The sequence below is a fragment of the Benincasa hispida genome, chromosome 4, assembly GCF_027475165.1.
Source record: "Benincasa hispida cultivar pf3 chromosome 4, pf3_genome.v1.1, whole genome shotgun sequence".
Taxonomy (NCBI): domain Eukaryota; kingdom Viridiplantae; phylum Streptophyta; class Magnoliopsida; order Cucurbitales; family Cucurbitaceae; genus Benincasa; species Benincasa hispida.
Genome location: NC_143481.1, coordinates 42,449,636 through 42,574,235, shown reverse-complemented (window position 1 = coordinate 42,574,235; position 124,600 = coordinate 42,449,636). Strand labels below are relative to the sequence as shown.

The window sequence follows — 124,600 nt, the reverse complement described above, 5'->3', positions numbered from 1 at the left end:
AATCTTCATGGAATTGTCTAAAGTGTATCTTCCAAAATGCCACTATTTATAGATAATTTAGATAATAGGAGGTGGATTACATGGGTACAAATAATGTGTAATGTTGAGAGACGTGAACAACACTTTAAGAAATGAGTGCATGACACATGGTCAATAAACACTAAGCGTGGGCATCTAATTGTCATCTATTATCATAATATTTATAAACACTCCTCTTAGATGTCCATTGTATATATGAAATATGTCTTGTTAAAATGTTGGTAGGAAAAAAAAAACTAGAGAATGGAAATGAGTACATATTTCATATAATTTATACTCCTAAAAAATATATTTACCCTCCTCATGGAAACATCATCTGAGATCTCCGAGTCACCGTATTTCAATGTCGTGCACCAGTTTTTCAAACATTGTGGTAGGTAATGCCTTAGTAAATAAGTTTGTCAAGTTATCTTTCAAACAAATTTGTTGTACGGTAATATCGTCATTTTCTTCAAGATCGTGAGTGTAGAAAAGTTTTGGTCAAATATGTTTTGTTCTATCTTCTTTAATATATCCTCATTTGATTTGAGATATGCATGTTGTATTGTTTTCCTATAATATTGTTGGAAATTTTTTATTATAAGACAAACCACATGTTTCACGAATGTGCTGAGTCATTGATCTTAATCATACACATTCTAGACAAGCCTTGTGAAATGCAAGAATTTCGACATGATTTGAGGAAGTAGCTGTTATGGTCTGTTTCGCTAATCGCCACGATACAACAGCTCCTCCACATGTGAATAGATAGCTTGTTTGAGATCTAGTTTTGTGTAAATCAGATAAATATCTAAAATTTGCATAACCAACTAAATCAAAAATCGATTTATTTAAATAAAACAAACTCATATCAATTGTTTCAATTAATCGACATATACAATTATAATAGCAAATCCTAACCGTGATTTATTTATAAAAACACATTAACATATTGGATTGTTTTAATATCATTCTTAATATCCACTTAGGTGATTGTATCACATTTGTCCTGATTGTTTCAATTCTTTTAGTAATCTCTATAACTTTATTGAATACAATTCTCAATAATTTGATTTATATGGTTCAAGTACCTTACCTTATGGGATTCTCAAATAAATAACATTATCAGGAGATCCATATAAATATGTTGTGACTACATCCATAAGATGCATGGCCAGATTTTTATACACAGTCAGACCAATTAGATATCTCAGTATGATTGCATCCACCATGGGAGATTACATCTTCTAATAATCAATACCAGGTATTTGCGAAAAACCTTGTGCAACTAGTATTGTTTTATATCTTGTAACCTCATTATTTTCATTTATTTTCCTAAAGAATACCCATTTGTGTCCCACAAGCTTGACACCTTCTGGTGTTCGAACTACTGGTCATGACATTTTGAAAGTGAATTTAATCATGCCTCAATTGCTTATTTTCACTGAAGCCAATCTTTTCTATGTCAACATTCTTCAATAGCTTTTGGTTCAGGATCCTTACTTCAGATATAATATCAAGAGCAACATTATACATAAAAATATTGTCAATAACTACATTAGTTTGTTTGACATGGGTTATTGAAATCTCTTTATTATCTTTAGGTATTTTACCTTCCTCACTAGTCATGTCAAAGATTTCTTCATAGGTATTCATAACCCCAACCAAGTCTCTTAACTATTTAGATTTTTCTTTTTCGAGAATTTTTCTTTGGAATCCACTAGTCTACTATGCTTCTGGTGTGTTTCACACTCATTAGTGACAACTTGCTATGTTGAGGTATCAATTTTCGATGTAACATTTGCAGCTAGTATATGTGACTTAGTTCTTTTTTCTTTTTTTTTTGCATCTATAAATGCATCTAGTAATTTATTTGCTATATTTTGCAAATGAATTATCTCATGAACTTCAAGTTCACATTGATCTGTACGAGGTTCTAAATGAGACAACAAGGATGCATTCCATGTAATTCCTTTTTCCAACTTCTTAATTCCTCCACCTAATGTTGGAAAATCTATCTCATAAAAATGACAATCAACAAATCGTGCAGTAAATACATTACTCATTAGGGATTCAAGTTATTTAATAATTAATGGAGTATCCAATATATATTTCTAACCTCCTTTGAAAACCCATTGTATTATGTTGTCGTGGAGCAATTGGAACATATACTGCACATCCGAAAATTCGCAAATGGGAAACATTTGGCTCATAGCCATAAGCTAATTGTAAAGGCGAGTACTTATGATAAGCCACTGACCTAATGGGTACAGGTGACACTACATATAAAATAGCATGCCCTCGTATAGATGTAGAAAACTTATCTATCACAAGCAATGGTCTTACAATTAACTACAAACGTTTTATGAACGATTTCGCTAAACCATTTTGTGTATGAACATGAACTACAAGATGTTCAACACTTATCCCAATTGACATATAATAATTTAAAAAAAAAACCTTGTGGAGCCGTTTCATGAGCGGGGGGGCAATTCACCAACATTATAAAGATAAATGGTCTTAATTGTATAATTAAAAAATTATGCTCTTAACTTAATTATTTGAGCAAGTAATCTTGCAAATGCAAGATTTCGACTTGATAAAAAGCACAAATGTGACCATGTGTTGGATGTGTTTATTAATACCAATAAAATATCTAAATGGTCCACTTGGTGGGTTAATAGATCCACATATATCACTATGAATTCGTTCTAAAAATGTAGACGATTCAGTTCCTACTAACTGGTGATGGTCTAATGATTAATTTGTCTTGAAAGCAAGCATCACATGATAATACATTATATTGAAGAATCTTATGCCTTTTCAATGGATATCCATTTGAATTCTCAATAATTCTTCTCATCATAATAGACCTTGGATGACCTAATCTGCCATGCTAAATTGTAAATATGTATAGATTCATTAACTTTAAGTTCATTGTTGAATATGTTTCAATTACACGTATATGAATATAATATAATCCAGAAGATAAACCAGACAACTCTTCCAGTATACGTTTTCCATATGAGACAGTATATATGATATAAAGATACTCTATATTGTTTTTTTTATCCGTCTCAATATGATAACCATTGCAACGTATATCTTTAAAACTAAGTAAATCTCTCTTTGGTTGACTAGCGAACAATGCATTGTCAATTATATATTTTGTTCATCTAGGCAAAATAATATCTACATTTCAAAATCCTTCAACCGGGTTTGCAGAACTTAATATTATATTGACTTTTGCTTCTAGCATTGTCAGTTTAGAAAAATATCTTTTACTTGTAAGTATTGTATGTGTAACTACACTATTCGTGAGACATAAATCTTTTTTACTAATTTTTTAGTCACCCAACATATAAAAATTATCCAATTTCTTTGCTAAAAGAAAATAATTACAATAAGAAAAACAGCACTCAAAATATACGAAATTTAATATTAACCAAAGAAAAAACATGAAAATAAAAAAACGGACAATATTAATACTAAATATTCTCAAAATCAAAATAAACACTTGTTATGTCATCAATTGTGACAATTTTCTCTTCAGGAAAAATAATGTCCCACATCGAAATCGATTATATTGGATGGGTAGGATGGGTAAAATATTTAATTATTTTGGTGTGCAAAATTTGCTTTCATATTTTTCTCTTTTTCCTTCAGGGAGGCTTGATAAAGATCAACTAAGTTGACGTACGATAGGTATGTGACCAATGCCCAGTCATTCCGCATCAGAAGCATTTATCTTCAACACTTTTTGAACTCTTATCTTGTGGAGCTTTTACTTTGCGATCATCATCTCGTGTGGTTCTTTTGAAATTTGAATAATTAAAACGACCACCACGAAAATAATAATTATTTATTCCTCTGCCATGGTCACGACTTCGACCACAACCATGACTTTGACCATGATTATTAACATTCACAACATCCACTTCAGGAAATGGTGTTGTTAAAGTTGGTTGAGATTCATGATTTTTCATCAATAAATCGTTATTTTGTTCGGCCATGAGAAAATATGAAATTAGTTCAAAATACTGTTTAAAACCTTTCTCGGTATTACTACTCCAGGAGCATATCTGAAATGTAGAAAAATATATTCTCTAACATATTGATTTAAAATTTTAGAGCCTTGAGTGCATCCATTTACAATTAGCTTTAGGAAGAAAAATTGTTTTCTGATGATTACATTTTTAGGGCATCCAAGTGTATTTTGGCATTAAGCACCAATGACAAATACTTATTACCATTAATATCAAATGCTACAAATTCTAATTTTATATTTTCCATAGTAACTCTATTACAAAATATTATATTTATATTAGAAATTTAATATATATCAAATATGTAAAACAACATCTAATTTATTAATTATAACGAAAAGAGAAAAACCAACATACGTTTATGACCTACTTTTAGCAGTAAAAATGATAGGAGTTCGTGTCGATGACGTGTTGTAAATTTGAGGAGCACAACTACGTATAACGAGAACACGAATATGGAGAAAATATAATATAATAATAATATATAGTAAAATAAATAAATAGATATTAAAATAACAAGACATGGTATATAAATTAAATTAAATTAACAAAATATGAAATAAGGAATTTCTCTAAAATCTCCACTTTGTCCATTTTTCATGAATTTTGCCCAATGTGTGTCTTCTAAAACCCACAAAATGCCACTATCTATAGGCAATTTGGCAAGTAGGAAGTGGATTACATGGACACTAATAATGTGTAAGGTTGAGAAATATGGATAACACTTTGGGAAATGAGGGTATAACACATGGTCAATGAACATTAAGCATGGGTATCTATTATCATAATATTTATAATAATAACACCCTTTTTGTCCTTAGATTTTGATTTTAGCTTTTGTTTGGTCCTTAGATTTTAAAATGTTACACATTTAGGCCATGTTTGGTAACTATTTTGTTTTTAGTTTTCGTTTTTTAAAATTAAGCCTATGGATACTACTTTCACTTCCAATTTTTTTTCTTCGCTATCTATTTTTCACTAATGATTTAAAAAACCAAGTCAAGTTTTGAGAACTAAAAAAATAGCTTTTAAATTTTTTTTTTTAAAAAAAAAAAATTGGCTAAGAATTCAAACATAGTACTCAATGAAGATGCAAATCATTGTAAAAATGTGGACAAAATAGGCTTAATTTTTTTTTTTTTTTTAAAAAAAATCAAATGGTTACCAAACGGGGCCTTAGTCTTTTAAGCTTTGAGTTTTTTTTTTTTTTTTCCAATTTATTCTCTAATTTTCAAAATGTTACATTTTTACTCTTAAGATTTGAGTTTTGTTTCAATTTGATGTCCGGGTTTTAAGAAGTTATATTTTTAACTTCAAATTTTCATCAAATACTCACTTATAAGTAATCATTGACTTAAATTTTTATTTATTAATTAAAAATAATTATGAAATGAAAATTTAAATTTAATTTTAAAAGTGATAAAAATATCGAAAGTTAATTAATTATGATTCTTTCAACAATTTTAAATTTATTGATATAAATTAACTCTAAAAACGGAAAGTGAGTACTTAGTGGAAAAATCGATAATAAAAGTGTAAATCTGGAAATGTAGGATCAAATTGAAGCAAAACTAAAATGTTAAGACTAAAATTGTAGCATTTTAAAACCTAGTAACTAAAATCTAAATTCAAACTTAAGGACTAAATACGTAACATTTTGAAATATAATAATTAAATAGAAATTATACTAAGCATATATATATTTGTAAATAAAAGTAAAAACTGCCAAAGTCTCAAGTGCCAATAGGCACTCTTTTTGTCCGGTAAATAAATAAAATAAAAATTTCCTGCTTTTTGTTTATTTTCTTTTTTAAAGATAAATTTTTTCTCTTATGAAGTCTTTTAAAGTTACTAGTCCACTCTACTTTGATGTGAAATGTGACATTTACCATTTTATATTAGTGCACAATAAAAAAAAATAATTAAAAAAATCTGTTTATTTTTTTTGACTCGAATAGTTTGTATATTTGACCATTTAAAGAGAGAAACAAAACAATAAGTTTATAAAATTTTAAATGGCAAATGATGTGATTATCTCTTTCCATATATTTGTACCGTTAGATTATGATATTTCTTATATGTGATTTAAATCACACTCATACATGAAGATTATGATATTTCTTATATGTGGTTTAAATCACACTCATACATGAAATGATACACAGATACGTCTGTGAATTATAACACTTCTGTTGAATAGTTGTAATGAATCAACTGATGTGACTGTTTGTTCAAACACATATCAATTGTTAGATCGTGATGTTTCATCTATTGATATAGAGACACATGCATACATAAAATGAGCATCGTTCTTCGTGTAACTACTTCTACTCAAATAGTTGTAACAAGGTAGAATGTGTGATTGATGTGGCTGTTCGTATTTTATTCATGCAATGCTCTATCACATAACCACTTCAACTTGAACCGTTGTAACGAATAACAATATCTAATTTTTTTTAAAAAGAAATCTAAAGTCAAAATATGATACTAATCTTATCTTTATAGCCTCATATATATATATATACACATACAAATCCATGACACTTGTGATGCACATGAAATTTTAGTGTTTTTTTATTAGATAGAACAAAAATTTTAAAAGATTTAATTAGATACTCGTTTATCGATGTTTGATATGAATTGTGGTAACTATTTGAAGAGATAGACAACCTACAAATTATGAAATTTTGAAGGACAAAGGACCTCCATTCATAAACATAAACAAATTTATAAAATCTTGGTGTTGTTTTTATTAGATAGAACAAAAAATGATTTACCATTTCTTTATGTAACAACTTCAACCCGAAGAATTACAATGAGACAATTGATTTGAATGCACAATCAAACATATCTCCATTATTATATCATTTTGTTTAACTATATCACAAGCATATACAAAATGATGCATTAATTTGACTTGAATAATTATAATTGAGTAAATGGTGTGATTGTTCATTTCAAATATATCTCTATGATTAAGTCTTGATGGTCTATAATACAATGATACACAAAATAATACATCATTTTTTAAATACGAAATAATACACCACTCTAATCCAAACAATAATTGTAATTGATGACGAAATATGATTAAAATGAGTATAGTCTTAAATTTAAAAACCCGATTCCTTCCCTCATATATTGTTTAAAAAAAAGAAAGGGAAAATATGAATTTTCTTTAAGATTCCATGATTCTATATTCATATATTCCTTATTATTATTATATACACATATTTTTTTAAGATTTGATTGTTGTTATTATTATTTGGACGTTTGGTCCATATTTGCATTGGAGGTACACTATTTATTCACGTGGGAAAGACGATTTGTGCTACACGTGTAGCATGCACTTGACATATCTTTTATTAAGTTATTTGTTAAATTACTAGTTCATTCAAAGAAAAAATTTAGGAAAGTTTATATGTACTATCGTAATAACTTATAACTATTCATAATTTTGACACGTCAAATGATATATTAATTTATTTACATTATTTTTTAATAACACATCATCATGATAAACAATAAATGATAATATAGTCAGTTCTCAATATCAAGATAGTAGAGACAGTTCTCAATATCATAATAGTACTTGAATTTTTCTCAAAACGTTCTACTACTGGTATCATATTAATTTTATACTCACTCTATTTTTGAATAATATCATCATGGCAAACAATAAATGATAGTATAGACAGTTCTCAATATCATGATCGTACTTGACGAAAGGTTCCATTATTGGTATCGTGTTAATTTTGTACATATTATAAATTTTAAATTTTAGTAGACTCGCTTTAATATTAGTAGACCACACCCTATTCCTAAAAACATGTTTACATGACACAATAAATTAAAGGGAGGGAGTATGAAATTTTTCTCATACTCTTGTAGTATAGGAAAATTTTCCATTCATTCACTAAACTTTCAATTTTGTGTCAAATAATTTACTAATATATTGATGTTTGTTATTTTATTTGATGTCAGATGTTTAAATTTTTGTTCATCCATATTTACTGTACTAAAAATAAATAAAAGTTTTTGAATTTAAAAAAATGTGGGATAAGTTTTTGAGTTTCCAACTGCATGTCTAATAATTTGGTGCATTTTAAAAATTATATAATAAAACTAGTGTTTTTTTTTTTGTTACAATATGTAGAGTTTTTTTTTTTTTTTTTTTTTTTTTTTTTTTTTTTTTTTAATATTGATAGCACATAAACTATATATGCCAATTAAGCTATGCTGATTTTGGCAAAGTAGTGTTGATTTTAAACTTTTCATTTTATGTTTAATATATTTATGAATGTTAATTAGCCTATTTGATTCTTTTTTATGAAAAAATTCAAGACTATTTGCATCCATGGAGAGTTTTATGTCCAGCATATTGGTTGATTTAAAATAAATATTGAATATATGTCAAGAAACTTTTAAAACATAAAATCCAAACTTATTTACTTAGTTCAATATTTTTAAAGTTTAGTCTTTTTATTTTTATTTTATTTTTTTAATTTAATATAGGGTAAGAGATTTGAATCTCAAATCTTTTGATAGATGGTATATAGTGTATCTAGTCGATTTATATTTACTTTGACACCTCATGAAACTTACTGATCTATTAGACACGACATTTTAAAGTTCGTAAACTTATAGCACTTATTTGATAAACACATAAAAATTTCATAAATAATGCATGTTATTATTATTTTTTTATTACATAATTATTATTTTTTACAATAAATGCAATGAGATGATCAAATCTCATACCTTGTGGTTGATAGTACAAGTTTATGTCAGTTGAGTTATGTCTATATTCGTAAATAATGAGTAAGTTAGTCTGATGTATTTTATTGTAAAATGAATATTATTCAGTTAAATTATAAAAGATGGTTTTAGTCTATAAAAATATTATTCTTAAAAATGTTTTTGACAATTAAAATATTTTAGGATATTCTTAACCTATATTAAATAGACATATCAAATATTCTAAAAAAATAAAGCATTTTAATTACCTTTTGTTGGAAACGGCAGGACCCTCAGAACGATGAATTGTAAACCGTTAAGGCACGACGGTCAAACGAAGAGCAAAACCTGCAAAACAGAAACTCGTTATAGACTGAATCGTGGAACTCGCTCTCTTTAAGATGTTTCGCGGCTCTGCCCAAGTATGCAAGCAGGTCTGAAAATTGCCACGTCGTTTCCAGGATAAAACAACCAAATAAAAACCGATAAAAAATGCACCATTACCAATCGAAACGTACACCCTTTCTAAACTCACTGCTCGAAAAGCTAAGATGGAGGAGGAGAGGAAAATGAAGTAGGGAATTAAGAAAATGAATTTTGTGCCTTACGAACTGCTGAAGGCCTCGCCTTTTATAGGCTTTCAGCATCAAAATGGATCGTTTTAAAATTAATCAACAGACCGTTTTAAAAATTAATCAACGGACCGTTTTAAAATTAATCAATAGACCGTTTTAAAAATAATCAATTGACCGTTTTAAATATAATCAATGGATCGTTTTAAATATAAATTTGTACCCAACAATCCTCCACTTGGAAATTTAAACAAAACGAGAAGATAGGAAAGATTTTCATTGAGCAGTTTCAATCTATATAACACTGTGCATAAGCAAAGAAGTATTACGACTTGAACCTTTACATAGTATAGATGATTCAGAATATACTAGAATAACCTTTGGTTTTGAACTCTATCTTTAACAGCATCTCACACAGAGTATTATTAGGGTGTAGTATGAAAGCCCGTGCTTTTAAGGCCTAGCACGTGAATCTTGGTTTAGTGAATGCTCTAGAGAGTTTGCCTTAAAACTCCATAGGAATTAGTTCCACATTCACACGGGTGAATCTATCAAGGGTACTCCTGTAGCTGGGTACCCCATTTGTCATCAAGTATAGATCTCATTAAGAACTTAGTTCAACCTTTCTTACGCTTCAAGATATCATGCTCAGGCTTTAAGTTATAGGAATGAAACTCTGTGTTTGGTTTAACATGATTCACTATATATCACTCGTGATTAGTTATTACTCGTTGAACCTGTTTCTTGGGATCTCCAGTCTACAGGTTAGGTTTTCCTCATCGTGATTCATTTTTCGATAGGCATGAGTCCCATCCTTTCTGAGGTTCTAAAAACCTTTTCTCTGACTAGTCCTTTCGTCAAAGGATCTGCCAAATTTCCATCAGTCTGTATGTAATCCACTCTAACTGCACCAGTAGTAAGAAACTCTCTAATGGTACTGTGCTTACGACATATTTGACGTCTATTTCCGTTGTAGTAACGATTCTGAACTTTTGCGATTGCTATAGTACTATTGCAATGGATCAATATGGTTAATACCGGCTTTTTCCATAAGGGAATCTCTGATAGCAGACTTCTAAGCCAGCCTGCTTCTTCACTAGCTGTCGCTAGTGCTATCATTTCTGACTCCATCGTATATTGGCCTAAAATAGTATGTTTCTTAGACTTCCAAGAGACAACTCCGCCAACTATATTAAAAATATAGCCACTCGTAGCCTTTGAATCATCCGAAAGAGAGTTCCAATCAGCATCGCTGAACCCTTCTAGGACAGCGAGAAACTTTTGATAATGTAATCCTAGGTTTTGGGTTTTCTTTAAGTATCTCATGACCCTTTCTATAGCATTCCAATGCTCTTTACCAGATCTGCTTGTAAACCTACAAAGTAGTCTAATAGCATAAGCTATGTCAGGCCTAGTGCAATCGGCAACATATCTAAGATTGCCTATGATGCTCACATACTCAAATTGATTAACACTTTCACCAGTGTTCTTGAACAACTTAACACTAGGGTCATAAGGAGTATAGGTTGGTTTACACTCAAAGTAATTATATTTCTTTAGAATATTTTCTATATAGTGAGATTAATCCAAAGAAACCCCCTTTTTAGACCTATTTACTTTTATGCCTAAGATTACACTAGCTTCTTCTAAGTCTTTCATGTCAAAGTTCGCACTCAATATTAAGTTTACATCATTTATGACATGCAAGTTCGACCCAAAGATCAATAAATCATCTACATATAGACACAAGATAGTGCAAAGATTATTATCAAACTTATGGTAGAAGCCTTTGTCACTTTCATTAACCTTGAACCTTTAGATAGGATAAGGTTGTCAAATTTTTCATGCCATTGTTTAGGAGCTTGTTTTAGTCCATAGAGAGATTTGTCTGATTTACACACCTTATTTTCTTGACCATGGACAATAAAACCCTCAGGTTGTTCTATGTAATTCTCTTCTTCAAGTTCATCGTTTAGGAAAACGGTTTTTACATCCATCTGATGTATTACGAGATTATAAAGGGCAGCGAGAGAGAACAGGACACGGATATAGGTATTTCTAGTGAAGGGGAGAAGGTGTCAAAGAAATCTACGTTTTCTCTGTCTAAAGCCCTTCGCTACTAACCTGGCTTTAAATTTGTCGACAATCCCATCAGGTCTAAGTTTCCTCCTTAAGATCCATTTACACCTTATTGCTTTACATCCTAGGCGTAGATCTACTAAGTGCCAAGTTCTATTTGACTCAAGTGAGTCCATCTCATCATTTATGGCTTTTTACCATAGGTTGACATCTATTGAGGACAGAGCAGCTCTTAGATCTTTAGGGTCTTCTTCTACATTGTAGGTTAGGAAGTCATTTCCAAAATCTTTGGCGGTTCTAGCTATTTTTCTTCTTCTAGGTTTTGGGTTAGTTTCCTCTCTAGGGTTAGGATTTCTAACTAGGGTTAAACAACTTGAACTAGAGCCACCACTATTCCTTGATTTAAAAGGAAACCTATCTTCAAAGAAGTCGACATCATTTGACTCAATGATCACTTGGTTCACTAGATCATAGAACTGTAGGCTTTTACTATTTAAGGCATGATCTATAAAGGTAAGCTCTACTAGCCAACTTTATCATTTTTGGGTTAGGATTCCTTATAAAGGCTAAACAACCCCATGTTCTGAAGTAGGACAAGTTTGGTTTCTTATTATTGAGAATTTCGTAAGGTGAAGTTTTATTTTTAGATTTTGGGATTCTATTTAGAATGTAACACATGGTAAGGATGATTTCACCCTACCAATAAGACGTGACTCTTGAACTAAGTAAAATAGCAACTACTAGCTCAGCTAAAGTTCTATATTTCCTTTCGACTTTTTCGTTCATTTCAGGAGAATAAGGTGCGGTCTTTCCGTGTATTATTCCATGTGAGTTAAAGAATTCATTAAAACTATTCGAGTCGTACTCGGTTCCCCTAGTCACTATGAAGTCTTTTAACTTTTCTATTAAACTGATTCTCTATTTCAGAAACAAAAAAGTTTGAAGGCATCAAAAACATCATTTTTTTCCAGCAGGTATATAAAAGTAAAATCAAAGAAGTCATCAATAAAAGTAATGAAATATCTTTTACTGTTCCTAGTCAATATGCCATCAAATTCACAGATATAAGAATGAATCAAATCTAGAGGCTCAAAATTTCTAAGTACAGATTTATATGGAGTTTTAGTAATTTTAGCCTAACTACAATACTCACATTTATCAAAATTATTCATGGATAACTTAGGTATCATTTCCAGCCTAATCATGTTACTAATTAAATTCTTATTCACGTGATAGAGTATAGCATGCCAAATATTCATAGAACATAGCATATACACAAAAGATTTCATTTTATTAAGGTCTAGATTTAATTTGAACATTCCCTCAATTGCATACCCATTCCTTACAAATACATTATTTTTGGTAAGGGTATATAAGTTTTCCCTATAGTTTGAGTAAACCTGGCTTTGTTGAGGAGATAGTCTGAAACCAAATTCTTTCGTATCTCCGGAGTTTGCAGAACGTCATTCAATGTGTGGATCTTCCCAGAGGTAAACTTCAGTTCCATCTCGCCGGTTCCAGCAACTTTTGTGGAGTGGTGATCTCCCAACATAATATTCTTATCCTTAGTTTCGGTATGAGTTTTAAATAGACTAAAGTCGTGATAGACATGGCGCGTCGCACCAGTGTTTATCCACCACCCTTCACAATCACCGATCACATTTACTTCTGTGATCATGGCAACTAACGGTTCTTCTGTTAGGTTCGCCTGACCAGTAGGACGACGCCTGTTCCTACAGTTCCTAGCCATGTGCCCAGGTTTATTACAATTAAAGCAGAGGAACTGTACCTGAAGGGGGCTTCTGTTTTTTAAGAAAGTTTCTTAGTTTAGATAGAATTCCTTATAATCTATATTAATAGATTTATCTCTATGATCGTTCATACTAAATTGTCAAGAATAAATAGCATATCAAATTCTACTGTAAGATTGATGGTAACTACAAGGTGGCTATTGTCTTTCTCAATCAAAATCTGGTATACCCTATGTAGAATCTCTCCTTAGATGGGATTATAGAGGGATTGAATGCGTATTGTTTTTAGTATATTGGGGGCCATATAGCATAAGGTTTCTTTATATACTAGTTCAATTAAGGCCCCGTTTGGTAACCATTTTGTTTTTGAAAATTAGGCCTATGAACACTACTTTCACATCCAAATTTCTTTCTTTGTTATCTATTTTTCACCAATGGTTTAAAAAACCAAGTCAAATTTTGAGAAATAAAAAAAATAGTTTTCAAAAAGTAGTTTTTGTTTTTGGAATTTGACCAAGATCCAACCATTGTACTTAAGAAAGATACAAATTATTGTAAGAAATGTGGATGAAATAGGTTTAATTTTCAAAATCAAAAACAAAAAACCAAATGATTACCAAACGGGCCTAAGATTCTCAATAAACCCTAATTAACTACAAATATACTTCTACCCATTAAATCCATTAAACCCTAATTAACTACAAATGTACTTCTACCCATTAAATCCATACTCAATTGGAAATCTAGGATCTCAATCAAATACATCACATAATAGAGTCCAAACTAATAAAATAAATGTAATAAAATATTACATACATAGTCCATACCTTAATTTTACGTGTTAAAACAAAACAATTCTAATAATTGACCGTATTTTAAGAACGCTTGATCTGTCGAAACATTTATAATTCTTTGAAAACACTGTTTATTTTGTTCGTTCAACACTACGCGAAAATGGGTCTCAAACCTTGGATATATTAGTTGAATACATACTATCTAGGTGAATTGAATTGCCCTCGAGTTGGAAATGTCACGCACTTTTCTAGTTGAACCATCGCTATCAACGACTATATAAACATTTTTATCAGACAAATTTTCATCTAAATCCTATCCTACATTCCACATTTTCACCCTTTTTTTTGGCGTATATATATATATATATATATTAGCATATTGGATATCAAGCTTGATGTTAAGCATTAAGTTAAAAATAAGGTGCATAAACATACTGTAAAATTTCAAAATATGCTGTCAATGTGTCAAAAGTGATATTTCATAATACAAGAATTTGGTTGTTTTGGATTGTTATAGCTTTTAAAATAATTGTTCCCAATTGTGTTTTTAGAAAAATCGAGGTATGAAATGAAATAAATTAGTATTTGGTAAATTCAAGCTTTAAACTTGAAAAAGTAGGTGTTAATGTTGGGTAGATAAATACCAAATTATCTTTTTTTGATTATAGTAGTGACCTATTACTAAAATTTGTTTTGTTTTGTTTTTTTTATTTATTATAATATATGATATTAAATAATTGTTTAAAATGATATATTTTATTTACTCTAAACTAATTTTTAATTATTACAGGAAGTGGTTTTATTTTAAAAAGAAATAAATATGGTGTGGTTGTTTTAAAATTAGAAGACATAGATTTGATTAGGTGAGAAAAAAATAAACATATAAAATAAATCTTAATTTTATAGATTAACATTAAAAATTGATTTTAAACCGTATATGATTTTAGGCGAACCCAAAACCTAGTAAAAAATCGATTTTAAAACAGACGTGAAATGCATGGAAAGTGATTTTAACATATTTAATTCCTATCTATTTTACTAAACACAAAAAACGGTTAAGATGATTTACTTTTAATCAGTTTTATCCCTCCCAACAACCACCCAAATGCATCTTTAAACCGCAAAAATTGTATGAAGGAAATTGTCTCTTGCATGTCTTCTTCATCATCATTATTTTGGTGTGAAAAATAGTCTTAATGTTAAATTTTACTGTAATCACAAATACATTTCTAATATTATTAGTACCTTTTGGGATAGTTTTCACAAGACTATGAGGTTATGCATGTACAAGATGAATCTAAAGCTAACATCCTATTTAGTAATCATTTGGTTTTTTGCTTTTATTTTTTAAAATCAAGTTTATAGGCATTGTTTTCATCTTCAAATTTATTCATTTGTTATCTATTTTTTATCAATGTTTAAAAATCAAGCAAAAATTTTAAAATTAAAAAAATAGCTTTTAAAAATTTGTTTTTGTTTTTAGAATTTGGTTTAAAGTTCAATCATTATACTTAAATAAGATGTAAATCATGGTAAAATATAGAAATGAAATAAGCTTAATTTTATAAAATAAAAAATAAAAAACTAAATAATTACGAAGGACTTCTCGTTTTCGAGGGAGGTTGAATTTGTATGAAAATGGGCTTATTTGTTTTGGCCCACAAGGTCTCACGATCATCGTCACACAGAAATAGTAATATTACCAAAAATAAATAAAAATAATAAGTACAACATTTATGTTAACATCATAATGGAATAATTTAGTTCATCAATTTTAATTAATAAAAATTTAGTTCAAGTACTTTCGAATTTATAATAATTTAGTCTATGAATTTTGATGTAAAAAATTTATTAAATTTTAATAATAATTTTCACAACATAGACTAAATCATTGCATATTATAAAGTATATGAACTAAATTATTATTTATTAAAATTCAAAACTAAATTGTTACAAATTTAAAAGTACGGTGACTAAACGTTACCAATTAAGTTTAGAGACTAAATTATTAGCTTTTATGAAAGTTTTTGGTTCAAATATATTTTAAAACCAGTTTTAAAAACCATCTCACAAGTCTAGTGTCAATATCGCAATGTTGAAATGTCAATAACTTATTAGACACATAATTGAGAGTTCAATAACTTACTAGTTATATTTTGAAATCGACAACCTTATTAGATTCAACATCAAAAGTTCAAGAATCTATTCGACATTTTTTAAAATTTTAGATATTTTCATACACACTATCTAAAGTTTAAGAACTCATTGAAAACTTCACCTCCAATGTTATACTAGAAATAACTTCATAATACAATATTATTTAGACCCCAACCATTTTATTTTTTGTTTTGTGTTTTTTTTTTAAAATTAAGCCTATGAACACTACTTTCACGTCTAAATTTCTACCTTTGTTATCTACTGTTCACCAATGGTTTAAAAAACAAGCCAATTTTTTAGAATTAAACAAAGTATCATTTAGAAAGTTGTTTTTGGAATTTAGAATTTGGCTAATAATTCAACCATCATAATTAAAAAATATGCAAATCATGATAAAAAAGGTAGATGATATAAGTTTAATTTTAAAAAACAAAATAGTTATCAAATGGGTCTTAACTACCGTGAGAAAAGTTCAAATTTCATTCAAACTTGCCACTTCATTCTAGGCCTTTAATTTGATCAAGATGGACAATAGTTAAATATTTTAATTTATATCATCTATTCAAATTTTTGCCTACCAACTTACCAAATTTAATGAAAGAAGGGTAAGAATCTTAGTAAATTCATCAATATCACATCGAGCTTCAAACAAATTTAGTCAAATTTACAATTAAAAAAATATATGACCATTTTTAAATACAGATAATTCAAAAAATATTTTTAAATATAACAAAAATTTTCATTCTATAAATATAGACATCTTTTGTCTATTCCCACAATTTTTTTAGTTGGAAGTTTAAGGGTAAAATAGATTTTCCCCTGACGTTTGTTTCGAAAACGAAAAAACGGGCCGTAAAGGCAGTCCAGCAATCCGAAAACTGAAAAGTAACTCTCTCTCTTTCTTTGAATAGATTTGGCGCGCCGAATCTGCACTCTCCAAAAGCAGCCAGCCAGAATGAGAGATTCATCTGGTAATTTTCTACGAACAATCATCTGCTTCAATCTCTTCTTCTTGTTCGATAGGCGAAAGCTAACGAGCTCCCATTGATTCTCCTCGCTCTATACCTGATAGCATGAATTTCAATAGAACAATTCATATTCGCTTATTTTTTACTCTCATTCTTTGTATTGATTTCTCCATTTCGTGTTTTCGAAATCGAAGCGAGATAGTAACGATGCGGAGATTTTTGTTCATTTCGATTCGTATCGCAGCGTCAGTTATCTAAAATTCATCTCGTTGTTTTTTTGTGTTTTTTTTTTCTTGGCCTGGATTGGAAGAATCGCCATAAGTTCGTACTGCATCAATTTTAATGAACTTGTTGCTTAGAGAATGTAGACGAAGAAAGTAGTCGTTGTGTATTGTAGTCAGTGTTTAACGACGCGTTGTAGGAGTAATTTGTCATCTCTTGATAGGAAGAGTATCACGTGAAGGAACTTCTACTTTACGATAATAATGGAACTAAGATTTCTTCCACGAGCACAGGATTCCTTGTTGGAGGTTCTCTTAGACTGTTCCGATACTTCATTCTGGAGTTCATCAGTTTCGCACATTTTCAGTAGTTAACTAACAATCAGACTCCATCCTGCCGATTTTTTTCAAATTTGGCTTGATTCCGTTCTTAGCTAAATCACTAACACCTATCATACCTAAGATAACTTAGATAACACTCATAGAGAAGGAGTTCTCAAACTTAAGGGGAGCCTAAGTTCTTCAAGTGAAGAGGAGTTCACAAGAAGGAGGTAAGATATCTTCATGGTGAGAAGGAGTCTCACACAATTAAGGGGAGCCTAAGTGTTTCTTTAGTAATATTCTGTTAAGACTCTTCGTTCCCCTGTTCTCTTCCCCTGCAATCGAAGAGCTCAACAAACCACAACACAAACAAAATCAACGTAAAAAGAAAGATTTCAGAAGACTTCAAGAAAGAACAACGATTCTTCTCATTAATATGAACCCAAGATGAATTCGATTACACCCACGTTAATCTCTCAAAGAAAAATGATTCCCAGAAAATAAGAACAAACATAAGAACCCTCAAAATCTCTCTAAGGTAGCTCCGGAAGCCCCTTCCCCCAAGAAATCTCCTTCCTTATTTTTCTACCTGCCTTCCAATCTTTTCCTTCCTCCTTTTAAAAATTCAGCTGGGCCCACTTCAACCGTTTTACCCTCCACTAGCCCCTCTGCCACTCCCACTGCCGACTCACCCTTAATTTTAACCGAATTCTCCCCTTTTCTTCCTATTTTGCCCTTTCTTTTATATGTATAAATGATTGGGGGTCTTACGATTCCTTCCCTCTTGAAACACACCTCGTCCTCAAGGTGGAAAGCTGGAAATTGCTGTCTCATTGCAGGGGCAGACTCCCATGTTGCTTCACTCTCTGGTAGGCCTCTCCATTTAACTAGCCACTCTTGCTCTGCTGTCTCGCTATTCCATCTGACCCCCAACACTAGTTCCGGATTGATTTGGAGTTCAAATTCCTCCGTCAACATAGGTAGAATGTGTTGAACTTGTTGGGTTTGTCCTAGCTTCTTTTTAAGTTGAGAAACATGAAACATATGAATGGCAGCCTCAGTTGGTAAATTCAAGCGATAAGCTACTTCCCCAATCTTCTCGGATATTGTATATGGCCCATAAAATTTAGGAGACAGCTTTTCACTCTTCCTTTTAGCGAGAGTTTGTTGCCTATAGGGTCTTAGTTTGAAAAATACCTCGTCTCCTACCTCAAATTCCAACTCTCGACGGTGTAAGTCTGCTTGTTCTTCATGCGGTTCTGAGCAATTGCTAGGTGTTCTTTGAGTGCGTTTAAGGCCAAGTCTCTGTCCTTTAGCTGCTGTTCCACACTGTCATTAGGTGATTTCCGATTTCCATAGTGGATTATAGAGGGGGGGGGGGGGGGTCTACCAATGCTTGGAATGGGGTAGTTCTAATGGATTGATGGAAAGTGGTATTATACCACAGCTCGGCCCATGCCAGCCATTTGTTCCAACGAGTGGGCTGTTCATTACAAAAACACCTTAAATAAGTTTCCAAGCAACGGTTAACTCTTTCAGTTTGTTTGTCGGTTTGAGGATGAAAGGCTGTGCTTCTTCTCAGTTTTGTCCCCAATGATGTGAACATTTCCCTCCAGAAATTGCTTAGGAAAATTTTGTCCCTATCGGTTGTGATAGTTTTAGGAACTCCATGAAGCTTGACCACTTCTTGAACGAACAAATCAGCTACTTGCTTGGCAGTAAATGGGTGCTTTAATGCTATAAAGTGTCCATACTTGCTGAGTCGGTCAACCACTACCAGGATTGAATTGAACCCCCCTGCCTTGGGCAGCCCCTCAATAAAATCCATAGTCCATTCCTCCAATGACAGCTCTGGAATTGGTAAAGGATGAAGCAGCCCTGCTGGTGATAGTGAATCAGTCTTATTTCTTTGACACACCTCCTTCTACATATTTTTGGATATCTGATTTCATTCCCAGCCAATGGAGTTCCCCACTCATCCTCTTGTATGTTCTTAGAAATCCCGAATGACCCCTCAGCACGGAATCATGAAAAGTATGCAGTAGTGAAGGAATTAGTGATGACTTTCGTGGGATCACCAGCCTCCCCTTGTACAATAGCCTTTGGTTCTTCCATTGGTATGGTGGTTTCCCTTCCGGATCCTCCTTTAGAGTAGTGATAATCCTTTGGAGCTATTCATCTTCCTTCACTTCCCTTAGGATTACGTCTAGATCCACGACTGTTGAGGACATCAAGTTTTGTAGTTCCAGGGCCTCTTGTACTCTAGAGAGAGCATCTGCTGCTTTGTTGGACAGCCCTGGTTGATAGAGGATCTCGAAATTGTAGCCTAGTAGCTTAGTTAGTCACCTTTAGAATTGCGGTTGGACCTCCCTTTGTTCCACGAGGAATTTCAAAGCCTTTTGATCAGAAATGACTGTGAATTTCCCTCCAAGCAGATAGTGCCTCCATTTTTGGACAGCTAGGACCACGACCATCAGTTCTCTTTCATACATCGACTTGGCTTGCGCCTTTGAGGATAGCTTTTGGCTGAAATAAGCTATTGGTCGGTCCCCTTGGGTGAGCACAACCCCTAATCCCACTCCGGAGGCATCAATCTCTATGATAAATGGCTTGCTGAAATTTGGTAAGGCCAAAACAGGGCATGAAATCATCTGTCTCTTGAGGTCTTCGAAGGCCTTGGTGGCTTCCTCATCCCATCTAAAACCATTCTTTTGGAGCAATTTGGTGAGGGAGGCAGCTCGGCTACTGTAGCCCTTCACAAATCGACGATAGTACCCTGTTAGGCCTAGGAACCTCCTTAATTCAGTGATGTTCTTCGGCTGTGGCCAATTGACCATTGCTTTAATTTTGTCACCATCAGCTTCTACCCCGTTGGAAGAGATTAGGTGCCCCAAGTAATGGATCCTTTCTTGACAAAAGACATTTCTTCTGGTTAGCATACAATTTGTGATCTCTAAGGATGCTGAAAACTATTCCCAAGTGTGATTCATGTGTGGATATATCAGGGCTGTAAACTAGAATATCATCGAAGAAAACAAGGACAAAGCGACGTAAAAAGAGTCTAAAAACCTGGTTCATTAACGATTGGAAAGTGGCTGGTGCATTTGTGAGGCCGAAAGGCATGACAAGGAACTCATAATGCCCCTCATGTGTACGAAAAGCTGTCTTCTCGATGTCTTCTTCTCTCATTCTTATCTGGTGATATCCTGATTTGAGGTCTAGTTTGGAGAAAACAGTGGCTCCATGTAATTCATCCAGTAGTTCCTCTATCACCAGTATAGGAAATTTATCAGCTATCGTGGCTTGGTTTAACTTCCTATAATCCACACAAAATCGCCATCCTCCATCCTTCTTTTTGACTAAAAGCACCGGGCTCGAGTATGGACTTCTGCTAGGTCGAATAAACCCTGCTTGCATCATCTCTTGAACCAGCCTCTCTATTTCTTCCTTTTGTGCATACCCGTACTTGTATGGCCTTACATTAATGGGGTGCGTCCCTTCCTTGATATCAATATGATGATCGACTGCCCTCTGGGGAGGTAGAGTGGAAGGCAACTCGAAGATGTCCTGATTTTGTCCCAACAGCTCCAGAATCATCAATGGTAAGTCAGAGCTCACGTCTCCTCCTTCTTCCTTACTGTCCCCTGCCTCTTGCTCGATTTCAAGTTGCTGGAAGTCAATTAAGAACCCCATGTCATCGTCCTCCCACTGCTTGCTCAACATTTTATAAGTCACTTCAGTCTTGGTTAGTGATGGATCCCCTTGTAACATGATGTGGGAGCCCTCAGCCCAAAATTTCATGGTTAAAGTTGGCCAGTGTATTCCCATATACCCCGTCGAACACAACCATGGCATGCCTCGCACCACATTCATTCGTCCTAACTCAATTGATAAGAAGTCAACCTTCACTTTCAGCCCAGGTAGCATGAGTTCCACTCCCTTGCAAATACCTTTCCCTTCGATTTCACTCCCATTACCGATTACAACCCCAAACTTGGTGTGTTTCTCTGTTGGAATATCCAGCTCTCTTACCGTGTCTTGGTGGATGAAATTATGCGTTGCCCCTGAATCAATAAGGACTAATACCTCCCTTCCTTTGATTTCTCCCTTCAGCTTCATGGTCCCCTTTGCTGAGAATCCCAATAGTGAATTTAGTGCTAACTCAGCCTTCTCCCCCAACTCCAGTTTTTCCTCCTCTGCCTCGCCTACTTCCTCCCCTGTTTCATCCTCTTCATTAGTAATGAATAACATTAGTTGGCGATTCTCACAAAACTTACACTTATGCCTCGGGGTATACTTCTCATTGCATCTAAAACAAAGGCCCTTATCGAGTCTATCCCTGAATTTAGCATTAGATAAGCGCTTGACCGGTGCATCCTTCTTGGCTGGGAAAGATTTCACAGGTATAGCAACCTATTTCATGGCAATATCTCATTCCCTTTGTTTTGGGCTTTTTCAGTCAGTTCCTTCTTCCCTTGGTGGCCCTCCCTGCTACTCAGGCCATTCATACCCAGATCCTTCAGTGCAATCTTGAGGGCTAGATTTCTATCGTTAACCAGCTGAGCCTCCCTTATACAGTCGTCCAAGGTCAGTGGATTACGGTTGATGACTTCAGCTTGCACAGTTGCCTCCAATCCATTCAAGAAAGCGTCCCTTAAGACTTCTTCAGACAACTCCGGTAAAGGGGCGGAATAAGTCACAAACCTCTTGACATAATCCGAGTAAGTCCCCTGTTGTTTGATCTTCAGCAATCGCGCGCATAAGCTACCCTCCCCCACCTTCCGATAGTTATCAAATAACCTTCGTTTCAATTCTTCCCAAGTGGTGATGGCTCGACGATTGTTGCTCCATCGAAACCAATCTACTTCATCCGGTGCAAAGCTGACGACAGTGACCTTTACTTTCTCAGCATCCGTTAGCTCATGGATTTCAAAGTAATGCTCGGCTCGGTAAACCCAGGACTCGGGGTTTTCCCTTGTGAACATCAGCATTTCCAATCGTTTGTACTTCCCCTTGTCTCCCCTGGTAGTGTATCCCGTGTGTGATGGTTTGGCTTCCCTGATTTTGCCCTTTGCCTTGGTCATGCTGTTCTCCGTGATCGTCAGCTCACGTATTCCGGCCATCTCCTTCTCGACCGATTCCATTCTTTCCTCTAGCTGTTTTTGAGCCATTCCTCTCGTTTTCCCCAGGTTTACGGCTATGATACCAAGTTGTTAAGACTCTTCGTTCCCCTGTCCTCTTCCCCTGCAATTGAAGAGCTCAACAAACCACAACACAAACAAAATCAACGTAAAAAGAAAGATTTCAGAAGACTTCAAGAAAGAACAACGATTCTTCTCATTAATATAAACCCAAGATGAATTTGATTACACTCACGTTAATCTCTCAAAGAAAAATGATTCCCAGAAAATAAGAACAAACATAAGAACCCTCAAAATCTCTCCAAGGCAGCTCCGGAAGCCCCTTCCCCAGGAAATCTCCTTATTTTTCTACCTGCCTTCCAATCTTTTCCTTCCTCCTTTTAAAAATTCAGCTGGGCCCACTTTAGTTGTTTTCACCCTCCACTAGCCCCTCTGCCACTCCTACTGCTGACTCACCCTCAATTTTAACCGAATTCTCCCCTTTTCTTCCTATTTTGCCCTTTCTTTTGTATGTATAAATGATTGGGGGTCTTACATATTCACATACTTAGGAGGAGCCTAAGTTTGATTGAGAAGGAGTCATATTTAGAGGGAGCTTAGATGATCAAATAAGTTAGACTCTATGTATGTCACTGTAATTGTCATTTACAGATAAGTACAACGTTGTAAACGCTTGACTTTTTCATATTAGTGAATTATCTTTCCCGAGCACACTGTCCCCCCTAGATGTAGGTGGTTTATCATCGAACTGAGTTATCAATCTTTGTGTGTTCGTTCCTTTATTTGCTGTTTACTATTGACTTGTTGTCTCTGCAATTGCTAGGATGTCTTGTTTAACATATGTATTCCGTGACGGATCATCTTAAAATTTCGCATTCTGTTGCTTTACCCAATCTATTCATGTCAGAACTTGTTGCTGATTTTGTATATCAAATGAACCGATTGCTTGTTGGTAATCAAAATATACTTTCAGCTTCGAGGCTTTGATCGTTGTGGAATTTTTATTTGCCCACGATATTCATCTCTTCAAAGCTCCAACAATTTATCTAACCTTGTTATTATATAGATAATCATTATTATTCACTTCGTACTTCTGGTTCAGTTTGTAATGAACAATTCATTTATCATACAGATGTTTTGGTGCATGAGGTGAAAGCCGCTAACAGTAAGGCCATCAAATTTTCTGCAGCACTTAATGTCGGAGAAAATGGGGAGCTTGATTTTTTACGTTCCTTATATGGTATGTATTATTTAATTTAAACTTGAATTCTTTAGGGGAACTTTTCGGCATTCTAGATGATTGATCTGATGTATATAGTTTAAATCTCAGTGCACAATATGCAGAGACATGTTTGATTGATAGTAAAAACGTATAGAATGGAAGAAAAACCTCTCAGAGCATGCCTGTACTGGAGCAAGGCTCAACTCACATTGTATTACCTGATTACTCGAATTGAGCACACTCACAGGGGAAAGTTAAATTTAAGGTTCCATAGAAAATAAGAGTAATACAATTTTACTTAGTGAACTCTTCTCTCTATTATTCAGATGCAGTATTGCGGAGTTATGAGTTTGTTTGTTTGTTTTTTTTTTTTTTTTAATTTTTTTTTATTATATATAATTTTTTTGATTAACTAATTATTATTACTACTATTTAATTTTAAGTTTAGTTTTCAAGTTTCTTTCTTTATAGTTTTAAAACATCAGTTTTTGTCTTTTTAAGTTTCTTTTTCAGTTTTCTGATTTTTAAGTTTCCACGTTCACTTGTTGCCTTCTAAGTTTTAAGTTGGTGGTTATTCAATTAATATATATTTAGTTGTACAACAGTGGGGGGATTGAATATTTGGCCTCTTGATCGAGGATACGTGCCTTAACCAGCTGAATTATGCTTAGGTTGGCTAAATAGTATTCTGTTTTGTACTTGTGGACGTATGGACTTCTATGAGAAGTTTGTTACTTCAATCAATTGTGGTTTCTTTCATCTTTTGGATCACATTCTCTGATTTTCTCTCAATTTCTTCTCTCTGCTCAACAAACATGAAATTTTGATTATCACTTCATCGTGTTTTCCTCTTTCTTTTATTTCCTCGACGAGTGTCTTGATCAATATATCCTTCTGCACTATTGCTGAAATAATAATGCAAATCTCCTTTTGGATTTCGTAATATTAAGTTTTAGAAATTTTTCACATATTTTTCAATTATATTCTTCCTTTCTTTATTATTATTAGTATTGTTTCTTTGTGAAACGTATTTAGAATAATTTCCGTGCAAAGGATCATATTTAGACTTCGTGGGTCAATAATGATGAGACAGAATTTCAAATCTTGGTTTTGTTCATTAAGTACATTCCTTATTGTTAGAATATGGTAAGTCCTCTCCTTCCCTTGTCCATTTAGAATTTTATTCCTTGTAATTTGTATTTATCCTTTTTAGAATTATTCTTTCCATATGTACATTTTTTACCATTATGGGTCTTTGCCATATTTGGCAAACATTGTTGTATATATAAGGGAGATCCCCGCTTGTAAAAATATGTAGAAAAATATTGAGAAAACTCAGAATTCAACATGGTATCAGAGCCATCTCTCTGAATCTTTTCCATAGGTTTCACGTCCGAAACCCTAGCAAAGAAAAACAGAACATTGAAAATTCAAACTTACCAATTTGATTGAAGTTGTGCGTCAGAAAAACCACCATCCACAACTTGGAGCTTCACATTCGAAGCTAATCCGTGCTCCATCGTTCACGACGGCCGAATCTCATTCTTCGAGTATCGATCTAGTCCAAAGCAACTTCGGCCAAAACGTGTTCTTCAATTGAGTATCGTGTTGTCATGGGTTTGTTCGATCTAATCCGTGTGTGTTTTCGAGTATCGAGCATTGTTAAGGGTGTTGGTTTTGTTATCGTGTATCTGGTTATTGAGTATCTTGTTATCGAGTACTGTGTTCTCAAGTATTGTGTTATCGAGGGAACAAGTTTGTGGTATCATGTATCAAGTTTTGCTATCGAGTTTTGAAGTCGTAGGTCGCCGTTCTTCGTGGGTTTATGATTTAATCATTGGAGTACTTTATCAATCGGGTCGGGTCAAAATTCAACTGGGTCTGAGAAGCCTTTTTTTTTAATTCGGGTTTGGGAGTGTTTTTTTTTTTTTTTCCTTTTTCCCTAGTTCTTTCTTAATTTTTTGTCTTGCAAATTATCAATATTTATGGCATCAGTAAATTCTAACAATACAGAAGGGACCATACTCCCAATTATTAATCACAAATTAAATGGAAGAAATTATCTCCATTGGTCACAATCTGTTATGATATTTATATGTGGAAAAGGAAAGGAAGATTATCTATCAAGCAAAACTCCTATCCCAGACCCAGTTGATAAAAAATACAAGACATAGAAAGCGGAAAATAATATGGTTATGTCATGGCTAATCAACTCCATGACGACAGAGATTGGTGAAGGATTTCTACTTTTCTCAACTGCAAGCGAAATCTGGGAAGTAGCTCATGAAACTTATTCTGACCAAGAAAATACTGCAGAGTCATTTGAAATTGAAGGCAAAATTCACGAGCTATGACAAGGGGATATGCAAGTCACTCACTATTTCACCCAACTGTCTTGTCTTTGGCAGCAACTTGATGTCTTTGAAAGCCACAAATGGGAACGCACTACAGATGGAGCTACATTCAAAAAAATAGTTGAGAAGACTCGTCGCAAGTAATTGGGATGATCTTGACAGATTCTTCATCACAAATAATTGGGATGATCTTTTTGAAAACTCAAGAGTTTCAAGGCAAACTAGACCAATTTCTGACCACTTTCCTCTTTTGTTCGAAGCTGGAGCTGTCAAATGGGGTCCCTCCCCTTTTAGATTTTGTAATAGTTGGCTACTTAACAAGGATTGCTGCAGAATTATTGAAAGATCCTTAAGTCTGGAAAGTCAACAAGGGTGGGCTGGTTTTGTGTTCTCAATCAGATTAAGAAGGTTGAAACAAGCTCTTAAAAGATGGTATTTGGAGAAAACCAAACAACAAAAAGCTAATGAAGAGGCACTCTTAGAAGAGATTCGAAGAAGAGATATGATAATGGAGTGTTGAAAATAGGGTTATTAACTTAGGGGCATTTATGTAATTGTGTAAGACCCCTAGGGTTTCCTACTGTCTATTTATACAGTGTGTCCCTGTGTATTCAGTGTATCAGATTTAAAGAATAAGAAAAGTCTTTATATCGTGGTTTTTCTCCCTGTACTAGGGTTTTCACGTACCTTGTTGTTCTCTCTTCCCTATTCTTTATTTTTTAACATGGTATCAGAGCGCGGTGACGAAACCCTAGCCGTTATGGAAGAGAATCAACCTCAATCTTCTTTTGCTGATGGATCTTCGAGTTTTGACATGAAAACGACGATTCAAACAGCTGTCAAAGAATGTTTTCAGGATGCCCTACCGGAGTTAATTTCTGCTGTCCAGTTGCAATCATCGGAAAGTCGCCATCAGCCGATCGGGTCTCTCCATGCAGAAATGAGCCGAACTCGGGAATCGCAGGTGGATCGTTCGGCTGCGATCGGAGAAGGCCGAGAAGAGCAAACGAACAACAGTCTGAGAAGAATCGACTAGCGGGTGGAGTATCCGGTCACAATTGGAGCTGGAGCTGGCCATGAAGAACAGACGACCCACGATCGGAGCCATCACGATCAGGGTAGAGTCGGCAGCCTCAGACGCGAAGAGCAGGCTGGCCGCGAAGAGCTGATGACCTTTGATCGGAGCTATCACAATCAGAGCAGAATCGGTAACATCGGACGCGAGGAGCAGGTTTATCGGTTCGATCTGAACAGGGGTGGTACCGGTTTGGAGCAAACCGGGCCGTTCCGGGTTGAACTAGGGTAGACCGGCGATGGGCAGAACCAGACCCGTTTTTTTGATTTCAGCTCCGACCCGAGGGTCCTTGGCCGACCCGATGGTTCTTCCATAGCCCGTTTTTTTGCGCCAGCCGATCCTATTTCAGCCGAGGTCTTTGGCCGACTCGAGGAGCAGCTTCCTTCACAGCCCGACCCAATGGTCCTTTAACGTTCAATAGCCGAGGTCTTGAGCAGCCCGAGTGACCAGCACCTGTTCCAACCACTTGTAGTTCAACTCGTTACCCAGACGATGTGAGACAACGGTTGGCTTACCTACAACAGCAGATTTCTGATTTGGATACGATGTTCGGTGCAAATCCTCAACCGGTTTATTCAGAAAATCCGGTAAACTTATTACCTATTGTACCTAATGTTTCCTACTTATCTGGTTCGATGGGTAATTTTGCAGGATTTATCGTAGGGGAAAAATTAAATGGCCAGAACTATTTCTCTTGGTCCTAATCAATCCGGATGGCCTTAGAAGGGCGTCACAAGTTTGGATATCTAACAGGGGAAATTCCAAAGCCGGCCCCAGGTGATCCACAAGAACGAATTTGGAAAGGAGAAGATTCGTTGTTACGATCTGTTTTGGTGAATAGTATGGAACCCCAGATAGGAAGACCACTACTATATGCTGCAACAGCCAAGGATATTTGGGAGGCAGCGCAAGATCTATATTCTAAAAGACAGAATGCTTCTCGGCTATATACACTTCACAAACAAGTCCATGAATGCAAACAAGGGTCCATGGATGTTACTTCTTATTTTAACAAACTGTTAATGCTGTGGCAGGAGATGGACTTGTGTAGAGAGATTGTCTGGAATTGTCCACAGGATGGGGCCCAATATTTAAAGATTGAGGAAGCAGATCGTGTTTATGTGTTTTTGGCTGGATTAAACCCAAAGTTTGATGGTGTCCGTGGTCGGATATTGGGCCAGCGCCCGATTCCTTCACTTAAAGAAGTCTGTTCTGAAATACGGCTGGAAGAGGATCGGTCGTGTGCCATGAATAATACCATTTCTACTACTGATGCAGCCGCCTTCGTCGCCCAACCGTCCGGTACTGATGGTGATAAAAAACCTCCTCCTGTTTGTGAACATTGTAAGAAGCTTTGGCATACGAAAGACCAATGTTGGAAATTACATGGGAAGCCCCCAAATAGCAGGCGACGACAGTCTCATGACAAATCTAATACTAGTCGTGCCCTGGTAAGTGATTCAGTAGATGAACAAACTCAGAAACAATGTTCTGGTGACAGTAAACACAACTCGAGTACAATTGGGGTGAGTGTAATTGCACAGTCAGGTAATTTCCCTTCTTTTGGCCTGATTAGTATAAATGGTAAAAAACCATGGATTGTGGATTCAGGGGCTACTGATCACCTTATGAGTTCCTCAGAGTTATTTATGTCATATAATCCAAGTGCTGGTAATGAGCGTATTCGAATTGCAGACGGGTCTTTTGCCCCTGTTGCGGGAAAAGGGCAATATCTCTCCATTTAATGGTTTAATCCTACGTGATACCTTACATGTGCCTAAAATATCGTATAATTTGTTATCTATCAGTAAAATAACAAGAGATTTGAAGTGCAAGGCAATTTTCTCACCAGATTCCGTTTTTTTTCAGGATCTGAAATTGGGGATGACGATGGCATTGTTCGGCACGATAGGGGACTATACTTCCTTTCTGACGAAGCTTCCTCTAGGAATGATCACCAATCTGGGTTTATGTCTTTAAATTTCTCTGTTTCTGAACATGATGTTATGTTATGGCATTTTCGCTTAGGACATCCGAAATTTCAATATATGAAGTATTTATTTCCTCATTTATTTCGTAATGCTAGTACTTCTTCTTTTAATTGTGATGTGTGTATTCGTGCCAAGCAACATCGTGTTTCTTTCCGTTCTCAACCTTACAAACCCTCGAGTCCATTTTCTCTTGTTCATAATGATGTATGGGGTCCCTCACCGGTTACTACTTCCACGGGAAAACGGTGGTTTGTCACATTTATAGATGATCACACCCGTCTCACCTGGATTTTTTTTCTTATTGATAAATCTGAAGTGTCCTCTGTTTTCCAACAGTTTTACACAACTGTCGAAACTCAATTTAAAACAAAGATTGGGATTTTAAGAAGTGATAATGGGCGAGAATTCTTTAATGCCTCCTTCAGAGAGTTTCTTGGTTCTAAAGGTATTGTCCACCAGAGCTCGTGTGCTTACACTCCGCAACAAAATGGAGTAGCTGAGTGTAAAAATCGACATCTGGTTGAAGTAGTCCGGTCTCTTATGTTATCCGCCACTCTTCTGTCGTACCTTTGGGGAGATGCAGTTCTCACTGCTGCTCACCTCATTAATCGGATGCCCTCTCGTATTCTTAATCTTCATACTCCTTTAGAATTGTTTAAAGAGTCATTTCCTACTACTTGATTGATTTCTGATGTTTCTCTTCAGGTTTTTGGTTGTGTTGCTTTTGTTCACTCCCATGGTCCAAACCGCATGAAATTTACTCCTCGTGCTCAGAAGTGTGTCTTTGTTGGATATCCACTCCATCAATGTGGATATAAGTGCCATCACCCGTCATCTCGAAAATACTATGTCTCCATGGATGTCACCTTTATCGAGGATCAGTCGTTTTTCCCTAGTCATCTTCAGGGGGAGAACATAAATGAAGAGACTAACTGGTCATCTTATACTATTCCTTTAGAGTCAGCGTCCATTCGAACCTTGTCTAACCCTAGTCCTGAGCATGATAGTCTGGTCCTTCCTACCAATCAAGTTCCTTGGAAAACTTACTACAGGAAGAATCTCAGGAAGGAAGCAGTGTTGCCTGTTGAACCAGAACTGCCGGCTCCAGTGCAGGAGTCAGACCCGCCATCAGGTCCAAGTACGTATATTCCTAATGATGATGATATATGTATGGAGACTGATGAAGGTAGGCACGACAAGGAGGAAGGAAGCAGTAATACTAAAAGAGTGATAGAAGGGGAAACTGCAGAGGATGAAATGATTGAAGCTGCAGAAGGATGAAATGATCCTTGCTAATGATGATGTGGAAGATACTACTGAAGTTTCTGATACATAGATAGTCAATCATGGTGAGGAGCCTGGAGAGGTGAAAGAACGTGATGCATCACTTGATTTTCCTATAGCCCTGAGGAAAGGTACCTGTTCATGTACTAAATACCCTATGCATAGTTACATGACATATAGTAATCTGACATCCGAGTTCAAGGCTTTTACTACTAGCTTGGACACTGAGGTGGTTCCAGATAACATAAGTGTTGCAATAAAAAAACCAGAATGGTGGTCTGTTGTTATGGAAGAAATAAGAGCTCTGGAAAAGAATAAAACCTGGGAACCGGTGACTTTGCCTGAAGGGCACAAGACAGTTGGATGTAAATGGGTGTTTACTATAAAGTACAAGTCAGATGGGACGATTGACCGGTACAAGGTTAGACTCATTGCAAGAGACTTTACTCAAACCTATGGAGTAGATTATTCTGAGAGTTTTTCACCTGTGGCTAAACTTAACACGATCCGAGTGCTTTTGTCAGTTGCTGTGAATAAAGATTGGCCCCTACACCAACTTGATGTTAAAAATGCGTTTTTGAATGGGGAACTTGAGGAGGAAGTCTATATGAGTCCTCCTCCCGGGTTCGAGAGTCAATTCAAAAATAAGGTGTGTAGATTGAGGAAGTCACTATACGGATTGAAACAGTCTCCAAGGGCCTGATTTGACAGATTCATAACGTTTGTGAAAGCACAGGGGTATGTTCAAGGGCATTCCGATCACATCCTTTTTATAAAAAGATCAACATCAGGGAAGATAGTTGTTCTTATTGTCTATGTTGATGACATTGTTTTATCTGGGGATGATGATGTAGAGGTCACGAGACTAAAAACAGAGATGACCAAAAAGTTTGAAATTAAAGACCTCGGGAAGCTAAATTACTTTCTGGGAATGGAAGTGGCTCGCTCAAAAGAGGGTATATCAGTTTCTCAACGAAAATACTCTGGACTTGCTAAAAGAAACAGGTATGACGGGGTGTAAACCTGTTGACACACCAGTAGAATACAATGCGAAACTCGGTGATAAGAATGATAGAATTCTTGTTAATAAAGAAAGGTATCAGCAGTTAGTTGGGAAGTTGATATACTTGTCTCACACAAGACCAGATATTTCTTATGCAGTAAGTGCTGTGAGTCAGTTCATGCAAGCTCCTTGTGAGGATCATATGATAGCAGTTGAACATATTCTTCGGTATCTGAAAGGAACTCCTGGTAAAGGCCTAATGTTCAGGAAAACCGATAAACGATCTATTGAAGTTTACACTGATTCTGACTGGGCAGGGTCTGTTGATAGAAAATCTATGTCTGGATATTGTACGTTTGTATGGGGAAATCTAGTCACCTGGAGAAGTAAAAAAACAAGGAGTTGTTACTAGAAGTAGTGCTGAGGCTGAGTATCGGGCCATGAGTCTAGGGATTTGTGAAGAAATCTGGTTGAAGAAAGTATTATCTGATCTCCAGCAAGATAATGAGCTTCCAATGAAATTGTTTTGTGATAATAAAGCTGCCATCAGTATTGCAAACAACCCAGTTCAACATGACAGAACTAAACACGTAGAGATAGACAGACACTACATTAAGGAGAGGTTGGACAGTGGAAACATATGCATCCCTTATATTCCTTCGAACCAATAAGTTGCTGATGTACTTAAAAAAGGGTTACTGAGATAAAATTTTAATTATTGTGTAAGCAAGTTGAGCCTTGTCGATATCTATGCTCCAACTTGAGGGGGAGTGTTGAAAATAGGGCTATTAACCTAAGGGCATTTATGTAATTGTGTAAGACCCCTAGGGTTTCCTACTGTCTATTTATACAGTGTGTACCTGTGTATTCAGTGTATCAGATTTAAAGAATTAGAAAAGTCTTTATATCGTGGTTTTTCTCCCTGTACTAGGGTTTCCACGTAATCTTGTTGTTCTTCTCTTCGCTATTCTTTATTTTTTAACATGGAGTGTCAAGAAGAACCTTCTCTTGAGGAAGATATAAGAATCTCCCTAAAAGCATACTTAATTTCCCTTTACCAAACAGAGGAAAGAGATCTTATTCAAAAGAGCAAACTGAATTGGTTACAATTGGGGGATGAGAATACTGTAGGGGTATACATAGTCCGGGTTGGGCCGGGTTGGAAGATTTTTGTGGACCAACAAAAAAATTCGGGTTGGCTAATAATGAACCCTATTAGTTCTTTTTTGGAGGGTCAACCCAACCCAACCCAAAATTTCTGGGTTGGGTCACCGGTTCTGGGTTTTTTTTTTTCCTTTTTTTTGGACTGTTTTTTTCGTTACTTCCTTAATCATTCTCTTCTCATTCTCTATTGAAGGATTTGATTTTTGTGGATCAATAAACCTTCATATTTAAAAAAGTGAACTAATTCTAAATATATTATATCAAATCAATTAATAAAAATTTAATAATAAAAAACATGTAAACTTTGTGAAATTTTAGCATTGACATTAAAATACAACCACCATAAATTCAATATAAACTTCAAAAGAAACTTCCTCAAATAATTCAATTCAAATGTTCAAGTTCAAAATCTCTACTCAAAGACACAAAGTTCAATAATAACCATTCCAAGTTCAATAAAAAGTCCAAGTTTAATAATAACTATTGGTTTGTTACATAAAATTCCAAATCATTTAAAAGCACCATGAGCATGAAGAATGTCTTGAGTGAGTTTTCTTCTTCATTTTTGATTCTTTGGTCTCTTTACTTCTCAATTCCTGAAAAAATTACAAATACATTAAACCAATAGGATCATTTATAAGTAATAATAATATTTGATCTTATGGTAGTGAAACTTACCACTAAAATCATCATTATGCTTCAAATTCAATTCCTTATTTCAAAACAACAGAGGAGGATGGACTCTCTACAAAACAAATCATGCAAAATTAAATATATTAATTATGAGCATTAAACAGGTTAGATATGTACAATAAAAAATTTATTTAATTACCTAATTCAATATTTTCCAAGTCTCTAACACTTCAAGTTGTGGATGGAGATCTAGTAACTCTGAGCCGCCACGAATCCAATTTTGTGTACATATCAAGGCCTCCACTGTTTTTGGAGTCAAAGAACTTCGAAAGGAATCAAGAATCCTCCCTCCTCTACTAAACGCAGATTCAAAAGCGACTGTAGATATCGGAACTGCCAAAACATCTCGAACAATTTTTGATAAAATGGGATATTATAGGCATTCATCTTCCACCAATACAATATCTCAAAATCATCTTTATCTTCTATAAGCTTGTCAGACAAATAAAAAGCCAAATCATTCTCCACTTCAAAGAACTTTCTTCTTCTCTTAACCTCTTAAAAGTTATCCACGGATCATCTATATCTTCGTCCACCCCATAATCATCTTCATTTATATCGACAGTTTTTGATTGTTGAGAATCATTGGTACTATGACTACCTCGAAGTGAAGTGTTATGTGATTTGTAAAAGTCATATAGACGATATAAATATAATTTCACACTCTCAACCATATCCTTAACCACATCACTGTCATAAACATTGGAAAGACAATAATTCAAATACTTTAATTTGTACTGAGGATCAATGACTATAGCCAGAAACATCAATTTATTCATTTTTTCAAACGAACCCCAATACTTATCAAACTTGGTCTTCATATTCATAGCCATCATACTTAGAACAGAGTTGGTATTGTTGCTCCATTTGTTTAAAGCAAATTGAATTTTATTAATTTCCTTATAACCAACATTAGAATTCACAATCAGTTAACCCCTATTATATCTAACCAACATTAGAATTTTATCCACTTATCATTGTGGTGGTATCATAAAACCTCTTTAAAAACTTAATAAACACACCTATAGTCAACCAATCAGATGTACATGGGGGCCCCAATCTTTTATTTCCACGATCATCTTCCTCGAAGTAATCAACAAAATCTGAGTCTTTTTTCTCCTCTTCTAAAGTTCTAAAAGCTTTCTCAAATTTAATTGCATGTTCAAGCATTAAATAAGTAGAATTCCACCTAGTTGCCACATCTAAACAAACAAGAGCCTTACACTGAATTGTTTCTTGTTTCACGCAAGCTTTAAACTTTTCCATTCTCCTAGGTGATGATTGAACATATCTCATAGCATTATGAACACTAGCAATAGAATCATGCATATCTTTCAGTCCATCATTCACAATAAGATTAATAATGTGGGCACAATACCTCACATGTAATAGTTCTCCATCTAAAACAACCGATTTCCAACTTTTAAGTCTTCTCTTAACATAAGAAATAGCCACATCATTAGAACTTGCATTATCAACGGTGATGGAAATTTTTTTTTCAATCCCCCATTCCAACAAACAACTCTCAATCATCTTCCCAATAGTCTCCCCCTTATGATTAGCAACTTGACAAAAGCTCAAAATCTTCTTATGCACAATCCATTCAGAATCAATAAAATGTGCACAATCCATTCACATTTTGTAGCGAAGTCCATGTGTCGGTAGTAAGACAAACTCTTTGAGAGCTTTTAACTAGAAATGATTTCAACTTTTTTTTCTCCTCAAGATAAAGTTGATATACATCTCTAGCGATTGTGACTCTCGATGGAACATCAAACTTAGGACACGAAATATTACAAAAGTGTCTAAAACCCTCTGTCTCAACAATTTGTACGATAACTCATTCATAATTATCATCTTAGCGCATGCTAGTCTACACGCTTGTTGGCTAAACAATGTCGTCACAAAGTTACTAGCATTGACTCCTTTTCCATCATTTGAAGGTACGAGAGTTAGGGTGATTTGTCCTTTTTCTTCTTCTTTATATGGGTACTTTTTACATTGATTTCTTAAGTGCTTCCATAAAGTACTAGTTCCACAAGTATTACTATCACATGCGTACTCTTTACCACAATAGTTACACTTGCACCTAGCTACATCATGACCACTTGCTTCCATTTTTGTGAAATGATCCCACACAAACGAGGTTGGTTTATTAGGTCTCTTTCGATTGGACTTGGGAGGTAGAGGTGGTATATTTGTAGGAGTTTGGCTAACATTAGGAGGGGGAGGAGGAGGAGTAGGAGGCATTTCATTATTACTGGTTCCACTTGCATTACCACTACTACTGTCAATCTATAAAATAAATGAAACTAGTAAACAACTAATTACACCTACCTATACAATTGAAAAAAACAAACAAACACTATCTAACTGTATAAAGATTAACTCATAACAAACAAACACTATCTAGCTTCTCAATAAACGGTATATGTACACACTACACAATAAAAATTAAATTAGTTTACTCACGGGGAAGTTTGAAAATGGTGATTCAGCAGTGTCTGATTCTGTGTCCGTTGTGACGACTTTGAAGAATCTATCTAATTGTTCTCAAGACACTGCGAGATTGAACAAAAATTAATGTATTAATAATCCCACTTATAGAACAATATCAGTAAATAGTAGAAATTGAAGAAAGCCATTCAACCAAATTGTTCTATATGTTATCAACCAAACATATATGTTATCTACTTGCTTTATTGAAGAAAATAGAGTCTCTATGTTATCTACTTGCTTTATTGAAGAAAATACCCCTAATGATGAGTCGTTCGTGAAGCTTGGAATAGTAGGCGAGGCGAGGCGGAGACCGGATCTGACGAGACGGAGACAGTCTGAGGGGAGCAGACGACTCGATCGGCAGTCGATGGCGAGAGGAGCGGCGTCCGGCGAGGGTTTCAAGATAGTGCGGTCGCTCGGGCAATGCAATCGGGCTCGCTGCTTACGAGGTGAGGGGAGCAGTCGACTCGATCGGCAGTCGATGGCGAGAGGAGCGGCGTTCGGCGAGGGTTTCAAGTCGATGGCGAGGGTTTTGATCGGCAAGGGTTTCAAGACAGTGCGGTCGCTTCGCTCGGGCAGTGCAGTCGCCAGTTGGGCTCGCTAAATTGCTAATCACAACCTAATAACTTAATAAGTTTTAACTTTTAATATATATATATATTCGGGTCGGGTCAACCCGACCCTGAAATCGAGTAACCCGAGACCTGACCCGGATTTAATATTTTTTAAAATTTTTAACCCAACCCAACCCAACCCTTGCGGTTTGGGTTGGGTAGTCCGAGTTGGTCGGGTTACCGGGTTTTTTGAACACTCCTAGAATACAGCCTTCGTTTCCTTGCAGCCAAGAAAAGGAAAAACTTAATAACAGAGTTAATCAATGATCAAGGGGAAGCAACAAAGACTTTCAGAGAAGTGGAAGCCCTAATTTTGGACTTCTATAGCAATCTTTATTCAAAACTTCAGGGCTCGCGATCAATACCTCAGAATTTGAGCTGGCCAAGGGTCTCTACAGATCAGAATAGGGGCTGATTTCCAGCTTTAATCTGGTAGAAATTAAGGAAGCAATAAAGTTGTTGGGAAGAAATAAAGCTCCAAGACCGGATGGATTCACCATTGAATTTATCCTAAAATTCTGGAATTTATTAAAGGACAACCTAAATGGTATCTTTGATGAGTTTTACCACAATGGAAAGCTCAATTCTTGCATCAAAGAAAACTTTATCTGCCTAATCCAAAAGAAATCAGAGGCAATTTTAGTGAAAGACTTCAGACCTATCAGCCTATCAACTATAATCTATAAGATTATAGCCAAAGTTCTTGCAGAAAGACTCAAGAAAGTAATGCCTAGCCTTATATGTCCAACTCAAAGTGCATTCATTGAAGGAAGACAAATCCTTGATCCGGTCTTAATAGCTAATGAGGTAGAAGAACATTACAAAGAAAAAGGGTTGGATTTTAAAGCTTGATCTTGAAAAGGCTTTTGATAGAGTGGATTGAGATTTTCTTGAAAAAACCCTTCATGAGAGGAACTTCCACCCCAAGTGGATCTCTTGGATTTTGGGTTGTATCTCTAATCCAATGTTCTCCATCTTCATTAATGGAAGACCAAGAGGAAGAATTAAAGCTACAAGGGGAATTAGACAAGGTGACCCCTTCTCTCCCTTCCTTTTCCTTTTGGTTAGTGATTTGCTTAGTGTTTTGGTTGAGAGAATCCGAGAAAAAGCTCTGTTCGAAGGCTTTGTGGTTGGGACAAATAAGGTTCAACTCTCCATTCTTCAATTTGCTAATGATACTCTACTATTTTGTAAGTACGACGATAACATGCTAGACAATCTTAGAAAATCCATTACTTTGTTTGAATGGTGCTCCAGTCAGAAAGTTAATTGGGTTAAATATTGAAGATTCAAAGTTGAGGGTAGTAGCTTCAAGGCTTAATTGTCAACTAGCACACCTTCCTTTCTTATATTTGGGCCTCCCTCTTGGGGGGCATCCAAAGAAATTGGCTTTTTGGCACCCGGTCATAGATAAAGTACACAAAAAACTTGACAAGTGGAGAAGATATAACTCAAGAGGTGGAAGAGCTACTTTGTGCAAATCAGTCCTTTACAACCTCCCAACCTACTACGTGTCCTTTTTTTTTTATGCCTGAAAAAGTGATTTCAGCCATAGAAAGGACCATAAAAAACTTCTTTTGGGAAGGCTATAAAGGGGGAAAGGTAAACCATTTAGCAAAGTGGGAGCTAGTCTCTAAAAAGCAAGCAGATGGGGGTCTCGGGCTAGGAGGCTTGAAAGCTAAAAACTTGGCTCTATTAGCCAAATGGGGCTGGCGATATGTGAAAGAGCAACCCTCCCTGTGGAGTCAAGTTATTACAAGCATCCATGGTAGCAGCCAATTTGGTTGGCACACTTCCGGCAAGGTTCATTGCAGTCTTTGAAGCCCTTGGATAAGTATTTCAAGATCTTGGTTGAATGTTGAGAATTTGGCAGCTTTTAAATTGGGAAATGGGACCAGAATTGCATTTTGGCAAGACCCTTGGCTGGATTCTTCTCATCTAAAAGATAGATTCCCTTCCCTATTTGGCTTAACTACCCATCCCAATGGTTCAGTATCAAACTTTTGGGATTCTCACACCTTTTCATGGACTCTCAACTTCAGAAGAGCTCTAAAAGAAGATGAGATTCTAGAGTTCCAATCCTTACTAGCATTGTTGGTTGAGCAAAAATTAATCAATAGGGAAGATACTCGCCCCTTGAAAATAATGGCTCTTTCTCAATTAAATCACTGGTTAATCACCTTTCTTTGGCCCCTCCAATTTCAGCCAGTCTTCAAAAGGGTCTTTGGAAGACCAACAACCCTAGGCGAGTTAATATAACATTATGGATAATGCTTTTTGGAACCCTAAATTGTTCATCGGTGCTGCAACGAAAGTTGCCCTACTACTATATCTCCCCCAATTGGTGTGTCCTTTGTAAATCAGCTGAAGAAGACCTTCAGCACCTATTCTTCGACTGCTGTTTTGCCTTTAATTGCTGGAAAGATTTCCTCAATTGCTTCAACACCTCTTGGGTCTTTAATAATTCATTTAGAAGCAATGTGCAACAACTACTTTCTGGTCCATCTCTAAAGAAATACTCTAATTTACTATGGATTAATGGGGTGAAAGCAGTGTTGGTTGAAATCTCGTTTGAAAGAAACCAAAGAGTGTTCAATGGTTAGGAAACTCCTTGGTTTGCTCGTTTTGAGGCGGCAAAACTCAACGCTTCTCTTTGGTGCTCCCTTTCTAAATGTTTTGAAGCCTACTCCTTGCAAGACATAAGCTCAAATTGGTAGGCGTTCTTACAAATGGAAGCTTAGTTGAAGATCCGTTGGAAGTGGCAACAGATTATTTTTCCTTTGTATTCTCAACTATTTTAATTTCCTTGATGTATTTTTAGTTCTTTGCAGCTTAGTTCGTTGCAACTTCTGTTTGTGAAGCTTTTCCTTGTCTTTTCTCATTAATATTATCTTTTTGCGAGCCTTGGCTCATCATTTTTTTTGGATGAGGGTACTATGGGGGTGTTAACCTAGTTGAGATGCCCGGGTGCGCCTACTGATCCTTCAGTTTCTTGCTTTGTTCTTTGTATTCGCCTTTATTTCCAAGTACATATCTCTTGTACTAAATCTTATTGATTAATAAAGGCCGTTTCCTTTTAAAAAAAAAACAACCACCTACCTTATTAATAGAATGCCCTCTATTAGGCTTCAAAACTCCCTTACAAAAACTTAAAGAAGTATTTCTACATGATAGATTATTTTCTCAAGTTTCCTTAAAAATATTTGGTTGTACGGTCTTCGTTCAAGATCATAGACCCAATAGGAGTAAATTAGATCCTAAAGCAATCAAATGCATCTTTCTCGGTTATTCTCCAAGCCAAAAAAGATACAAATGCTATTCACTAACCACTAAAAGGTTCTATACCTCTGTGGATGTAACCTTCTTTGAAACTCAACCTTACTTTCAAAAGTAAGGCACCATTGAACCTTCCACTCTCCTTGAAAACAAAATTCTTCTTGAAAACGAAGGAAACCAAAAACTAGATCTCATTGAAGAGAGTGCTCCTTGTGCTCCTTATGTACATGAAACTGATGTTTCCAATCAAATCTCACTTGAAGGTAGAAAAGATCCTATAGTCTATACTAGAAGAAAAAAACACTCTTGGACAATGAACCAGTACTCAATCAAAACCCAACCGAAATGCAGGAAAATCATGTCTCCAACTTCACAGCAGAAACACTCACTGAAGTCATTGATCTTCCCATTGCAAAACGGAAAGGGGTAAGAACTTGTACAATGCATCCCATCCAAAACTATCTGTCCTACAAAAATCTCTCTCCCAAGTTCAAAGCATTCACAACTACACTATCCAAAATACATTTTTCTGAACAATGTCTATAAAGCCCTCAAAGACATCAATTGGAAGCAAGCTGTATTAGACAAAATAAATGGCTTGGAAAAGAACAACACATGGGAAATAACAGACCTACCTCCAGGGAAAAAAACAGTAGGATGCAAATGGATCTTCACCATCAAATACAAAACTAACGGAGAAATAGATAGGTTCAAAGCTAGACTCGTCGCCAAAGAATTCATCTAGTTTATGGCATCGACTACTAAGAAACATTTGCCTCGGTAGCAAAATTAAATACTATCCGTGTCCTTTTTTCCCTAGCAGTGAATAATGATTGGATTCTTCACCAATTAGACATAAAAAATGCCTTCCTTAATGGAGACTTAGAAGAAGAAGTGTATATGGATACACCTACCGATATGGAATCAACTAAAACCACAAATAACGTATGCAAACTCAAAAAATCCCTTTATGGCCTAAAACAATCCCCTGGGGTGTAGTTTAATTCTCAAAAGTGGTAAAGGAAAACGGGTACTCGCAATATCAATCTGACCATATTCTTTTCGTCAAACATCCTTGCACGGGTAAAATAGCAATCATCATTGTCTATATAGATGACATTATCCTTATAAGAGACCATGAAGAAAAAATAAGAAATCTAAAGCTTCTCTTAGTCAAGGAATTTGAAGTAAAAGACTTAGGCAACCTTAAATACTTCCTAGGGATGGAAGTGACTTGCTCAAAAACAGGCTTGGGCATTTCTCAAAGAAAATATGTCCTTGACCTATTAAAGGAAACAAAAATGCTTGGATGCAAGCCCGCTAATACCCCCATTGACACAAACAATCACATAATCAAGGAAAACAATCACACAATGGTTAACAAAGATCAGTATCAAAGGCTAGTTGGAAAATTAATTTACCTAACTCATACAAGACCTGATATCTGTTTTGCAGTTAGCTTTGTAAGTCAATTTATGGACAGTCCAACAGAAGACAATATGCAAGCTGTTTACAGAATACTCAGGTACTTGAAAGGAACTCTAGGAGAAGGATTGTACTTCATGAAATCTTGGAAAAGAAATATTGAAATCTTCACAGATGCCGATTGGGCAAGCTAAAAAATAGACAGAAGATCAACTACTGGATATTGCACCTTTGTTTGGGGAAACTTAGTCACTTGGCGAAGTAAGAAACAATCTGTAGTATCCAGGAGTAGTGTCGAAGTTGAACCAAGAGCTCTAGCTCAAGGAATATGTGAAGGATTGTGGCTCAAAAGCATCCTATTTGAACTTAAAATCAAATCAGAAGAACCGATGGAGGTACACTGTAAAAATCAAGCTACTATAAGTATTGCCAAAGACCCAGTCCATCGCATAAAACATGTGGATATTGATTGACACTTTATTAAGGAGAAAATTGAAAACAAAAGTATCTCACACAACTACATACCTACCAAGAGGCAAATTGCTGACATACTTACAAAATCCCTGTTCAAGAACATGTTTGAAGACTTAAAAACCAAGCTGGACTTAATCAACATATACTGCCCAGCTTGAGGGGGAGTATTGAATATGGAAAGTCTTCTCCTTCCCTTGTCCATTTGGAATTTTATTCCTTGTAATTTGTATTTATTCTCTTTGGTATTATTCTTTCCATATATATACATTTTTTACCGTTATGGGTCTTTGCCATATTTGGTAAACATTGTTGTATATATAAGGGAGATTTCTTCTTGTAAAAATATGTAGAAAAATATTGAGAAAACTCAAAATTCAACACTTATCAAGCGCCAAATTGTGTTTTTGGGATTGATGTGTGATACGGGAGGGTATCTTTCCTTGAGGATGATTGCCTTTTCAAATAGGTATAAATCTTTCTGTAACCATGAGGTTTCTTCAATTAGCATCAGTTAGTGGAACTTTTTTGCAACTGCTTTGGTTCTTTGCATTATTTTGTCCATCCATTTCATTTATCAAGGAAATTAGTTCTTATCATAAAGAAAAAGGGATATTACTTATTCTGAGAAAAACAGGAATTTACCAGGTGCTCGGAAAACCAGTCCCTCTGTAGTTTCAGACTCCATAGAGATGGATAACGCCATAAACTAGTCCAACTCCCTGAGAACCATCATGATGCTTGTGTGCATGGTTTAGGTTGTGAGTTTCAAACATGGTATTATCAAGGAAATTAGGCAACAATTCTCCAACATATGATGTGTATGAGGAGATCATTTCAAACTCCCCTGACGTGCAAAATCTATATGATGCAAATGACCATTTGAATCATTCCTCTTTCTCCCCACCTCTGCCGAAGGATTTTATCATTTTAATTCCATTGGTCTTCAAGGCTTCTAAAAGTTTGTTCCATCTGTCACACTAGCTTATAAAGCTAAGAACAGTTAAATAACATTATATTGATCTTTACTACATTTGAAGTTAAAGATTTTCTCTGCCATGTTTGAAATTTGTAAAGATTGTTCCAATTTCGTATAATCTCTGCTTGTCTTTGCTATGGACTTTTGCAGAAGGTGCTCTAGCTGGAGGTGCTGCTGGCCTCGTTGTTGAGGCTGCTTTATATCCAATTGATACAATAAAAACTCGTCTACAGGTAGCCTTTATATACAGAGGTTACTTTCAATTGGAAAGTGAATATCTTCTACAATCTTAGAACGTTCAAGCCTCAAATTTTTGGTCCCTAGTGTTTTTTTGTAATTATTTTGTTCTCTTAATATTGTCCAAGTAATGTGCTCTTATTTTGTCTCTTCAAAATATTTTGCTTCTTGGAGACCGATATTTTCATTTCTGAATTTTTATTTGAAATTATTTGTCCTGGATTGATTAATTATACAATCTCTAAATCGGTATTGCTGAAGCTTTTGGTTCCCTTGCTTAAGTCATCATCACTACCCAACTGCCTATTCAATTATCCTGTGCTCATTGAACAACTGTAGGGATCTTCGTGCTTTTATTCTGTCATATGTTCGCTTTTGAATTGACACCTGATGGTTTCTGAACTACACTAAAATGGTTTTTCTAGGCTGTTCACGGAGAAGGAAAAGTTGTACTAAAGGGTCTTTATTCTGGATTGGCCGGAAATCTTGCTGGGATGTTACCGTGAGTAGTGTACCTACCTCCAGATATTTTTCATCATCTCCTCTGCTAGAATGTTGTATGAATGTATCGTATATGCAATGTTGGAGCTGATTTTAGCTTGGACAGAAGTGTTTCTCTAATGCAATTTTGAACATGAAAGTTTGTCATATGAGAAACTTGAAAAAGTTCATTAGTTTGTATGTAAGACGAGAATGGCTCGCATTCCAAATGTCTTTTATTTTTAACCTGGTTTCTAGTCATTTTTCCCCTAACACCTTTTTTTTTTTTTTTTTTTTTTTGGGGACAAAGAAACAATTTTATTGATAAATGAAATAGGGGAGTAAAACACCAAACACCGTGAATTACAACAAAGATCTCCAGTTGAAAATTAATTAAGATAAGGTATAAAGAGCAAAAGAATGTTTATTTTTACACCAAAAGAAAGCAGTAGAAAGAACCATGTCCATAGACAGAGCAAAAGAGGAGACATCCCTGAAAATGCGACCGTTTCTTTCACACTAAGGATGTAATTAAAAAAAAAACTGGACTATAGCCAACCACGATAACTTCCTTGTACCACAAAAATGGTTGACCCATCAAAATAGATGCAACATTATTAGGAAAAGATAAGGACCATCCAAAAGCTTCCAAAACAATGAGCCAAAAAGGGAAGCAAAAGGACAATGCAAAATAATGATGTTCAGGACGCTCAACACTAGATTCACACTTATCGCACCAAGATAGGGGCAAGTGGATATAAGACATTCTCCGCTGCAATCTATTTGCTGCATTAATGGCTCCAAGACTGAACTACCAAAGAAACATTTAAATTTTCTTTGGACAATGGTCCTTCTAAATCACCGTATAAAGATCTTTCAAATGAGGATTCACAGTCCCACCAAATCCATAAGCGATTTAACTAATCCTTAAATTCTTTTGTTCATGTTGATATTATTGCCTGTAGCAATGGCTATGTTTTTCTGGCATTCGAGTGAAAACCAATTTGTTTAAAAAAATCAATTGTTGCTTTAATTTGTTTAAAACATCAATTGTTGCTTTCAGAACTTGTTGCACCATGGATCTTTTTGCCCTGATTTCTGCCTGTTATTGAGTCGCTTACAATTGTTCAGCCAATAATTTACTAAAATAGTCAGTGTTGAAATCATGAGTGTTGGTTCTTTAATGCAGTAACTGTTATTATTTCTCATCATATGACGTCTGTGCTAAATGTTCTATAATTTCATTATTATCAGTGCCACTGCCGTTTTCGTTGGTGTATATGAGCCTACCAAGCAGAAATTGCTGGAGTCTCTCCCTGAAAACCTCAATGCTTTAGCTCATCTGGTAAGATTTACCACCGACTATGTTTTCAGTTTACAATACTCATCGAATCTGGCAGATATTTTCTCTTGCTATTTTTGCTATTTTGTTGAAAAAGACCATCGGTTGCATTCGACTTTCTTTTTAATGATATATTAGAGCAAAGTATTGCATCAGATTGTTGGATAGAGCTCTTTATTTGTCAATTTAATAGGTGTTCAAGCTACAATACAGACTGCAGGTGTCATAGGAGGAGTGGCTTCATCGATCATCCGTGTACCAACAGAGGTAGTTAGCTTAGCTGCTCCATTACAATATTCTGCCCATTCCTGCTGAGCTCGTTATTTGTTTGTTGTTTCCAGGTAGTTAAGCAAAGGATGCAGACTAGCCACTTTGCGTCTGCATCGAATGCTGTCCATGTTATTGTTTCAAGGGAAGGTTTGAAAGGCCTTTATGCGGTAATAGTATACACACATTGTTACTGATCTTGTCATATTATACCAAACGTCCTTATCTGTCCCTATTCAATTTTATCTTGCCAATTTATTGTGAAAGAGAATGTATTTTTCTTGAGATTACATATTGATAATTGATCGGTTCCCTGTTTCTTTGATTGATGTCTCAGGGTTATGGATCTTTCTTACTACGAGATTTGCCATTTGATGCCATTCAGTTCTGCATTTACGAACAACTTAGGATAGGGTACAAGCTAGCGGTATAAGTTCAATACAAGTACCTAATCTGGACTTGGCTGCTTTTCTTTTCATTTTTTTTCAAAAAAATCTATAAGATGATTTTATGTTCTTCAACATTTTTCAGGAATTGGAATAATGCCGTAAACCTATATTGACTTCTACTTTTCTATCCCTTGTTTTGCTAAAGTTGAACTGTTAACTATTCATGGCCAATTTACAATTTTTGTTGAGGATAATCAATATTGTACATTTTGATGCAGGCGCAAAGAGATCCAAATGACCCTGAGAATGCTATAATTGGTGCCTTTTCTGGTAAAACATCGACTGTCATTTTTTCTTATTTTGTTTCCATCAGAGTTCCGGCTGAAATTTCATGACGTTTTAAACTTGAAGCGGTGAACATTTTCTTTTCTCCATTGGTTCATCTATGGAACATTTCAAACTGAATACTTGAAGAACTTTACTCATTTCTGTGTCCAGTTTCAGTCCATCTAAGATCGACTCAGATTTTGTTCTTATGCGCCACTGCATATATTGACGTCTTTATAAAGCTTTTAGCATGTCGAATTATGGATATTCACGTGGGACTCATTACGTACAGGGGCTAGGCTTTTTCTAGTATCTAGTGTATAGAGTATTCATCTTAAAAAAATTTCTAGCACTACCATAGTATCTACTACTTCTATTCATAGTTTGACACGTCAGCAAATAATATATTAATTTAGTTCGTGGATTCCACGTAATTCCTCAATCTATCATGGAAATCAATGAATAGGAGTAGACATGCACATAAGGCATGATTCCGAATTATTCTTGACCGATATCTAATGGCAGGCTTAAAAGATCTAATCATGCAGTTCATGCTTAACACATTGTGGGAAGAAACAAACTAATATGATGTAGCAGCAATTTACTAATTCCAGTATTTTTTTTTTTTTTTGACCTCCCAAGGAGGTTGTTTTCACGGAATTGGGAAAATAATATTTGATTTCGTTCTACTTCTCTTTCCAACAGTTAATCCAGGTAGTACAAATGCTTATTCATATTCTTTTCGACATTTTCCCCCTGTAGGTGCCGTTACTGGGTCTATAACCACTCCTTTTGATGTGATCAAAACTCGATTAATGGTTCAGGTACTGATTCATGTGCTGCTATTCCAACTTTTTATTTGGTGGAAACCATATTAAGTGTTGACAAGTTTTTCTTTCTTAATTTTTAATACTACACAGGGATCAAATAGTCAATATCAAGGTATTCAAGATTGTTGTAGGACTATAATGAAGGAAGAAGGACCACGTGCCTTCTTAAAGGTTTGTCACTCGTTCTTCAGACCTATTGATGGAAAGGGATTTTTATTAGATTAAATTATACAAAATATTCCTGAATCTTGGTTTTAATTGGGGCAATTGCAAATGGAACAATCAGACCTAAAATATTAACAGATTTAACACAATACAAAAGAAATTGAGATATAACAAAATTTAGATTCAGCTCTCGGAGTCTCTCGGTGATAAGACTCTATCGTGAATAGGAATCTATCAGCGATAGAGTATTCCTATTAGCAATAGAGTCTATCACTTATAAGAAATCTATCAGCACTAGAATCTATCACTTATAAGAAATCTATCAGCACTAGAATCTATCACTGATTGATGTTGCTATATTTTCAAATTTTTAAAAATGTTGCTATACACTTAATTATTAGTCCTAAAAGTGCTACCAATTGCAATTACCCTTTTATTTACCCTCTCATACTTTGAAAAGTTTCATTTTTAATTTCACAGCTGAACTTTGTTATTTGTTCCAAAATATGCAGATATTTTTTCATCCTTAAAATAAGCTAGAAATTGGTGCTTGTAGTTTGCTAATGTTTAACTAATTGGAAAGACATTTTTGGAACAAATTTTAAAGTTCAAGAGTAAAAATAAAAAAATTTGAAATGTAGAGGTACAAATGAAACTACATCAAAGTTGAGGAGTGTTTTATAATATAAACCTTAATAATAATAATAATAATTAAAAAAAATAATAATAATAATAAGCCACCCTTCTGAGTCTTAAATTCACTCAAACAGCTCCCCTTGGTCACGACTGATGTACCACTTAACTACTAACTTTAGGATGAAGAGACACAGACAAATATTCTGCCTTTCAAAACGAACCATATAAATTATAACTCACTCTTTCATATTGCATTTTGCAGGGCATAGGGCCAAGGGTATTATGGATAGGGTTAGGAGGCGCTATCTTTTTTGGTGTTCTTGAAAAAACAAAGCAGATGCTTGCTAATCAGAGGCGTCCAGTGCCTCAGAAACCCGTCGAGTCGCGATGATTCAGGTCATCATTTTAAGGGTTCATATAATTATTATTTCGTTTCTAAGTCTTAAAAATGACACAACTTCCAACTTTCATTTGTTTGATTGCACTTCGAAATAAAAATAGTTTCACTTGTTTGCCTCACAGAAACATGGGCTTCATATTTATTAACCAACTTTCGTTTGTTCTCCTCCTCCTGTTCTTTAATTATAATATATAGTTAATAAAGCGTACTTCCATTCTAAAACTGGATTTGATTCATTCAAATCTAATGCTTCTGGTTGCTTGTTACTTGTAGAATACGGGAGCGGCCAGGTATGCCTCCCCGAAACATGGGCTCGATATATATTAACTTAACTTCCATGTGTTGTTTTGGATAAATTATAAATTTGTTAGAATTTAATTTTTATAGTTTATAATTAGAATTTAGTCTCTATAGTTCGATAAGAGCTTTATAAGTAGTTGATAGAGACTATTTATGTAGATTTTATAAATTATAGGGACTATTTATAAGATTTTATCAAATCACACAGACAAATTCTTTCTCCAAATCATAGAGACTATTTAAAACTGGAGTTGATTCATTCAAATCTAGTGCTTTTGGTTGGTTCTTACGTGAAGAATACAGGACCTGCCAGGTTTGGAACCGGAGCATTCACTGACTTGCTCGTCTTAGATTGACTCTAAGTTTGCTAAAATGAGATACTGAGCACCTATTATGTTTTCAAGGACCTTAACAGATCTTAAAACAAAGGTTGGGTGTCTCATTTTTCCTCCCCTCGAACTTTCAAACTAACATTTACAAAACTTATTTAAACTAAACAAAAATCTCAAACTATTTTAATCGTTACTGTTAATATTTATACTATTTTGATTCCTAGCCATTCTAGTGGACCAAGAACTTGTTTTTTTGTGTTTAACAAATAGATATCGTTTGTGTGATAACCATTTAGTTTTTTGTTTTTAGCTTTTAAAAGTTAAAAGCATGTTTCTGCCTCATTTCTTATAAATGATTTGCACCTTTCTTGAATACAATGATTGAATTTTTAGTCAAATTTAAAAAAAAAATACAAAATTTTAAAAACTACTTTTTTTAACTTTTAAAATTTGACTTAGTAAAATGTAGATAACAAAAGAAAAAATTTGGAGGTGAAAGTAATTCTATAGGCTTAATTTTTAAAAATTAAAAACAAAAAACGAAATTATGACCAAACAAGACTTTAGTTTTTTATTTATCATTTTCTTAAATTTGAGCCTACGAAAACTTCTTTCACCTTCAAATTTCTTGATTTGTTATCAAGTTTTAAAAATGAAGTCAAATTTTGAAAATTAAAAAACATATTTTTAAAAAACTTGTTTGTTTTTAAAATTACTTCTTAAAAGAAAGATGCAAATAAGAAGAAATAGACTTCATTTTTTAAAATAAAAAACTGATAACATTAGAGTTGCATGACCATCAAGTAAGTGGATAAATGGAGAATCATTTCAAAGTTGAAAAACCAAAATTATATTAACCTTCAGAATTGACCAAAAATTTTAATCCTAAATAAAAAATTGGATAAAGTGGGAACAATCTTAAACTTCATACGTTATACCATTTAATTTTTTATTTTTAAAAATTAAGTTTATAGGTACCAATTTTGATCATACTTTTAACAAATCCTTCATTTTTTTATTTTTTTAAAAAAATTGACGAAGAATTCATTTTCAGACTCAACACTTACGATTCTGGGGAAAAAAAACTCAAAACTAAAAAACAAAGAGTTATTAGATGGAACTTAAAATTTTCAATGTCCCAAATGTCATTTCCACGTACCAACAGTTTCAGTTTCCCAAAAATTTAGACCCCCACACAGAGCAAGGAGATTGGGATAGACTAGAATTTGAATGGTACAGAATCAAATTTTATTCTGACTCGGAAATTTCGACTATAAACATTACCTAAAGATCCCTTCCTTTTCTTTTTTTTATAAGGGAAATACCTTGAAAACTGTTACGCTACAATCATATGATATCATTTATCCAATAGTGAAAAGTAAACCTGAAATAAATAGGAAAAAGAAAAGGGGTATCAGACCACAGTCCTTTTAGGTAATGCAACTAATCTTTGCTTGGAAAGTCTAGATTTCATCCTCCTCTGAAATAAAAAGCAAATAAATACTAAAACAACCGCCAAGAAAATATACGCCTCAAAGTAGCGTCCCCAAATATAGCCCATAAAGTCCAGCCTATTGCCACAGTAGCAATCACAGTTTTGTATTAGTCTTCCTTTGCCTTTGGTGGTTGTGTCTGGATCAAGAACAAAGTCCACAGACATCGCTCCCTCTTCCAACCAGATGCTTGTATTCTTCGACTTGTACCCAGGCATCGACGCAGTTACTGCAGTTATATTCCATAGTTTAAAGCAAATATAAGCATTATCATTCTGATATCTATTATAAGAAAGCACACACAAAAATTGATACTTGAAACAAAAATGGCACGAGTTAATATGCTACAACTTCAAAACAATAGCGAGCAGTGTCGTGAAATTGTCCATCCTCACTTCATTCTCTTAGATGGTTGTAGCCATAGATGGAAGTGTATGATGGTTTTTAAGGGAATTTTGATTTCAAATTAGAAGAAAAGAGGAAATTTTCTCCTATGATCTATCTATGATAGGTTGTAATGGAATTAGGTATAATGGCTAGAAATGTTTCTTGTTGAACTTTATTAAGAAGTTTAGGCTTGAAAAGGGGGTTACAAGTAATTGTAATTAATTTGTAATATTTTGATTAATTAGTTTGGGGATTGGAAAGGAACGTTGTGGTGTCTGTTATCACAGCCTCACAGGTGGATAATATTTTGGTATAATTTCCAAAGGAGAAATTGGACGTTGGAGCTGGCAACATAGAAGATTCAAAATTTAACCTGAGACATTGGGTTTACATTAATAACGCACAACGTGAGCTATTTTTAGGGCTTAATTCTTGCTGTTTATGATATTTAATTGGTCAAATTCACGCACATATTTGTATGCTTTTGTAGGATTTGTTTTCTATAGTAATTATCAAGAAATGGTTAAATTGGACAAAGCAGAAGAAATCCAGGATTTGAAGAGGGGATGGATGGATGAAGCCAAAATCACCGAGGAGATAGCATTGAAAATGGGTGACTCAACACTACGAAGATGACAACCCAACGCTGCTCAATGCAAATGCAGAAGTTTCATTCTTGTCTGTGGTGTTGAGATGCTATGAATAGCGTCTCGACGCTACAACAATTTTCCATAATTAATTGATGTGTTTTGGACAGTGTTCAAATGCCATTTGCAACATCTCTGCATTGTCTCGATTTTTCTATAAATTCTCTCTTTTCTAATCGTTTTGCGGGAGGAATTTTGGTACATATTTTTTAGAGCATGAGAAGACTTGGAGAAAAGGAAAGGAATTTTCAAGCTCGGTATCATGGATATCGTATTGGGGGCAATCAGTTCACATGTGAACACTAGTTTTTCTTCATCTTTCCCTTGTATTTTTCTTACGGGATTTGTATTTAGATTGTGGAATATGAGTAGCTAAACTCTTAATCCTAGGTATTGATATAGCCAGGGTTTATGAATTAATCTTTTAACTACATCGACTGTTCGATCATAATCTTTTAAATGCACGGACTGTTTGCTCTTAATCTTTTCATGCTTTTATGTGAATAATGTTTTTAATCTCTTGATCACGGATTAATTAATCATTTATTTATTTATCCCTTGATCACGGATTAATTTTTTATTAGCCTAGAACCTTATACTTGAGATAGGGGGTCTACTTAATTGTATAGGTAATTATGAACTTGAAAGAGATTTAGAATTCCTTTAGAGGTTGTTAAAAGAAGTGGACCTAAAGCCTTTGTTATTAAAAAAAATGAATGGAGATATTGAGTTTCAAATTTAGCAAAGAGAGTTAATTGTTCTCGAAAGAGAGAATTTTTATATGTGCCTTCTTCACTACTGGCTTAATTGCATGTTTACTCTTTGTAATTCAATGAATTAATCTTTGGCTAGTGGGTGAATCAATTTCCTAGAATCATTGTTTCAAGTAAATGCAAAAGTTCTACCATATGAAATTCATCTTAACCAGGAGTCTTATGTGTGAAATTTTTTTAACTATGAGGGCTAGGACATTGAAAACTTCAGCACAAATGACCAAGATCAAGGCTACACATAAACAGTTAAAAGGGTCATAGAAGCACTTACCTTCGTATTTCTGTCTTGGTGCGGCTAACCGGTGGTAGTTGGCGAACTTTTGATTAGCTTTAACCTGTAAATTAAATTCAAGAATATTTATTTGGTAGATTGTTGAACAGGGAGTAAGAATTCTCTCCATTGTTTTTCCTCACCATCTCTCTGTTTCTCTTGTATGATAATGATTTAAACAAACAAGAGAATTTTAAAAAGTCACATTAACAACGTCAGAATAACACAAAACAAACCGTCAGAGGATTTAACTAGTTCTTATTCCGGAGGCAAAGTTGTTGTAAAATATAACAATTAAGGAGAGGATTAGAACAATAGAAGAGATGAAAATGCAAAAGTTACCTATATAAGATGACAGTTATCCAACTACGTATTTATCCTTTGCATACATTCAAATAGATTACGGAGCCAGAACATCTCTTCTTTCGAGTGGTTCGTGATTCTACCAATCAACATCCCTTGCTTTTTATCTCTTACACTAGAGGGTCATCCTTTCAAAGGAAAGGAGAGACTCTTATGGTTACACCTCATGAGCTTATTTTTCGTCTGTTTCGATTGTACTATCTTTTAACGACAAAACATAACCTTTCGATATTTTCCTATAACACGTTATTTTCATTGCTCTCTCTTCTATAACTCCTTTAGATTGGGGTAACTTTCCCCTCTATTTCCGATTTAAAAAGGGAATAAAAATGGTCATTGATCAAGTTTCCACAAAGAATCGTCAGTCACCACAGATGGATTGGGTTCTCCACACAGTTTCGTTATGATAAATAACATCCAACAGATACCTACGTTAATATATTTTTACCATGTTTTTATAGAGTAGTATTTCCTTCTGCCAATCCTAACGAGTAGCAGAAGAAATAAACATATTATAAGCAAGATATATGTCAACTGTTTTCTACCTAAAGCTCCCCATGGTACTTAAATATTTCCCTTTACCCTTGATTACCCTTTCTGCTTTTGAATGTCCGCTTTTACCAGAACAATGACCATCATCATTTGATGGAAATAAGGGAATGAACTCTCAGTTGATTGTTTACAGTCCCAGTCCCGGTATTATAGTTATTTACTCTACCCTATTTTTCTTCCTTTCTTTGTATATAGGCTTGTTGGAGCCTATAAATAAGAATCCTCGTGTCTCTCACATTATGTAAAAATTAATAAAATGGAGAGTTTCTATCGTGGTTTTTTCTCCCTGTTCAAGGGTTTTTCACGTAAACCTTGTGTCTCCTCTATCTCTCTTTTCTCTTTTAACATGGTATCAGAGCATGGTGATGAAACCCTAACCACCATCGGCAAAAACCAACCGGTGCAAGATAACCTTAGTGTTGCACCAACACCGCTTCTGCCACAGCCGTCGATGGAGTCTCCAACCGCCGCCGCCACTGTCGTTCAAACCACCGTTGACCGGTATCTTCGATTGCTGCAAATACATCCTCAACAGTAGCCGATCGAGAACCCTCGTGCCGCTAGCTTTACTCCCAGTGCTGCCATTGTCACCGCCTCTGGTCCTACCACCGCTACCTTTGGTCCCACTGCCGCCAACCACTTCATCCAGCCGCCAGAATCTAAAGCCGATGCTACTGGATCTACATATCACCGAAGCAAGTTCGTAATCAGAAGTGATGTGTCGCCAGCCGCATATAACAACTTGCTGCCGCCTAGGCTCCTCCATCCGCCGGAGCCGAGCAATGAACATCACGGGTCCATTGGTCGTTCTCAGGCAATGGTTCCACAACAGTTAGCTGATCTTCATGTGAGTTTTCAACAACAAATCACTGCTCTTGGGGTAGCCCTAAGTGCTTCCACAACCACAAACTTAAATTCAAGTGCATTGAATTCAGACGTTCCTTCCAATTTTCCGATGCATCCAGAGAATCCGATAACCTCTTTCCCTGCTTTAACTACTGCAAATTATTTGTCTGGTTCTATGGGAAATTCCGCAGGCTTAATTGTAGGAGAAAAGTAAAAATGGCCAGAATTATTTCTCCTGGTCTCAGTCTATTAAAATGACCCTTGACGGACATTACAAGTTCGATTATTTGACTGGCGAGATACCCAGACCTAGACCAGGGGATCCTCGAGAGCGCATTTGGAAAGAAAATGACTCCTTGCTACGATCACTACTAATTAATAGTACGGAGCCTCAGATAGGGAAACCATTATTGTATGCTGCCACCACTCGAGATATCTGGGATGCTGTTTAGAAATTATATTCAGAATGCATCTCGTCCGTACACTCTGTGCAAACAAGTTCACGAGTGCAAACAGGGGACAATGGATGTCACTTCGTACTTTAATAAACTGTCTCAATCTGGTAGGAGATAGACTTGTGTCGCGAAATTATTTGGGACGGTCCTTGTGGAGGTTGGGACAATCCGTGTGGGCGTATCTGGTATTCCAAAATTGAGGAAGTAGATAGGATATATGATTTCCTAGCTGGTTTGAACTCCAAATTTGAGGCAATGCGAGGCCGTATACTAGGACAGAGACCTATACCCTCTCTTATGGAAGTGTGCTCTACGGTTCGCCTTGAGGAAGACAGATCCAGTGCTATGAATATCACTACAGTGTCATCTATTGATGCTGCTGCTTTTAGTGTGAAATTATCAGGTAATGATGGTGACGATCACAATGGGATACAAACTCTAGTGTGTGAACATTGCAAACCCTGGCATATTAAGGAACAATGCTAGAAATTACATGGTAGGCCACTAAATGGTAGAAGACGCCCTCCAAATGACAAGTCCAATCCTGGCTGTGCACTTGTAAGTGAATCTGCAAGTGCTTCCCAATCACAACCTCAGGTGAATTGTCAAAGTGACTTTGTTGTCCCTTCTCTTGGGGCAATGGCTCAATTGGGTACATCACAACCCTTAAGTCTCCTAAGTATAAATAACAATAAACCATGGATACTTGATTCAGGGGCTACAGATCATTTAACCAAGTCATCTGATAACTTCCTGTTGTATCTTTCGTGAGTTGGTAATGAAACAATCAGAATTGCAGATGGGTCTTTTGCTTCTATTACGGGCAAGGGTCATATTTCTTCCCTCCATGGTTTCACTTTCCAGAATGTTCTGCATGTACCTAAAATATCTTACAATTTGCTATCTATTAGTAAGACAACCCGAGATCTAAATTGTCAAATTTCCTTCTCACTGAATAATGTTTTCTTTCAAGACTTGAGCTCGGGAAAGATGATTAGCACTGCTCGGCACAATAGGGGACTCAAATTCTTTGATGATGATGCTTCTTCTAGGAACAACTATAGGACTAGTTTGTTATCTTCGTATTTTTCAACTTCAGAAAAAGATGGTATGTCGTGGCATTTTCACCTTGGTCATCCAAATTTTCAATATGTGAAATTTCTATTTCCTCACTTATTCCATAAATTTGATATCTCTTCTCTTTCTTGTCTTTCTTGTGATGTGTGCATTTGTGCAAAACAACATAGGGTCACCTTTCCCTCTAAACCTTACAAACCTTCTCAAGTCTTCTCTTCTCTTTAGGGAAACGTTGGTTTTTGACATTTATCGATGATCATAACCGTTGTACGTGGGTCTTTCTTCTCACTGACAAATCAGAGGTTTCGTCGATATTTCAACAATCTTACACCACTACTGAGACTCAATTCAATACTATTGCTATTCTTCGAAGTGATAATGGTCATGAATTTCTCAATAATACTCTTCGTTAATTTCTGTCTTCCAAAGGCATTGTTCACCAAAGTTCGTGTGCCTATACACCTTAACGGAATGGAGTGGCTGAAAGGAAAAGTCACCTCCTCCTCGAGGTTGCCCAATCTCTCATGCTATCTACCTCTCTTCCATCTTATTTGTGGGGAGATGCAGTTCTTACTGCAGCTCATCTTCTTAACCGAATGTCTTCTCGTGTTCTCCAACTCCAAATCCCTCTTGAATGCCTCAAGGAGTCGTACCCGACTACACGACTCATTCTTGATGTTCCTCTCCGGGTTTTTAGGTCTTCTGTCTTTGTCCATAGTCATGGCCCTAACCAAACTAAGTTTATCCCTCGTGCTCAGAAATGTGTCTTCCTTGGATATCCTCTTCACCAGCGAGGTTATAAATGCTTCCATCCTTCTTCCCGAAAATACTTTATCTCCATGGATGTCACATTCCTTGAGGATGAACCCTTCTTCCCTGTTAGTCATCTTCAAGGGGAGAGTACTAGTGAAGAGACTAACTGGTCAACATCCTCAGTCCCTATTGATCTTCCTCAGCCCATCTTGAGTTCCCACGACACTGTTCTACCTACTAAACAGGTCCCTTAGCTAACATACTACAGGAAGAATCTCATAAAGGAATTGTGTCCCCTACTATTCCGCCGGTTCCGGTCAATGAATCTGAACCAACACAAGCTCTAGGTACTATTGGATGTCCCTCTGATAAAAACGATTTGTGTGTTGAGGATGATATTGTGGATGTAACTAAGAATGACAAGACTGATGTGTTAGTTCTAGAAAATGCCAGTGATGAGACTACAACAGAAACACAAGAGAGTGAAATTCTACCTCAGCTTGAAACGTGTGATCATAATCCTACTACAGGTGGGAAAGCAGATGAGAAGTCGGCCAAACTTGGGGATTATGATGCTTCTCTTGACATGCCAATTGCCTTGAGAAGGGGCACCAGGTCTTGCACTAAGTATCCTATGTATAGCTTTCTATCTTACAGTAATCTGTCTTCTAAGTTCAAGGCTTTCACTGCCAGTCTTGACATAGCAACAATACCCAAGAAAACATACATGTGACTATGGAGATTCCAGAGTGGAAGACTACCGTTATGGAAGAAATGAGAGTTCTTGAAAAGAATAATACGTGGGACCTTGTTACTCTCCCAAAAGGACATAAAACAGTAGGGTGCAAATGAGTATTTAACTCTGAAGTATAAATCTGATGGTACTTTAGACAGGTACAAGGTTAGACTTGTAGCGAAAGGGTTTACTCAGACTTATGAGGTAGACTATTTAGAAACTCTCCTGTAGCGAAATTAAACATGATTCAGGTTCTTCTCTTTGTTGCAATAAATAAAGATTGGCCTCTCCACCAACTTGATGTGAAAAATGCCTTTCTAAATGGTGATTTAGAAGAAGAGGTGTATATGAGCCCTCCTCCAGGTTTTGAAGCTCAGTTTGATCATCAGGTGTGTAAACTCAAGAAGTCCTTGTATGGTCTGAAATAGTCCTCGAGAGCTTGGTTTGAAAGGTTTACTACCTTGGTACAAAGGGTTCACTCAAGGACACTCTAATCATACATTGTTCACAAAAAGGTCAATGTCCGGGAAAATTGTTGTCCTAATCGTGTATGTGGATGATATTGTCTTGTTAGGAGATGATATTGATGAGATCACCAAACTGAAAAAGAAGATGGCAGTCGAGTTTGAAATCAATAACCTCGGGAATCTAAAGTATTTCCTTGGAATGGAAGTGACCATATCAAGGAAAGGAATCTCTGTTTCACAACGGAAGTACACTCTTAACTTGTTAAAGGAAACAAGTGACTGGATGTAAACCTGCTGACGCTCCTATAGAATTCAATGTTAAACTGGGAGATTCTGTTGACAAAGTTCTAGTTGATAAAAAGAGGTATCAGCGTCTAGTGGGAAAGTTAATTTACTTATCATATACTAGACCAGACATTTCCTATGCTGTCAATGTTGTCAGTCAGTTTATGCAGATCAAGAATATATGGGAGCTGTGAATCGAATTCTGAGATATTTGAAAAGCACTCTTGGTAAAGGTCTAATGTTCAGAAAAACTGACAGGAAATGCAACAAGGTCTATATCAACTTTGACTGGGTATGATCATTGACTGACAAAAAATCTACCTCAGGGTACTGTACCTTTGTGTGGGGTAATCTAATTACTTGGAGAAGTAAGAAACAAAGTATAGTTGCTAGAAGCAGTGCAGAGACTGAATACATCAATTTGGTTAAAAAATTTTGGTTAAAGAAAGTCTTGCCTGTTCTTCATCAAGATGGTGTTTTACCTATGAAACTCTATTGTGATAATAAACCTGCTACAAGCATCGCCAATAATCCGGTACAACATGATCGAATGAAACATGTGAAGATTGACAGACACTTTATAAAAGAGAAACTGGACAATGACAGTATATTTTGACTCTTGCGTTGGCAAGTTGGATCTAATTGATATCTATGCCCCAACTTGAGGGGGAGTGTCGGAAATAAGGGACTTAGTTGATTGTTTATAGTTCCGGGGGTATTATAGTTATTTACTTTACCCTATAAACTTTCCTTTTTTGTATTTAGGCTTGTTGGAGCCTATGATTAAGAATCTGTTAGGTACTTAAACACCTTGGAGAACCACACCCCAAAAGCTAACTATTGGGGTGGGAGAGCCAAGCCACTTAAGTACCACATTGGTCATCCCATTCTAACCAATGTGGGACAAAGACATCCCATACTACCTTGGTTCCTAACAATACCCCATCCCCGGAAAGCCGACGTCCCGACGGCTACTCCGGCAGTACTTCACTCGGCCACACCCAGTCAGAACCCTCCGCCGGTTCCACCCCGGAACGTCGACAACCGACTCTGATACCATTGTTAGGTACTTAAGCATCTTGGAGAACCACACCCCAAAAGCTAGCTATTGGGATGGGAGAGCCAAGCTACTTAAGTACCACATTGGTCATCCCATTCTAACCAATGTGGGACAAAGGCATCCCATACTACTTTGGTTCCTAACAGAATCCTCTTGTATCTCTCACATTATGTAAAAATTAATAAAACGGAGACTCTCTATTGTGATTTTTTCTCCCTGTTCTAGGATTTTCCACGTAAACCTTGTGTCTCCTCTCTCTTTTCTCTTTTAACAATATTCGATCATCTTCTCACTAGTTTATACCATTTCTACCACTCTAACCATCTCCTCAACCAACTCTTTTCTCTCACCTCTTAAGTTATTAATATCATCTTAACTCAATCCAACCATCTACCTCCTCTCAGCATACAACTTTTCTTCTTTGAACTTACTTGGTCTAAATCTAATTCAATTATGGTAGATTCCAAAATCCGATTATTAATGATGTGAGATTCAAAGGCAATCAGTTTATATTTTTTTCATTTGTAGTTCATGATCAAACGTATACATTGCATATTTTCGGAAAGGGTATGCCCGGTATTACAAGTTAAAATACAAAATGAATGAAAAGGGATCCCCAAATAATTAAATGCAGATTGCAGAATAAAACAAAGAGAGGGAATTTAAAGATTAAAGCGTACCGAGTAGTCTATTCCCTTGAGTGTAATGGTTGCAGGCAAGGGCATTCCACCATCTGACGAAAAAATTCTTCCATGTATTCCTGTCTGGATAGAATATGTTAATGGTTTATAACTTACCTACAAAGCAAAGGACTTCAACATTCTTTTAAATTCAATGAATTGCGTTTTAATTTCTGACAGATAACCAATTCAAGGAGAGAGAAGTCTATACTCTATACTGTATTCTTACACGAAAATGCAACTGAAAGACAAACTAAGGTGTACCTGAACAAGGCTTGCAACAAGCTTTAGCATGCTCAACTTGTTATACTCAAAAATGGTAGCCAGCTGCACATACGCCAAGAGGAAAATCATTTACTGGATAGTAGTCAAATGACTCAGACAGTAGTGTGAACGGCAAAGGTTGCTAAAATCTACACGAGAAGAACTGACTGCCAATACTTTCTAAACCTCTAATTCATCTGGAGGAATAGAATAACAAATCTTTTATTCCTTTCTATTTGGGATGAATTGAACTCAGCTCAAACCTCATTTGCAGGAGGCCATTTGTTGTCTGTAATCTCTAAAGTCAACTCAAAACAGCCACCGTGTATATAGTTCCAGTCTTGCATGCCACCATATATGGGGTACCTGCAGCAATCTTGTGTAAATTCTGAAAAGCACTTTAAAAGAGAATAATTCATTAAAGTCAGAAAATCAGAACCATGACACATGGATGTGATTTTCAAACACAATATACTTAAGCATTCATTGCCATACCATGAAGCTCCATTTGTAATTCCTCCTTGAAATTCTTGGCTAAAAGACATGTTATGATGTGCGCGACTATAGACACTAGCCATGAATCGGAATGTTTCATCATCAGGACATGCATAGTAATCTTTCCTGAAAAAAATATTTTACAATGTGAAAAGAGAGCAAGTAAACGAGATATTAACCGACACTTAGTAATGCATGTTGAAGATGCAAGATGGAATAGGCTATAAAAAAATTTTACAATATTGTTGTAATTTAGCTAACTTCTGTCACCACCTACATTGGGCCGTCTATAAACCAATCAGCCTGATTTTCACGTTTCGTTTGTTCTCATCTAATATATTTTTTCTGAGTTTAAAGTGGAAGTTACATCCATAATTAGGTAGCTATGATTGCTTATCAACATATTTGTAAATCAATTCCTTAAGTGCCAAAGACAAAAAAACAATAATAATTCCTCAAGGAAAAAAAGGTCCTAAACAATAATAATTCAACATGGACAATGAATGAGAACAAATGTATGAAAGAATAAATAGTTAACATATTCACAAATATGTTCACAAATAAGCACATACGCGGGGGAATAATTAAGAAAAAATCATGAAGAACCGAGATCTGAGTCCTGATTCAATTATTAGTCCATAGTCATTAGTCATTGAAGTAACAAAATATATATATGGACACAAATATAAAACATAAAAGAATATGGCAACACTGGGAGAAACACCAAAGGGCAAAATAAAATCATAAAAGTATCACCTTTTATCTGCTGTGCCGTCCCATGGGTAATTTGCAACCAGTGCACCCTGTAAAGAGGAAAGAAATTGACGAAAACCTCTTTAGGTGTTCCTTAAGTCTGCATTTATCATTTTTTTTTAATAACAAGAAATGAAGCTTTTCATTGAAGAAAAGAAAAGAGAATAATGCTCCAAAGATACATCTTAATAGATGAGAAAAATAAAAAAGCAAAATAACACGCTGATCTAGGAGATTGAAAGAATATTTAAAATAATGAACAAGATTTCTTTTAGGTTCTTCATAATTTTTGTACTTGTGGAGGCAAGAACTCATTGAACAAAGGATGGCTCCATCATAAGGTTCTGGCTCGTTTCTCATCAGGAAGAGGATTCTCATTGGAAAAGAGTATAAATAATGTCCCAAATGATACAATTCATGAATGACTAATTAGAAAGACAATGAAGTTTTGTTTTTGCTTTTTGTTTTTTCCCCTCTCCGTAAGCATGCGCAAGGAACCAAGTTTTCATTGAGAAAAATGAAAGAATATACAAAACATGAAATAAAATAAAATAAAATCAAGTCCCACAAAAAAAGGCCCAAAAACAAAAGAAAGGACTCCAATCCAACCAAATCAAACTAAGATAAATTTTTTTTTAAAAAAAAAAGGTTCTTAGTTACCAAAAAGCCCACAAAGAGGCATTAAACCTCACCACCCAATCTTTCCACCTTTCTAAAAATTCTATAGTTTCTCTCGAACCAAACTCCCCACAAAATAGGAAGTCAATGAAGTGTTAGGATTCCCTTAAGCTATATAGAAGACGACAAGGTCAGGTCTTACCCCATGCAAACTGGCAGAGGCAGTGAAATGTACATCTCTCATCCACTTCATAATTGCCTTTGTTTCAGGTTGTCGTGCATATTCATCATCATTGATGACAAAGAACTGACATTAAGTGTACGGTTAATCCCTGCTTAAAACGTATAACATCATAGAATTGGTTTTGGCCATTTAATGTTGAAAAGCAATTGATCTCAGGGAAAAAGGAAAAAGAGAAAATCAAAGTAAATTGAACAAGATGCAGCAACAGAAAAAGATAATAGAATAGTCGATGAAATAAGACATATGGTATCCAAAATCTTAGATTTGGGGTGTTGGGGGTGGGGGTGGGGGTGGTGGGGAGAATATAATCAAGATCAGTAAATAAGGGATCAGATATTGCATTAAATGATCAATTATGGACAGAAAGAAAACAACTAATAGTTGATGTGAAAAGGAAAAATACTACAAAATACATTTTGGGCAACAACTTCAAGCATGCCAAAAAAAAAAAAGCAGATAACAAACAATGAAACTACTCATACATTCAAGCAAATGCAAAGAGATGCATTGGATACAATCTATTCTGCAATAGCATCTGACTTAAATCAAAAGTAGGAAAGCCTGCTAAGACTTAAATTTACTCGGACATAATAAACTAGAAAGTCAATTGATCTACCTGGTCGGGGAAATCTCTGTTTAGATCAACATCGTTCGCATTATTGCGTCTCTTAAGAGAAAACCCATCGGGATTCATGGATGGAAGTATATGAAGATGAACATTCTCCACAATCAGTGTAGCCTTCAGAAATACATTGAGACTTCTCAGTGAGACGAAAGTTGTGGTGGAACAAATTACACAAGGGAAATCAAAATTTGCATCTTATAACCAATCAGAAAAGCAAAAGTTGCATCAATTGGGTTTACATAAATAAGAGGGGTCCTTCTTTAAATTTTTCCTTCAATATTATACCAAACCACCCAAGCTAAGATCCAAATAAAAACCACATTTTTTAGGGATAAACACCTTCCATAAAACTTTGCAATAGACTGGCAGGAGGGAAGACACATCTTAAGACATAGGAGGCTACATGGAGGCTCCTCCGAAGCCGTTAGTGGTGCCGTTGGGTTAAGGAGGAGCCCCACCACCATAACAATTAAGAGGACCTACGACCCGATCACTCAGTCAAAAGGCTCCTCTTAAACTAAAGAGATGGTAGATGTCTGGGGAAACACCAAGTATTTAACGAGTACTCCATACATCGGAATTTTTTCATATGACAAGACATATGAAGCATTCCTAAATCATTGATTGATTGCTTGGCAATTTCTCACTGCAAAACATTTCTAACGACAGTTTATGGGCGTTGGTATAAGTAGAGGGGGAAATCCTCAAATTAAGAAAATATGCTATTGTTGGGGAATGCTAGGAGTAGAGATTGCACATATACAGGTGTTAAACTCAGAAAATACAAATAATAATAATAATAATGTTAAAGTCGGAACATCAAAAATTTATTTGTATTAAAAGTGAGTTCATCGCCTTTGTCAATTCTGGGAATATAACACAGAGCAAAAAAAAGGCCATAATGGAGTTTGGAGATGTAATTAAAACAATTAACTGAATTCAGCTGAAAAATTGGTACGGCTGTCGTATTGAAACCTTACATTTTGTTTAAGTCCACAATATTTCACCGTTGCATAAAGTTATGCAGTTTTTTAAAAGATAAAAATGTTATATGCAAACATAAATTAGCAACTATGTTATATTGAGATGTCACAAATAAGGCAAGAATAAAACAAGAAAGATTTGAATGAGCAAGAGGAATAATATATAAAAGTCATAAATTCATGTGAAATGGTGAATATAAAGAAGAATGAAGATGTATGTAAATGGAAAAAAACTACATAAGTTACCAACGGATCCTTCAGGTAATTATCACATATCCAGTTAGCAAATTGCAAAAGAAGCTCCCTGCCAACAGGTTCATCTCCATGTACATTTCCTATGTACTGCAATATCAAATAAAATCATTTAAAACTTCCTCGAGAAAGTTTGCCGGTGCTTTTATAAAAAAAAAAAAAAAAAAAAAATACTCCATTCAATTCTACACTTGGATCATACATACATATAAACAGACACTAACACAATGACAGAATGAAAAGCAAGAAAAAATGATTTTTCAAATAGTACTTACAGTCAAAGAGCAACCATGTTAACAAGCACAGAACAATAACCACTATTATATCAACAGTAGACCAAAGGTGACTAGTAATTAGGAAATTTGACAATGGACGCATGCTTTAGCAATTCATCATGGCATAGCCCCATAGAACAGATAAATAACAACAGCAATGTTATTATACTCGGAGCTCAAACAATATACAGTTATTTTATTTTACAATTTCACGTTTCAAATTATCTAACACTCATGCAAGAGAAGCCTTCCACCTCCCCCCCCCCCCAAAAAAAAAAAAAAAAAAAAAAACTGAATTATTTACAGCAAGAGGTGAAAAAGAATTCACAAATGAAAGCTGTTAGGTGTGTGCATGGGCAGTCGAGCATGACTATTATATGCAAGTAGAGTAGTAGACCATTCACCTTAAATGCAGGTTCAGCTTCTTCCTGGCCGGGCTTGTCAGAGATTTCCATTACCCACTATTATGAATCAGATGAAAGCACTTCATCAGATATTATAAATTTCCACTTAAAATCAAAGATATTAGGGAGGGAAGATTTAGAATAAACAAAAGAACTAACATTTTGGAATGATTACCAGGGGAAACCCTTGCACGCTGTCTCCAATACTGATCAAGCATCCAAGAGCAAGGAAAGGAAAGCGAAAGAGAAATCAGCACATAAACTAGGCCTTCTTTGCGTGGTGATAAGGAAATCACAACTCTTAGAATTACCTGTATATCCTAGAAATTTTACTACATTTTTTACCGAAAGCTTTGATCGCCTCCTCAAGCTCTTTATTGGTCATATAACCTTGCATGATGCTGTCAATAAATAAATTTTGAAATACTTCAGACCTCAAATAACATAATACCTCAACAAAATTTAAATAACCACAAAATACTGGAATCTCCAAGGAAGCTACCTTCCTTGAGATTTATTGTCCTCGAGTAAGAATCTAGCAGAACCGCCATATGCACGACTATCAAAATCCACTGCATAAAACCGATTAAGAAAAAAAGAACATTCAAATTCAACTCAAATAACATAGACAACAATCGGAAATCCGAGCCGCACAATCTAAGGCGCACACATAACAAAGGACTAACGAAGAAAATTAAGAACGATGAAAACGTCAATTACTGAGACCTACAGCATAAAGGAACTGAACAGTGAACACCGATTCAAAGGCATTCAAACGATCAAACATTATAATTCAAAATCCGAGACGCGCAACCTAAAATACATATCAAACGGTGAACGAAAGAAAATTTAAGACGTTCCTCGCCTCAATTCTCACAGAAAACGAATCAAAATGTTCATGTAGGAATATAAAGTAAAAAAGATTCCGGTATAGAACTAAATAAACTTGCGGAGTACTAATTTCCTTAGTTCAAAATCATCAACTACTCAATTATCCCAGTTTCTCAGCAGCTAAACAGAAAACAACGCCTTCTCATGTGCATAAACAAAGAAAACGAAACATTGCAACAAAAACAAAGCAGAAACCTGGCGAAATGGGGCGGTTGAAGGCGCCTCGAGCGAGTGCAACGTGAAATAAAGCTGGAGAAGTAAGAGAGAAAAGTAAGAACGATAAGAGAAACTTCATTTTTCCCCCCTTCTGTGAGCCTCAGGCGATCACAAATTTGGAGCCTTATGACGCTTCCGATTGTTTGTTCCGGTCGGTGATCTGAAGACAGAAACACTGAAATCTGTAATTTATTCTATTTTTATCCTCGCATGGCCGAAGAGACGAGTCGTTCACGACTCACGAGTGATAAGCACGTGATAGTGACCCCCGCCATGTATTAGAATTTTTTTTGCTTTACTATATCTCTTACTATTCTATCACATTTTAATACTGTTTTGTTTTAAAATATAGAAAATGAGTCGTTTATTTATAATATAAATAAACATTTATTGTCTATAGAGATACATTAACATCTATTTATTATAATTTATCATCGATAAATAATGACATTTTATTATATTTGAAAATATTTTCAACAGTTTTACCATTTAAAATAATTACCCTGATTTATACCTCTTGATTTAAGGAGTTGTATCAATTTAAATACTAAACTAATATTTGTAACAATCTAAATCTAAACTTTTGTAAGTGGATCAATTTATACTCTCATTTGAAAAATCTCATGTTAAATTTATGATTGTATCAATTAAACCCTTAAACTTTCATAAATAAATCAATTTAAACGTTTAGTCAAAATTTCTTTTGAGATTTGTACATGCACTTACTCTAATAATCTATTTTGTAAAATCTAACATTTGAAGAAGGTTATACATGTTTGAGAATCAAACCACGAATAATTTTCAAAAGCAATCATAATGAAAAGTCTGAATTGATTGGCTTGTGAAATTCTAAGAGTTTAATTGACTTAAATCATAAGTTTAACACAATATTGGTCTGACGAAATTTGAAAAAGTGTATAAATTGATACGTTTACAAAAGTTTAAGGTTCAAACTGATTAGTCCCTGAAGTTTGGGAGTATTATTTGATATTTGCTCCTATTTTAAAATGTAATTACGTGTTTTTTATTTTTTTTGTTATAATATAATTTTGAACTTAAAATTTAGTTCTATTTTGGTCATTGTACTTCCAATTGTCTAACTTCAACCCATATATTTTAGTTTCTTATTGATTTTTTTTTCCATCAAAATTAATACACAAGCATCCACTTTATAAATTGTGAAAATATAACGGCATGCATTTAATATTTTTTTCCATGAAAATTATTACAACTATTTAAACAATTTCGACAAAAATTAACTTTGAGTACATGAACTGATTTAAAATTATGAAAGTATGGAGATTAAAATTAGAGAAAGTAGAGAGACTAAAATGGAACAAAATCTTATGTACATAGACCAAGATAATATTTTAATTTTTTTTCTATCTACTGTGATGGTAACTAACTAATAGATGATCAAATTATCGACTTTAATATTTCACTTTCATTATATACTAAACTATAGCATTATCACATTAACATTAAAAAAAACAAAATATTGGCTTAAAAAAAAGCGAAATCGAAACTTATATTTTAAGTGGTATGGATGAAATTTGACATCAAAATTATGAAATAATAGCATATATTATTTATTAGTAAAATCTAAGAATTTAGTGATAAAGGCCCAAATACTTTATCCACGATGCATTGGTTAGACTATATGGGATTATTATTAATTTAATCCATTTTCAAAACTTATTTTCATAAATCTCCAAATTTTATTATATTTTCGCATATAAGATTTAATGGATTTTTCGAACTGGAGTACCTATGGACAGCTGGAGAGAGAAGGTGACATTAGTCGAAATTTTCCATATCGATGGAGCCTCTTAATGTTTGAGGAAAAAAATGCATTTATTTGTTGAAATTTTATTCTTTTGTTTAATTTGAGAGAAAAAACACATTTATTTGTTGATATTTTATTCATTTGGTTAATTGAAAATTTTATTTTCTATTTACATTGGTTTCACGTACCAATTTATTGGTTTTTTACAGATTCATTCTTATTTTAAATATATCTTAGAACATTTTGTTAGGTATTTAAAATTAGAAATTGACTCAATGCTTGACATATATCACACTATAAACCAATATATGAAATATACTACAGTAAATCTCATATTTGCTGATTGTTCGATATAAATCACAATATATATAATAGATTTCATGTATACCATGTTATTATATATATATAATATACCATTTAAGTAGTTAGTAATCCCGTCAATCAAAATTTGTTGGGAAGATGAAAAGAACAAGAGATAGAGAGGGAATGAGTGGGAATTTTGAAAAAAAAAATTAAAATAAATCTTACACGTGAATCAAGAGAACTTTTGAGTTTTCTTTTTTTACAATATGTGTAGTTAAATATAGACGAAGATAAAAAGGTAATTGGATTCTAATTTTTATGTAATTAATAAGCTATTTGGATAATTTTCAAAATAATAGGAAAGCTAGACAAAAATAAAATATAGGGCCTATATTAAGGCCATGTGTGTTATTATTCCTATATATATTTTTCCTCCATATACATATATACCAACATGTAAAAGTTAGGGTAATAGACGTTCTAAAAGAAAGATAGGATAATGAAGTTTTTTTTCCTTCTTATTTGTATTGTTGTCTATCTCAAGTATAATATTGTGAGGTAATTATGTTAAATGGTAAAATTATTAAAAATATTTTCAAATATAGCAAAATGTCACTGTCTATTAAATTGCGATAGAATGTGATAAACATCCATCACTAATCTATCGTAGTTTATCACTGATAGATTCTAAAATTTTGTCATAATTATAAATAAGTTAGCCCATTTTTTATTATTTGAAAACAATCTATTGTGATGGATTTACTTTTAATCTCATCCAAAAATATTATATAATTAAATAACGGAAATGTTGATGTCGTTCAAACATCACTATTTAACTCTTATTTATTAGAAAAATCTATTTTATTGTTTTTTAAATTTCAAAATTGCTATACTAAAGTATGTAATTATCTATTTTTTTTTTCATACCATGTTAAAGACTATACAAATTGACTTCTTATGATACAGTCCATTTAGTAATTTATAGGAATTTTTAAAAAAATTACAACAAAAATGGAAAATTCAAATCCCATATCCTTAGACGTTATCACACATCATATATCGGTTAAGCTATACTCACTTTAGTAATATCTTAATTGGATCTAATAATTTATCAACATTATATTTTAAAGCATTTTCCGTAGGATAGAAAAATTTATACTCAACCGTATCTATTTTGTGGCATGCTTCCTCGAAAAACTGGTTGAAAATTATAATCAAACTTTAGAAATAGAAAAAGCAAGTCATTTTAAAATATTTTTACCATATAAAATTTGATCAAGATTTCAATTAAAATAAAAAAAAAAACTTATATTGATTTTATTATGTTTACCTTTTAATAATAAGTATTTGTTTATCATCTAAAATAAATGGAGAATAATATTCTTTTTTTAGATTTTGACTGTAGTTTCTATCTGGTTCATAAATTTTAAAATATTACATATTTAGTCTTTAAGATTTGAGTTTTATTTCAATTTAGTCCATAAATTTCAAAATGTTACATTTTTTACCCCTGAGATTTTAGTTTTGTTTTAATTTGGTCTCTAAATTTCAAGATTTTACATTTTTAATCTCAATATTTAATTAAATACCCACTTTCAACCATTTATGTCAATTTCTATTAGTTAATTAAAAATAATTATGAAGTGAAATTTAAAATTTAATTTTAAAAGTGATAAAAATAGTAAAACTTAATTAATTATAATTTTTTAATGATTTTTAATTTATTAACATAAGTTAACTCTAAAGACGGAAAGTGAGTATTTAGTGAAAAACCGAGATTAAAATTGTAAATGTTGAAACATAGGGACCAAATTGAAACAAAATCCAAATGTCAAGAGTAAAATTGTAGCATTTTAAAACTTAGAGACTAAATTGGAACCAAATTCAAAACTTAAGGACTAAATGTGTAACATTTTGAAACTTGGGGACTAAATAGAAATTAGACCTAAAATATAAGTACCAAAAATGTTTTTTTTTCCAATTAAATTTTAATTTTAGAATTAAACTTAATAACTCAAATCATTTTTTTTTTCATAAATAAGCACAAACGTTCGTATTAATTATCTTGCCTATCTGAATACAAATAGTTTTAGTACAAACATTTAATATTCTCAACATTTATATTATAAATTTTTAGTTTTCATATATTTAATATTAAAAAATCATACATCCACGAGCTAAGAGAGACTTTACATAAGTTTGATTGTTGAAAATATTTTTAAGTATAACAAAAATGTCATTATCTCTCAATGATAAATCACGATAGATTTTGTCACTGTGATTGATAGAAGTCTATCACGGTCGATTTGACATTTTATTATATTTATAAATGAGTTGAGTCGTCAATTTTTTTTTTTTTTTTTTTTAAAAAAAATAGCCTAAATTTGTAAGTATAAAAACAAATTTATCATAAAATGAGTTGGAAATGGCTATGATATCTTAATCATTTATGTATTAAAATTCATTTGTTTTAAAACTTTTTTTCCCCTAGAAAAAAAGTAATGTGAAAATAAGAGCCGTGGAGAACTTGAATGGTTAAAACAAAAATAGGATAGGATACCACTGCCTCCAATAACCCTTCCTTTTTCATCAGAGAATCTAATTCCCTTTAAGCAAACATATAGATATAATATAAACTATAAATAGAACTCAAAAAGAAAAGAAAAAAAAAAACTACATTTAGGGATATATATTATATTATTTTCAATTATAAATACTGAAAGTTTATTGTATTAATAAGTGTGTGCATACCAACATCAACATATTTCACCTAGATTTTATTTAATTTACAAAACTTTATAATCTTTAATTTCTTCTAAGTTATGTTACCATTAGGCATATTTTATGACTAAAAATAACCTGCATGTGATTATTATTATTATTATTATATAAAAAAAATATTACATAATTGATGTGGAGAATCAACAAAGGCTAAATTATAAAAATTGTCCTTAAACTTTGTACTTTGTATTAAAAATATTCCTGAACTTTCACTAATTTAAATTATAAAAATTGTCCTTGAACTTTGTACTTTGTATTAAAAATATTCCTGAAATTTCACTAACTTAAAGAATAACTTTAAAATTTTAAAAATAGTTTACAAATACCCTTTACAATTAGTATTTTAATACCTCTAAATTTTAAAAAATATCAAACATACCCTTAGATTTAAAGAAGTTTTAAAATACTCTTACTGTTAGTATATGAACAGAAACCATCAATGCCTTTTCTAAAAAATAACTCTAAAATTTTTTTAAAAAAAGATTAAAAATGCTCGTACCATTTGTTAGTACAATAAGGGGTGGGAGATTTGAATTATGAACCTCCTAGTCTCTAACAATGGAGCTATGGTCGATTTGATGATCCTGTCGTTAGTATAGGGATCAATTTGTTTGAAATTTTCTTGAGTTTGAAAGCAACCAATTTTAAACACAAATTATATAGACATCCTCATTGTTTTTCATATAGATACCCTCATTTTCTTGTATTTGTCCAACTCTTACACCAATATTCTCAGCAACCAAAATAAAAACAAAAAATTTAAGTTAATACATTAATCCCACAAAATCTCACAAATTTCCAAAATAAAAACTCTCTCCTTAAAACATACCAAAACGATAAATAGCTAAATAAAATATATATATATATATATATATATATTTGACCATGAACACACACAATCACTAACGCATAACCTTGTGTGTGGTTTTATTTATTTTTAGATAAACATATTTTAAACTATTAACGAGGGGAGTAAGAGAGCAAGAGAGCATTGAAGAAGAGAACGGAGAAAAAAGAGGGGAAATAGAGAGGTAAGAGAGTATTAACGGTTCCTGTTCATATACTGATCATAAGGGTATTTAAAAACTTTTTTTAAAAAAGTTTTTAGCGTATTTTTGAAACTTTTGAAAGTTCAAGGATATTTTTTACGTAAAACACTAACGATTTTCATCCAAAACTAATGGTAAGGGTATTTTTTTAACTCATTTAGGAAGTTTAAGGGTATTTTTGAAAATTTTAAAATTTTAAGAGTATTTTTGACACTAAATAAAAGTTTAGGGATATTTTGTATAATTTAACATTTCTAATATTACCACTATAATCAGTATCTAATTTGACAAATGTTTATCAATCTCAAACAACTTAATACAAATAAGATGATAAGAAGAATGAAAGTGTCAAGCCGCCGGTTTCAATCTTTTGCTTCGTTTGGCTTGTATGTTTGTTGCTTCAATGGCGGTTGCAATGGAGATGGTGCAGTTTTCTCCCATTTCAGAGAGGAAGATTGGGTTCTTACTCAGAATTCCTCAAAGAAAAGCTTGAAAAGTGGACGATAATGGTGGAATTATGGAAGAATTTGGACAGAGCTTTAGCCAATCTCTCAATGGAAAGTCTCTCTCTTAGAAAAATTTCAAATGGGCTATTTATAGGCATCAAGTGGAAGCTTCTTTGCCTCTTTCTAATGATGCTCTGACACCTTTGCATTTAATTACATGCCCTAATATGTCGATTACTCGCGTCATAGTTCATTGTGTTGGGGTTGATGCTTTAAATCTCGTAGGGTCCTATAGTTTGTAAACCTTGTATGAACAAACTTTTATGTGATTAATAATATATGATATTTTTATTCACTTTGTCTATAAAATATGTGATATTTTAGTTGCATTAACTATAAATCAATAAACTAATATCCAAGGTTATCGTTGTAACTTAAACATGTATGTGGAGACATACAGGTAGATCATGTTTAAGTGATAACCTAAATGGTCTGTAATATATGGATAAGGTTGGGTACTTTATCCTTGTGACATTACGAGTATAGTCTGCTTTGTAGGTGTTACAATTGTTGTAAAGTGCTACAAATGATCTAATCCTAATCATTCATGTATTAGACATGCGAGCGGGGATATTCTATACAAAGGGTTTTGTATAAAATCAGACCACGAAATGTTTAGTCTCATTATATAACACATTTCATAATAGAGACTTTCATTTCACCAGGATGACCATAGGTAACATGACCTTAATCGTGAGTGAGTTGTGAACTCCTGCCTATGAGGGCGGTCCTTTGATTTGTATAGGTGAGAGTGGCCAGATCGCCGACTCAAAAAGCCTACCATTTTGGGGATTCGTCTGATTAGGGACCTGGGAACATAGCTACACAAGATGTTCTTTCCCGAAGTAGGGACAAGTAAATAAATTGAACCCTTAAGGGCTGATGCTGGTTCTTGAATAATGTAGCGCTACACCCTCTCCTTGCCCGAGAGGGGTTTATGTTAAGTTTTATGTCTTAAAACTCGTGGTTTTGTAAACATTAGAACTTATTTTGAGAATTCGATAAAGTTGTTATTGAAAATATTGTTTTTTAGAAATCCAATAAACCCAAGTCCCTTGACTATTATATGAGTACTTGAACTTTATGTGGAGACATACAAGTGGATCAGGTTCGAGTAAATAGTCAAAATGATATATAGTATATGAATAAGATTGGGTACCTTATTCTGGTAACACTATTGGATGCGGCCTACTTTGTAGTTGTTACAAAGAGTTGTAAAGTGTTACATACGAAGTGATCCTAGTTCGTGCATGTTGAGACATGAGGAGTGGGGGTGTCCTGTGCAAATGAGTTTTGTGCAAGATCGAACCACGAAACCTGTCACTCTTACTTTATAACACTGTTTACTGTTTAAGACTAACTATTTCAAAGCGATGACTTAGGTAACTTAACCTTAATCCTGAGCTAACTATGAACTCCTGTTTGTTCAGGATTATCCTTTGATCTGCAAACGGTGAGAGTAGACCAATTTCCTCTACTCAATAAGTTTACCATTTTGGGGATAAGACCGGATGAATAGTTGGGAACATAGGATGCAAGAGGGAATTCACTCATGGAGTATTAGGGTTAGTAGAGAGGTTGTTCCCTTCAAGTGCTGATTGTGGGTCTTAAAAAAGAGGTCTCACCCTCTCATTGGTTTGAGAGGGATTCGATTTGCTGATTGGATCACAAATAAATTGTTCATTAGGGGATCAGTGGAACTTAAGGAACAAGAGGTAATTTCAGGAATAAAATAGAGATTCGACCTAACCATTATTACGAGCAACCTGTGAAGGGTTAACTTACTAATCATGGTTATATCGAGTGGACATAATATATCTACAGTGAGGGGAGTTCAGCTATGGGCTTTAGTGGAATCACCCATTAGTTAACGAATGGGGGTTAGACCGGTCTAATGAGTTTAGCCGATTAATCTCGGATCGTTGGAGCCCATGATCTATAGGTCCGTGAGGTCCCCCTACTAACTTGTAAATGGATAAGTTCTAGAATTTAAGTTAATTTGAAGTGTTCAAATTATAATTAAATGAATTTGGAGAAATAATATTTAAATATGATTTAAATATTTGAAGATGGAATTATGTTAAAAATTAATTTAATATTTGATATTAAATTAATTAGAATTATTTAAATTGTTTAAATAATCATTTATTAAAGAAAATTAATTTATGAAATTAATTTTTTAAAATTAATAATATTTTTAGTTTTATTAAATAAAATTGATTTTATTGAAAAAGAAAAGAAAAACACAAAGTTGGAAAAATTGATTTTCCATTTACTTCATGAACTAGCTCACCAACAACCCACTTTAACTCTTCATTAACTCCAAGCATGAGGTGCATCTCATGCAACAAACTTCTTTGCATGAATGTCTGTAAGATATAAAATATTTTGGAGTGTTTTGAAGGGAGAGCAACCGAACAAAATTTTGAGAAAAAAATTAGAGAAGAAGGGTGTTCTTCTACATGGTTGCTGTTGTGAGCTTCTCTAAATTCCCTTAATTCCAACTTATTTTGAGTCCCACTACTCAATCTTGAGCTCCAAGAGGATAGTAGGAAAAATCTTGGGGTGGTCTACAACAAGATCTTATGGAGATTTGCAGTTGAATCGAAGTTTAGAGGAAGTTCTTCAAAGGTATGTCATGAAACCCACTTTTTCCTATTGAAGCATGTTTTCTTTTCTGTCAAAATTAATGAATTAGAGTGCTTATGGATCCTGGTTTCTTCTGCTGCACATTGGTACCTTCCAACAACTGGTATCAGAACATCAATAAGCATTCAATTCGATTTAATTTTGGTTTGGTGGATGTTTTATATAAGAATTATGAAACTGTTGTACTAATATGGTTCTTTCAGATTTGGCTTTTAATTTCGCTTTGATTTTCCATTTAAATTTGTAATTGGCTCTTGCTTGATGAGCTTTAATGTGTTCCCAAGAGTCTGTAATTTATTTGGAATCATGAGAGTTGGAATTAAGTTGTAAATCGGAGAAACAAGCGAAGAGGCCGAGTTGCAATTCCAGAAAACCAGCCTCTGTTCTTATCGTCATTGAGCTTCAGTAGCTAAATGATTGTTTAGCTTCATGCGTTAGACGATGTGAAGAAAAACGGGGCGATCGTATAGCTTTGGGCGTTGATTGTTGAGGTATTATGCTCTAGACGATCGTGTACCTACTGGAGCTAAGCGATACGTTGTATTACTATACGATGGCACTACACGATCGTGTAGCTTTGGGTGGGAGCTAAGCAATGTGATGAAGAACTATACGATAGCCCTGAGCGATTGCTTACCACGATTGTTTACCTTTGATCGGGAGCTAAACAATGTGTTGAGTTGCTAAACGATAACACTCCACGATCGTTTACCTCTATGCAGCAGCTAAGCGATGTGTCGAGATGCTAAGTGATAGCACTACGCGATCGCTTACCTATGTGCGGTAGTTGGGTGATGCGTTGAATGCTATGCGATGGCATTAAGCGATCACTTACCTTTTGCGCTCACTAAACGATCAGCTTCATGTGTTAGACGATGGAGCTAAGTGATCGTGTAGTATATTGTCTGTACTAAACGATGGAGTTGTGCGATAGTGTGAGACACTAAGCGATCTTGTAGCTTCTTTCGACACTAGACGATGACAATATGCGATAGGAGGAAAATACTACATGATCATGTAGCTTTACTAAACGATCAGGCAAAATGCAAGACGATGGTTGTCATTGCTAAACGATGACACTTAGCGGGATGTTGAACATGAGCGAGGGTTGCCAGTTCGACCGGTTCTCTTGTGGTCTGGTCCAGTTTAGCTTTGAATGGTTCTTGGCTGGTCTAGTTCAGACTTGGTTGGTTCGGTTCAGATGGTTCAGGTTCGATTCAAGCTACTTGAGTTCGTTTTGGAGCGGTTCGAGCGGTTTAGAAGCTATTTTGTAATAATTAGGTTTTATTTGCTTGTTTTTTGTCAAAACTAAAGCCATATCAGTTAGTATTTAATTATTTATGCATGTGATATATGTTATAGTTAAAGAAATCTTGTATATGCATACAGTATGCCATGTAGATTTAAAATCCCACCATAAGAAGCATGCTACATGCATTAAAAGTATGTTATAAAATATTATAATATGTAGTATGCATGTTAGGGTTTCTTTTATTTAATATAATAGTTATATTAGATATTGAATGCCTTTGCTGTTTGTCATGGATGTTTAGCATGTCTAAAATTTTGTAAGCTGTTATAAAATTGGGTTAGACGTTTAAAATCCATAACAAAGAATAGCATGCTCACTTAGGTTAATCATTTATTTTAATAGTTAAAATAGGTCGTTAAATTTGTAAAACTAGGGTTACAAACTCAATCGGTATATAATCTTGTCGAAGGTTGGAGGTATTTAAGTTGACGGTCTACGGAACACCTCCTACCTGGGAATTATAGCCGAATAATTGAGCATCGGTAACCAGTTTTATGAGCATTCGTGAGCGGTGCGAGGTAATAAAAACAATTTATCACCTAGACATCGTAGGTTTAAAATCCATTTATAAGTGTTATACTTGGATAAACCACCTAGGCTTAGGGTTATTTTTATTAGCCAAAAAGAACCTAAGTATAAATATACCCAAACATTTAGAACACTTCAGTGGGAGAATAAAAGTTATTAGCTCTCACGTCCTCAAAAGTTCACACCGTGAGATCCATGCTCGACTTCTTGTCGATTTTACCTCGACTGCTCCATATGGAAAGTGTTTGCATGGGTCAATAACAAGGTGAATGAGGGAAGTCGTTCATAGTAAGTGGGTGAAGGAAATGTATCAACATTGTCCTACAGTCTCCTCCATTAGTTTGAACCGTGAGATTCTTATGTTGCGTCTGCTGTCGTTTTTCATGCGACACTAGCTAGGTTGACCGTGGCGATCCCTACAGAGGGTTATAACATAGGATTCGGAATAACCCAGACTTCAGTAAAATGAATAGGGTCTTCCGTCTTGGGTATTGTCTTCTATTTCAGAGGCATACTCATACGGTTCTATAAGATCTGAAAATTGCGGGTCTACACTTACAAGACTTACTAAGTGTTAGTAATGATCTTGATCGAAAATGATAACTAAATAACTATCAAAATATGAGTTATTCTGGAGATAGTATTTGGTCAAGAATTGTCTTGCTTTTGTGAAGGAATTCTTGACTGCCCCACGGTAGCATTTTTTCTAAATCACTTAAGTATCGTTACAAAAATAATGATTATGGGTACATTATCACTTTGCTAAAACTTGATTGGATTTAATAGCAATTCACTTGTAAAAATTTGTTTATAATTTCAGAATGACGAGTTTATATAATTGTTGGCTTCGGACAAACTGATTAGAGACAATTATGTAACCTGGAAATTGAATTTGAATACAATAGTCACGATAGACGATTTGAGATTTGTCTTAACGGAGGAATGTCCTCCCATTCCTAGCTCAAATTCCAACTGAACTATTCGGGAAGCGTTTGATAGATGGATCAGGGCTAATGATAAAGCCCGTGCTTGTATTCTCGCCAGCCTGTCTGACATTTTGGCCAAAAAATACGAGGATATGAACACTGCCAAAGAGACTATAGAATCTCTAAGAGGGATGTTTGGACAGTCGTCCTTCACCCTGAGGCATGATGCTATAAAAAACGTTTACAATAGTCGCATGAAAGAAGGGACCAATGCTTGTAAACATGTCCTGGACATGATGGTCCACTTTAATGTGGCTGAAGTGAACGATGCTATGATGGATGAGAGAAGTCAAGTTGGCTTTATTCTAGAATCTCTTCCGAAGAGTTTTCTGCAATTTTGTACCAATGCCTTGATGGATAAAATCGAATACAACTTGACAACTCTGCTTAATGAGCTACAAGCGTTTCAGACCATGTTAAGAACTAAGGGTCAGGAAACAGTACCAGAATTAAATGTTGCTTCTGCTGAGAAGAGAGGAATGTCCTCCAAGCCTGAAGTTGCCTAGTCTTCACAAACTAAGAGTATTCCAATAAAGAAAGACAAAGGGAAGGGAAAAAGCATGCTGGTAAGAAGAGCAAGAAAACCGCTACAGAGAAAGGAAAATGTTTGCACTGCAAAGAAGAAGGGCACTGGAGGAGACACTGCCTTCAATATCTTGTCGAGAAAAGAGCAGAGAAAGGTAGTCAGGCTAACTTGTCCCTAGGACCGGTTGCTCAGCTCATCTAGTGGGAGAAGTTGCTACTTGTTTTTAACTATTAAATCTTGTAAAGAACAAATTGTATATATTTTTGTGTTAAATGAAATGTTTTTTCAAGAAAAATGTTTGTTCTATCTCATAGCAACTTCTGTTAAGAATCAAATTATTAATAGTCATCAACAAATATTCAGATATTTAAACGGCTAAGATCGAAGTATAATGAATTTAAGATTTCTAGCTCTGACTGTTAACAAGAGTTGTTAAGGCAGGTCAGATCATCTTAATCAAAGAGTTAAGAGTACCTCAATGTAGTGGGAGAAAAAATATGCTTCCTAGCCATTATTGAGAATTAGATGAATTTCCCATAAGAAACCTATTTGTATACTAATATGTTTACAATGATTCTCTCAGCTAAAGTGTTTAAGAATCATCTAGTAAGACTAGAAATGCCGGAGGTTAATAACCTAGGGCAAGTGGGAGAAATATCAGGTATGAGATACCAAATGGTAAAACCATGGGTATAGGATGCCCTAGTTTATTGTATTTCTCTATAAAACTTAAAAACTCAATCTTATATATCAGATATATAAGTTACCACTGGAGTTTTAGTCAAAGTGGGAGTTTGTTGGGTTTTATGTCCTAAAACTCGTGGTTTTGTAAACATTAGAACTTATTCTGAGAATTCGATACAGTTGTTATTGAAAATATTATTTTTCAGAAATCCAATAAACCCAAGTCTCTTGACTATTATATGAGTACTTGAACTTTATGTGGAGACATTTAAGTGGATCAGGTTCGAGTAAATAGTCAAAATGATCTATAGTATATGAATAAGGTTGGATGCCTTATTTTAGTAACAATATTGGATACAGCCTATTCTGTAGTTGTTACAAAGAGTTGTAAAGTGCTACATACGAAGTGATCCTAGTTCGTGCATGTTGAGACCTGAGGAGTGGGGGTGTCTTATGCAAATGAGTTTTGTGAAAGATCGGACCACGAAACCTGCCACTCTTACTTTATAACACTATTTACTGTTTAAGACTGACTATTTCAAAGCGATGACCTAGGTAACTTAACCTTAATCCTGAGCTAACTATGAACTCCTATTTGTTCGGGATTATCCTTTGATTTGCAAACGGTGAGAGTAGACCAATTGCCTCTATTCAATAAGTTTACCATTTTGGGGATAAGACCGGGTGAATAGCTGGGAACATAGGGTGCAAGAGGGAATTCACTCCTACCCGATTAGGGTTAGTAGAGAAGTTGTTCCCTTCAAGTGCTGATTCTGGGTCTTGAACAAGAGGCCTCACCCTCTCATTGGTCTGAGAGGGATTCGATTTGTTAATTGGATCACAAATAAATTGTTCATTAGGGGATCAGTGGAACTTAAGGAACAAGAGGTAATTTCAGGAGTAAAACAGAGATTCGACCCGACCATTATTTCGAGCAACCTGTGAAGGGTTAACTTACTAATCATGGTTATATCGTGTGGACATAATATATCTACAGTGAGGGGAGTTCAGCTATGGGCTTTAGTGAAATCACCCATTAGTTAACGAATGGGGGTTAGACCGGTCTAATGAGTTTAGCCGATTAATCTCGGATCGTTGGAGTCCATGATCTATAGGTCCGCGAGGTCCCCCTACTAACTTGTAAATGGATAAGTTCTAGAATTGTGTGATAAGTTAATTTGAAGTGTTTAAATTAGAATTAAATGAATTTGGAGAAATAATATTTAAATATGATTTAAATATTTGAAGATGGAATTATGTTAAAAATTAATTTAATATTTGATATTGAATTAATTATAATTATTTAAATTTTTTAATTAATTATTTATTTATTTTATTAAAGAAAATTAATTTATGAACTTAATTTTGTAAAATTAATAATATTTTCAGTTTTATTAAATAAAATTTATTTTTGAAATCAATTTTGATAAAATTGAGAAAGAAAAGAAAAATACAAATTTGGAAAAAATAATTTTCCATTTACTTCATGAACTAGCTCACCAACAACCCACTTTAACTCTTCATTAACTCCAAGCATGAGGTGCATCTCATGTAGCAAACTTCTTTGCATGAATGTCTGCAATATATAGAAGATTTTAGAGTGTTTTGAAGGGAGAGCAACCGAACAAAAATCTGAGAAAAATTTGAGAGAAGAAGGGTGTTCTTCTACATGGTTGCTATTGTGAGCTTCTCCAAATTCCCTTAATTCCAACTTATTTTGAGTCCCACTACTCAATCTTGAGATCCAAGAGGATAGTAGGGAAGATCTTGGGGTGGTCTACAACAACAAGATCCTATGGAGATTTGCAGCTGAATCGAAGCTTAAAGGAAGTTCTTCAAAGGTATGTCATGAAACCCATTTTTCCTGTTGAAGCATGTTTTCTTTTCTACCAAAATTAATGAATTAGAGTGCTTATGGATTTTGATTTCTTCTGCTGCACATTAGTACCTTCCAACAGTTTAGTCATAGTAGGATTATGATCTATTATTCATTAGAGAGATCAGTGGTACTTAAGGAGTTAGATGTAACTATAGGGGCAAAATGGTAAGTTGGCCCAGTTGTACTTACGAGCAATTTGTAAAAGGTTATCGTACTATTAATTGGTCATATCCAATGGACACAGAAATCTATCTGTAGTGCGAAGAGTGCAACTGTCGGTCTTTAGTGGAGTGCCTAACCGTTAACAGATGGTGGATAATGTAATTAAAGAGTTTAATTAATTATTCACATACTGTTGGAGCTTCAAGCTACAGGTCCATAAGGTCCACTTGGTAGCTCAAAAGGATTTAGTTGAGAATCAGTTTTTAGGTTAATTTGAATTGTTCAAATTAATAAGAGGGAATTTAATTATATATGAAATAATTAAATTGATTCAATTATATGTGATATAATTGTTATAATGTATCTGATACATTCTTGTTTAATTGGAGGAATAAACATTTGAATGAGATTTAAATATATTTTCTATGAATTTGATTCATAGTTGTAAAATTTTAATATAAATATGATTTATATTAAATGCCATAAAATAGAGAAAAAGAACTATAGTTTATATTGTATATGATACAATATTAAAACTATAGTTTATAAATATAATATGATAAGTTGGTTATCATATTTATTTGTATTATTTTATTATTTTGAATAATAAATCCTATTTTCTCTCTAACCACCTTAGTGGGTAATTAATTGGTTTTTTTTATGGCAAATGGAATAAAAATAAATTAGTTTTCTTTTCTTCCTTACAGAATCTACATGACAAGTGAGAACCTATATGATAGAATTCATTCACTAAACGATTGAGAACTTTGCTGTAGGATAAAAAGTCTTCAATCTTCTTCCTCCTCCAAACTCAACACCCTCCAAACCAAAATAGTCAGAGCTCACCACTCCTAGGTTCTCACCCTGAGAATATCGAGGACTCCCTGTGGTAGTATCTTCATATATTTGGTTCGAGATTTCTTGAAGAGGGTCTTCAAGTTTATTGCTGTTTGTTGAGTTCGTGACAATTTGAGGATTTGACAAGAAGAAGTGTTCTTCAAAGGTATAATCTCTTGAACTTTATTTCTCGTTTAAATTGAAGGAAATCGAATACGAGGGTTCCCGCGAGCAGCGGAATGATCTTTCCAAATTTTAATCGTATATGAACATTACAAATACAATCACAAATGAAAACATACGGTTATGCGAAATATAGAAATTACAGCATGCTATACAAAAGATCAAAGACAAGAATCAATACACTTTTGTAGACTCATCTTCGAGTTCCTTGAACACCGATCACAACAACACATCAACACACGAATGCTCATCCAACACGACCGCTACACTGCACACACACCACGCACTCGAACTAAGCGATTGCCAAGGTCACAAACACCCCGAACACCGCGAATAGTCTCCATAGAACTTCGACAGTGTCGAGTTGATTATGTCACCACCAAGAAGGTTACCTTCGTAATCTCGATGTAAGAATCCAGAGGGTGGGCTCTGTGTGGACTTGGTTTGAGGCAAAAATAGGTAGGAACCACAATCGTGTAAACAATTGAGTAAGTGGGAGATGGAACAACCTATCATATAGGTCGATGCCCAATCATTTAGGAAAAGCTAGACGATCGTCTAGCAAAAGTTATGCGGTTGTTTAGCTCATCGCTTAACTGAGTGTCTATCGTGTAAGAACACTCTATGATCGTTTAGCTAACTCCAAGCTGTCGCTTAGTAAATCTTATTTACTTGACAACTTCTCCATGAGAATTTTCCGAGAGTGGAAATCTCAAAACAACATTTTTGCAAATCTTACTAAAATTAGGAAAACGTTTTTTCCTTTTATCTCACGGTTACCATGAAACCACCAATAACCTCCCACTCAATTGGTTATTAGAGAAAAAGAGATAATTATCTAATAGTTAATATTATTATAAATATAAATGATAACTAACTTACCATAATATATTTGTAACCTATAGTTTTAATATTTCATCTCATAAAACATATAAACCATAACTCTTTTCCTATTTCATGGCACTTAATGTAAATCTCATTTAAATTAATCCTCCACTAGACGTATCTCATTCATCATACCGATCATATCATATATAATCGAATTACCTCTTGTAAATTTGAACATTTCAAATCAACACCAAGAACTGATCCTTAACTTGAACCCATTGAGCTACCAAGGGGACCTTATGGACCTATAGCTCGAAGCTCCAATGGTATGTGAATAACTGACTAAACTCTTTAGTCACGGGATCCACCATCCGTTAACTGCAAGACACTCCACTAAAGATCGATAGCTGAACTCTCCTTACTATAAATATATTATGTGTTCATCTTAACCAATCAATAGTGCGACAACCCTTCACAATAACCGTTATGCCCCTATAGTTACATCTAACTCCTTAAATACCATTGATCCCTCTAATTAACATAAGTCATAGTCCTACTATGACTGAGTCTTCTCTTCCAAAGAGAAGTTGTGACCACTATGTTCAAGCCCCGGAATCAGCCCTTAAGGGAGCAATCTATCTACTTACCCCAGCTTCAAGGAAGGAGTGAATTCCATCTTGTATAAGTGAGTTCTCAGCTCCCAGATTAGACAAGTCCCAAAAAGGTAGGCATGCTGAGTTGGCAATCTGGCCGCTCTCACCCATACTAGTCAAAGGATCGCCCTCAAAGGCAGGAGTTCCCAAAACACTCAGGATTGAGGTCGTGTTACCTATAGTCGTTTAGGTGAGATGTAAGTCTCCAGTATCAACGTTATATACAGAGTCTAGTCATCTCGTGGTCCGGTATTATACAAACTCTTTGTATAGGACGCCCCCGCTCGCATGTCTCCACATGAATGGTCAGGATCTATCATCTGTAGTGGTTTAGAACACTTGTAAACCTCTAAAAAGCGGGTCGTATCCATAGTGTCACCAAGATTAGGTATCTCACCTTAATCCTTATACTACAAACCTATTTAGGATATCACTTAAGATATGATCCACTTGTATATCACATATACATGTTTAAGTTTACATAAGATAACCATGGAGCTTTGTTTATTGGATATGAGTAAATGCCAGAATGAAATAACAGTTATTTTATTCATAAAACAATGTGTATAATTACAAACAACGAGACTCCAGGAGAATTAGGACACCAATCCCAACAATCTTCCACTTGTCCTAATGCCTAGGAGACTAATGTACAATACAATTTAAAACATGTACAATATACAATAAACTAGGGCATACCCAGTATCATCTCCCACTTGCCCTAGACAAGGTGCCGCATATCCCGCAGGCCCAGACTCTCCAGGTGACCCTCGAACACTTTAGCTGTGAGAGTCTTTGTAAAAGGATCAACAACGTTGTACTCCGATGCGATCTTCGTGACTATCACATCACCGTGATGCACAATCTCCCAGATCAAGTGGTATTTTCGCTCTATATGCTTACCCCAATGATGACTCCGAGGCTTCTTAGAATTTGCCACATCCCCGCTGTTATTAGAATACAGAGTGATAAACAAATCTATATTTGGAACAACTTTCAAATCTGAAAGGAATTTCCTCAGCCAAATAGCTTCCTTAGCTGCTTCACAAACAGCTATGTATTCGACTTCCATAGTGGAGTCCGCGATGCATCATTTCTTGATGCTTCGCCACAGAGTGAAAACTGACCTCGATGTCGATTTGTGAGAATCTTTATCGGTCTGAAAGTTAGAGTCTGTGTATCCTGTAAGGATCAGATCCTTATCTCCATCATGAGCATGTAGTCCCTCGTTCTTCAAAGATACTTGAGGATTGTCTTGACCGCCGTCCAGTGATCAAATCCTGGATTTGACTGATACCGACTGACAATCCCTACTGCATAACAAATGTCGGGTTTGGTACACAACATTGCATACATTAAGCTTCCTACAACTGAAGCATAGGGAATCCATCTCATCTCTTCAACTTCTTGAGGTGTCTTAGGACATTGATCCTTAGACAAAGCGATTACATGCCTGAAGGGTAATAAACCCCTCTTGGAATCTTGCATCCTGCATCTGATTAACATTTGATCGATGTACGATGCCTGAGACAGGGCTAACCATTTGTTCTTACGATCCTGAATGATCTGGATCCCTAGAACGTACTGTGCCTCACCCAAATCTTTCATTTGAAACTGGGCAGCTAGCCATTTCTTAGTGTCAGTCAGATACCCTACATCATTCTCAATAAGTAGGATATCATCCACATACAGTACCAGGAAAGCTACTGAGATGTTGATGATTTTCTTGTAAACACAAGGCTCATCAATGTTCTGATCAAAGCCAAACGACTTGACTGTAGTGTCAAATCTGATGTTCTATGATCTAGATGCTTGTTTTAGCCCATAAATGGACCTATTAAGCTTGCAAACTTTTTGCTCTTGATCTGGAACTATGAACCCCTCTGGTTGAGTCATATAGATGGTCTCTCAAGATTACCATTAAGAAAGGCAGTCTTAACATCCATTTGCCATATTTCATAATAATAAAAGTGGCTATGGACAGGAGTATCCGGATAGACTTGAGCATGACAATAGATGAGAAAGTTTCCTCATAGTCAATTCCCTCAACCTGGGTATAACCCTTTGCCACGAGTTGAGCCTCAAAGGTTTGCACCTTTCCATCTACACCTTTCTTTCGCTTATAGATCCACTTATACCTAATAGGTCTTACCCCATCAGGTGGATCAACAAGCTTCCAGACGTTATTGAAGTACATAGACTCCATTTCTTGGTTCATGGCTTTAATCCATTCATCTCTGTCAACATCCTCCATTGCTTTCTTAAAAGACAATGGATCCTCGACCTCATTCTTCGAAATGACGTTTTGGGCTTCAGTCAAACCCATGTAGCAATCTGGTGGGTTTATAACCCTCCCACTACGTCGAGGCGGTCTCAACTCTTGAGCTAGTAGAGTAGATGTACTGACTTCAACAACCCTTGTTGATCTGTTGGCCTGTTCAATAACTCTTGTTGAACCCTCAGCAGTCTCAGTCTCACTAGAAATCTCACGCAAAACGAGCTTACTTCGTGGCTTATGATCCTAGATATGGTCTTCTTCCAAGAAGATAACATTTGTAGAAACAAACACTTTATTCTCACTCGAATCATAGAAGTATCCACCTCTCGTTTCCTCGGGGTAGCCTACAAAGAGGCAAACCTTCGAACGCGATTCTAACTTCTTTGGGTTAGTCACTAGCACATGTGTCGGACAGCCCCAAATTCTGAAGTGGTGTAAACTACTTTTACGGCCTTTCCACAACTCAAAAGGTGTTTTAGAAACATTTTTCGAGGGAACGTTGTGATATAGCATGTAGTTTCCACTGCAAAACCCCAAAACAAGTCTGGAAGATGAGCATAACTTATCATAGACTGAACCATGTCCAACAAGGTTCCGTTTTTCCTTTCTGATACACCATTCTGCTGAGGTGTACTGGGCCGATAGTTGGGATGCAATCCCATGTTCTATCATATAGTTCTGGAATTGGAGGTCCATATACTCTCCACCATATACTCTCCATATACTGGGCCGATAGTTGGAATTAGGATGCAACCGTAGTGTTTTTATCTTCTTACTTAACAAGTTTTCAACTTCAGCCTTATACTCCTTGAACTTGTCAAGGGCTTCAGACTTACGTTGCATTAGGTAGAGATACTCGTACCTTGAATAATCATCTATGAAAGAGATGAAATATTCATACCCACCCCGAGCTTTAACATTCATCAAACCACAGAGGTCTGAATATATAAGCTCCAAGGCTTCCTTGGCTCTGTAACCTTTTCCAGTAAAAGGTCATTTGGTCATCTTGGCTTTGAGGCATGATTCACATACTGACAAGGAGTTTTCTTCTAAATTCTTTAGAAGTCCACTTTTCACCAACTTCTCAACGTATTGAGGTTGATGTGATCTAACCTTAGATGCCAAAGATGGACGTTTTCCTTTGGAGAAACCTTTGGTCTTTTAGCTGTTGTTTCCGTACTGAACATTTCAGTGTTAAACAAGGCTTTTATGACTAACGACCTTAGTACATATAAGTTACTTTCCATTGAACCATAACCAATCTCCATTCCATTATTGAAAATAAACATTTTATTCTCAGAAAAAGGAACGGTATAACCTTGTTCAATGAGACAAGAAACCGAGATTAAGTTCCTCTTAATATGAGGAACTACGAAAACATTATCCAGTAATAGATAACGTTTCTTCTTCAGCCTGCCTACAGCAACCGCTGAAACAACCTCATCAGTACCGACTCGTAGAGTCATCTCTCCCTGTGGCAACGTTTGCTAGGAACTGAATCCTTGGTAAGAGGAACTGACATGGTTAGTAGCACCTGAATCAAGGATTCAGGCGGAATCATCATTCTCTACCAAACACGTCTCCAAGACTAATAAATCAGATTTACTGTCTTTTCTCCTATTTTAGAGAGTAGTGGGATCAGTGTCAGAACAACGGACACTACTGGTTTCGTCATCCATCCCTTTATGCTCGACAAGTAATAACTGACGTTCAAACATATCTTGCAACTAGTCCATGATCTCACGTGCAATGATCATGTGCTCAATCCTTTTGGCCAAAACATCAGGTATGTTAGCCAAAATGTGAAGTCGGGCCAATGAATTAGCCTTCATTCACACTTCATATGCATTGCGAACACTTCGTGGTGCATCAAGGGTCGGGACTTGAGGACATTCCTCAATCATGATAAATTCGAGGTCGTTTGCCATGAAATACGTTTTACACGATTCTTTCCACTGTATGCATTTAGTCATATTAAAAGCACTAAACGGAAATACTATCGAGTTGCTGAAAAAAAAAACACATTTACGCTAGGTTTTAAGCAAATACCCATTATAAAACAAACAACATCGAATAAGGTTTTAGCAAAACTAATATGAACCCCGTGTGACATCTAGTTTTGCAATGATGCTTTAAAGGTTTAGGACAAAAGTCGTCGAAGGGAGGTCAATTATCCCTCCTCTGAATTGAGAAGTTCTCAACCAGTCATTAATACCAGAACAACTCTTGCTTCTATAACGACTAGCCATCATTGATTTGGCCAAGAGATCATTAACTTACTTAACAATCTCCCATAAATGTGACCTGCCATTTTAGGCCCTAGAGATCCGCCCCAAGCAGCCAATTCGAAGGAAAAAAATCCGATTGGGACAAAACCTAAAGTGACCCTATCCATTTCTGGAGTTCACCTTGATTTTGACCAACTGCACAAAACCCATCTAAAGGGGGACACTCCCAGGGTGGCATGAGGGCGTACAAAATGATCTCATGATGTAAACCAATGACAGAGACCATAGGACGTGTTGACACACACCCTTCACCCACTTACTATAAACACTCTCTCCATCCACCTTGATATTGACTCATGTAAATATCATCCGAAGGGGGATGCTCCCAGGGCACCACGAGGCCAAGCATAAATCTCACGATGTGAACATATAGGGAGAAACGTTAGTGGAATTATAGACATATCAGATACATCTCTTCCTCCCACTGAGTATTTTATAACCTAGGGTTTAGTTTACTTAGAAAAAAACCCGGCTAAGGATTTTAACTAAGTGATTTGTAGGTTTGCCCAAAAGTAACTTTTACCTTGGATAATTAAACAACTTTTGATCATCATCCATTAAACTCTTTAACGGAGTCTTTGACCAAATTGTCGCATGCTTGTTTCTATCTAATTCACCTTTCCAGGTAGATTTCCAGGTAGGGATGTTCCGTTTTCGTCAGCTTAAGAACCCCAGCCTAGACAGAACCCGCCTTAGATAAAATGTCTCTTATAGATAGATTTAAAACAAATTTAATCTTTTATGCCAATCAATTTAATCCTATTAAACCGATTTTAAAAGATTAATCTAGGTTACTAAACTCTTTAAAACCATTTGAACTTAGGTCTATCTTAATCCAATTTTAAAATCCTTTTAAAAAACTTGAGTTCACCCTAAGTCCGCATCCAACTCTTTCTTATCGATTTTAGTTCTTATTTCCTTTATAATACTTATAAACGGAAACAACCAAAACCACAATGTTAAGCTAACATATACAAGGAATTCATAACGATTATAAACAACCTAAGTGTCATACTCAATGCATTGTTCATTCATTGCTACTTCTTTTATATAACACTTATACAAAACAACAACGAAACAAGCATAACATGCTTCCATTCACCCTTAGACTATAACACTTATAATAAAAGGATGATGCATGAAAATACTCACTGCATGTAAAATATAACTATTATATTTCATGATGCATGCGCATGCTTTCATGTAATTTCTTCATGCTAGATTATAACATTTATAATACATGATGCATGAATAATTGCACAACCTAAGGTGGGTTTTTAAAATTATATGTCAAACACTTTGCCATATAAACACCATACATCACATGTATAATAACAAATGTTGATGAACCGGGTAAAATTGCCTCAAATCCATAAAAAATAAAGCTAACTATTACAAAACCAAGAAATCTCCGGTTCAAACAGGCAAATCGGGTCTTGAATCGTCCGGGCGAAACAACGTGTCTCCAACCATCATGTACCAAACTCCCTGCGATCGTCTACATGAAAGAATAAACAATTTGCTCTATCGTTTACCAATGCTCCCATAGCTAAATGATCGTTTAGCAACAATCATGTATCTTTTACTAAGCGATGAAGCCCGAGGTAAGTGATCGCCTAGCGTGCTCCGCACAATGCCAGCCTTACGTGATCGTCTAAACGACTACAATGCTGCAAAGCACCATTGCCTAAATGATCGCTTAGCAAGCGCCTTCTATCGTATACCGCGTAATCGTATTGGTACTAACTAAGCGATGAAGCAAGCTAACTACACGATCTTCTAGCGCGCGCCTTTTACTAAACAATGAGCATCAAATGCTCCCACTACGATCGTCTATCTCCAGCGTCTATGCGATCGAGCAACCAACGCTACGAAATAGAGTAAATGATTTACCCCTTCATTTAGCATTAGCTAAATGATCGTTTTGTAAATACTACACGATCGTATAGAAAAATTTACACGACCACTTAGATAAATCCCAACAATCGTTTACCTTAGGCTACACGATATGATCAACTCTTGGTCTTCTTCCTCGTTGAGAACCGCATCTCCATGCTTTGAAATTTCATCACGAACGACTCGACTAACTCAAACTCTTTGAATTACAGACTCGATTGCAAGTTAATTACGCCCAAAAAAAAAAACAGGGGCCCTTACAAATTAACACTTTTTAATTGAAGAAAGCTTTAAACAAAGGCAATTAAACCCGAAAACATTCATCAACTCCATCCACAAATGCATTTAACAATTAAACACAAATTCAAAAAACCCACCACGACTGTAAAAGAAGTTCAAAACAGAATTGAAATTTGGAATATCAGAACAACCTGACTCTGATACCAATTGAAGAAATCGAATATGAGGATTTCCATGAGCAGCGGAATGATCTTTCCAAATTTCAATCATATATGAACATTACAATTACAATCATAAACGAAAACGTACGGTTATGCAAAATACAGAAATTACAGCATGTTATACAAAAGATCAAGGACAAGAATCAATACACTTTTATAGAGTCAACTTCGAATTCCTTGATCATAACGCTTGATCATAGCAACACAGCAACATACGAACGTTCGTCCAACACGACCGCTACACTGCACATACACCGCACACTCGAACTAAGCGATCGACAATGTCACGAACACCCCGAACACTGCGTGACAGTGTCGTGTTGAGTATGACACCACCAAGAAGGTTACCTTGGTATTCTCGGTGTGAGAATCCAGAGGGTGGGCTCTGTGTAGACTTGGTTTGAAGCAGAAATAGGGAGCAACCACACGATTGAACAAGTAGAAAATGGAACAACCTATCGTATAGGTCGATGCCCAATCGTTTAGGAAAAACTATGCGATCGCCTAGCAAAACCTATGCGATCGTTTAACTCATCGCTTAGCTGAGTGTCTATCGTGTAAGAACACTCCACAACCGTTTAGCTAACTCCAAGCTGTCGCTTAGTAAATCTTATTTACTTGACAACTTCTCTGTGAGACTTTTCCGAGAGTGGAAATCTCAAAACAACATTTTTGCAAATCTTACTAAAATTAGGAAAACATTTTTCATCTCACGATTACCATGAAACCACCAATAACCTCCCACACAATTGGTTATTAGAGAAAAAGAGATAATTATCCAATAATTAATATTATTATAAATATAAATGCTAACTAACTTACCATAATATATTTATAACCTATAGTTTTAATATTTCATCTCTTAAAACATATAAACCATAGTTCTTTTCCTATTTCATGGCACTTAATGGAAATCTCATTTACATTAATCCTCCACTAGATGTATCTCATACATCATATTGATCATATCATATATAATCTAATTACCTCTTGTCAATTTGAACATTTCAAATCAACACCAAGAATTGATCCTCAACTTGAACCCATTGAGCTACCAATGGGACCTTATGGACCTATAGCTCGAAGTTCCAATGGTACGTGAATAACTGACTAAATTCTTTAGTCATGGGATCCACCATCCGTTGATTGCCAGACACTTCACTAAAGACCAACAGCTGAACTCTCCTTACTACAGATATATTATGTGTCCATCTTAACTAATCAATAGTGCGACAACCCTTCACAGATCGCTCGTAAGTACAGCTCGGCCAATAACTGTTATACCTCTGTAGTTACATCTAACTCCTTAAATACCACTGATCCCTCTAATTAACATAAGTCATAGTCCTATTATGACTGAGTCCTCTCTTCCAAAGAGAAGTTGTGGCTATTATGTTCAAGCCCCAGAATTAGCCCTTAAGGGAGCAATCTATCTACTTACCCCAACTTCGGGGAAGGAGTGAATTCCATCTTGTGTAAGTGAGTTCCCAGCTCCCAGATCAGACAAGTCCCCAAAAAGGTAGACATGTTAAGTTGGTAATCTGGTCACTCTCACTCATACTAATCAAAGAACCGCCCTCAAAGGCACGAGTTCCCAAAACACTTAGGATTGAGGTCGTGTCACCTACAGTCGTTTAGGTGAGATGTAAGTCTCCAGTATCAGTAGCGTTATATACAGAGTCTAGTCATCTCGTGGTCCGGTCTTATACAAACTCTTTGTATAGGATACCCCCGCTCGCATGTCTCCGTATGAATGGTTAGGATCTACCATCTGTAGTAGTTTACAACACTTGCAAACCTCTACAAAGCGGGCCGTATCCGTAGTGTCACCAAGATCAGGTATCCCACTTTAATCCTTATACTACAAACCTATTTAGGTTATCACTTAAGGCACGATCCACTTGTATATCACATATATATACTTAAGTTTACATAAGATAACCATGGAGCTTTGTTTATTGGATATGAGTAAATGTTAGAATGAAATAACAGTTATTTTATTCATAAAACAACGTGTATAATTACAAACAACGAGACTCAGTGAGAATTAGGACACCAAGCCCAACATAAATAACATCCTGTAGTTTTTCTTTGAATGCATAATCTGTATGTTTTACTGTAAATTTGTGTTTTCAATCAAAATGGAATTTGGACGATCCGCTTCCGCTCAAGGATCTCTGTAAATCGAGTTCATTCACATTGGCTCTGTCACAACTGTTTTAAATTAGTTACCAACTTGCATTTTGATTTGACATCCACCACCCATACATTTGTCATTTTCTCTCTTCATGTTTTTGCTCATCGCATGGTTCTTTGTATACAAAATTTGGAGTTGACCTGATCACTTTATATGTGTCTATGGTTGCAGCTTTTATTCCTTTGGTTTATTTTTGCTTCTTTTCATCATGCGTTAAATTATTGGGTTGTATGTCCTAAAACTCGTAGTTTGTAACATTAAACATATTCTATTGACAATAAAGATGTTATTGACGTCTATTCAATAAAAATGATTGTTGAATATGTAAGCTGCACTTGTATATCCAATAAAATAAGATCCATGGTTATTACATGAGTACTTGGACTTTATGTAGAGACATAAAATGGATCAAGTTTAAGTAAATAGCCAAAACGGTCTATAGTATACGAATAAGGTTGGGTACCTTATTTTGGTAACAGTATTGGATGCGACCCACTTTTTAGATGTTACAATTGTTGTAAAGTGCTACAAACAAACTGATTCTGATTCATTTATGTGTAGACATGCGAGTGGAGATGTCCTACGTAAAGGGTTTGTATAAGATCAAAACAAAAAATTAGTCACTCTTACTTTATAAAACTATTTACTGTTTAAGACTAATTATTTCAAAGCTAACACTAACGATTTTCATCCAAAATTAGCAGTAAGGGTATGTTTGAACTCTTTTTGGAAGTTTAAGGGTATTTTTCACACTAAGTATAAAGTTTAGGGATATTTTTGTATAATTTAGCCATGAAGAAATGTTTCTACTATTACCACTATAATCCGTACCTAATTTGACAAATGTATATGAATTTCAATATTGTGTAGTCATTCAAAATACAAAGATTTACATTACACCTACTAGCATCTATATTCTCTAAAAACAAAGGGTTTGTTCAACTTTAAGCATATGTCTCAAATATGGATGTTACTATATCTCTCATTAAAGTGATTAAATGTTAATTTCGGTACTCCACAAAATTCATTTAATCAATACATTTATATAACTTACAAATATTAATTAGCTTTTTCTTTCAATTGAACTGGTTTTCTTGCACTACTTTCTCCTTACAATATCTATAAATAGCTATGAGATTTGCATCACAGAAACACAAAGCATTAGAAAACAAACAAATCTCCCAAAAAAAAATAACATTTAGCAATGGCAAAGGGAAATAACATAATGGGAGCAATAGTAGTGATTCTCTTATTGGCAATAAACCTGTCAACATTCGTTCAACCTTCCGGGGTAGACGAAGACTACAATTCACCGATATGGGATGGATGGGTAGACGAGGATAGAGGAATAAATCTACGACCATGTTTGGACAGGATGAGAAGTGCAAAATGTCAGGTGGAACTTTACAATTACTACTTCAATATAAGTAAGAAAGAATTGGATATAAATTGTTGTGTCTTCGTCAAAGTTATGGGAAAGAAGTGTGCACGAGCTTTTGCTGGTTGGTACCGATTTCCTGGTTTGGAAATCTACGAGCCTAATCCAATGAAGGTTTACAATAACTGTGCTAGAAGACTTGGTGGTGTCCTCCCACCTGCGCCATTTTAAAGCTTAGAAGTATCCTTTATGTTTTATTATCAATAAATAATATAATACATCTATATATGATGTATTGAGAGGTTTCCATGTGTACACAGAGCATGTGGGAAATCAATTTCATCTTCGTTTGATCTATTTAAGACACGATTGTAATATTAAATAACTACTTTCTGGTATCAAAAGGGGTTTATATGTTTAAATTAGTGAGATTAATGATTGTGCAACACCAATAATATATCTTAGAAGATAAAATATGAATATCCCAAACAAAGGAATTAATAAAGAAAATAGTAAGAACAAATTTGGTGTATCGAATTGTTGGAGATTTCAGTTGAAAAAAATTGAGAGCATGCTGCATAGGTTATTTGTCTCATTACCAATTAGTTTTTATATAAAAATTCATGTTCGTCTCATGAGTGATGATGAGTTGAATGGTTATGGAAGTGAAGATGGTGATGACAATTGCAAACACAATGAAATAGCATGTGAAATATAAAGGAAATATCAATGAATAGAGCAAGGTTGGAAAAGATTTACCAACATTTTCCTAAGTAATGCACAAGTCATGTATTCATACCATTAACTCATAAAATAAACAACTCACTTTTTTGTGTTTTTAAGCCACAATACCCTATTTCTAAGATACATGCTTGAGTTAATTTTAAACAAAAAGTTAACTTTATCTCTAAAGCTACTTCTTTCATTGTTTAATGAGTTTTACAATCACTTACTCTCTCAAGCAGCTGATATTTCTACTTAAATCAATCTCTCAATCAAATTTAAGCAAGATAATATGTACGCATTAAACAAGATGAACTTTAACTTATGCAAGACTTAGTAAAAATGTTAGTATAACTTCCTCAACCCATTGAAGAATTAGTTGCTCGTGATAAAGGAAAGAGACGATATGGATGGATAGAATATGGAAGAAATCATATTTATATTAAGGAATGCGAGTTTTTCAATCTCAAACAACTTAATACAAATAAGATGACAAGAAGAATGAAAGTGTCAAGCCGCCGGTTGCAATCTCTTGCTTCGTTTGGCTTGTATGGTGGTTGCTTCAATGGCGGTTGCAATGGAGATGGTGCAATTTTCTCCTGTTTCAGAGAGAAAGACTAGATTCTCACTCAGAATTCCTCAAAGAAAAGCTTGAAAAGTGGACGATAATGGCGGAATTATGGAAGAATTTGTGCAGAGCTTTAGCTGATCTCTCGATGGAAAGTCTCTCTCTTAGACAAATTTCAAATGGGCTATTTATAGGCGTCAAATAGAAGCTTCTTTGCCTCTTTCTAATGATGCTCTGACACCTTTGCATTTAATTACATGTTCTGCCACGCCGATTACTCGCGTCATAGGTTCATTGGCTCTATCACGACTGTCTTAAATTAGCTACCAACTTGCATTTTGATTTGACATCCACCACCCACGCGTTTTTTCGTTTTCTCTCTTTGTGTTTCTGCTCATTTTCTCTCTTCGTGTTTCTGCTCATCGCATGGTTCTTTGTGTGTAAAATTTGGAGTTGATCTGATCACTTTATATGTATCCACAGCCGTCGCTTTTATTTCTTTGGTTTATTTTTGCTTCTTTTCATCACAAATTTACTTTTAACATTTCATCATGAATAATTCACATTAACTTTAATTATACAACTTTACAACCTTAAATAGAAAATATATTAAAATAGCATTCTCAAATGGAGGTAGTTATTATTATTATTAGAGTAAGTATCAATTTATATCCCCGATTTTGGGTTATATCAATTTAAAATCTAAACTAATAATTATATCAATTTAAACTTTGAACATTGGGGTAATATCAATTTAAATCTCAAATTAATAATTATATTAATTTAAACTTTAAACTTTCATAAATATGTCCATCTAAATATTAAGATTTCATAAGTGTATACAAATAAAACATAATGGAGTGTTTAAATTAATACACTTATATGAAACTTCAAAGTTCAAATTAATACATTTATAAAAGTTTTAAATTTAAATTGATACAATTATTGATTTAGGATTTAAATTGATATAATTATTAGTTTAAAGTTTAAATTGATACAACCCCAAATTAAAGTTAAAGTATATAAATTCATATTTGCCCTTATTATTATTACTATTACGTAACAAACACGAAGGAGAATCGAACCTATAAACTTGAAATGAAGGTAACCATAAAGAGATGTCTCTACCATGGACTAAGTAGAAAAATGCATATCAATTTCAACATTGTGACAAATATAACTTGATACAATGGTTACAACCATTAGCATCTATATTCTCAAAAAATGAACGGCCACTTCAACTTTAAACGCGTGCATGTTAAATATGGATGTTACCCTCTCTTTCCATTAAAGTGTTTCGAATGTTAATTACACTAACTTCGTGAAGTTTTTTGATCAATAAATATATGCAAAGTTTGAAATATCGATGTCGACGAAAATATTGATGTCTCAATTTTACGAAAATTTCGATGGATATTTGAAAAATTTATAAAAACAAAATAATAATAATAATAATTTTAAATTAGCAAATAAATATTTTATGGTTTTCAAACAAGTTAATATGTCTATTCTTTACCTTGGTGCCATCTTGATGATTATTTGTGTTTTGTGGGTTTTCTACGATATAATAGATATATTGATTCATTCTCATGTCGATGTGAACCTATGAAAATGTGAAAATATCGATAAAAATATCGGCATTTCGACGAAAATTTAATACTATGTATATATGTGACTTACAAATTACTCCACACTATCAATAAATATCTTCATTAAAGTGATTTAAATGTTAATTCCACTACACTAAAGTTAACACCTTTAATCAATACATATATATAAGTTACATATATTAATTGTTTTGCAACTGAACATATCTTTCTACCTTTTTTTTCCCACAGTATCTATAAATAACTTAGAGATTTGCATTGAATAAAACACAAATGCATTAGAAAACAAAACTAAAAAAAACCAAAGACTTAGCAATGGCAAACGGAACTAACACAATGGGAGCAATGGTAATTCTCTTATTGGCAATAAACTTGGCAACCTTAGCTCAACCTTCCATGGCAGACGACGACTACAATTCACCGATATGGGATGGGTGGGTGGACGAGGATAGAGGAATAAATCTACGACCATGTTTGGATATGATGAAGAGTGCAAAATGTCAAGTAGAACTTTACAATTACCACTTCAATATAAGCAAGAAGGAATTAGATCTATATTGTTGCGTCTTCGTCAAAGTCATGGGGAAGAAATGTGCTCAATCTTTTACTGGTTGGTACAAGTTTCCTGGTTTGGAAGTCTATGAGCCTAATCCTATGAAGGTTTACAACAATTGTGTTGGAAGACTTGATGCTCTCCCTCCCACACCATTTTAAACCCTTAGAAGTTACTTCTATGTTTACTTTATAAATAAATAATACATCAAATGTATGTATTAAGGTCTTAGAACCATATTTTTAAGTAAAGCATTTTAGAACAAAACTTTAATCAACTCTTTTCTAAATTTATAATCACATAGTCATGATTCAACCAATTGATTCAAATTACTTAAGCCTCTCTAGTAACTGTTTCGTTTTTTGTTTTTCATTTTTGAAAATTAAGCATATTTTCTCTCCATTTTTTATAATGATTTGCAACTTTCTTAAATACAACGATTGAATTCTTAGTCAAATTCCAAATAAATAAATTTAAAAACTATTTTTTTTTTCAAAATTTAGTTTGATTTTTTAAACTATTGATAAAAAAATAGATGACAAAGAACGAAATTTGGAAGTAGAAGTAGTATCTATAAATTTAAGTTTCAAAAACAAAAACCAGAAACCAAATTGATTACCAAACTAGGCCTTAATTGTTTTCTATCCATTGATCACATCCTACAATATGATTTAAGTCTTTGCGCTACTTGGAGTAAAATGGGTCTTATTTCTGAATAGACAGAGAAACATCGTTTTATGTTTTAAAAGGGAAAAACCCAAGAAATTATCTATGAATATTAATATAATATCAACTTCTTCAATACTCAATTAAAGTAATTACCTGTCAAATCGAGCATAGTTCAATTAACATACAGATATATTAACATTCGAGAGGTCTATAGTTCGAATCTTCTACCATCTATTATAGTAGCCTTACCCTTGGAAAATACATCAAATCTCCCAAAAGAAAAAAAGGATAAAAGTGCAAAACAATACATGATACAAAACTCAATCTCTAAACATTATTCAAACTTTATTGCTATACAATGCTAGGCTCTCATATACTTGGAAAAACCTGTGCAAGTAGAAAGAAACTAAGAGAAGTACATTCCTATATATTTTGTAAATGAAACCCTACACATAACTCATGTACACAACCACTGCAAAGCACATCTCTAACTACAGAAAGAATGTGATCCAAAGAATGGAGTAAGATACAAGTTATCAACAAAGCTCATGAGCTACATGTTCTCCAAACACAATCTTGTTAGCCAAATAGCCCGAATCTTGCTTTTATAAAAGATTAAGCTCTTTGGGTTTTCCGTGCAATATTTGTTGCACCAGAAAGCTACTCCAAATTATCTTTGTTGATTTAAAGAATCCTCCATACGCAACATTGAACATCGAACATCGATTCGAGGCATATGAAAGATTAGATAAATTCTCACCACTAAAGCTGTATTTAAGCTACTGATGAAAAATCAGTATACATCCATTGCTACTTCCTCATTTTCGATCTCTGCATCTGTAAATGTTAGAGCTCGCTGTAGCTTACGGGGACAGAAAACCTCGACCTCGGCCACATAGGTGGCTGTCACTGGTCTATGATCAGAGAATTTAATTTCAGTTCTCCTATAATTGCACAATTTCAATCCCTTTCCGTATGAAAGTATACGGTCACACCTGAAAATGCAGCAAGCAAACAAGCAGCATTTAAAACCTTCCTGGGGGTGCATAGATCTATCTTCCCAGTTTGTGAAAATTCAAAGGTTAAATTTGTATATTTTAAATCAGCCCAACATATTTCGACAAGAAAAAAGCCTTGAGTGCGCCTTGAGCTGCAGTATGCAGCCCAAACTGGGCAGATTATTTTTTTTTAATAAAAGTTATGTTTATTCTTTTTATTAATGAAAATGGGCAGAATGGGATTAGATACAGTCTAATCCTTGCCCTTTCAACAAATACATGTATTTTAACCGAGGATGTCCAGAGAATAAAAATTACACAAAAAATGGATATCAATGCATTTGTAGATTGCATAAAAATGACCATCTACATCTAAATAAAATCAGATGTCGAAATCAACATGTACTGCAATAATAAAAGCTTACCATGCTGGAGTACGCCTTCCAACTTTTGGATCTTCGCCGTAATACTTCTCTGAATTGTTCTCGTATTTATAGGTCGGAGCAAAAGTTAGGTTTCCCTCAGTCCATCCATCAAATGCACGACCCTTTTTAAGCTCCCACAATAACTGACAAAATGTAAGGAAAAAACTCAATGAACAAGTAGGCATTTTGTCACATCATTCACAGTTTGACACAAATTAACCATATTCCAGAGCCCCTGCTTAAGCACTTCCCATCTCCTTGAAGCACTACAATAAAGAACTAGCTAAGTAATTGCTTTTTCCAGCTGACAACAGATAATGTCTGGAGAATCCTAGCTTTTGAGCACAAACTTCAGTTTCCAAAGCACAGATCAAAAAAGAATTAGACTGAAATGCCTTGTACATGGCTTTTGAGTCCAACAACGGGTAGAGGAATTTTTTTTTTTTTTTTAATAGAAACAACAACTTTCATTGAGAAAGAACCAAAGAATAGCATACAAAAAAACAAATCACAAAAGAGAAAACCCTCCACAAAAGAGAGATGTTACCTAAAGAATAGTTACAAAAAAAACTTTGAAACCAAAGCCCAAAACAAGATATGAAACTTCACTAAGGACCAAACTTCACTAGGTTCCTCTCACCCCAAATATCCCACAACAAAGTACACACCTCAGGAAACCACAAAAAACGGCCTCCCTCTAAAAGGCGGATTGAGGAGGAACTCTCCGATCGAGAGCATGGTCGAGAGCATGTCATAACGAGTTAAATTATGCTCATGTTAGCATTTTGTACATAACTTTTAAGCAATTACATACTACATTTTTAGCAAAGAAAATATTTTTCTTTTCTTATTCACTTATTAGAAGGCATTATTTTGATTGATTATGGAAAGAAAGAAAAACTAAGAAAATCTAGAAAGGCCTGGAGTTCAGGTGTCGTCTATTTTGAAGTTTAGTTGGGATGCATACACCCCAAGGCATTTGTGTTTCATAAAAAATAAATACAACCCAAGACATTTAGCTTTATGAAAGTACCTGGTCATTCTCAGCTAATTTGGACCACTCTTTTCTCGAGATAAGCTCTCTTGTCTTCTCATAAGACAAGTTGATGCGGTAATTTAGATCACCCAACCAGATTATCCGCCTGCAAATGAAAGAGAATGAGTTGTCAGAGCATTACCATGGACAACCCATGCGGCTAGCAAAACATACAAGGACTGATCATTAATCTCCAGAAATAATTACATTAATATTCGTTGACAAAAATATGACCTAATGCTACAATTTTTTTAAGAATAAATCAAGATGATAGAACTGCATCATCAAAACCTAGCAACACAGCATTGCAGCTGTGTCGCATTACTGCGTCTTTGGAAAATCGGGAGAAAGAATATCTAGTAACATGCAGGCTATCAAACCTTAGATAGCAAGAACAAAAAGAATTTATATTTGAGAAAGAGCATTCAGTATTATGAATCTCGGTTATCGAAATCAACACATGGCCAATTCAGTCTAAGTCGATTATTATTGCATTGTTTGCTTTAAGTCGAGATGTTCCCGCCCTTTACCTTCTAACTACGATTGTTCTGAGATATTTAAGAACGGTTGAAATAGTCCTATAGTTATTTTTTGTTCTTTCGTTTGGATAAGAAACAATTATTTTCCAAAATAGAAACATGTACTATAAGGAAAGACTGGAAGTTCAAATTCCACATAAAGCCTAAAAGAAATTTCAAAAAGATCTACAATTAGTGGATAACAAAACGACAGAAGTACAAAACTCTCTGAGTGTCACAGGCATATATCGACTTGCGCCCTATTCTAAATCTAATGAAGGTTCCACATAAATGGAAAAATAAGTATCTGGTGATTAGGAAAAGTCATCTTTTTTGGAAAGTACATGTTAATTTTTTTTAAAATACCAAGACCTTTCGCACATTACAGTTGCTGATCATGCAGGTTACCTTCATTAAAGTAAATCTCCTAAACAGGAATATAGAAGAGGAAAGAAACATTTTTCCTGTCTGATCTCGAGAAAGAACGAAATTCATATGCATTGGTCTAATTCAATGACCTAAGCTCTGATCCAAAGGCAGAAAATATACAGTATGAGACAAATAAGAAGGTTGGGGTTCTATTTCAAATAAATGCCCGAAGAGCAAGAAATAACTGAAACAAATCGATTAAGTAGGGCTCCAAACCGTAGCTTGACTGGTGTAAATTAAAATCTCTTCCCCACGTAAGCCTTCTAAGAAAACTGTCATGTCATGCTTACAGGGAATATGTATAGTTCACGTGCAGATACTAAAGTAGGAAAATAATACTTCAATGGCCACGTCATGCATATAGGAAATATGGATAATTAACATGGGGGATAGAAGAAGAAGCTAGACAAAACCCAATTAGATATGAAGATATTAATAGGCATCTTGTGTATACTCACTCGTGGTCGTGGATTATTTTAGGAAACCCAATACCATTAAGTGGATGGAATTGAGTTCTTCGATGTATTTCACTCACGTCAGCATTTCTTTTAAGTTCATCTCCCTCCTTTTCACCTGAAGTCAGGTGAGTGCATATAAAGCAAAATAGGGTCTGATATATGGACATGCTGACAGATATGGATCCCTGAAGAAGTAGATGCTTTGATCAATTATAAAGAGACAACTAGAACTATGAATTCATGATGCATTATGAGCACAGTATAGATGGTTATACTTAAAATAGTTTGGCTTAATGTAACAAGAAACAAGCCAGGGCAACCAGAAGAAAATCCAAACTATCTAACCATTTAAATATCTTTTTCATTGAAGAAATTAACACAAACAAATACTAGTCATTTCCACTATCATTTTTCATCCATCTCTGCTCGCATCTCAAGGTACCAGCACCAATATACGATATAATATTGCATTGCATTAAAACTCTAGTAAAAGCCAAGACAACATGAAGTTATAAGAGAATTCACAAGATTGCATAACAAGCTAACTACAACAGGATCAATAGATTAACAAACATTAAAGAACAATGAAAAAGGGAGCGAACCTTGTTGCCAATGTAGCCCATTACACCAACACCAACAGTAGATACATTTACATTCTGAATGTGCCTTCGCAAACTCCTACGAACCCATATTGTGAGGAAAATACCAACCATTTGTTTACTTACTATTCTAACATATGAGGGTCTTCTCTTTCGTTTTAGGAGAGACTCAAGATCAATTTCTCCAAGCAAAGCAATCCCTGATGGCATTTCATTCATGGTTGACTTGAAAGAATTATATGCAACAAAGGACTTGGATGTTTTAAACGATCTTATTGATTTAAATGAGTTAGGTCTCTCTAAAACATTGTGGGGTAGTAAGTGTAGTGGAGGCTCGGGCCAACACAGACCAATCCTTTCTGACCCACTAAGCATTTTAGTTAGTCTTCTGTTCTGTAGTAAGACAGCCTCGTCATTCTCTGTGCTGTCTTCAGTTCGTAAGCAATTTAACCGATCCAATCTCTTTGGAGAAGAATATTGCCTCACTAAATCCTGTTCTACAAGTATCCCTGATTTGGTATTTGCAGAAAGTTCAGAAAGTGGGAATTTCAAGCTTAGATTTGTATCACCTACTAGTCCATCGACATTTTCCTTGCCAAAGAATTCTTCATCACATGGATGCACTTCCTCACCAATGTCACTATCACTTTCCTGCAGAATCTCCTCCTCTAAATCTGGGATGTCGTCAGATGGCTTAAACTTTGATGGAGATGGTGGATCACTAAAGCACTTAATCTTGGTTGTAGCAGGTCTAACCCTATTCAATGTTTCGCGGATAATATCTTCCCACCTTGCAATTGGGCGACTGTCTTCAGCACCAAATATATTTCCAGCATTCAATGGGACAATCTCCTGGAGACTGAAAAGGCAAAGCAGAACTAACTATTAATAACAATTAACAAAACACGAGAAAAACATTATAAGATAAATACATGGAACAAAATGTACCATAACTAATTACATCAATCTAGATATTTTTTGCTCAAATTGATCAATAAATATAATTCAAGATAATAGCATCATATGATCTGGAAGTCCAAAATTCAATCATTAAGAAAGCAAAAATATATTTTTTTAATGAAAACAAGCGATAGAAAGAAAGACAAAAAACTCACCCAAGGACATAGATATCAGCCGGCTCATTGGTATCTATCCAGCCATCAATATCTAGATCTTCAGGAGGTAGTTTTCCTCCAACATTCCAAGTCCCAACACATATTCTGAAAGAAGATAAAGTAAATAGCTCAACTCAACAGAAAGAAATACTAATCTAACTTTTCCAAATTACTATAATTTCCAAATGGTCAATCGTACCTGAGTTCTTTTGTGTTGATATATTGTGTCCTAAATGTTTCTGAATTTCTTCTTCTCAACCTCGGCAGCACATCTAAAGTTTGAAGCAATTTAATGATAAGTCAATGAATTGAGATAAAAAGAAATTAGAGTTCCTCTACCAAAAAGCTGAAGAAGTTAAAAAATAGTCAGGTCCTCTAGAAATTGCCTACTCCCCCACCCCAACAAACACACACAAATAGAACTTTGGCGGCAATTTATACAGCTGAAAGCTACCCTCATCTTAGGAGAAAAGCATAACGTTATGCATCCTAGATAAAGAGAACGAGAGCATGGAACTCTGGAATTTGGATTTGATGGTCAAATAGAGCTTCATTTTCTTAGAGAAATATGATCATATATTAAAGGCAACAATTATCTTGCACGTACAAATAGCTTCAAGTAAAAGAGGGAGATGGTGAGAAGTTGAGGTTAAAGTAGTCAAACAAAAAGGTATGTATCTGCTGAAATCTGACAGTACTTGATTAAAAGGAAAGGAGTGTCCAAACACTCGCAATGAACATCCGGAAAAAGCCATTTCCTTAGTTTGAAGATTATCAAATTGCAAATAGAAACAATTATGAATTTATTTCAAAATTTTGAAGATATATCAAATTTAATCCATTACTCTTAATAGGGAGAATAGGTTGCAATAAATTTTCTTTGCACACTGTATCTTTGCCCTAGATCAATTTCTGTTCTCAAACATCTTAAGTAAGTTAAAGCACATCTTCCTGTCAGAGTCTTCAAATGTCAATCTTTTGGAACGTACTTCAAGTACATTTATTGTAATTAAGAGAAATGTAAAGGGAAAGCTAATGTACTTCAAAATTTACCATTAGCATCAACCAGTGGTTCATCTCTGTTACTGTTGTCTACCTTAAAGCGTGATTCTCTTCCCCTAAAACGACATTCTGCTAAAAGCAATCAAATATTCAAATCAGAACACGAGGCATTCCCAAAATAGCATACTGTATTGCATTAAACTCATGAAGATTCAATGAAATTCTCACACCAAGCACAGAAACCTAAACCAAAAACACGTTGCATTTTCGCTACCTTAACAATCACGCAAAACGTGGATATCAAGTATCCCATAATTCTAAAATACTCAATCAATTTCAAGGGTTTAGAAGCGTCACCTTCAGTCTCAGAATCGGAAGAATTCACATCTTCATCATCTTCGGTATCGGCACTGTAATCCGACTCTTTAGCGCTGATATTGAGCCATTTGCGCAAGACCACTCTCGGCCAGAAAAGCTGTAGGCAGGAGCAACCGAAACAACATATTTCAGCCCATGTTCTCTGCAAATTTCCTCATCTTCTCGAAATTAACAACAAAAAAATCAAACAAACAGCGAGAAAAAAGGTAGAGGGAGAGAGAGAAGAAATTGAGAGAGTTAAGTACCTGAGGTTGATTCTTGGAATTGTGCCTCATCTGTAAGCTAGCTATAGAACTAAGAACAGAGAAATAGAGAGGAACAAGGAAGAATAACGAAGCAAGAGCTTGAGTAGTTGACGAATGAAGAAGAAGAAGAAGAATGCGTCTAAACGAGCAGCCAGTTCTGATTCGGCAGTTATGCGCTGGGAGAGTGGATGTATGACTTTCTCGTTTTCAGATGCTTTTATTAATTATAAAGAATTTTGTGAAACAACTGTAATTACCAATAATTAATAATAAAAAAAATAATCCACAATTATTTTCTACATTTAGAGGAAAATTGCTTTAAATATGTATTTTAAGCCTTGTTGTTAGAGTATTTTCTTAATTAAATCTTTAATATTTAAAATATTTTAATATAGTGTTACTGAACTTAGTTTGAACTTAGTTCAACCATAATTGATATGACCTTCTTAAAATTCGATTTCTCATCCTGCAATTGTTTTACTAAAATTTTTTTTAATATAGTCTCTGTTATTCCAAATTTTACGATTATATGACCTTTTTACACATTCTTCTTACTTATTTTTTGGAATACTTTAATCCATTTGCTAAGTGTGGTGAGGTTGGAATGCATAGTGATTAGTGATTTTGTGATACATCCAAGTATTGCTCTAAAAAAATATCTCATAAATGCTCTATTTCTTTCTCTCGTAAATCTCTCCTTATTCTTGTGAGTGGAGTGTTCAAATCTTCACTATTCATATTCGTAATACTAAAAAAAACCATTGTGAATTAGTCTGACAGTCAACAAAAGTTACAAATGTAATAATAACGGTTACCTACTTAAAATATGAATTTTGGTATCTAAATATTTCATAAATTTGGACGCAAATTGTTCTATATACTAATATGACAGTCACAAAAAAAAAATTAAGGAACTATAAACCAAAAAAACCATCAATATTAGTTATTACATTATATAAAATAAAAATATAATTTCTTACAATTTTTTTTGTAAAATTAAATTTCATATGTTAAGTTACAAACCAATCGAAAACAATTAAGAAAAAAATTTGGGACTAAACTTGATTGTATTTATCTATTGTGCGATTTTTGTTGTACCTAATAAAAAATTATCATGTGATAATTTATTTTTTTAAAGAAAAATTACTTTTTAATGTGTAAAAGTTATATGGCTAATTATGAGCTGAAGGGGAGGGGGGAGAAAATAAAGTAAGTAAATAAATGATGATTAAGAATTATTGAGGTTGGCTTGTTATTGGTGGGGCCAGCGGGATTAAAGATGACGGTCTTTTGAATATTGATTTTGTAAAGGGTCAAAGTTGAAGAGGTGAGACACACAGGCTGCTTTGTTATTGGGCGGCAGATGGCGGGCAAAGAGCCACACACCTCCCGCTTTTCCACGCGGGAGATTTAGAAGATGCTGGAAGACCATTCCACCATCACGTGGATTGCGCCACGTGGCATATATCTTGCCCTTTACCCTCCCTCTTCAATCGTGTGGCTCTCCTTGATTTCCACCCCGACTTCATTTTTTTTTTTCTTTTCTACTATAATAAATAAAGAAAAGTACCGAGATGTTCTGGCTGTATTATGGTTGGCAAAAATCCTCTCAATCTGTAAAATTAGATCTTCAAAAAGGAGAATGGAGCAAAGACGGGAATTGAATAGAATTAAATTACAAATTCCCAAATATGGAGATGGGAGTACATTTGCATCCCAACCCTACCTCGCTCCATTGCAAATTCTACACTGTACCTATTTGTTCAGTAAAAAACTCTCACATATTTTTCGAAAGAATAATTTGTTTAATTTCTTCTTTTGTATATTAAAAAATGGGAGTATAAAATTATATGTGGTTTAGATTGTACCTAATCATTATCCAATAAATATTGTTGTTAGAACTTTAATTAGAGAGTTATCATGTTATTAAATTTATATGTTTATATATCAATGATTTCACATTGATATTTTAATTAATTCATTGAGAAAAAAAATTGTTACTGGAGTGAATATAATCTACCCAATAAACCTTAATCTAAATATTTTCTTTGTACTTTTGACTTTATAATTTTTTTTAACAAAATATTTTAAACCTTCGATTTAGTCCTGTTTGAATCTTTTTCTTTCTGGCAAAGGTACAATTTGACCATTTTTTTTTCTATATAACTAGTTTGAGATCATTTTGAAAGTGTAAAAATAATTATGGAAGGCTTTTTTTTATAAATAAATTATGGAAGAAATTTAAATGTTAAGTTGATTGATAAGATAAAATATTTGTTAATTTAGTTAAATCATTTTTCAGTTTACAATTATTAGTGTAAATTAGTAGTAATTGATATTTACTACCTCTTTTACCGATATACAATTTAAAAGAAAGACAAAGCACTATAAGAGTAGAAATTTTATTATTTTGACATCTAAATTTCCAAGAGACTAGGTAAAAATTTCTAACTTTTCATTGATAATCTAATATGTTCTCATAATTTGTGTCTATTCGACAAATATCATATTATATAAACTTATCTTCAACTAAGTTTATAACCTAAGCTAAAAAATAATTAAGTTTATAACATTAATGAAAAGTATTTTAAAGTAAAAGTCTAACGGTCTCCTGTATCAAATTTAAATGTCTTTCTCATTATGAGATATATTCTTGGTTTACTTCACTTTATTTTGCACGTTTTTAATGGTACACTTGTGATATCATAATATGGTTAAAAATATACATTGAGACTACCATCATGATAAATATTGGTTTTTTTTATTATTACTATTTTATTATCGATGCTAGCTTTATTTCGAAAATAAAAAGTTGTTACATCTACATAAAATATAAATTCCACTAATCAAGAATATAGATATCTCAATTGAGATTAAAATTTTGAATTTTCAACTAAAAAAAATGTGATTGGTTGTGATGCCATTGTTAGATGTAAATGCACATTTAATTCATGCCTTACAGTACCACAGAAAATTTTGTTGGGACTGTTTATGTTTCAACATCTTCAACTGTCATTATTTATTGTTATTGCCTTTTTTTTTCCCAGAAATTGTCATTATTTATTTTGTTGACTTTAAAAAATTATAGTTTTTACCGTTAAAAAGGTATAGAATTGATCATCTTTTGATTTGTATCAGCCACCATGTTGACTTTATTGTCACTCCATTATATTTGAAATCATCTCAATTTTTTAATTGAAAGGAAAAAAATTACCGTTTTGGTCAGTTTAATTTATTTCTAAAATTCGAGTTTAATTTTTACTTGGTCAAAAAAATTTAAAATGTTATACTTTTACCTTTTTTAGAGATGAAATTTTTACCTTTAAACTTTCAGTTTAGTTTTCGTTTGATTCCTATATTTTAATATTTTATATTTTTACCCTTAAACTTCTACCAAGGCTCATTCAATTGTTAGTTAATTGATTTAAAATAATTATAATGTTAAATTTTTAATTAACTTTAATAATGATGAAAGATTAGTGGAAACTAATTTGTTATAATTAATGTAATTATTTTTCACTAATTAATGTATATTAATATCAAGAACTAAAGTGGCATTTAGAATAGGAAAAAAACGAGTAAGGTTAAAAATATGATTTTCAAAGTCCTAATAACCAAATTAAAATAAAATTCTAGCAATAAAACTCAACCATCACAAGTAAAAAGTAATAATTTGAAACTTAAAAATTAAATATAAATTAGATCGAAAATGTATTGAGGAAAATATGGTTCTTTTCACTGTTAGCAATTAACTTTAGAAAAGAACAATACAAAATAATTAAATAAGTTGAAATAAGATTTTAACAATAATTTGGTAAATTGAGTTGAACTAGACAGTGCTAAAAGCAACGGTCGTATTTATTATGATAAACAAAATTACGACAGAGTAAGGACGCTTTTAAAACGTTGCTCCAAATAAATAAATAATTAAATAATTAATTAAAATTAAAAGAAGAAGAAAAAAACTTCTAAAGCAGACTTCTCCTAAATTAATAAAATAATAATCAAATAATCAAATCAATAAATTAATCACATCATCCCAGTTACATAGTTTAAAGATTAATTATAGGAAAGGCTAGTTTTACAAAAATTTAAAAGAGTTGGACATCTTTAAATTTTAGATATGTTCTTTTATTAATTTTTTAAATTAACCTATAAATACTACTTCCACCTTTAAATTTCTTCTTTTGTTATCTATTTTCTATCAATAGTTTAAAATATGAAGTCAATTTTTTAAAACAAAAAAATATATTTTAATTTTTTTTTTTTTTTTGAAATTTGGCTAAGACTTAAATCATTTTACTTAAGAAAGATGCAAATTGTTATTAAAAAAAAATGAAAATAAGTTTAATTTTTGAAAATAAAAAATTAAAAACAAAATTAAATAGTTACGAAACGGAATCGTAATTATTTTAGTTTTTTTAAAAAATTATTTTATTATTTTATTATACATATTTTTATTTAAAGAATGACTATTCTATTATATGGTCTAAAATACATAGATTTGAGATTCGTTTCAAGTATGTTTCGAAAATTGTTAATTCTTATTTTTATTTTTTAATTTTAAAAAAAATAAAACAGAAACTTTTAGAACTTTGAAATAATTCCAAAAAAAAAAAAAAAAGAAAAAAAAACTTTAAACATAATGGAAATTGCTTGTAGATTACTTTTCCAGGTGGAATGATATTTACTTCGGAGTTAAGAGACCAAGGAATATTGTGATGTCATAACTACACGATTTTGATTAAAAAAGGAAAAACAAAAATAATTTTGCTTTTCCTTTTTAGAATATATTAAGTGAAAAAAATTATATCTTCAACCTTCGACATCGATAATATAATTATTATTGTGATTGATTTATGTTCATATCAACTAACAAAATTTTATTTTCAAAGCTTAACAACCAAATTTATTTAATAATAAATATTTTGTAAAGTTTAGGCTTTTTGGCCCATGAGACTTTTTCTATAGCTTTCATCTTCCACTTGTAAGAGCACAACAAAGACAAGCACATGACATGCTCAATCTTATATTGTTCTATCAAAATCATTAGAATCTTGACAATATTGACTCTATTGTATTGATTTTGTTAATGCCTATATTTTAAATGGCCCATATGCCTCCCTTTAATTAATAAATCAATTGAAAATCAAAGATAATATTTTTTAAAGATTAAAATAAAATAATAATATTTTTTCTAAAAAAAAAATGACTTGAAGGTTAAGGTATCAAGCTTTAAATTGTGAATCCAAAAATATGGCATACCCTATGTGAGGAGGTACAAATGTCTGAACAACTCAATCTCTACTTGAATTTATTTATATAATTCAATATTTTACTTATATATTTTCTTCTTTTTTTATATAAATTATATGTTTACTTATATATTTTCCTTTCCATTTAGTAATTCAATTTAAATATAAGAGATATAGAAATATATAAGTTTTTTAATATAGCAACAAATTTCAACTTAAAAATACCATGTTATTTTCATATGGTAGGTTCGCATCTTCATAACTAATTATTTAATATTAGTAGATCTCACGTCATTTTTAAAATGATGTTGACTTGGTAAATCATAAATAGAATGAGTTCTCCATACTCTAAGAAATTATCCATATTTCATTGTTTATCTCTAAATTTAGTTTGATTTCTATTTAATTATTAGGTTTTCAAATATTACATTTTTACTCTTGTTTTTAGTTTAATTTTTATTTGATCCCAATGTTTCGGTATTTTATAATTTTACCTCTAAGTTTTAATAAATGCTCACTTATGGTCTTTCATGTTAATTTTCAGTCAATTAATTTTAAATAATTATGATGTGACATTTTTTAATTAATTTTAATTGTGATGAAAAATTAGTTAAATCTGATTCCAATATAATTAAGTTAATTCGTTTAAATTAATCAATGAACATTAAAAACCATTAATGTGTATTTAGTATAAAAAGATCAACGGCAGAAATGTTAATATTGAAATCTAAAAATCAAATGAAAATAAAACTTTAAAATCAACCATAAAAGTATAACAGTATAAAATTTAAGAATCAAATAGAAATTAAATTCAATATTCAAAGGTAAGAATGTAATATTTTAAAACTTAGAGTTCAAATAAAAATTAGAATCAAAATCTGGAGACCAAAATAATCTTTTTCCTTAATTTTTAAATTGTATCTTCAATAAATTAGGGATTGAAATCGAATTATTAACATTTAAGATATCCGACTTCCCGTTATAATTTTAAAATTAGTACCTTTTTTCCCTAAAATATAGGGAAAAAGAAGTGTGGGGTATGGGGGAATTTACTATTGTGATTGTGTTGCCAAAAAAGGGACCGCAACCCATTTCTAAAGGGATGGCCCTCGTGTTAGAGAAACCAATACCGTTTTCTTGTCTTTTTTTTAAATAAATGTCTTTAAGGCATGTCAGCATTGAACTCCAAAGATAACATAGTAATAATGAGGAGGTTTCAAAAAATTGAATGATTCTAAAAAAATCAATCAATCTAACTTAATTCGTACAATTTGGATTGAGATATTAACTCATTTAGATTAGTTTGAATTTAAATAAATAAAAATTTAATAGGTTTGTTTGGTTTATAGATTCACCTGATATAGTCCAAACCAATTCAAACTTATTATTAAGTTTAAAATATATTTTTTTAACTTATATATCAATTATTTATCCATATATTGATTTTAACTTTATTTAATTTCATTATTTTTTTAATAATTTATTCTCCAACAACTTTTAGAAATAGTTTCTTAGTATTTTGAAAAGAAAATTTTCATTATATAAATTCAAATTGAGTTGTTAACTTGTTGATCATAATTTAATATATGAAAATAATTAATTCAGATTTTTACATATTTATATTTTACTTCTTTCTAGAGAAAAATTTTAAATAAATGATCTGAGTAACTCAATCCAAATATTTCATAGTTGGATTGGATTGAGTTCTTCTTTAATAAATGTTATTTGAATTGAAGAAATTTGTAACTCAAATAATTGAACTAAATTGGATTGAAGGACTTTTTAGACAATAAAAAAAATTTAGAAAGAAAAGAAAAAAAAGGAAAATTGAGGCGTCTCATTTTCAGCAAATAAATAGCCGACTAAGTTGTATATGCATGTGCTAGAGAGAGAAGCCATGTTTTTGTTTTTGTTTTTTAATTAAAAAAGGAATCTATGTTTCTATACATTTTAGAACCCGACGCTTTCATATATAGTACAACAATTATAACCATATATTTTTATAAAAAAATTATAAAAATGTAGGATAGAACTTTCGACTTATAGGGATAAAAAGACTGTTTTAATTATCATTGAGCTAAATTCATTTCGATATTTAGAATTTTACAAAAAAATATTTATTTGGTCCATAGGTTTTTGGTTTAGCCTCTATTTAGTTCCTAAATTTTAAAATGTTTTACAATTTGTCCTTTTCAGTTTTGAGCTTCATTTAATTTAATCTCTAAGTTTCAGGCTGTTACAATTTTATTTTTGAGACTTGAATTTTGTTTCAAGTCTATCATTAGCTAGGCTTCAAAATGTATATTTTTAAATTTGATTTTTAACTAAATACTCACCTTCAATTGTTAGTGTCAATATGTGTATCGATTTTTTTTTAAAAAAAATATTTAATTTTTACTAGTTCTCATTACTATTAAATTAATTTTAAATTAATCAATAGATATCAATGTCAAAACTGTCAAAATTGAAAATAAATATTCAATGAAAAGTAGAAGTCAAAAATATAAATATCAAAATTTAGAGATTAAATTGAAATAAAACTGAAAACTTAAGAGACTAAACTATAACATTTTGAAATCTTAAGAACCTAAATTGAAATCACTCCAAATTTAAATATAAAAAATGTAAATGTAAGCATTTTGAAAGTTAAGGACCAATTAATATATTTTCCCTTAAATCTATAAACTGGAAAATGATATTCTTTAGTTTTTAGTATTAGTTCTAATAAAATTGTATTGGGAATTGTCCTAAAAGAAATTGTATTGTGAATTGAATTGTTATATTATTTTATTTAAAAAATGGGTATAATATGTGGTTTAAATTATAAAAAATGTCCATGAATTTTGTACTCTGTGTCAAAAATGTCTCTGATGTTTTAAAAGTTTCAAAAATATCCCTAAACTGTCAAAATGAGTTCAAAAATACATTTACCGTTAGTTTTGAATGGAAACCATTAAAATTTTGTTTAAAAAATACTCATGAACTTTTAAAAATTTCAAAAATACCTTTAAACTTTAAAAAAATATTAAAAAAACACCCTTCCCGATATATGGATAGAAACCGTTAATACCGTCTTACCTCTTTATTTTCCATCTTTTTATCCTCTCCCTTCTTCAATACAATATTACTCTCCTTTTTGTTAACTATTTGACACTTGTTTATCCAAAATAAATAAAATTGCACACTTTAATTAAGGTATATGAACTATACTAAGAAGAAAATTAATAAATAAAGCACCAAATGATTTTAAGACTTGACAATTTTAACAAAATTGTATGATAGTAGTCGTGTGTTAATAGTCAAATACATTTCTTATTTGAATATTTATTTTGTTGATATATTTTAAGAGGGGATTTTGATTTTGGAATTTTGTAGAATTTTGTGGGGTTTTATGTTTTGACTTAAAATTTTGGTTGTTGAAAAAAATAATGTAAACTAAGAATTGAAAATTTAAGAGAGATATGAGAGTAACTATGTGAAAAATGAGGATATCTATGTAATTTTTTAAAAAAATTGGTCCTTTTAGTTGAAAAGGAGGATATCTATATAATGAGGTTATTTATGTCTTGTTTTTAAAAATTTTTAATTGAAAAATGAGGATATCTTTATAACTTCAAACAAATTGATCACCATATTAATGATAAGAGCATTTTTTTAACCTTTTGTTTTAATCTTTAAAGTTATTTTTCTCGCAAGGAATCAACGGTTTTTGTTTAAATACTAATGGTGGAGTTATTTTTTTAACTTTTATTAAGTTAAGGATATTTTTGAAAATTTGAAAGTTTAGGAGTATTTTTTAAACAGAACTTTAATGGTCTTCGTCCAAAACTAATTGTATTTTTGAACTCATTTTGAAGATTTATAGATATTTTTTAAACTTTTAAAAATTTAGAGATATTTTTTATACAAAATGTAAAGTTAAGGGACATTTTTTATAATTTAGCCACACATATATTTCCACTCTACCATTTTTGAAAAATAAATGATATTTCAGAAAAATATATTTCAAAAAGGCAAATTGATGGACAAGAAGATGAAAACAGTACTTTAATTTCTTAATACTTTGTAAATTTTACTAAAAATAAGACAAGACAAAACTTTTATAATATTAATTTATGAAATCAGAAATATAAATTATTATTAAATGGAATTTTCATCAGTTTTTTTTTTAATTAATACAAGAAGTAAACAATCACTAGTTTTATGTTTTTTAAGCATTTATATTGTAAAATAGTCGTATTATATTAAAAGGAACAAAAATAGTATGTTTGTTAATATTAATTAACTATAATTAACAAAACTTAATGGCGTGTAATTATTTAAGTTTATATTGCTAAATCTAATTAATAAAAAAATCAATGGGCAAAAAAAAAAAAAAAAAAAAAAAACAGAAACTGACATCATTTACAAATCTAACAATGATTTTGTTTTTTTTTCTAAATTTTCAAACATAACTAAAATTTTAATCCAGTTTCCGTATTTTCTATTATTTCAATATTACCTTTATTTGTGTATTAGCAAACATATTTGATATGATTGTATATCCAGAGGTGACCTCAATTCAATTTGATGGTCAAACCAAATCAAATGGAAAATTTTAAATTTTTATATGCGAAGTGAAACCAAATCGATTTATCAGTTCAAATCGAATTGAACCAAACTGCATATATGCAATTTTTGGTTTGTTTCGGGTTTTTTTTTTTTTTTTTTTTTTTTGTTAAAAGAAACACAGGCTGAGAGAGATGAATTTTGAATGGAGGGAGATGAAGATGACTGTTTGGCCTGAGAGAGGGAGATAAGGGATCATAAGACCTGAGAGAGATTGAGAGAGACGAAGTAAAAAAGGCTGCTGGATAGATTGAGAGACGAGAGAGGGACTAAAGGGGTGGAGGGAGAGGGATTGAGAGACTTAGAGAGGCATAAACGCCGAATGGAGACGTCAGACGAGGGACTGAGGGAGATGAGAGAGAATCAGAGAGGAGGCCTGACCACCTAAGAGATATGAGACTGAGAAGATCAATCGAGAGGGGAGATTGAGCTGCTGCAATTGAACCTTGAACTTTTATATATATATACGGTTCGATATGATTTTTAATTCACTTTTGAAACTAAAACCAAATCGAACCAAATCGAATATTTCGTTTTCATTGATTTTTTCAATGTAGTTCTTAAAAACGGTTTAGTTTTAGTGGTTTCAATGACCACTCCTGCGTGTATGAGTTATATAAATTATATTCCTTATATATAGTACATTATATTCATAATGTCATGATTTTATTTGTATTTTGTTAGATGTTGTGTGTTTGATTATGATGAATATTAATTTTTTTTTTTATCTCTTTTGGATATGAAGGTGTTTTCAGTCGATTATTTTGATTTTGTTGGTTTGATTTAAGTTTTGACATTATTTATGTTATTTTTTTTTAAATATTTAATTTTGATAATATACCTTAATTGCATTAATTTTAGCCTTCATTGGTTTTTTAGGGTCTAAAGCACTTTTTTTTTTTGGACTGTGGCTTAATAATTTTTTTTTCCTTGGAGAAAAGGTGGAGATATTAGGTAGAGCCTTAAAAACAAGTAGAGTTTTTATGTTGGGGCTATCTATATTATAATATTTTATTTTTCCACATAGATGTCCATTGGTTACATTTGCAAAAGCTTGTTAAAATGAATAATTATTATTTTTTAAAAAATAGTGAAAACTTTAATTAGTGGGACTTTCTTTTTTCTTTTTCTTTTTTCCTTTTACTTTAATATATTCGCGTCGGGCAAATCCATTCTTTAAGTCAAATTTTGATTTGAAGCATTACCACCACAGTTTGTAAATATTAAATTTTTCATACAACCACTACAAATTTAAAAAAAAAAAAAAAACACTTATCCTAAAAACATACAAAACGTATCACTTCAGAGAGGAAAGAATAAATCAAAACACATTCTATTTATATTTTGGCTAAATTATTGAAATTATTCCTAAAATTTGCCCCTTTTTTTTTTTTTTTTTTTTTTTTTTTTAATTTTAAATATCCCTATCCCTATACTTTAAAAGTTAGAGAGTAATTTTTTTTTTAAATTTTAAACATAAATTGGAAATTACAACGGCAGTGATAAAATAATAAGGTAAGCTATTTTTTCGTTTTGGATCATTACCACAACATTCAAGTACGTTTTTCTCGAGAAAATACTTACAAAATTTCTGCTAAAAAATAGTTATATAACGTTTACAAATGTTCGGAGTAATATTGAAATTTATAAAAATATAAGGATGTTTTTTTAAATAAATAACAAAATTTTAGGGTCTTTTCTTGACTTTAAAAAAGTCATTTCTTTTTTCCTTTTTCTTTGAAGGAATGAAAGAGGATTGCTTGCTGGTCCTTCTTTGCCATTTGAAACCATGAACCGGAAGAACCATTAACACTTTTCTTTAAAAAAAATGCCACAGAAAACAAATTAAAGGGAAAAAAATCAGCTAAACAAATTATTTCACTGAATTAAACAGAATTTATATGGAAAAAATCATTTAAAAAAAAATTATTGCAAATTAGACCAAGAATGAAGGATTTTGTAAGTAAAATATCTGAAAATTAAAACCAAGCGAAGAACAGAAAACAAAAAAGAAGATAAATAAGAATTCATCAGGATTACTGAGAATTAGATGAGTGTTGGAATGCGCAATATATCAAGGACAGAAGGGAAATAAAATCGCTAAATGTAAAAACAGTTGAAAAAAGGGTTCGATTGAAAATCATGAAACAGAACGAGTTTGGTATTACAAGTCGAACATGGATTTCTTGTTACGTTCCATTCCAAGCCCATCCCATTTCAACCAAACAAACTGACTCCGAGTGTTTTTGGTAATTTATAATTAAAACAAACTGAATTTTCAAGTTCAGAGGTAATAATCTAAAGAGAAAGTAAATGAATTTATTTTTAAGGGAAAGAGAAAGAACCTGGAATTATATGAACAGAGGCTGTGTTGTAATCTGCAGAATCTCTGAGGAAAGTGTTGTAATTAAGCTCTTTCTTTTGTTTCTTCAGGAAAATTGATGTAATTTGGAGAGCCAATTTGATTGTTATATAATATTGAAGAGAGAGGTTCTCAAAATTCGATGGGTCGCATCACAGTTTTGACAACAGGGACCAATATTTTATTCCGCCAATTATGTTGAACTTGAAAATTAAATTAATTATTATTATAATATTTTAGGAAAAAGTTAAGATATACTTTTAATTATTGTATTTTGTATCCAATAAATTGTATCTGGTTGGTTTTCTGTTTTCATTTTTAATAATTTAGTGTGTTTGTTAATTATTTGATAATTAATTTTTCATTTTTTAAAATTATGTTTGTTTTTTTTAAATGGTTGTATAAATAAATTTAAATTCATAACTAATAATCGTATCCATTTAATTCTTGAACTTTCGCGAGTATATCAAGTAACACTTCATTTTAGTAGATCATATTTAACAAACTGTAATGAAAATCGATATAATCATAATGGAAGTCTATTGATGGATCAATTGTAATGAACTTGAATCGCAAATGTAATTGGATTGTTTTTTTTTTTTTTTTTTATCGCGTTTAGATTTTTGATTACAACGATATGTTAATATTCATAATTTTTCTTTTGAAATAGTAACAATAATGGTAATGACAATGATAACGATAATGATACGATATAATTTTCAGACGCAATTGGATTAAACACGCTCCGCTCGTCAACCAGTTTACGTTTTTTATTACAAATTTAGAAGTGGGCCCATATGACAATACAAATACAGAACACAAGTAAACAACCCAAAGGTAAATAAATGAGACTCACATTTTATATTACCTTTTCACTGGAGTACATGTGACCTTAGTTCGAAAAATATTGTGCAAAATATATGATTGTTTCCATTAAATATCTACATTATTATACTTGAATTAGTTTAGATTCCTTTAGTAGACTTATTTTTGAAAAGTATCTATGTATTTAATTCTCACTACAAGAATTTTGGGCTTCAATGTCAGTTGAAAAAATGCTCTCAAATGTATAATGTCGGTTTAAAAAAATGGATCTTTAATGTCAGTTTTAAACCGACATTGAAGATGGGCTACAATGTCGGTTTAAAACCGACATTAAAGGCCTCTTTTTTTTTTTTTTTTTTTTACTTTATTAAAAATCCATTTCAAATTAAATGATCTTCTCTCTTCCTTTCACTTCTCTCTTACCAAACCCTCTCCTCTCTCAGTTTCATCGTGCACATCAGTTCGTGGGTTGTCGTCACCAGTGTTGGTTGGATCTCTGTCTTCGTGGACTTCTTTCGATGGTGGGTCATCGACATTAAAACCCAAAATTCTTGTAGTGAATTACACACTCCTACATTTTTAAGTTTAATTTTTTTAAAACACCATTCATTCATGAAATATGGGAAAAGAATGTAAAATTTAGGCTAAAATATGAAAAAGTGAAAATGTTATTCTGGATTTTTTTCCCTATTTTGATCTATATATTTTTAGTTATTTAAATTTTAGTCAATGTATTTTTCATAATCCTAAAATTAATACAGTTAGTCTCTCATTGATTTTTCCTCAAAAGTTAGTGCCTATGAGCATCATTTTGTGAATTGTAAAAATATATTGTTAAATTATTTAATTGTAAATTGGCGACCCAGTTTTATCCTTCTACCATTTATCTTAAATTATTGTATTGTTTTTCCTCAATTACAATAAAAAATATTCAGTGTTCAAAACTATATCCAACAATGCTACTATAACTTAAAGTATGGAGTCTATAAATATATTTTTTAAAAGTTTCACATGTTTTCAATTATTCGTTGCAACTTTACAACATTAATGTATCAATATATAAGTTAACATATGCAACAACATGTTTGAAGTTTGAACATTCCAACCAATTTATTGTTAAACTAAAAAAAAAAATGACGACACAAATAATTTTATTATTTTTTAATTATTGAATTAAAAGATAGATGTCGATATTTAAATTTCGTCGGTGCTCGAATCTTGTATATATTTGTTCCCATCGTAGATCTCTGGTGGGCTTAATCTCTAGCTCCCTTCTCCTGATCTAATCTTGTGTAGAAGATCTTTACACCTTAATATAAAAAATGTATAGTTTAACTCAAGCACATAAGGATTAAGGTTAGGGTCTTTCCATGTGGTTATGTGTAACATTGCAATGCCGTGGTTGTTTCCAACTCTCAATACTACAAGGTATTAGATCGAGCGCAATTCGATTATTTTTCGATTTGTATATAAATTTGTTGGGTCGACTATCGACCCAAACATTATGATAATAACTTTTTCCTTTTAGCTTGGCCTCTTCCTGATTTCTTTTAAGCTTCAACCACCTATAATGTTTTAACCACAAAACTCTATTACAATAATCTTTTAAAATGTGATTAAAAAATTATATTATTTTATTGTGTTTGGATAGGGAAAGGCATTGTAATATTATAAGTTTTAATGCCATAATTTGAGGATATATTTGAGTTTGTGTTAATACTATAAATTTGCAAGTAGGCATTAGATGTAGTCCGCATAATATATGCTCAAAGATAAGGTCCGATGCGACGTTTTCTTAATCACTTCATACTTCACATCCACTTTTTGTTAAGCTTCGTTAATTAACAAACTTCGCTGGGGGCTGCCGCTCTATTATGTCAATTTTACGTGACATTTTTTTATTCTTGTCATTTTTATTGGCTAAATATTTAATATCTTATGGCCACGTTTATCAATTCATAATAAAAATTGGTGCAGTCATAATCAAATTTTATTGACATATCAATCGTAATAGACTTCAATTACAAATATAATTAAATCGCTTTTGATCGCATTTACCTAAAATTAAGAATTTTGTCAAATTTACTATTACTGATATGGTTACCTTTATCTCTAAGAGTCAAACTGTCGGTAATGGTAACTGTAATAGTAAATGTGTCAAAATTCATTATTTTTCTCTGAAACAGTAATAACATGTTAACCATAACGGTAAAAATAACGATACGGTGTAATTTTAGGATGCAATTTAATTAATTACCTCATGCTCGTCATTCAAATTACATTACTTTACTTGATTATGGATTTTTAATTAGAGTCCACCTATTAGTACGAATGCAGAACGACGGTAAACACTAACAAACGTAAAAAAAATAGGTCACACTTTCTAAATTAGCTCTCATTTATTGCAATACATCTTTTGTAAACGTGGCCTAAATTCATACGATTGGAGTGTAAACGTGAACATAAATTAATTGATTAAGAATCTGTTTGAATTGACTAGAGAAAAAATGTTTTTCAAAAAAGTCATTTTTATTTAAATTCTTTTGATAAAAACTTGTTAGCATATACTTTGAAAGTATTTCAAAAGCTACTTTGAGTAGTTGTCAAACATTTCAATAGTTTTTTCAAAATGATTTATTAAGCATTTAAAAAGTTAAACCAAACACATCTTAAGTCGTTATTTATCTTGTTAAATAAAATTGTTCCACCTCTCATCTAACTAAAGAGTAACATAATGTTCGTTTTTTTTAAAATAGTTTTAATTTAGTTGTTATTTTTTGTTTTTTCCAAGTTGCAATTTAATCTCTCACGTTTTAATATTCTGCCTTTAAATTAAATACTTTATGTTGGTAAATGTTAAAATTGATAAGCTAAAATACACATGCCGGATGAAATGGTTATTGCTATATGTTACAACAATAAATCACTGGTTTAGCTGAATAAATAGATAAAATAGATAAACCCCTCTCTTTGTCTTAGGTCAATGGATTTCTCCATTGAAAGATCCTCTATATGGATAATACACATTCTAGTTTAATGAGCCTAATTCTAATTGTTTTGTTCCAAAGCAAATCATGGGGCAGTTCGTCTTATTTAGATATTCACAACCACGAAACACTAGATATTCTTTCGGGTAATGAAGGAAATCTGATATGAGGATTTCCATGAGTAGCGGAAGGAACGTTCCAAATTTCCTTCGTATATGAACATAACAATTACATTACACAAACGAAACAATACAGGCGATGCATACAACGAAATTACAACATGCTTTTCCTAAGATCAAGGGATAGAATTCTACAAACTTTTGAAGACTCATCTTCAAGATCCCTCGATCACGAATGCTCGATCAAATAACAATACAACAATCACGAACACTCGATCAAACAACAACACAACAATCACGAACACTCGAACACTTCGACCGCAACACTGCACGAACTCAATGATTACCCAAATCACGAACATAACGAACGACCTCCACAAACCTCGACTGATGTCGAGTTGAGTACGACACTACCACAATGGCTACCTTGGTATTCTCAGTGTAAGAATCCAGAAGTGTGGGCTCTGTGTGGACTTGGGTAGAGGAAGAGATCGGAGGAACAATCGTGTAAACGATTGAGCAAGTGGGAGATGACAGAGGTCTATCGTATAGACGATGCCCAATCGTTTAGAAGAAGCTCCACGATCATTTAGCAAAAGCTGGACGATCGTTTAGCTAATCGGCCAGCTGAGTGACTATCGTATAGAAACACTCTACAATTATCTAGTCTCTCTTCAGCTATCGTTTAATAAATCTTATTTACTTGACAACCACCATGAGAACTTTCCGAGAGTGGAAATCTCAATTCAACAACTACTATTAAATTTAGGAAAACATTTTTTCTTTTATCTCACGGTTACCATGAAACCACCAATAACCTCCCACTCAATTGGTTATTAAAGAAAAAGAGATAATTATTCAATAATTAATATGATTATAAATATAATTGATAACTAACTTACCATAATATATTTATGACCTATAGTTTTAATATTTCATCTCACGAAACATATAAAACTATAGCTCTTTTTCTATTCCATGGTACTTAATGTAAATCTCATTTATATTAACCCTCCACTAGATGTATCTCATACATCATATCGATCATATTATATATAATTGAATTACCTCTCGTCAATTTGAACATTTCAAATCAACATCAAGAACTGATCCTCAACTTAAATCCATTGAACTACCAAGGGGACTTATGGACTTGTAGCTCGAAGCACCAACGATACGTGAATAATTGACTAAACTCTTTAGTCAAGGGATTTACCATCAGTTAACTGTCAGACACTCCACTAAAGACCGATAGTTGAACTCTCCTTACTACAGATATATTATGTGTCCATATTGACCAACTAACAATGCGATAACCCTTCATAGATCGCTCGTAAGTACAGTTGGGCCAATAGCCGTTATGCCCATGTAGTTATACCTAACTTCTTAAGTACCACTGATCCATCTAATGAACATAAGTCATAGTCCTACTCTGACTGAGTCCTCTCTTCCAAAGAGAAGTTGTGACCACTATGTTCAAGCCCCGGATCAGCCTTTAAAGGAGCAATCTATCTATTTACCACTGTTTCGGGAAGGAATGAATTCCATCTTGTGTAACTGAGTTCCTAGCTCCCAAATCATACAAGTCCCCAAAAAGGTAGGCATGTTGAGTTGGAAATCTGGTCACTCTCACTCATACTAATTAAATGACTGCCTTCAAAGGCAAGATTTCTCAAAACACTCAAGATTGGGGTCATGTCACCTATGGTCGTTTAGGTGAAATGTAAGTCTCCAGTATCAACGGCGTCATATACAGAGACGAATCATTTTGTGGTCCGGTCTTATACAAACTCTTTATATACAACACTCCCACTCGCATGTCTCCACATGAATGGTCAGGATCTACCATCTATAGTAGTTTACAATACTTGCAAACCACTACAAAACGGATCGTATCTGTAGTGTCAAAGATCCATGGTTATCTTATGTAAACTTAAGCATGTATATGCGATATACAAGTGGATCATGCCTTAAGTGATAACCTAAATAGGTCTGTAGTATAAGAATTAAGGAGGGTTCCTGATCCTGGTGACACTACAGATACGACCTGTTTTGTAGGGGTTTACAAGTGTTGTAAACTACTACAAATGGTAGATCCTGACCATTCATGTAGAGACATGTAAGCGGAGGTGTCCTATACAAAGAGTTTGTAAAAGACCCGACCACGAGATGATTCGTCTCTGTATATATAACACCGTTGATACTGGAGACTTACATTTTACCTAAACGACCATAGGTGACATGACCTCAATCTTGAGTGTTTTGGGAGCTCCTACCTCTGAGGGCGGTCCTGTGATTAGTATAGGTGAGAGTGGCCAGATTGCCAACTTAACATGCCTACCTTTTTGGGGACTTATCTGATCTTGGAACTGGAAACTCAGTTACACAAGATGAAATTCACTCCTTCCCCGAAGCAGGGGTAAGTAGATAAATTACTCCCTTAAGAGCTGATTTCGAGGCTTGAACATAATGGCCACAACTTCTATTTGGAAGAGAGGATTCAGTCATAGTAGGACTATGACTTATGTTCATTAGAGAAATCAGTGGTACTTAAAGAGTTAGATGTAACTACAGGGGCATATCAGGTATTGGTCGAGCTGTACTTACAGTGATCTATGAAGGGTTATCGCACTGTTGATTGGTTAAGATGGACATATAATATATCTGTAGTAAGAAGAGTTCAACTGTCGGTCTTTAGTTGAGTGTCTGGCAGTTAACGGATGGTGGATCCCATGACTAAAGAGTTTAGTCAGTTATTCACGTATCGTTGGAGCTTCAAGCTACAGGCCCATAAGGTTCCCTTGGTAGCTCAATGGATTCAAGTTGAGGATCAATTCTTGGTATTGATTTAAAATGTTCAAATTGACAAGAGGTAATTCGATTATATATGATATGATCGGTATGGTATATGGGATACATTAAGTGCCATGGAATAGAAAAAAGAGCTATGGTTTGTATGTTTCTTGAGATGAAATATTAAAACTATAGGTTATAAATATAGTATGATAAGTTGGTTATCATTTATATTTATACTAATATTAATTATTGGATAATTATCTCTTTTTCTCTAATAACTAATTGAGTGAGAAGTTATTGGTGGTTTCATAGTAACCGTGAGATAAAAGGAAAACATTTTCCTAATTTTAGTAAGATTAACAAAATGTTGTTTTGAGAATTCCAATCTTGGAAAGTTCTCACGGACAAGACTGTCAAGTAAATCAGATTTACTAAACGACAACTTGGAGAGACTAGACAATCGTAGAGTGTTCCTACACGATACACTCAGCTGGACGATTAGCTAAACGATCACATAGCTTTTGATAAACAATTGGGCATTGACCTATACAATAGGCTTTATCATCTCCCATTTGCTCAATCGTTTACACGATTGTTCTCCTCCGATCCTTGCCTCTAACCAAGTCCACACAGAGACCACACTCTGGATTCTCACACCGAGAATACCAAGGTAACCTTTTTGGTGGTGTCATACTCAACTCAACAGAGTCAAGATTCTATGGAGGCCGTTCGTGGTGTTCGGAGTGTTCG

General features: G+C 33.7%; 3 protein-coding genes across 18 annotated transcripts; 1 reads left to right on the top strand and 2 right to left on the bottom strand.

Moving 5' to 3' along the window:
• Window positions 1–16,931: 16,931 nt before the first annotated feature.
• On the top strand, window positions 16,932–48,150 carry LOC120076715 (S-adenosylmethionine carrier 1, chloroplastic/mitochondrial-like). Of its 2 annotated transcripts, XM_090312829.1 has the most exons (13): window positions 17,111–17,125; window positions 23,938–24,045; window positions 29,326–29,422; window positions 43,006–43,088; window positions 43,518–43,594; window positions 44,827–44,917; window positions 45,128–45,181; window positions 45,256–45,351; window positions 45,519–45,608; window positions 45,849–45,900; window positions 46,660–46,721; window positions 46,818–46,898; window positions 47,791–48,150. In XM_090312829.1, exons 2-13 carry the CDS (start codon window positions 24,001–24,003, stop codon window positions 47,917–47,919), a joined length of 957 nt encoding a protein of 318 aa, XP_090168955.1. In that variant the 5' UTR covers window positions 17,111–17,125; window positions 23,938–24,000; the 3' UTR covers window positions 47,920–48,150. The 2 variants fall into 2 exon arrangements, with proteins under 2 accessions (XP_038886539.1, XP_090168955.1); XM_039030611.2 differs by lacking the exon at window positions 29,326–29,422 and having other exon boundaries at window positions 16,932–17,125.
• A 1,635-nt stretch (window positions 48,151–49,785) lies between these two features.
• On the bottom strand, window positions 49,786–65,674 carry SOL1 (carboxypeptidase D). 2 transcript variants are annotated; one of them, XM_039029394.2, is made up of 15 exons: window positions 65,405–65,674; window positions 64,821–64,890; window positions 64,630–64,719; window positions 64,494–64,524; window positions 64,319–64,375; window positions 63,634–63,729; window positions 62,396–62,518; window positions 61,738–61,842; window positions 60,921–60,967; window positions 60,165–60,290; window positions 59,933–60,035; window positions 59,670–59,732; window positions 59,406–59,489; window positions 52,132–52,195; window positions 49,786–50,282 (listed from the first exon to the last, which is right to left on the bottom strand). In XM_039029394.2, the coding sequence occupies exons 1-15, from the start codon at window positions 65,502–65,504 to the stop codon at window positions 49,975–49,977; spliced, it is 1,467 nt and encodes a 488-aa protein (XP_038885322.1). In that variant the 5' UTR covers window positions 65,505–65,674; the 3' UTR covers window positions 49,786–49,974. The 2 variants fall into 2 exon arrangements, with proteins under 2 accessions (XP_038885322.1, XP_090168954.1); XM_090312828.1 differs by lacking the exon at window positions 65,405–65,674 and having other exon boundaries at window positions 64,630–64,721; window positions 64,827–64,890.
• Window positions 65,675–98,004: 32,330 nt separating this feature from the next.
• LOC120075315 (type IV inositol polyphosphate 5-phosphatase 3-like) lies at window positions 98,005–117,281 on the bottom strand. Of its 14 annotated transcripts, none has more exons than XM_039028591.2 (11): window positions 117,107–117,281; window positions 104,899–104,947; window positions 104,633–104,750; window positions 104,327–104,407; window positions 103,473–103,545; window positions 103,274–103,378; window positions 102,162–103,017; window positions 101,560–101,744; window positions 100,152–100,260; window positions 99,119–99,261; window positions 98,005–98,690 (listed from the first exon to the last, which is right to left on the bottom strand). In XM_039028591.2, exons 2-11 carry the CDS (start codon window positions 104,926–104,928, stop codon window positions 98,489–98,491), a joined length of 1,902 nt encoding a protein of 633 aa, XP_038884519.1. In that variant the 5' UTR covers window positions 104,929–104,947; window positions 117,107–117,281; the 3' UTR covers window positions 98,005–98,488. The 14 variants fall into 14 exon arrangements, with proteins under 14 accessions (XP_038884519.1, XP_090169046.1, XP_090169045.1 ...); XM_090312920.1 differs by having other exon boundaries at window positions 104,327–104,404; window positions 117,107–117,279; XM_090312919.1 differs by having other exon boundaries at window positions 104,327–104,404; window positions 104,899–105,074; window positions 117,107–117,271.
• Between the last annotated feature and the right edge of the window lie 7,319 nt (window positions 117,282–124,600).

Coding starts and splice junctions, on each gene's coding strand:
- LOC120076715 (XM_090312829.1), top strand. CDS start 24,001: ATGTCGGAGAAAATGGGGAGCTTGATTTTTTACGTTCCTTATATG. Junction 29,423..43,005: donor AGGAATGATCACCAATCTGG/GTTTATGTCTTT, acceptor GGACTTTTGCAG/AAGGTGCTCTAGCTGGAGGT. Junction 45,352..45,518: donor GTTTGAAAGGCCTTTATGCG/GTAATAGTATAC, acceptor TTGATGTCTCAG/GGTTATGGATCTTTCTTACT.
- LOC120075315 (XM_039028588.2), bottom strand. CDS start 104,928: ATGAGGCACAATTCCAAGAATCAACCTCAG. Junction 101,745..102,161: donor TGGGCTACATTGGCAACAAG/GTTCGCTCCCTT, acceptor CTACTTCTTCAG/GGATCCATATCTGTCAGCAT. Junction 98,691..99,118: donor GGAAGGCGTACTCCAGCATG/GTAAGCTTTTAT, acceptor CTGCATTTTCAG/GTGTGACCGTATACTTTCAT.
- SOL1 (XM_039029394.2), bottom strand. CDS start 65,504: ATGAAGTTTCTCTTATCGTTCTTACTTTTCTCTCTTACTTCTCCAGCT. Junction 63,730..64,318: donor AAGCTGAACCTGCATTTAAG/GTGAATGGTCTA, acceptor TTGATATTGCAG/TACATAGGAAATGTACATGG. Junction 52,196..59,405: donor TCAAGGGAATAGACTACTCG/GTACGCTTTAAT, acceptor TTTAATTTACAG/GTTAAAGCTAATCAAAAGTT.